At 43.0% G+C, this 144,179-nt stretch overlaps 4 protein-coding genes across 8 annotated transcripts; 1 reads left to right on the plus strand and 3 right to left on the minus strand.

Moving 5' to 3' along the window:
• Positions 1-12,866: 12,866 nt before the first annotated feature.
• On the minus strand, positions 12,867-26,434 carry NET1 (neuroepithelial cell transforming 1). Its single transcript, XM_046010515.1, has 10 exons — positions 26,182-26,434; positions 20,671-20,778; positions 20,083-20,250; positions 19,612-19,674; positions 19,257-19,353; positions 18,801-18,877; positions 17,236-17,493; positions 16,639-16,809; positions 15,139-15,325; positions 12,867-14,795 (listed from the first exon to the last, which is right to left on the minus strand). The coding sequence occupies exons 1-10, from the start codon at positions 26,272-26,274 to the stop codon at positions 14,389-14,391; spliced, it is 1,629 nt and encodes a 542-aa protein (XP_045866471.1). The 5' UTR covers positions 26,275-26,434; the 3' UTR covers positions 12,867-14,388.
• A 4,191-nt stretch (positions 26,435-30,625) lies between these two features.
• On the minus strand, positions 30,626-75,337 carry LOC123945714 (neuroepithelial cell-transforming gene 1 protein-like). Its single transcript, XM_046010520.1, has 4 exons — positions 75,188-75,337; positions 56,281-56,347; positions 51,525-51,584; positions 30,626-30,772 (listed from the first exon to the last, which is right to left on the minus strand). Exons 1-4 carry the CDS (start codon positions 75,313-75,315, stop codon positions 30,689-30,691), a joined length of 339 nt encoding a protein of 112 aa, XP_045866476.1. The 5' UTR covers positions 75,316-75,337; the 3' UTR covers positions 30,626-30,688.
• Positions 75,338-75,539: 202 nt separating this feature from the next.
• Positions 75,540-99,142, plus strand: TUBAL3 (tubulin alpha like 3). Of its 5 annotated transcripts, none has more exons than XM_046010518.1 (4): positions 75,540-75,951; positions 89,187-89,430; positions 95,980-96,128; positions 97,403-99,142. In XM_046010518.1, exons 2-4 carry the CDS (start codon positions 89,328-89,330, stop codon positions 98,345-98,347), a joined length of 1,197 nt encoding a protein of 398 aa, XP_045866474.1. In that variant the 5' UTR covers positions 75,540-75,951; positions 89,187-89,327; the 3' UTR covers positions 98,348-99,142. The 5 variants fall into 5 exon arrangements, 3 of the variants coding, with proteins under 3 accessions (XP_045866474.1, XP_045866473.1, XP_045866472.1); XM_046010517.1 differs by lacking the exon at positions 75,540-75,951 and adding an exon at positions 84,667-84,764; XM_046010516.1 differs by lacking the exon at positions 75,540-75,951 and adding an exon at positions 86,707-86,866.
• Positions 99,143-107,203: 8,061 nt separating this feature from the next.
• UCN3 (urocortin 3) lies at positions 107,204-113,113 on the minus strand. Its single transcript, XM_046013239.1, has 2 exons — positions 112,847-113,113; positions 107,204-108,147 (listed from the first exon to the last, which is right to left on the minus strand). The coding sequence occupies exon 2, from the start codon at positions 108,139-108,141 to the stop codon at positions 107,638-107,640; it is 504 nt and encodes a 167-aa protein (XP_045869195.1). The 5' UTR covers positions 108,142-108,147; positions 112,847-113,113; the 3' UTR covers positions 107,204-107,637.
• Between the last annotated feature and the right edge of the window lie 31,066 nt (positions 113,114-144,179).

Below are 144,179 nucleotides of genomic sequence, written 5' to 3' on the forward strand. Positions count from 1 at the left end.
CAAACCTGTGTAAGGCACGATTATTCCAGGCACAGTGGTAGGTGTTGGTGATCCAGAACGTACCCACCTTGACAGCACTCTCCATCAGGGACAGGGACACAGGCAGAGTGCCCGCTGGGGGACCTGTCACCCCAAGGGTCTTGGGACTGACCCTGCCACCGGGAGAGAGGCTGCCAGACTCTAGGACATCTCCACTGGGCCTCGCTGCTGGCCCCTGGGGGGCCCTGCAGACCACCGACTGGTGGGCACTCAGGGCTCAGGGCAGAGTTCTGGGCTGGCTGGGGCCAGCCGCAGGACTCCCCTCTTCGGGCACCTTGTCTGCCTGTCTTTCTGGGAGACAGATCCGCGCCCTTGAGAGAGGCACTCCGTTGCCCAGATGGCTTGCCTGAGGGGAGAGGGATGGGCTGCCTGAGCAGCTCTGTAATCCTCTCTTCTCCGTGTCATTGGAATTCTGGAATTTTCTCTGTAAGGATGAACCTCCTTCCCAGCGCCATCACCTTGGGCGGGGCCCGCCCTCTGTTACTGGCCCTGAGAAAGAAGCGGCGTCGGGGGGATGGAGCAGAGACGGAGGACATGGGGGGGGCGCAGCACGGACAGGCTGCGAAGAAAGCATCTGCCGCTGTCTAGAGACCTGGCTTCAGCTGCTCTTCTTGTCCCTGGGGTCTCGGCATAAAGGTCAGCCCCTCGGAGAGGCCACCTGGCTGCCCGTCACACTGAAGAGCACCCCCGTCTGATACCGCCCCCATCCCCCACCCCTCAGCCAGAGCACGAGCCTCACGACAGCTGGACTCTGTCCGTCTTGCTCGTTGCTGGTCTCCCAGCACTGGACTCAGTTCTGTAGGAAGGAGGAACCTGCCGATGGCCCTCCTTTCCAGCTCTGGGCACTGCCTTCTAAAGGAAGGGGTGGAGACAGGCTGGGACCCGTTCAGAGAAGGATCTAGAAGACCTCGCGGGCGAGTGCGTCTGCGGGGGCTGCAGGGGGCTGTTGGACCTGAGCAGCGGCTGCTGAATCCCTGGGGAGCAACCTCCCACCCCAGGGACTCAGACCTGCCCCAAGGGGCCCCAGGGCTAAAATCAGGGCTGGGAGTGGGGCTTCCCGGGGGTCTGACTCAGCAGGACGGTGCTCTCCAGGGGGCTCCCCCAGGCTCCGCGGTTGCTCTGGAGGTGGGGAGGAGATTTGTTCATCTTTCCTCAGGCTTGGCTGTGGGGACCCTGGATACTCCTCCCTTTTCTGCTGTTCAGTGGTTCCCTAACTGCCCAAGACGGGTCTTACTGGAGATAAGGAGATGCACCGCAGGTCGGTGTCCTTCCCCGCGCCGCCTCGAGAAACTCAACAACCGGCCTTTCCCTGCACCAGAGGGCGGGGGCCGTGTGAAATGGGGCAGAGACTGGGGTGAGCCCGGGTCCCAGGCCGCCCACTTAGTGGTGATTTGTCTCCACGGTCCTCAGGGATCACATGCGGGGGGTGAAAGCTGTCAACCTCACAGAGGAGCAGAGAAGGGGGCGCACGGGCTCCTGGGGGCGCCTTCAGGGCAGAGGGTGGCCCCAGTTCTGTGGCTGCGTGGGCTCCGGTGGGCTCCCCACACCCCGGATCCGCACCCCCTGGGAAAACAAAAGAAGCCCTGGCCACAATTACAGCTTGTGTGCTAAAAACACAGCTTATGAGTGAGGGCTCCTGGTTAGACAAAGGTTTGGCCGGAGGGTGCACAGGGCTCCCCGGGGCCCGGGGGCAGCCGGCAGGGAGGACCTGGGAGAAGGGAGGGGATGTGGGTCCCCAGAGGGGCTGGTCTGGAGCCCAGCTCCCCCTGCTGCTTTCCCGCCAGACGCAGCGAGCCTGGGGTGGGGCTCCCCGGTGTCAGGAAGGACTGTGGCCGCGGATGGCCACTCAAGCCTGCGGTCCACGGGGCTGCACCCCGCTCTCCCCACGCAGTCTTCCCGGACCAGGCTGGGGCAGGGTGGGGCAGGAGCGCCCAGCTCTGTCACGGGGACTTGGTTGTCCTCTGGGGCTACGGCCGAGACGAGCACGGGAGCCGTGGTCCTTGGCCGAGAGAAGGCAGGACTGTGTGTGCCACCCACTGCCAGGACAGGGGGCCTGGGAGGGATGTGTGTGTGCTGGGGTGGGGCGGGGTGGGAGCTGCAAGGCAGAGGAGGCTGGCCGGCGGCAGACCAGACTTTCCTTCCCCTCCCCGTGCTCTGTCCTTTTCCCCACGCCACATGCTCAGGCCACCTTCACTGCTGGCCCTGGAGAGCTTGGCTTTTGAGTTCTAGAAGAAACAGGCAGTACATCCGTGAGCTTTGCCGACAACCGTGCGTGGGGTGGGCAGCGGCGGGGAAGGGAGTGACGTTGACCTTGGCACTGACCTTGCGTTGGATCTTGGGCACAGTCTCTTGACCCTGGTTTTTCTGTTTGAAAATCAGGGGGTAGCGATGCCTCTTTCTCTGCAGAGCTGATGCAGTTGTTGGCGCGGAGATCACCTTGGACCTGCTGATGTCCCGTGCAGGGGCAGCTTTACCAGGCGGGGCACTTGCGTGGCTTCTCTCAGGCCCGGGGCCCTGCAGGGGCTGGTCAGACCCCCTGGACTTGGGACCCAGGCCCGCCATGGTGATTTACTTCTGCAGCTTTGGGCGGAGCCTGAACCTCCACCGGGCTGCTCCGCCACCTTCTCTGGGTTTTCCATGAGGCAGAAGGGGATTTCCTGGCAGGAACCACCGTGGTGTCCCCCGGGGGCCTGTGGGAAGAAATGGTGGAAACGGAGCCCGTTGTCTCTCCCCAAACAGTGCTGGCCCCTTGTTTTGGCAAAAGAGGGGGAAGAAAGTTTTCAGGCCTGCATTTTTAGGCCAGAGGATTGTGTTTGTGTGTAGGTTGTGATGATCACAGGGGCTTACAACAAACCGCGGAGAAGGAAACTGGGGGGCGCAGAGGGGGAAGGGAGAAACAGAAAAAATAAATAATTCAAATGGTCGTTCTGCAAGCGACCCCAGAGATCGCTGAGCGCACTGGCGGCTGAAGTGTGGGCCCTGACCGCTGCTGCGCCCGGAGCTGACTTGAGGACACAGAATGACAAACACACAAAGGCGAGAGCAGACCTCCCTTTGGTATCTAGGCAAGACTTGTTAATATGATTTTGTTTTCGGAACATTGATTGTTACTGTTTCCTCCCATTTGTAGCAAGGAAAGCTGGTTTTCTACTTAATAATCAGACACAAAGGGGTCTTTTAGAATAAACACAGAACCAGCAGATGGAAACCTATCCAGCAGAGAAGCGTCCAAAAGACACCACGTCGTGATGGTGACTCTCTGGGCAGAGACCCTCTGGAAACACAGGGGAGATCAAGGCCCCCACCCCGTCCATGGAGGACAGGACCCAGGGCACTGAGGGGTGGGCCTGACTGTGGTCCCCGAGGATACGGGCACCAGTGTGGGTGGGTGGGAGCGTGGGGGACACAGAGCAGGAACAGTAGGAACAGGGAAAGGGGAGAAGATGTCACCTGCAACGACGCCCAGGGAGAAGCAGGACTCAGGGCTCAAGCTGGAGGCCAAATGTGGTCACGGCACGGAGGGGACCTCTAAAGACACAGCTTCCAAATCTTCTGACTCGTTTCATCAGAGGTTTTGAAAAATCCTGGGAGGTCTCAGAACTTTTGTTTTTGCTCATCAAGAAAAACCCCGGAGCGGCTTTTGGTCTCATGACCTGTGGCTCTCCTTCTGCCCCGGCCCCGGCAGGCAGAGCTGCGGGAAGCCAGGAACACTCATGTCTGCCCAGTCCAGGAGCGCCAGAGAACCAAGTGCGCTGTGGTGATGTCAGGACAGATGGACGTCTGGCAGGGCCTCCTAGGACAGACGGACCTGTGGCTGACACACTCAGGCTCTGGAGCCAGGGCCTTGGGCCGGTCACTTCTGGAAGCTTCAGGCATAAAGAGGGGTGCAGACAGGCACGGGGGGGGCGGGGGTGGCGTGCTGTGGCCAGGTGTGCCCTCCAGGGCGGCCCTGTCTGCCTCTCGTCCTCCTGCTGGCCTCCAGCACGCACATAAGCTCGGCGGCCAGCAGCTGGTGGGCCACACCAGTCCTGAGCAGCCCTTTCTGGTGAGCCTGGAGCAGGACAAGGACCGCTCTCTCCTATCATTCCAGGCGGTGGCTGTCCTGCCCAGGCTGGGGTTGGGGTGGGAAGGGGCGCCTTGGAGTCTGGGGGGGGTCCCCCGGGTCCCCCCAGGTGAAACATGGGGACAATTGCTCGGAGGTGGACGCCACCTAGCCTGGACACTGAGGTGGCCTCTTGGTGAAATGCAAGAACTAGCAGAATGTGGGAGGGACAGGACATGTGGCCAACTGCAGGGAGGGGACAGCTCCCCCTGGGGCTCAGGATGGCCAGATGACAGGAGCCTACCCTTGGCCTGTACTTTGTTGATGGAGGAACATTTCTGAACACAGCAAGCTCCGCTCTGGGGGTGCAGGAGGTGGGGGCCGGAGGGCAGGGGTGCGGGGCACGGCCAGCCTGGAAGCCAGTCTGAGGCGTCAAGGTTGCTCGTGTGCAGGAAGGGGGCTCCCGACTGGAGTCGTCCCAGGCCCGAAGGCTTTCCTTGCCCACGCTGGTGCAGCGAGGTTGCCGGGAAACGTGCCTTAAGGGAGGTTCATGGCAGCAGCTCCCCGCCGTTTCCATGGTCCCCATGCACTTGGGCCAGGAAACCATTTAAAAATAAAACCCGTGCAGAGCTCCGCGGAGGCAGGTGGTTACGGTTCGTCCGCATTTATCCCATCAGCTCAGCCTGATCGGCCGTGCTCCTCGTCCCGGATAATCTTACAGCAGCGTCCGGCTGCCGTGCGGCCTGCGGCCACCAGGCTCAAAGACAGACCTGTGCCTGCCACTCCGAGCTCGTCTGGGATCGTGACTTCGATTGGCGGCAAATATTTGAAGTCCCCATTTGTTACGTCCGTCCACGGCATCTTGACACGTCCAGCACCTGTGTCCCCGTTACAGTCCCTTTGGGGCGATGCGCAGCTGCTGAGGGTCACCGTCAGTCTCTCTGGGGGTCTGCTGCACGTCCGCCATGCACCCTGCCTGAAGCAAATTTCCAGAATACCTAGCCCGAGAGTTTAGGTCGGGCCGTTCCAGCCCCGACCCCTGCAGCCTCTCCAGCCATTTCCCCGGGGGGCTGTAGGAGAGAGCAGTTTGCTCACATGATGAAAATCAAGTTAATAAGCCGGAGCGATGGCATTGAGGCATCTGGGGGTGCACATGCATTACAGTTGGGACAAACACACGACTGCAGGCTCCTGCAGCCACTGCCACGTCCGCCGGCGCGGCCCCATCGTCTGAAGCAGAGCACGGGTCTTGGGGCACCCATGTCACGGCCTCTGTGCTAAGCGGCACCCGGCTCTACATTTCTTGGCCGAAGGAGGCTGCCATGCGGGAGCCTCTGCAGAATCGAGGGCTCCAGGTGTGTGACTCAGTCTCCCCAGCTTGGCGACCGCACGCGGTAATGGTCTCTGGGCCTTCCAACCCATGGTTGGCAGCAGGCAGGCTCAGGACAGCCCAAGATGAGGCCCTCCTACTGCTTTCAGGGAGCTCCCTCTAACTCTAGCAAGCGCACGGGGAGACTGGTGATCTGGGGCGGAAGAGGGACCCAAAGAAGGCCTCCCTCTCCAGGTCTGTCCACAGACCGGGTCTGGCACCCTGAATTGGAGTCTGCAGGGCCCTGGGCGCGTAGCAAGTTGTGAAGGGGGAGCCGGGCAGGGGCTGTCTGATCCCTCCCAGGCTCCCCTGCCTGCCAGGACCTGCCTCAGGACCCTTTCTCCTGACTTTGTCCGGGACTCTGGCCTTGGGCGTGGTGCACGAGTGACTCCATGTCAGTCACCGGGATTCTCCTCCACCTGCCACCCAGGTGTCCTGACCAGCCCGCCACCACACTGTCGGCTCCCTGAAGGCTCAGAAGCCGGTCTAGGGGTGGTGGCACTGGGGTTTCCTGCCTGATCCGAGGAGCCTTGGCTCTGCCTTTGGACACACTTGAGCAAACCTTCAGACCCTGTCAGTCACAAGGAGTAAAGAAAAGGACAAGTTATGTGTAAAGTGCCTGGAATGGCATTGGCCTCAGGCCTGAGAAATCAGGGCCGCTGCTCTGGGCTCCTTACTTTGGAGGCCACGGGGGCATCTCTCCACCTTGCCAAGCCCAGGGGGTTAGGACCCTTCTGGGCCACATGGTCATGCCAGCCCGAGCCCCTCCCCGGATTTTAGATCCTGTTCCTGGTGCAGAGAAACGTAGAGGTCCCTCCCAGATGACCTTGTACCCACATCCGAGGCCTGTCTGCGTCTGGCCCAGGGGCTGGATCGCTGCCATTCACACCCTTTGGCCCAAGGAGCAGCGGCTCATGGGGAGAGGGGCTGTTGGTATGGACAGAACTCGGACAGGCGGACTAGGCACGTGCGAGGGCCCTCCCGGCACCGGACCGGGCTGCGCAGGAAGCAAAGGGGGCAGATTGCAGGCTGGAGGCCAGCAGGGCCAGCGGGGGTGTGGGGGGCACCCAAGAAATGGTTGCTCTCAACGTCCTGTTAGCGAAACCAGGCTGCCCACAAGCCTGTCCCATCTCGTGCTATGGTTCTGTGTCTACGAGCAGCGTCCATGTGGGAGACAGAGGTGGGGGAGGGGAGGCAGAGCAGGAGGAGAAGATGAGAGAGATGCTCCTGCCCCTGCCGGGGGCGGGGGCGGTGTGCATGTGTGGATTGCAGCCAGAAGCCAGAAGCCAGAGACGCCGGGCCCACCTCTCCAGGTCGTGGCTCTCCCGCCATACAGGGTCGGCAAGTCAGTCCCCAGCGGTGAGACCAAGTGTGATTGAGTAAGACCGGGGCAGTCAAGGTCAGCCTATTTGCTCTGTCCACTGGGATGCACGATTCAGGGAGAGAGGGCAGTAGGCCTCAGGCTCAGACCACGGCCACGCCTGCCCAGTGTTTGTGTGACCTACGCCTCTGTTCCGGGCCCCAGGAGACGAGTCTTGGTTTCTCTTCCTGATACTGCTTATTTGTTCTGTCTGGCTTGGTCCAAACCCCAAGGCGCGGATGAGCTCCCCTGGGGCCGGACTGCTCAGGACTCTCCCCGCCGTAGCTGCAGCCCAGCTGAGATTCTAGGATTTGAGGGAGTAACCTGTTGCTGCGTAACAACCGATGGGAAAAGCTCATGCTCAAAACCGTCATAAACACAAATTATCTCAGTTTTTTCTGGGAGCAACCTAGCTAGTGGTCCTGAGTCAGCACCTTTCACGAGTCAGGAAGCCAGCGGGTGCGGCTTGAGTCCGTGTTGGACGCTCTGGCCCCCAGGAGACCCCCCACAGCTGGGCCAGCGGGTGCGGGCGGTGGGCAGGGGGCTCAGCTCTGCCGCCCGGGGCCTCTGCATGGGCCAGCTTGAGTGTCCTGATGGCGTGACGTCTGGCTTCCTCCAGAGCAAGTGACAGTAGACGCAGCAAGCAGAAGGGGCTTGGAAGTCACACGCCGTCCCGTCCATCTGCCTCTGCTGGTGGCGCGGACCAGTGGGGCTGTGCTGTGGGAAGGGACCTGGCACGCTACGAATTCTAGGAGGTGGGGCTCGTCAGGGGCCCTGGAGAGGGCGCGCCCAGGCCTGAGAGGCTGGCAGTCTCCTTGACTCGCTGACACAGAGCCGAAATCACTTCGCCATTCTGGTGCGTTCAACAATCACGTTCACACACATTCTCCGTGTCGGGAGACGTGGTAGTTCCTGGGGACATCAAGACCCAGCCAACTCGCCGACTGGCGGGGAAGGCGATGCTCAGGCTGGACAGTGTTGTGTGTCCCAGGGCGGGGATGCTTGCCGGAGCAGGCGATGGGAAGGCGTCGGGGGAGTCAGAGCAGGCTGCCTAGCACAGGGAAGGCCCGCTAGGTCCTGAGGGAGGAAGAGGAAGTCTGCAGGCAGAGGGAGGGACAGAGGATAGAGGACTAGCATTCCAGGGGGGCAGGCCCTGTGACCAGTGCAGAGCCCAAGCCGCCTGGGGTGGGGGTTCTGGGGGGCTCAGCATGGTCCGCTGAGCATGTCACTTCTCCCCTGTGCTCTGATTTTAGAACCTCCCAGAACCGGTGGAAAGTTCCGCATCCTCTGTATGTACTGTTCGGCAGGCAGAGGCCCAGGTTGCACTTGTCTGTTATTGCAACAAAGAAGCCTGTTGGAAAGTGCGGGCGATTAAGCCCAGAGGAGCTGGCTGTGAGTTAGAACGGCAGAGAATGACAGAAATAGTTTCCATCCGTGGAAAAGACTGCCTCATGCTCCTTGCCTGGAGGCAAACATGATTTCGGTGTTTCGGGGGCTCTTCTCCAGTTGCTCCGATAGGGTGTGCGGGGGTGTGTATCTGCACGCCCGTGTGCCTTTCCTTTGTTTTGGAAAAGGGCGCAGCCCCCTGGGATGAGCGCGCACGCAGGGGTCCGCAGGAGCACGCCCAGACCCCGAGAGCTTCAAGCCTGTGCTGAGTTTCCACCCACATCGCTGCCCCCTAAAATGCATCAGACCTTTGATGGTCGGAAAAGTGAGGCGCCAGCTGTTTGCTTATACGTGTGGTTTGTGAGGTCCGCCCTGTGGTCGGCTTCATTGCCATCTGCCTCGGATTACGTATCCTTTTGGGGCAGAGACTTTGGGCTATACCCCTCCCTCATGTCCTGTCCCTGGAGAGGGACTGCAGGGGAGCGTCTGAGACAGGACAGAGAACAGGGGAGGCAGTGGGGGGCTCCAGCTCCACCCTATGCCTTGCACCCCCGTATCTTCCGAGTTGACGGGCTTGTCACCTGCCCTGCCCGCAGTCCTCCTTGGCATGCTCCGCCCCTCCCCCAGTCATCAGAGATCCCACGTTTCTTGCGCAGTTGGATGGGAAGCTGAGGGCTGAGCTCACACCTGGAAATCACCCAAGATGGAGGCAACACACACAGGCAGGCGCGGGCAGGGTGTGCTGGGGACTGGGGAGGAGTCTGCTTGGGAGAAGACACACAAGGTCAGTGCTTGATGGTTGGCAAAGGGAGGTGATGTCAGAGAACACTCTTCCAGCCCTGGAGCGGTTTCCGGGAGTGGAGGGAGGCCTGGTGCCAACCTCTCAAGTCACGTTCAACCGACAGTAGTGGTTCGAACTGCATGGAGGGGACCTGGAGGAAGAGAGTACATCCAACGGGCCAGCTGGAGGGGTGCATCCTCGTCCCCCATCTCACCCTTAACCCTACCGGGGTGAGGGCCAGGGTCAGATGAAGCCTTTGCGGGGGCTTGTGGTAGATGGAGGACAGGCCCTGCTTTCTTTGCCCACCAAAGGCAGAGGAGGGAAGGGAGAGGTGCAAAGGCAGGGCCTCTGCCCCACGTTGGTGGACCCCAGGTTAGCAAAAACAGAGTCCAGCTCCAATCCGACTCAACTGGGGTAGGACAAACCAAGTTGGGAGCTCCCCTCCCCACCCGGCTGGGGTGTTGCTGCTGACTCTGCTGCCTTCTGCCTGGCTTGCCTTTCCCCCCGTGAGTGGAGGAGGACTGGCCTCAGACACCTTTATGCCCGAAGTCCTGACTCTTCTGGGGCTGGAGGTGCCTTGTTCTGGGTGGCCGGGCCTGGTGTTGGAAACTGAGATCCTGGCCTCCAGGCATAGAATTTCTCTAAGTAGGTGTGGTTTGAGAGCAAAGGCTTGTGGCCCAGATATCCAGACACACAGGTCACTTTTCTCTTTGCTGAGCATTTACATCTGATGTCTTAGAATGTCTACAGTTGTATTCCAATTTTGGTCTCTGCAGATAGGACTTGGAAGGTATATATTCCTAATTGCACATTTTTTTCCTGGGCCCAGGTAATATCTCTTTTTTCAAAAATAGACTTTTAAGTACAGATTTAGGTTCACAACTCAATTGGGTGGGAAGTGTGAATTTCCCATTACTCTCTGCTTCCATACACCCACATGTCCCTACCAGCAACCTCCCCGACCAGAGCGGGACAGTGGTCAGTGAACCTACCTTGTCCCATCACCCACAGTCCACAGCTGACATTAAGCTCACTCCTGGTGCTGCACATTCTATCAGTTTGGACAAATAACCAATGACATGTCTCTAGCCTTATAGTATCACACACTGCCCTAAAAACCCTGTCCCCAAACCCCGCCCCCCGGCAACCACTGATGGCTACTATCTCTGTAGTTGTACCTTTTTCAGAATGTCATGAAGTTGGAATCCTAGAGTGTGGAGCCTCTTTAGACTGGCTTCTTTCCCTTGGTAACATGCATTTAAGATCCCTCCATGTCTTTATGGGGCTTGATAGCTCATCTCTTTTTAGTGCTGGAATATCTTATTTAGGCCTAAATGCACCATAGTTTACTTATTCATCACCAAGAAAAGCATCTTGGCTGTTCCAAAGTTTTGGCAATTATGAATAAAGCTGCTATAAGCATCCATGTGCAAGTTTCTGTGTGAACATAAGTCTCCAGCGCCTTTGGGTAAACACCAGAACATGACTGCGGGGCCATATGGTGGGTTGTATTTTGTAGTTTAGTAAGAGCCAAAGGGTCTTCCAAATAGCCCCATCATTTTGCGTTCCCGGTCACACAGAATGAGTGTCTGGGGTTGCCCAGCGGCCTGGGTCTCACCATTCCAACATGCTGGAGTGGAATCTTGTTTGAATGTGTGCTTGCCTGATGCTGCACGATGTGGAGTATCTTTTCTTGTGCCCATCCCCTTCACTTCTTCAGTGAAGTGTCTAACTGGTTTGTTCATTTTCTTTTTGTAAAGTTTGAAGTTTTTGTGGTGGTTGTTGGTTTGGTGTATTTTGGCTAATACTCCTTTATCAGATGGGTCTTTCGAAAATATTTTCTCCTAGTCTTTAGAGTCTTCTAGTTCCCTTGAGGCAATTTCTTTTTTCTATTTTCTTGATTTTCCAAAGTGAGAATCCATACCAGTTTCCCTGAACAAAGTCCTGATCAGGACAGACTTGAGCAAAGCTTAACTCGAGATCCATAGATAGGTTCAGGGAATATCCCTGAAACCTCCTAATTTGTGTGGATGTGTATATATATACATATATTTTTTGGGGGAAGAGGGCCCATAGTTTGTACTGGAGTCTCAAAATACTCAAGATCTAAGATCACGTATCTGAGGGGACCTGAGGAACCACTTACATCTGAGACATCCTCAGACTTGCAGTTGGTTCTGGAGTTGTTTAAATACGCAGGCAACAATCAAAATTCCTTTGGATCTTGGAGATTCTCGAGTCCTCTGAAGTGAGGGAGATTTTCTTTGATAGGACACTTCCCTCAGGGGAATCAGGCTCAATGGACAAAGAGACGCTTACTCTTTCATAGGCATTCTTGAATGCTGCTTGAGAAAAGCCCAAGGAGACGGAGATATCATGTACCTTGAATCCCTTGGACTTCTGAGCACAATGAAGGCCACTTTCATCTTTAAGGACAGGAAGGAATTTTAACGAGTACGATGAAGACAAACTGTAAGATGTCTGCTTTGCCTGCATCTCAGTTACCAAGATTGACAGATGGAAGCCTTCCTCAACTAGGCATTTGCCGATGTTTGCAAAATTAATTTAGTAATATTACAGTTAGTTATATATATATACTGAATAACCAAGTACTGTGGTAGATCTGCATACTGAGAAAAGCATAAACAGAAAGTAGACCCAGCTGCACAGAAGTGACTGGTCACCTGGATCAGTCGAGGAAATGTCTGTCTCAACAGATTCAAGGGTGACTGAAACGATACTGGCTTCCCGCTGACTGCCCGAGTTAATTCGGGTGGATGCCTTAGCTTCCCTGTACCACCCTGTGTGCACACATCCCGAGTTTAAAAAGACCTTCCCAAGCAGAGACTACTTTGCTCAAAATATATAAGCACACTCACTTAAAGAAGTTGGAAAAGAAAAGAAAAATCAGACTTATTTCAAGAGAGTCTGAGTAGTTTTAAGGCAAACTGAAAAGTTAGTAGATAGAAACCGATACTGTGTATCATGTACATAATGGCTATTGGCTGGATCCGTGATTACAAAGTGCTGCCCCAAGGAGTTCGCTGTATGAGAGTTACTAAGAGGGAGGGTTTACAGTGTTCACAAATACAAATGATCAGCCCTCCCTCCTACCACCTTCTCCCCGGATCCTGAATCAGTGAAATGGGTATTTGCAGGAAGAATTAGGGGTAGGCCCACGTACTTTTTTTTTTTTTTTTTTTTTAAAGCACCCCTGGTGATTCTGATGCCGGTACTGGTTTGGAAACTACTAGCTGGATCATCAAATGCTCTCAAATATAGATGCAATTTATGAAGTGTTCATTCCATGTAATTTTTCAGTTTCCATGTAATTATTTTCTCCCTTGTATGAACCAAAGGAAAATAGAGCTTTTGATAACAACAAAAAAAAATCATTCCACTAATAGCATTTAAACTTGTTTCTGAAACTTCAGAAGCTGATCAAGGTAATTTTGGAAGGAATAGTCTATATAACATCTCTAGAAATGATCAGAAATCTTGCTTTCTGACTTTTCAGATCACAATGGTTGGTGTAACCTATACTTTTGACTTTGCATTTCCAAACTTAGAAACCTGAGATACTTAAATTAAAATCTGAAATTCATCAGGATGCTTTGCTATTAGCTTTACTATTATATCTAGAATGTGGCTACATGTTCAGCGGTCTTCAATCCAATAGCTATTTCTGAGTATACTGTATTCTAAATGGTGTTAAGAAATTTACAAAACTTTGTCCTTATAATTACAGTCTTTCCCTTACCATCAATGAATTTCAAGGATTTATGATTTTTAAAAACTTTTTTGAGGCTTGCCATTACCTCCTCTACTGAACTAGCACATCCTGGCAAATGTCCCCCAATATCCACCAGCCAAGAAAACTTTAAGGTGATTATGTGTGTGTGTTTTTTTTTTAATTGTATAATTCATTTATACAGAGAAATCATTTGGATTATCTATTTACAGTCTTTTTCAATTTTCATTCCCACTGGCCAGATAGAGTTCACATAATAGTCAACACTTACTTGAGTGGATCACCAATACAGATCTGCCATGACACAAGGGCTTTAGTCTTCCTTCCTTAAATACTGTGCCTCATTTGAACAGAAACATTTTACAGGAAAAGATTCATTAGTCTTTTTTCCCCTCTTGTGAATAAATCCACCCAAACTGATCTAACATGGTCAAATTTTCAACACATTTCATTGTTTCCTTTCAAATCCATAAACCAAGGCAAATAAAAGTCACTTCCCCCAAGCCTTCTACGACTTACTACACACCCTCAAGTTTAGCTTTTACTATCTCCTTTCATGTTCTGGTGCAACCAGACATTTTTACTTTAAGACAAAACTACTCACTCTCTTAGGCCCTCTTTTTGTGTGTACAGTTTTTCTAAACTTACTATCAGTCAACTGCCTTCCCTCTGGTTTTTCAGACAACACTAAAACTTTCAACAAAAACCTTACGGTGTTTTTCTTTCAGTAGTCCCGAATACGTGGAGTCATTTCCCGTGCATTCACCACTCTGACGTGCTACACTTTAAAAATTGTAATGTTCTTAATTGGCTCAAAAACAGTATGGCTTGGTTTCACTTGGTAAAGTTAATATGATTTTAAAAAAAAGATATATATATATATATATACACACACATACATACACACACATTTTTAATCAAAGAAGAAAAATAAAGACATGCCAATTTGAAAAGGCAAAGGCATCAAAGTAAAAAAATAAAAGCAGACACTAAAAACTACTTTACAGATTAAAAAAATTAAATAATTGGCAGGTTAAATGGATGAAAAATGAGGAATGTGCAGTGAAAAACAAATATAAGGCATTCCAGTTGATAAAATGGAAAACTTGATGAGTTTTATGCTTTGTTCTCCAAGGACTTTACGTTTCAGTGTAAGTTCTGAAATATCATAAACATATACTGCAGGAAGATTTTAGATGCCAATGCTACAATTTCAAATTCTGCAAACAAAGTTTATCAGAGAAACACTGGTAAAATCCCAGTATTTGCAAAACTTTGGTTTTTGGCAAATATTGCAAATATCACAATTGGCTGGTATTAAAAAATCATGATGAATGCAGGATAAGGAGAAAATCCATTTCATAAATATTTCATTTGATTAAAAATATCAGGTTTGCATATTCTAAATAATCTGGGGAAAACATCTTTAAAAAAAAGGCTACAGTTTAATAGCAATCTGCACGTATCTTTAGCTGCCATTAAAAAAAGAAAAAAAAAAAAAAAAAAAAAAAAAAGGAACGACCACCCAAACCAACCAAAAACATGACAAATGTTAAGACTGGTATTAAGCAGTCCTGCAGTGCTCACATTCCAAGAAAAAACAAACTGTACACATTTATAAATAAACAGTCTCTCCACCGGTTAATACCTAGAACTTCCTTTACACCAGGGTCTCTTTCCGTTTGCCACTGAACTGGGCTCTGTCTCTCGCCTTTCGGAAGCCAGGCTGTGTTTGGTGAACTTTCGCACTCTTCAAGTCCTCTGCTGTGTGCACCGGGCAGCCGCTCTCTGAAGCGTCTCCAGCGACTTGGACCTGAGTCACACTAGATGCCGTGGACGCCCTTCTCTGAGCTCGGACGTTCCCAGCAGAGGGGCTGTTCTCCTCGCCCTCCTCGTGGAGCTCCGGCAAGCCCTGCGGCTCGGCTGGGCCAGCAGCCTGCTGGAAAGGAGCAATGGCGGCGCGGATGCAGTTGAACCACTGCTGCTTGTGGAACACGTCATTGGCTTGCAGAGTGTGTGACTGGCCCGGAGAGGGGTCTTGGAAGCGAACTCTAAAGATATTTTTAGCTAGAAGAATAAAAAATGTAAAAAAGACTTTTTGAAACGTTTATTGAAAAATAAATTCAGCCTACAGTCTTAATACGGGTGGTGGTGTTCCTATCCGAGGCCCGCCTGTCAGGCAGACACACTCAGTGAAGCCCACCAGTCACTGATGCGATGCGCCTGCGGGGGTCAGAGCAGCAAAGCACCTGACAAGTGTTTCAGGGGTGGAACAGGTAGGTGCAGGACAATGAAATCCATTTCATTAACAACTTTTTGTGTAAGGACAGAATTCTCGAAGATTAAAGCTAAATTCATTTACATTCTGAGTTTCTGTTTATGTAAACTACCTTAAAGCTTGTATTTTTACCTTTATCTGAATTGCTGAAAGCCCCTCGAAAGGACCCTCCCATCCTCACATCTCCATCCTGCAGGTCTTCCAGGACCAGCTCTTGGACAGGGATTGGCTGCCGATAAACCTGGTAGGAGTGACGCTCATTTCGTGTAACAGGCCGAGTCAAAACCAAGATGTCTTGAAACAGGAATATGTAAAGTTTCTAGAGAAACAAGAAACAAATACATCCTAAATGTGAAACCTGGTGATTTTAAGTGAGTGAAATCCATCCTTACAAATGGCCTCATAAAGACCGTGATTTCAAGGCTACACATCTTCTACTTGGAGAACTTTTCTGATCTCAGATGATATAAAACTCTTTTCTGAGTATGTAACAGTAGATTAAGGAGCAGCTGAGTAAACTCCATGCACCACAAAGACCTACCAGTATTGTATACCAGTTTTCTAACAAAATAAGGATTAAAAAAATGCAAGCTGTAAATGTTAATGGTTCTTTTTGTCCCACACAAATGTAAGCTTTATAGAACAATTAGGCTTCATGATAGAAATCAGAGATGTCAGGCTTCAACTTTTTCCGAAAAGAACCTCAGCTTATAAATTGGGTTTCTAGGGGAAACAGGTGATGGGGATGAAGGAGAGCATTTGTGATGAGCACTGGAGATGTATGGAATTGCTGAATCACTATATTGTACACGTGAATTTAGTACCACCCTGTACGTTAACAAACTGGAATTAAAATAAAAACTTAAAAAAAAAAAAAAACAAACCCAAACCCAAATAACTGGGCTTCTTTCTGAAAAGCACCTAATGAAAAAAAAAAAAATACCATTCCATTGGGGCTCCTGGGCGGCTCAGTCGGTTAAGTGTCTGACTCTTGGTTTTGGCTCAGGTCGTGATCTCAGGGTCATGAGATCAAGTCCCATGTCAAGGCTCCACGCAGGGCATGGAATCTGCTTGGGATTCTCTCTCCCTCTCTCTCTGGCCCTCCCCCAGCTCAGGTGCTCTCTGTCTCAAATAAATGAATATATCTTAAAAAAAAAATTCCATGCTTATTACATTTTATTCTAGCAGGTACTTTTATAATTAATATTTAAAAAATTACACAGACCTGTAATGTACCCCTGGGGATAAAAATACATTATATGTTTATAAAAAAAATAAAAAAATACTTAAAAAATTAGTTTGCTTTCATTCAATCTACTGTAGAAATTTGTTTAGTAGTGTAAAAGCTACTTCCATCACTACATACTCTTTGAAAAATTTTCTGAAGGATATGCTTTTTTATTATAAAACTAGTAATTTATTTAGAAAGGAACTCCTAGCCAAACAAGTTGATTTATGTTTCAAAACTAAAAAATAAAGTATAAACTGCTCTCCACCAAGACATTTAAGTCATTCTGTCACAAAAGAAACTGAAGTTTGCTTTATGAAAGCTGTTAACATAAAATAAAAACCAAACAAGGTAGAAGGATGAAAGGAATAGCTTCAGATTAGCGAGTATGAAAATATGCTCACGTGTCCACTTTTATTCTTTAGCTCCCCGTGGCAGAGTAATACTTTGCTTGCTTCAATTCTAGGATCCTTCTGCTTTTCATCTAGATACTCCAGCTTGTCAATATAATACTGGCATTCTGATTCACCTTTCTTCAAGTTGATATCAGAGAGAACTCCTTGTATTATCAATATCTAAAAATCACCAAGAAATCAATGAAGCATTTTCAGCATATTAACTTTACTCTGTTTCCCTGCAGGGCTAAAACATTCTATTAAAATGACTTAAAAGCTGAAAAAGAAATCTGATAGTTCAGTCAGTCCCTTCATTTTACAGATAAAAAAACAGCCTCAGCTAAATTAGGTGATTTGCCCAAAGTTACACAGCTAGTTAGTGGAAGAGAGCAGATATTAGCATCTAGTCTTTTGATTAAAATGTAAGTATACAGTGCGTTCGGTCTCTTTATTGCTTAGTGCATTACCGTACTGGGTACTTAAAAAAACAACAGAACGTTTTATCATGCTGCCCAATGCCTAAGATTTGACAGTATCACTGTATACCTTTCTAAGGCCAGCTAATATATAAACTTGAAAAACATATGAATCATTTACTGAACTTACAGCTTCCTCCAGAGGTTGAACATCAGGGTGGTCTTTTGGAGTGTGTCTAAGAATTTCTTTTAACAGTAAAGGGTATTTGACCAAACGACTTCGAGGAATATCTAGGAAGCTCCAAAGATCGAGTTTTCGGCTGAAAGGAGACTCAAGACATCGCTGGAGGAAGTCTTGGACTCGTGGATCTTGTTTCTTCTGATCAAGAAGAGCTTTGGCTGCCAGCTGGTTACTACAGTAGCCTTTGTAAGCATTCAAGCCTGGCAACTGAAGAAGACCAAGAGAAAACATGGCATGATACATGTTTCTGTGAAAACAAACACAGAATTTACAGCTAATTCTTAAAGTTTAAATAAGCTGCGAAAATTTCCCTACAGGTGATAATGGGGTAGGGTACTGTTCTGAGCCAACATCAGAATGTCCTTTTCTAATTTCCCTATAATTTGACTAAATCCAACCGAAGACTCATGACTTCTACTTTCTCTCAGCCTCAGTTGATGCTAGTCTTCTCTATTCTCAGGGCACCTGAGTTCCTCTACCATGGGCATCAACACCCTTGAGACTGTGTATGTACTCGACTACCCTTTCTCTAGATTATAAATGTAGAGACGGTCTGTCATCTCTGAATCCCCAGTGGTCCCTCCTAGAATAGCACCTAGCATCTAGTTAACCTCCATTACAGAACAAAACTAAACAGGGAAAATTTGGAGGGACTTAATAATGAAAGTTATTTCATTTGATTCTATAAATACCAAAATATTTGGGTACCTTTTAAGCTTAATGATGATACAAGTTTCCGTACTGTGTGTTCAGTTAAACCTCATTTGAAATTATTTAAATCAGAGTACATTTAAATATTTGTTTTCCTTATTTGGTTTATAGATTCTTGAGTTTTCCTTTTGCCCCTTTTCCTTAGGAAAAGAACTAAGCTGTTCGCAAATTCTAAATCCTATTGATGAAGAATTGGGCTTTCTATGATGTAATAACAGATGTGAGCTATCTATGGCTGGTAGAAACAGAAATGCACTTTTGCAGAGTGTTTAAGCCTGGTTGCTATAAAATGGAACAGAAACAGATATCCTTGTTAGTCTCTATTAATGGTTAAAGTTCTTCTCAGGAAGTCTTTCATATTATAACTGTTTATTATCTTTCTCTTTATAGCATCATTGTTTTCCTTTTTGTAGAGTGGAAATTGGAGTAGCTACTAAATATATTAAGGGTAATCCTCCAGAAATGGACTGGGAGACATTTTAGTCACAACAACTTACATTGGGTTTTTGAAGTTGTTAACAAAGCATAATTGATGTTTTTAAATCAAACAAACTGAGTATAACTACTACAATTTGTATCTTGAAACTTACATTTTGGCATTTGAATAAAACAAAAGTACTAAATGAAAAAAAAAATGTTAATGGAACAAAACAGATAACATGGGAATTGTGTCCATAGAGGAACATATTTTTAAAACAAATAAAGTCGTATCATTCATAAAGTAAGTAAACACCATAACTTCTTACAGTGTTTACTTGGCATATATGTAAAAAACTATTTTGTGTAAGCAACTCACTACATACCCAGTTCACAAGAATGTGACCGATTTGCTCTACTGTTCCACCAGGTTTGGTCGCTTCTCCTATTCTTGCCAGTAAGTCTAAAATGCAAAAAGGACAAAAATACCAGTAACAAATTTATTTAATAATTTATTTATTATTTATTTATTTAAGAAAATAATACAGCACTAAATTAGAAGTTTAGATTCAAAACAGCTTGTGTTGGGGCACCTGGGTGGCTCAGCTGGTTAAGCATTTGGCTCTCGATTTCAGATCACGTCATGATCTCAGGATCATGAGAAAAAGCCCCATGTCGGGCTCTGTCCTGGGCATGGAACCTGCTTGAGATTCTCTCTCTCCCCTTCCTCTGTCCCTTCCTGCCCCACCCCGTTCGCTCTCTCTAAACAACCACCACCACCACAACAACAACTTTTGTTAATGCTATTCAGATACGAATGAAAATTAAATAGCATCTCTTACCTTCATGGAGAGGTATGTAAGCGTCCAAATCACCAAATATATGGGTGAGTTCCTCTTCTGACATAATAGACAGCTTTAACATAGGGTCATGGTAGGCCTATCAGAAGGGGAGAAGTATGTCACCAAAGAAATCAAGCAAATAAAACATGATGAGAGACCTTCCTTGAACGCAAACATGACTAACTATATAAAAGCTACGCATGGATTCTATTTGTGATACATAAAAGAAACTACTCAAACACATTCTCTTACTGATATTCATATTTGAAGAGATCTGAAGCCATATAAGAAGTTTATAATTTGTGAAATATAATTTTTTACAACTAGGGCATGTGACAAAAAGTTATTTACTGACCTTTCTTGCAAGTTTGAGATCCTCAATTAAATCCTGTTCACCTCGGGACATTTCATATATCGCCTAAAGAGGAAAAAAAATCCAGCAAACATTATAGGTCACTCCTTCTTTTGAGAAAGGAAAATTATAGGCAATGGATATTTATCATTATTTAACTGATGTTTTAAAGAGAGCTTTTTAAAGCGACTCCGTGTGAAAACTGTAATTCAGAACGGAATCTCAAATAAGAGGCTGGCATTATGTCTTACAACTTCACTCCATTAGAATTAACTTTAATGACCACCACTCATCAGAGTGCTGCTGCTCAGCGTGGGTGATGGGTCATGACTGAGATATTAAAGCACAGCTGATTTCTGCCTTAAGCATTAGTTTGCTACTCTTCTGACAAAACACATGTTTAAAACACAGGGACGATTTTTTTTTTTAAGTATAAGCCAATAAATACAGCCTTGCTACTGAATGCCAGCTTACCTCTTGACGTTTGATTTCTTTGGTAGTTAAAGACTCTTTCATATTGACGTCTAACATCTCTGACCACAGGACGCTGCTTCTCCTTTTGGCAGGTGTTGGGACTGTTGATCTGCTTGATAACTTCTGGGCAGAAGCTGGGGATCTGTTGTCACCACGAAGGGTAAATGACTTAAAATTAAAAAAAAAAAAAAAAAAAAAAAGAAAAGAGAAAGAGGTGAACAAAAGAGAGAGTTAAAGGATATAATAATTATTCCTTTTTCTTAAAAAAACAGACATTAAAAACAAAGTTCTGAGAATTTCTCAAGCTTCAATCTACCATTCTAAAATATTTATCAGCCAAAATTACATTTCTGGGAATAAAAACTATCTAAGACTGCTTTGTTATAAGATGTAACTTAATATAATGGAGTTATATAAATACCGTTCTGGTAAAAATATTCCTTACTAGCATGTTAAAAAAAAAAACTTTATGTTTAAATATAATAGTTTAAAACTGTTTGTACAACTCAAAGAAAAATACAAATTTGAGGCTTCTGTAAAAAGTCCCCTTACTACATTACTCACCTCCCAGCCCCATCCCTTGCTTACCTGAATTGTTTGACCAAAGCGCCGGACTGCTCCATTTCTTACAGGAGAGATCAAATTTGCCAAGGATGTGACCCGAGCGAGAGGTCGAACTCTTTTATTGCTTGGCTCCTGTAAAAACAAAAACAGATTACACTAAATGTGTGTTTAGGTGTAATGGTTTCAAACAAGTTTGGACAAAGTTGAACACTCTCAAAAACCAATATTTGTACATTATAAAATAGAGAAACATGAAACTCTGAAAATGAATGTTGTCCTTTCTGTTAAAATACTAAAAACACTATTGAGTAACAGTAAACTATTAAAAAAACTAATGGTATGAGAAAGGCCAGCTAAGTATCACTTTGAGAACAGAACAAATATTATCACTACACAAAAGAAAAACTAAAATGAAAACAAAGACACTAGATTCCAGAATTCTATAGAACTTTTTAGTTTAATATACAGAGTCACTTTTAAAAAGTACCTGATTATGAAAAATTTCAAACACACACAAAAGTGAAAAAAAACCAGCATAATGGATCCCAGGTAATTATCACTCAGCTTCAGCAGTTTTTGGTGTGAGAATCTGCTTCATCTATTTGAAAGCAAATCCCAGACATCGTATCATTTCATTCTTAAGTACTTCAGTTAGAGAATAGCTTTTAAATGAACCTATCTGCTGCTGGAACTAGCCAACTCTGAAGGAAGAGCATCCCTGTCACGGGATGTATGCAAGCAGAGGCAGGACAGGGTTAGGAGAGAACTCAGGGTCTGGATCAGACTGACTGGGCCCAAATCCTGGTTCCAGCACTTGCTAGGGAATGTCCTGGGCCTCAGTCTTCTCATATGTGAAATGGGTTAATATTACACCTTCTCTTATATAGTTGTTATGAAGATTAAGTAAGATATGTTTAAGTGGCCTGAACAATGCCTAGAACACATTAAGTTTCTGCTATTACTAACATTCTGAGAAATATTTCCACTTACTACATAACCACTGGGATTTTTGAATAATCAGGTTCTCTTTCAAATATTTCATTTGTTAACTTCAAGAAAAAATACATACAAGCTGAGAAGAAATAGTTATTCTACACATATTGTCTCAAAAATAATACTTTAGTAAACACATCACTTAATCATTCAAGAATCTCAAACTTTACAGACCACATTATTTTAATTTTACTGTGAGGGAACGGAGGCACAGCATTAGGCGACTCCTACAGCTACTGAAACAAAGAACATCAGGTCTGTCCTTTTACATGTCTAAGGAATATGTTTATTTGTATTTGGTGCTTTTGACAACTGCGGCATACTTGACAAAATAATTCTGATGATAATTCTGAAGGATATATAATTAAAAATTAAATAAAGAGAACACGTAAAAATAAAAATTACCATTTAAAAATGACAGATGAAAACTTTTTTTCTAAAAATTCTTTGATATGATTAATGTCATATAAAAAAGGGGTAAGAAAATGGAGTAAAAATAGTCCCCTTAGGATAATTTAAGAATAAAATGGCAGAAAGAGTTAAAAGGTTCTGGAAAGAACCTTCAATAATTGAATCTTCAATGACGCAAGGCCTATTATAACTCCTAAAGGTACACATTCATATCAGAAGGGAATGTGACTTAGTAAGTAAGGAGACCGGGCAGATAAGGCCTTCAAAGACCAGCTCAGGTCTTTGAAGGCCCTAAGAGGTAGAGTTATAGACCAACTCTCTTCCAACAAAGTATTTAACCCCAAAGTAAAACTTTGAATATAAAAGCACTAATGTGCAAATGTTAAATGAACTAAAAAAGAAGCCTTCAAGATATGTAGTAGAATGACACACTGTGTAGCCAAGGACATGTGCGGACGCCTTCACCACACACGTCTGTGCAAGACTGAAGTGACACATGCCCGGGCAGAAGGCCCGGCAGAAGGCCCGGCAGAAGGCATTCCTTTCCATTTAGTAAAGACAGCACAAAGGGTCTTCTGTTTGAGCAGAGATATAATTACCTCCTCACAAAGTAAGATAGGCCAGTGCTAACTAGAAACAAAGCAGTTGTCAGAAAGTTCTGTTCTACTTTTTGGCAACGGGTTAATTCCTCTTCCCTGTTTAAAACGTACCAAATTTGACTTCCTAATACGTCACAAGATCAGTCATTTTAACTTAAAACATCTTTGGAAATGTGCTCTTCCCAGTGAACTTGAAAAGAAAAGTTAGTTTGGATGGGAGGACAAGATTTTTGGGCCTATTTTATTAAGTCAGGTTAATGATAAAAAATTCTTATCTTTATAGGATCAGTTACTGTTCAACTATATTTCCTGGTAACTCAAAATTATGTGGTATTTAAAGTTAAGACTACAGAATTAAGGTTTAATTGAATGTTAATTATTATATAATAATTATAAAAATAATAAAATGTTGAATAATAAAAAGTTAAAAGAAAGTTAAATGTTAAATATATCTAAAACATCTTTCTGAAGTTAATATGCAGTCCGTTTAGGGTGGTGGGATATTTACGGGGAGCACTACTTGGTAGTTAAATATGTTCTACAGTTCTTCAGAAAGCCTTCTATCTCCCATCTTCACAAAGGACACGGCAGTCTTAGTTTATCTGATCTCAACTGTCTTGGTAAGAGTTCCAGGCTAGCTTAGTCCCTAGAGCACAAGACTCTTCAAATGCCTGGTAAGTAAATAAGTGAGTGCAGTACTAAATCAGGAAAAGGGGGGCGGGGTAGCTACCTCTGTACTTTTCACACGTTTTGGGGCATCCAAAAGTAAAGGACCCACTCCCTCCCTAAAAGGACATATGCGATGAATGTTTAGGAGACACAACACAAACTTTTAGAATATATTTTCAAGAGTATGAAAAATTTCAATAACTTAAAAAGTATGATTGAAACGTAAAGCTGAAGATGGTTCACCTGTAACCTTAGGATACGCATACAGTATTTGAGAAAAAATATCACACAGAGGAAACTTCTATAGCAAAGTGACACGGATTAGGCAGTCACCTATTATATTATATAGTCACCTTAAAGGATGGAACAAAAATATCTTTTAAAATACAGGTCAGGATTCCACCTATGTAAGCTATAGCCAAAAGGAGTTTTTCTTTAGAGATCCAGATGAACCGTCCGAATGATCTTGGTTTGGTTATTAAGAACCTGAACATTAGCATTGGTCACAAAAACTATTTCAAAGACAGAATTTTTTGAGAACTGATATTATGCCCACATCTGCCACTCTGCACACACAGGATGCAGGCACAGTGTTTCGAGGTGAGGAAGGCAGAGAGGGGCAGGAGTCTACCTGTTTCACCATCACTCAAAATAAGGCTTACGAGGTTTTGCTGCTGCTGTTATTACCGTTCTGCAGTGCTATTAACAGTGTTACGGTGAATACAAAAAGCTCAAAAAGAGCCAGTGCAGATGGTGAAACTATATACTCTCCTCAAAAGACACTCTGAACATATACGAGAATAAACAAGGAATACCAACGAGATTTCCATACATAAGAACTTTCTCCTATAGCCAATCTTCTACCAGGGCCAAAGTTCACAGAGATGGAAAAATACCCTAATACCTTGAACATAGATTTATGTTGTATATTTTGGCAAGGTTTTAACCAGACTATCTAGTTCAGCCAGGCAATCACATGCATTATTTTAGGGTATCTGTTTTTTTTTTTTTTTAAATAGTTTAATATTCTTTTTTTTTCCATTTTATTTATTTTTTCAGCGTAACAGTATTCATTGTTTTTGCACAACACCCAGTGCTTAGGGTATCTGTTTTTAGACCGACTTTTTAACCAATTTATTTTGCTAATCCAGTTGTAAACAGAACATTGTTAAGATGCATTTTAAGTCTTTTACTAGGATGTAACTTGCACATAAAAATAAAAACATGGAAAACTTGTGAATGCAGTTTTTTTAAAAAATAAAAAGTGTTTTTCTACTAACGTCATGAAAGAGACCAAGTGGGTCTCTTCTATAGTCAATCAAATCAACACTTAAAAAGAAACAAACAACAAAAAAATGGGGCTCAGTCAGTAGAACATGAGACTCTTGACCTTGGGGTTATGAGTTTGAGCCCCACAATGGGCACAGAATTTACTTAAAAAAAAAAAATCATAGTTAAAAACAACAACAAAAAAACAGTATATATCTGGGTTTATTTGTTTGGGTTATTGGATACATAATCCTCTCTCATTGGCAAGAACTTTAAATAAGAAAAAAGAAAAGGAAAAAAATTTATAAAAAGATAAAAGTTAAAATTACATAGGATTTCTTCCCTTTCTACTTAGAAATAGTCAAATTTAGTCATTTATTTAAAGGTTGTTATTGCTAGTACTAAGAACCTAGTAATATTATGGTGTTTTAAATCTTTGGAATAAATATATGTCAGCAACATGGCTGGTGCCCGATACCAACCAAAAAAGACTAGTTCTTCATGGTCCAAAAGATGATCAGTTTCAGTATTTATACTGATGACCATATATGATTTGCCCTACTCAAAGGAAATGCTTACACATTTGAAAAACTGAAACATAAAAGCAAAAACCAAAACCAAACAGGAAAACAAAACAAAACAAAAAACCCAAAGCTAAACTATACCAAATGAAAGCGTAACTCCTAAAGCTGGCAGCGCCGGAACCGCCAGAAGATGTGTGCGCACCACACACGGCTTGTGGAGGTATAGGACAGACTGCACATATTGAAAATGTACCATTAGGTAAGTTGGATACAACCATATCACCACAAAACTATTACCACCATCAAGATATGAAGTATATAGTTAATTGAACACAGGAACACTATTTCTGTCCTCTAGGTGATAATGTAGTATATACACCATAGAGTAAGCAGTAAAAATAAGAGGATCCATATAGTATTAGATCAACTGTCAAAATTAAATAAAATGGCACAAAAATCACTTGACTTATTTTCCTAAGTGTTCATAAATACTTTTAAAAACCATGACTTCAGACAATTAAAGCAGGGAGGGGAGAAGTAACCTAAATAATGGTTTTGATGGTTTAAATATTTTAACGTTTTTTCCTTTCAAAAAAAAGAGTTGCACACATAAACTTATTAGATGTGGAAAGAAAAATAAAAACAAGGACGAGGTCAGATAGCATTTTAGTTTCCATTTGTTCACTAGTGTGAAACTTGCACTGAAGCTTTTCTTATTTTCCTTTTACCCTGTAACACAGTTCCTCAGACTAGGTAATACGAGCGCAAGTTAAAAAGAACAATGTATTAAGCATCAGAAATGTGACCAATTTAACCAAATTCAGCAGCATACACATTTAAAATACTGTCCTTTTGGTTTAAAAGTCTGTGTACACTCAAGCTTTGCTATGTAGAAACCTATCCATACAGTAATCCCTAAACCTCTACCATAGAGCCAGACACATCTCAAACCTGCACTGAAATCAAAGTCCTACATTTTAACACTGAGACCAAAAGTTAAGTTTAAGATCACCCTGTTAAAAAGCTGCAGAAAATCTCCGAAGTATCAGAAAGCCTTCCTTTGGACTCACCTCCTGTTCTCGGAAGGACTGATTATTAACGTCCAGGACTCGGATAGTCCTCTTGATGGGCAGCAGACCTCCAATCTCGTCATGAGCCACCATGCTTCCCTCAGTGCCCCCGCAAACCCTCAGTCGCTGGGAGCTGAGCCCGCCCTACAGCGCGGCACTACCGGCGCACAGGCTTCCCCTCCGGGCCCCCGGCTCCCGGGCAGCCATCCGCCTCCGGCTTTCCCTCGCGCCGCCGCCGCTCTGCAGCAGCGGCGCGATCCACCCAGACTTCGGGGCTCCGGGGGCGGGGCTGCGGGCGGGGCCAGTGCACACGTGACCCGGCGTCACTGACACGGGCCCACCTCTGCCGCTCAGTTTTCTCCTGCAGGGGGCTCTAAGAGATTCCAAGAGATTCGGAATTTCTACAGCAACTCAAGGCTCCAGGAAACCTTAGGTTAATGTAAAGGTTTTCCTGGCTTCCCACGCATTCCGGCAGGGAAACTAATTGCTTATCTAGGTTATCTACTCTAGTCCTCTCCACAGACGGATATTTTTCTCTAAGACCCTATCACCTAGAAAGAAATCCAGTGGCGGAAACTTGACTTCAAGTAGGAACGCTGGAAGTCAGAGTTCAGAAAGTGTGTGTACCAAAGAAAAGCCGGATTATTCAAGGAGCTTTTAGCGCGAGCATATTCCCCACCGCGAGAGCAGCCAGGCCTTTCCTCTGCCCTCGGGACCGGCTGGGTGGGCACCGCGGGGTGCACTTCAGGTCGCCCCATTGGTCAGGCGGCTCTCACAGGGGCTGCGGGGCAGGAACTGCGCTACCTCAGATTCCAACGTCAGCGCTGCTCAGACTCAGGGGCACATACCTTTCCTGTGTGCCTGAGAAGCTTGCTTTCTGTGTAACAGATGTTTTACACCATAAACACAAAAAGGTGATTTCTAATAACGGAATCCTGCTCTATTCTGAAATGACTAATCTTGATAGAGTCCTAAGAGTCAAAAGGCCTTTTTTTTTTGTTTTTAAAGATTTTTATTTATTTGACAGAGATCACAAGTAGGCAGAGAGGCAGGCATAGAGAGAGGAAGGGAAGCAGACTCCCTGCTGAGCAGAGAGCCCAATGCGGGGCTCGATCCCAGGACCCTGAGATCATGACCTGAGCCGAAGGCAGAGGCTTTAACCCACTGAGCCACCCAGGCGCCCCAAAAGGCCTTTTTTTAAAAGGTAACCTGCACTTTACTGGTAGAGAAATGAGGTCCACAGAGGTGAAGTAACTTACCCCAAGTTACGCATTAATGACAGTCTCTGGACTGTCTCTGGACAGTCTCCTCTTCTCTGGAAAAACACACTTACGTTGATTTGATAGGCCTGCTGAGAAGCAGACTTTCTTCCTCAACAGAATGTACTGTATGTATCCTATCTTGGAAGGCAGGATTTTATCTTAACTATACACTACTATGGATGATACAATGCCAGTAATTTGCAAAAAAGTTTGTTCTCAGGATTTACTAGGATCAGAAAAATCGGAGAAATCTATGTAGAAGGCACTATTCTAGATACTGTAGATGATATAAAAATAGATTTCATATTTGCTCCTAAAGTGCTAATAGACCATTATGTAAAAGTAGGCTACACAAAGAGATAACTCAAAACAGACAGCTTTTGAAAATTCCCACGTAAGTTGTACAACTAGCTACCAAGTGCCACAGGAGTTCCGGAGGAGAAGCGCTTCCAGCAGTCTTCTGAGCAGAGATGGGGTTGGGAAACATGCTACAGAAGACATTATAAGATGTTATCTGACTGGTGCTGGAAGGCCATGTTATGTTCTTCATAGGCCCAAGTAAGGGAAAAGTGCAAGGATTTCCCAGAACAGCATGAAGGAGTGAGCTCACAGATTGCAGTCATGGGCTGTGGGTGAAGACAGATGAGCAGAGGATTTTATTGAGCAGGTGAGAGATAACAGAAGTTATGTTATGTGTAGGCTGATCTATCAGATGGTTTGAAAAATGACTGGGAACATAATACAAAAATCAATCAGGTATCAAGAAGTTGCCCTAAGGTAGGGACAGTGGGAAAGGAAGAGGATACATGCAAGGGACCACACACTGAGAAGTCAAAGATGCCTACAATTTTAAAGTTAGGAGGGGAACTATTAACACACATAAAGAAATAAGGAAGAATGAGCTTTGAAAGAAAATTCGGAGTTTCATTTTTAGATCTACTGACGTGGTGGAAGAACATGAAAATGAAAATACTGGGCTAGTACTTGGAGATGCTGGACAAGGACTTGAAAGAGGCCAGAGGGCAGATTTAGACTGGGGAGTCACATACACGGGGAGCAGAGTGGAAGCTAGGAGAAAATGAGATGCTTGGGAGAGAAAATCTGGACAAAAAGAACAAGGGCCTAAAGATGTAACTTTGGAGAGATGCCAAGGGAAAAAAGACTTATGCAAATGGAATAGTCAGCAGAAAAGAAACATAGCAAAATGCCAAAGGAAAAAAAGGTGTTAACTACAGCAAAAAGGTTAAGAAGGGTAGGAAAGATGCATGGACTTAGTGATTACAAGTTTAATGAGGCCCTGGAGTGTGCTAGTTCAGTGGAATAAAGACAGAAGGTATATCAAGGAGGCTGAGGACTGAATAAAGCAGAATAAATAGTGAGCACAGACTATTTAAAATGACAAATAATAATTTATAAAAAACAATTTACTAAGATTTGCAGGACGGTGTAACATCTTATAGGAAGCATCATGCTGCTCTTCTATAAATACCAATGTATTTTGTAGTCAAGATCATCTTGATAATAATTCACCTTTTTGCTCTGAGATATTTAAAAAAATCATGGTGATTGGCTATATCTCATCATCTATCCTTTATTACCTGCCCACGCTTGTCACACACATGTGGATATGTTTGGCTATAAGGCCGGCTGATGGTGTGGAGAAGCCAGTACTATACAGTGGTGAAGTGGAAGGAGCTTAGCGATCATCAGGGCCAGTTCCCTGATTCATAATTTATAGGTAAGAACACCTATAGGACCTATAAGAACACTTATAGGCTCAAGCCCTCAAAAAGAGGCGAGGCTAGAACTCACGAGTCTGGTTCAGTTTCATTGGCTTAAAATGATGTAAGTGAGGCTTATACATGATGGCCACTGAGCTTCATAAGGGAATACAGTCCTTACACTCAGGGAGAGAAGGGAAGAAGCTGCTAGGGTGATCTCATGGGTCTATTACCTGACATCTCTTTCCAGTGTTTTTCTATTTAGTTCTGAAAGAGGTACGGCCAAGATAGTAAGAAGGGATTACTCTCATTTCTCTCCTTTAGCTGAGGAAAATGTAAAAACAGAAAGCCTACAGGAGCCATAGGATTTAATGATGATAGTCACAGGACAAAAATTCCAATTCACCAACCCTAAAATCTTCATTTCATTTTGAATGTTTAGGGTTGTGGTCCAAATATAACTTAGACAATTGTAGACAGCATCTTAAAAAGCAACAACAAACACAGGATGTTCACTGAGCACCTGAGTGATGAGCCTGAGAGGATCCTGGCGCCAACAATGCTCCATAAAATCAGAAAGCTGAACAGGTCCTTTGAGGTCATTAACTTATCCTCCTCTGTTTTCTTAGGAGGAAACTGAAGAACACCAGTGAAAAAAAGAAAAGGAAAATGTGTGTCCTGTCCCTGTGCTAGGAGCTTCATGCATGTTACTTACTTGGTCAGCTTTATGAAGTGTGTGTTATTAGCACCATCTTACAGATGGAGGAAGCTGGGACTCAGACGGGGTAAGAAACAGGTCCAACGCTGCAGAGTTAATCAGTGGCTGAACAGGCTTGAGTCTGGTCTGCCAGCTCCTGTTACAGCACACCTTCCAGGTAAGATGGGAAATGCACCGCCGTCAGCACACTCGGTGCACACTTGGTGCGCAGTCAGGGCCGGCTGGCCGGCAATTTGTGAGATGGGTCTCCTGGTCCCAGCTAGTGTTTGTTAAATAAATGGGAATACTTTGCAGAGAAGGAAATCATAAAAAAGTTGAGAGATTATTTGCCCTATAGCCTTTTTATAACAAGGCAAGTAAGTAAAAAGATTATAAAATAGTTCCAGCTACTTCAGTTTTAGAGGAGGTCCTAGTTCAATTGTTTAATGTTATTCACAGCTTATTAAGGCATGACTTACAAATATTACTAATTGCATAACTGAAGCACAGATTGTTTAAGTATCTTTTCTTTGCGCAGAAAATCTAGAATTTATAAACTTAAAAACTGAGTTTTCTAGGAATAATTAAGTCTGTAAAAGATACCAGTTTTTGGTGAAAATACAGGTTTCCAAAGACCAGTTATAGTTATAACCTCTGTTCTTCTGCTTGTATGGAGCCTTCAATGCTTTCTTTCCTAAAATATGAAAAAGGTAAAGAGAGAGAACATTGCTTCCCTTCTATAGAGAAAGGCTACTTACCTTTTCTCCTCTTTTTAAGGTGAAATCAGAATTCTGGAATTCAGATAAACTAGAGTTGAAGAATAATCATTACTTTTTCTGGTCTGGATACTGCTTGTTTTTATTTACTTTTGCCGGGAATAATAAGTAATTGGAAATTAGGCGAGGAAAGCCCTATTACAGAAAGAGAAAACAAAGTCTAAGCTCTCTGCTGACCTCTGCAGGTGATATTTTGAAATGCAATTCCCAACCTGCTTTCTCTCAACTTTGTAACTATGTTTGTAAGGATTTTATGTAGATGACTATATCAACAATCTTAATCTGTAGAGAAATATGGATAATAGTACAATCTGTTTCTTCAGTTCCTGTGTAGCTCTCATGTTTCATATTACAAAATTAAACATGTTTTAAAAGCACAGAAGTGTATGAAAGTTGCCACAGTTCACAAGAAATATTTTAAGGGCTTTTTCTAAATACAAGAAAACTAAGTTCCACCTCAAAACTCTAGAATTTGGGGTGCCTGGGTGGCTCAGTCCGTTATGTGTCTACCTTCAGCTCACGTCATGATCCCAGGGTTCTGGGATAAAGCCCCGAAGAGGGCTCCCTGTCAGCAGGGGATCTGCTTCTCCCTCTCCCTGCTTGTGTTCTTTCTCAAATAAATGAATAAATCTAAGAAGAAAAAAAAAACCACAAACCTCTAGAATTTAAGATTACAAATAACTACTATGTATCTCACTAAAAACAACTCAGTTTAAAAGAGAATTTTAAATCTTACTAAAGGAGGAAACACTGATTCAAATAGGAACCAAAAGAAACTTCTAAAAAACCAGAGTTCCAAAATATTTAGGAACTGGTTAAAAACAACAAAAAGATGGGGCGCCTAGGTTGCTCAGTGGGTCAACTTTTGATTTTGGCTTAGGTCATGACCTCCTGGTTGGGAGATGGAGCCCCACATCCTCTCTGCACCTCTCCCACTCAAATAAATCTTTAAAACAAAACAACAAAAAGGCAGTTACTTGGACTAAATGAACATGAAAGAAGTTGGTAATATAGTTACATGTAGATTTGAGTTTTAAAAAATCATTTGGATTCAAGATTTGACTGTCTCAAGCTTTACTAAGAGCTGAGTTTGGAAAAAGATCAGTTCAGATCTTTATACTATTAACATGACTATAAATAGAATTCCTGATGGGCTAAGAAGTTTGGTATTATCAAAACCCTGGTCCTTTTTGCAATAATACAAATAGCAAAAAAAAAAAAAAAAAAAAAAAAAAGGGTATCAGTGCTCTTAGTGGTGACTTTTATCTCAAGTACATAGGGTAGCAAATAACTTCCAGTATAATATAAGATCACTTAGGCTTGCGTAACTGGATGTTGAGGGGGATTTTTCTCATGAAAGGAGGTTGAAACTCAGCTAAGGCTCAAACCTGAAGACTAACGATCCTGTGTTCCGTGCCCAGCTTCCTGTTTCCTCAGCCCACTTTTACATCAGTCATGGCTCCGGAAATCAGCTGTTCTAGGTCGCTCTTGCTGTCCACTCTGGGCTCCCTGAGTACTGGAATGTGTCATTTACACAGGTACCATGGGGTAGCAATTGACTACTGGAGCACAGGTACTGGTGGCTAAAAGCTCCCTCTTCAGTCCCTTCACAAGACAATTCTGCAGTGTATCTTACATGTTTCTTCTGAAGGTTCTGGCAAAAATAAGCCTGCTGCCCACAGTGGTGACCAGCTTAAATGCAGATACTTGGTATTAGCTGCCTCCTTCTGTTTCAATTCCCCATCCCTGGGACCATACCTCAAAACAGATTGTCAATGAGCTCATGTCTCAGGCTGATTTCTGGAAGGAACCTGGCTAGGACACTGAAACGGAGACTGGCCCTGGACACTAGACACACAGAATGAGATTCTGGAACTGGGTCCCTCATTGGAAAAATGGTGGTAAGGTCGATAGTTATTGATCGGTACGGATGGAATGAAGCAATGGCTCCCACAGTGGTCGTGGCACATGAACAACATGAGGGAGTTAACAGTAACTGCAAAGGTTGTAGAGTTGGCTGGCTTCTGTCAATTCCTTTAAAAGCTTTGAGAAAGCAGCTGGTAACTTTCATAATGTTCTCAGAGTCATTACGGCAGGAAGGGCCAGTAGGAGCCCCTAAAATTCTACCCCCTACACTGGAGTCAAGATAGTAAATAGAAGCAATATTGCATACCAAGGGAAAACGCAGAGATAGTCATCAAAATTACAGCAGGCAGGAGTGATAGTCTCCACTTCATTTCCACTCAATTAATCTGCAGGACTCCTACAATGAGATGGACTGTGACAGCTAACAGTGGACTACTGTAAACTTAGGTGGTAGGTTTAATCTCAGTTGTTGGGCAAGACGTAGATCCTTTACTGGAACAGATCGAGACATCCTCTAGCATTTGGTATATGGCTCTTGATATGGCCTGTGTGCGCTTTTCAATTCCCATTAGTGAAGAAGATCAAAAGTAGTTAGCTGATACTGTGGGAAGGAGAGCAGTTTCTATTTTATATCCTGAGCCTGTTAACTTTTCTCTTCTGTCAGAGTCCTAAAGGGTCTTGTGATCCGCAAAACATCATGTTAGTCCAGTAAACTGATGACATCAGTCAAACAGGACTCGGTGAGCAGGAAATGGCAAGTATTCTGGACAGCCTAGGAAGTCAAATGCATGCCATGAAAATTCTGGGGCTGCCACATTAGAAAAGTTTTAATAGGTCCAATGGCCTGCGGCTTTCTGAGATCTCTCCTCCAAGCTAAAGAACAAGTTGTACCTGCATTCCCTAGCACTAGGAAGGGGCACAGCAGTAGGTAGGACTTTACCTGTATTTGAAAATTCTGCTCTGACCCATTAATGGAGTCATCTGAAATGCAGTTTTGAGTGGAATCCAGAACAGAAGAAGTCTCTGTAGCAGGTCTAGGCTGTGGTACAAGCCGGTCCTGCTGCTAAGATCACGTGACCCAGCATACCTGCTAAAGCTTGAGAGCTCTATGGTAGACAAAGAGGCCGTGTGATGTCTCTGGCAAAGCTAAGAAAAGAAGTGCAATGCAGGTCCCTAGGGTTCTGAAGCTAGGCTAGGCTTTCCATGGTAGGAAACCGCCTGCTTTGTGAACAGCAGTTCCTGGAGTGCTATAGCAGCCCTAGTGAAGACTGAGGATCTTTCCCGGGACATCATGTGACTAATGCAATCAGAGGTGTCCAAAAGAACCACGGTCAAGCCTACCAAGTTACAGGTTTGGGGAGGTACAGTGGCAACCTATTACGTGGTGGAAATGGCCTATTTGGAATTAGGTCTACACCAGACCAAAGGGCATAAGCAAATTACGTAAGTAGATGTCCCCGGCTATCCCAGTACCCTGATATCAGCCCTTCAATTCTTCATTTGGTGGTGGCTCCTGGTAACCAACTGAGAGAGGAGAAAAACCTGCTCTAGTTTCTGGGTAGATTGTTAGGAGCACTACTGCGGACCCCCCTACTGTACTACAGTGCCATTTAGGGGTAATCCTGAAGGAGACTAGTACAGGGAAACAATTCCAGCAGGCAGAGCTGCAGGCAGTCATCCAATTTATATGGAGGGAGAAAGGGCATGAAGTACAGATATACACAGGCTCCTGAGAAGTGGTGAATAGCTTGGCTAATAGCTCAGGGGCTTGGAAGGAGCGAGATTTAGGGAAAAAAAAAAAAAAAAAAGGCTGAGAGAAATTTTGGAAAAGAGGTGTATAAATGGACCTATGGATTGTGCACAACGTGGGAGGATCTTTGTCTCCTGTTATCAAGAGTACAAAGGTACGAGGTGCCTTGTAGGCACTAGGTAAAAACAGTGATTTATCCTATGCGTATCGACAATTCTCTCTCCTAGACCATCACAGTACTCTGGAAGACGCCCACAAAGACTGGCCGAAGCACAGGTATGAAGGGTATGTGCGGGTTTTCCAGTAGGGGCCCTCTTTTACCGAGACTGACCTAACCTCTGCCCCTAAAGAATGCCCCACCTGCCAGCAATTGGGAAACGATGCTGAAATCTGGCCATACGGTTCTGTTTCCTGGGCAGACTTGGTGGCTAGTCGATTACATCAGACCCTACTTGTACAGTATGCAGCGATTCACCCCTGCTGCAACAGCCATCTCCGCTGGACACTGAATGTCTTTCTCTATCTCTGGGCCCTGCTGGCACCATCACTGAAGGGCTTGCACAGTGCCTGCACTACTTGCATGAGATCCTACACAACACTGCCTCAGACTTCAGCACCCACTCTGTAGCAAAGGAGTTACAACAATGGAAAGATAATCACTTGATCCACTGGTTCTCCCATATTCCCCGTTTCCAGAAGCGGACAGCATAACAGAACGATGGCATTGTTTATCGAAGATTCAGGTACTGCAGCAGCTCAGGGTTAAAATTCTGCAGTGTTGGAACACTGTCCTTCAGAACGTAATACATGTGAAACAGCCTATATATGGTCCTATGTCCTCAAGAGCCATCAAACTAGGCATCAAGGGGTGGAAGAATTGGTCCTTCACATCAGCACTCCCAGATGTGGTGTTTCCCAGGTACAACCTGGCTCTCTGTAGCCACCAAGACTCAAAAAATGTAAACAAACTAGGGGCTCGGACCCCTCAAGGACAAAGTTGGGGCGAGCAAGTCAGACCCACTGAAGTGCTGGCTAAGGGGGAAGGAAATCTCTTCCAGTGGTGGTGGAGGAAGATGTTCATCAGTTATGCTCTGTGCAGCAGCAGACACTGTGGCCTGCTCTATTAGAACTCGCAGAGATGGCAGCCGGCCACGATCCAGAGGCCCCTGTGACAGACGGGATTTAAAGGAGTATATGAGCACATCTCTGCAGTCCAGAGTGTACAGTGTCAAACAGTATTCTCCTTCTCATATTCATACCCCTACCCCTGCATTAGTTGCACTACAGATCACTCTTTCTGCTCTAGGGCCTCTTGAATGTACCCTACAGGGAATCTGGACCAACAGAGGACGGGGCCAGGAGAGGAAATGCTGCTTCTCTGCCTGTGAGGACGCTCTCTCTGACTCCTCAGGGGCCCAGCTGCCAAGTCAACAACTTGCCTTGGAACTTAATTTTCCTCCTTTTCCCAGTCCCTTATTTCCCCTGATAAAATATCTACATACAAGCCTTGCCTCCTCAGCTTCTACATTCTGGAGGAAATCCAGACTAAGACACCCATATTTCTCCCCCCACCCTTCTTTAAAGATTTTATTTATTTGAGTGAGAGAGAGAGAGAGAGAACATGGTGGGGGAGGGGCAGAAGGAGAGGGAGTGGTAGACTCTCCACTGAGCAGGGAGCCCAATGCAGGGGTCAATCCCAGGACCCCAAGATCATGACCTGAGCTGAAGTCAGACGCCTGACTGACTGAGCCACTCAGGCACCCCAAGACACCCATATTTCTAATTTGAGAAGGCATAAGCAAGTGGCACTAGCCACTGGCTCAGGGTGAGAAAAACCTGTTATGGGTGGTGCAGGAGTAGGAGAATGTGTTTCAGTTACGGCTTCCCTGCAGGATTCACGCCTTAGAGCCTGATCAGGGAATGAACAATTCATGCCCACAACAGCATCTCCACGTCATCAGAAAAGGAATGAGAAAGAAAGCTGTTGGTATGGTCCCGCAAAGAGACTATCCTCTCCTCTCTCCAAGCTCTCCTTCCCTTATGGACTTTCAAGAGGACAGAGGGCCAACATGGCACTGACCCCACACGAAGTTCTGGTTCCTCTAGTACAAAGAATAGAGGTGAGATTGAGGACATGCTCTTGCTGAGATGGTTGCATCCAGGTGGCCAAAGAACAGCATGACTGGAAGGTGCATGGTATGCTACTTGCAAGATGGCATCCAAAAGTTGTGGCTAATCTTGCCATGGACGACCGATACCTCAGGGAACTTCACAGGAATGGATCCCTCATTAGCAGGATTTGATGGAGCCATTATTCCTTCCCACTGATCCCAAAGAGGATGAGACAGAACAGAAGTTACAAGCCAAAATGGAAAGGATTGTAATCTCATCCAGTCAGGTGAAGAGACTTGACCCTGTTTCTCCCTTCTCCCTTGGAGGAGTCTGGGTCTCAAAAAGGTGGGGAGGAGATGCATGCAATAAGCAGAATACATATCTCCTCTACAGATTTCTAGGGTTGCAGACAGATACAATCTGCAGAGAGAGAGAATGCCTCTACTAGAATGTAAGCTTCATGAGTGCGAAGACTATGTTTTGTTCTCTGAGTGTCTAGCACACAGAAGGAGCTCAATAATATAAGAATAAATGAATGAATGAAGACTGAATATGCTCAGGAGAAAAAAAGCTGTGAATAAAATCTGAGATTAAAATTTTATCATTAAATACAGAAAACAGAGGCTTAGAATGCTTATATAATTTATACAAAGTCACAGAGGTAGTTAACATATAACTGGTTAAGTCCAAAACTCTGCAACTTCTGAACAATCTTTACTGGCCCTAGCATAATTTCATTTGATTTACGGTTATACAGACTAAACAGAAAGATATGTTAAAAGAAACAGAAGTCATATTCTCAGAAAGGTAATAGAGGAAAATACATTAATGAAAATATTTCCCATTCTTATGGGAAAACAAAACAAAAAATTAGAGATCTTGGAAATAAAAAAAATTGTCAAAATTTTATTTATTGACAAAACAGAAATGTAAAATAGATACTAATGAGGAATTAGGAAGCTAGAAAATGAAGTGAGGAATTCTCCCAGAGAATAGCATACAATATTAAAGAGATGGAAAGAATTAAAAAAAGAGCTAATAAACATATAAAATAATTCCAGATTTTCCAAAATCTTCCCGAGTTCTAGAAGCAACAACCAGAGAGTAAGAGGATGAAAATAATCTAAAACTGAGAAAATTTCACAAGGCATTTCTGAAATAAGTATAATTCTTTACAGTTAGAGGGTCCAAAAAATGCCAAACAGAATGCATAGAAAATTTAAGGAAAACTCTCAAGCTATAAAAATATTAAATAAGCGATCGCATCAAAAAACAAAAAGACTGAAAAAAAATCCAAACCCTGCTATTTACACAACAAATCAGAGGCTAATATCCATACAACATAAGGAACTCAAATTACTTTTCCCTTTTTCAAAACCCCATTAAAAAAATTGTGATGAAATATACATAAAATTTACCACTTTAACCATTTTCAAAAAAAGATTTTATTTACTTGAGAGAGTGGGCAGGAGAGAATATGAGTGGAGGGAGGGGCAAAGGGAGAAGGAGAAGCAGATTCCGTCCTGAGCATGGAGATGGACATGGGGCTCTATTCCAGGACCTTGGGATCACGACCTGAGCCGAAGGTGTTTAACTCACTGAGCCATTCAGGCACCCCCAATGTTCATCATTTTTAAGGGTACCATGCAGTAGGTGGGGCTCAGAAGCATGAAGTGCATTCCCTCACATCATTGAGCAACCATCACCACCATCATCTGCTTTTGTCATCTTTCTTCCCAAACAGAAACCCTGTACACATTAAACTGTAACTCCCCAATTCCCCTCTCCATAGCCTCTGGTAACCACTATTCTATGTCCTATCTCTATGAATTTGACTATTCTAGGTACTTCATATAAACAAACTTATACAATATTTATCCTTTTGTGTCTGGCTTATTTTGTTTAGCATAATGTTTTCAGGGTTCATCCATGCTGTAGCATGTATCAGAATTCATTGTATTTATTAAAATTGAATATTCCAATGTATTCCATTGAATAGTACATTGTAAAATTGAATATTCCATTGTATTCCAATATTCCATGTATGTATTTATACATACATCCCATTGTATGTATAAATCACATCTTGTTTATCCACGAGGGATTTTCTTTCTGTTCCTAGTTTGTTGGGTGCTTGTTTTTTTTTTTAATTAATCATGAAAGGGTGTTGGATTTTGTCTAATACTTTTCTGTATCAATTAAAATGATCATGAGGTTTTCTCCTCCTTAATTCTGTTAATGTGGAGTTTAAAAACTACATTAATTGGTTTTCACTTGTTGAAGCATCCTCCCATGCCAGGAATCAATCTCACTTGGTCTTAGTGTATAATCTTAATAATATGCTGAATCCACTCTGCTGGTATCTTCTAGAAGAATACTTACAAGGGATACTGGTCTATAGTTTTCTCATAGTATCTTTGGCTTTGGTATCAGGGTATTGCTGGCCTCATAGAGGGAGTTAAAAACTGTTCCCTCCTCTTCAATGTTTTCCAAGACTTTGAGAAGGACTGGCATTAATTCTCTAAATGTTTGGTAGAATTCACCAATGAAGCCATCTGGTCCATGGCTTTTCTTTCCTGAGAGGTGTTTTGATTACTCACTCAATCTCTAACAGTTATAGGTCTATTCAGATTATTTCTGTAATTCAGTCTTGGTAGGTTTCTAGAAATCTGTCTTCTTCATCTAGGTTATACAATCTGTTAGTGTAAAATTGTTCATAGTTCTCTCTTATCATCCTCTTTATTTCTGTAAATTGGTAGCAATGTCTCTACTTTCATTTCTGACTTCAGTGATCTAAGTCTTCTCTCTTATTTTTTCTTAGTCAATTTACCTAAAGATTTGTCAGTTTTATCTTTTCAAAGAACCATATTTTAGTTTCATTGATTTTTCTCCATTATTCTATTCCCTTTTTAATTAAAACCCACTCTAATCTCTACTATTTCCTTCCTTCTGCTAGCTTGAATGTAACTTGTTCTCTTTTTGTAGTTACTTAAAGCATGACATGAGGTTGCTGATCTGAAGTCTTTTTTTTTTTTTTTTAGAGAGTGAGCAACTGAGCACATAAGTAGGAGTTCGGGGGAGAGGGAGAGAGAGAGAATCTTAAACAGTCTCCATGCCCAGCAAAGTCTGATGAAGGACTTGAATTCAGAACCCTGAGATCATGACCTGAGCCGAAATCTAGAGTTGGATGCTTAACCAACTGAGCCACCCAGGTGCTCCAAGATCTTTCTCCTTTTTAATGTAAGCGTTTAAAATTTCCCTCTTAGCTATAAATTTCCCTCTTAGTTTTTTGCTTCATCCCACTAATTTGGTATACTAGGTTTTCATTTTCATTTGTCTCAAAGTATTTTCCAATTTCCTTTGTGATGTCTTCTTTGATCCACTGGTTATTTAACATTGTGTTATTTAACTTCTACAGAGTTATGAATTTTTCAGTTTTCCTTCTGTTATTTCTAGTTTTATTCCTTTGTGACTGCAGAAATACTTTATATAATTTCAATCTTTTCAAACTGATTAAGGCTTTATATGATCGATTCTGAAGAATGTTCTATGTGCACTTGAGAAAAATGTGTTTTCTGCTCTTATTGGATAGAGTCTGTAGATGTCTGTTAGGTCCAACTGGTTTATGGTGGTGTTCAAGTCCTCTATTCCCTTATTAATTTTCAGTCTGGTTGTCTATCACAATTGGCAAAAATTTAAAAGATTAAAAAAATTCAGGGTTGAGAAGATGTAAAGACAGGTTATCATAAACTGATGGAGAAGTATAAATTTGTAAAACTACTGGAAGGCAAGTGAACAACATTATCAAAACTGAAACTTGCAACCCAGCATTTCTACTTCTTGATATCTGTATTAGAGGTTCCTCTGTACAGAAGGAGAAAACACAATGCAGCATTATTTTTAATGTGAAAAATGGAAAATATATTACAGGGCCATTCTTCAAGGACTGGTTAAGTAGATCATGGTACTTTATACTATACAGTATGATACGGCAATCAAAAAAGAATGAGGTAGTCTTATATGGTATTGATAAGAGATAAAGAGAAAAAAAGTGAGCTGTAGTGCATGTACAGTATGATCATATACAGGTCACCATTACACACATTGTGTGGATGTATGTAAATAAACAGAAGGGAATCTGGAACACATCAAATAATAACTAGTTACTTCAGAGAATGAAGGCAATACAAGGAAAAACTTAAAAAAAAAAGTTTAATTTTGGACAAAGACAATGTATTCTTGTATTACTTTTATAATTAAAAAGCAGACACAAGCATTTACATGCACATAGCAGCGTAGGAATGATTCACAGTGGTCTGGGAATGATTAACTTTAACGATAAACAGCTCTGGATACTTCAACAGCTTCTCAGAGCATTATCAGGAGTAACTGTTTTATGTTTAACTTTTATTTTTTGGCTCAGAAGAACCATTTTCTTATATCTATCCTCTGTTCCTCTTAACTTTCACCACTTGTACCAGCAGGTGGCTTTATTTTTTCGACCTATGTCACAGGGAAACAATGTTTTATTCTATTATCTTACAGGGCACCAGCAGAGATCATAGGTTACATCAAAATTCAAGATAGGGGGCAGTAAGTCAGCCTTATTCATAAGTAAGCAACTAGGGGTGCCTGGGTGGCACAGTGGGTTAAGCCTCTGGCTCTTGGTTTCTGCCCAGGTCATGATCTCAAGGTTGTGAGTTCGATCCCTGAGTCAAGCTCCTCCCCGAGTCAAGCTCCATACTCAGTGCAGAGTCTGCTTAAATACTCTCTCCCTCTGCCCCTCTGCCTTGCGCTCTCTATCAAATACATAAACCTTTAAAGAAAGTACTAAGTTAAGTCACTAGCTTTAGCATGCCATCTAGCTTCAAATTATTCAAATCTGTGCCTCAGAAAAATTACCAATTACCTGTCATGGTCTAAGAGGTGGGTTTGTCAAAAGTGAGATTTTATTAATCCAGGAACTAACAAAAGTTTATTGTAATCCTAAACAATCACAAATGTTTTAAAAATCATTTATAAGGAATAACATATAACTTATTATGTTCAATCTAAAATTTACATAGTACACCAATACTCAAAGTTTAACACTTCAATATACTATTTAACTTATAAGAAAATGAAATCCCCAAATCTGAACATTCTGAAAAAGAATAAGCCATATATATACACACACAAACACACATACACGCCCACACATTTCTTTTGAAGTATTCTGGTTTGTGTTTTGATTACTGACTAAAAGAGTTAAAGAAGTCTGGTCATAAAACTATGACTCAGTCTTACTCATCTCAGTATTATTTTACATTAACAAAGTAAAAAGTCACTTTGGACTCTTTACTATCAGAAAAAAAGAGCAAGGTTATGGTTGCTAATAAACAGAGATGAGAAACACCTTTGGGAGACAAATGTCATGTTCCTTTTAAGATGAGTAATTTTATACATAATATAGTAGTAAGGCAACCTGATAAAAGATAGTGCTAAAATGTTACTTAGAGACAAATTTGATAATAAGCAACCACAACTTCACAATAAAGGAGCCAATGATTCCTCTACATGATAAATCCTTAACATCAATATTAATGTAAGATATCCAAAATCAAAATACATAACGCAATGCTCATGTTATATGTTTACCTAAGTCCAAAGTCTTATTTGAATCATATGACCTATTATTACTTTATCTGTTTATTCATTAAATATTTACTGAGCACCTATTATGTGTCAGGCCAGGTGGCTAGAGGACTGAACCACAGAGATAAATAAAGCAATGGCTCCCAACAAGAGCCTCAAAAGACCATACAAACCGATTATGTTTAGCATATTACATAATAACTATTATACTTAGATGAAAGACCATACAAAACACAGGGCTGGGAGAGTTGGCAGAGTATCCATTTCAGGGTATGTTTTTGGGGAGAGGGACAACTTTAAGAATGTCACATTCCAACTTAATGGTTAAGTTTTAGCCATACCTAAGTATTGCCGGGACAACTTAAAACAATAAAATACTCAGATGTTCCTAGGTCCAATGGCACCTATCCTCTTTCCCCCAACTCCTCCCATTCATATAGTCTGGGATAGGGCCTAGCAGCTCATTTCCTCCCTTAAAAACTCTCCAGGTAACTCTGACCTATAGCCAGAGTTGAATAATTATTTTCAAGATATAAATATACCTTAATGCTACTGTTATCATCACAACTTCACTGCTGACTTCTTTTTTCCTCATGAAATCCTAATTTGCTCTTTCTATTCAATTTTCCCTACCTAGAGGGATTATGGGAGGGGTAACCAGGTTAGGTTGGTAGGGGTGGGATACAGGGAGAGGGGTTAAGACTCTGGAAAGGGTTCCTGGATATAATGAGTGGGGATAGGTAGGAAATCTCCAGGCAATTAAACCAAGTGAGGATGTATAGGGGAAAGGAAACAGGGATATGATTGAGAGAGATATCTTGGAGAGATGGAGTGGGAGCTCATCATAATGGGGATTATATGTTAAGTAACATTTGGGTTTCATCTTTAAAGCAATGAATAGCTACTGAAAGAATTTAAGCAAGACCAAGGAGGAGCGACTGGGTGTGGGTCAGTCGGTTGAACATCTGGACTCTTGACTTGGCTCAGGTCATGATCTCAGGGTCATGAGATCGAGCCCATATTGGGCTCCACCCAGGGCATGGAGTCTGCTTGAGATTCTCTTCCCCTCCCTCTGCCCCTCCCCCACTTGCACGCACAGGCACATGCCCCCACCTCTTAAAAAAAAGATCAAAGAAAATCAATATGGCATCATAAAGAGGCTACAGGCAGGGAGGCCAGTTACAAGGCTGTAACTTGTAAGCAATTGGATAAAGGGATGTGAAAATCAGACTGTGATCTGGCTTAAAGATTCAGATTAGGGAAGGGAGTCATCAGTTACACACAGCTGAATCTGGTGAGTGAACAAAGGGGCTCTCCAAAGAAAGATCATTATGAAGAAAAAACTGATGAAGATGAAACCTTAGGAATGCTCTTTTCACCTTCACAGTCATCACTCCCCTTCCAGGCCTCCAGACACTATATTAGGTCCTCACTAACCATACTTTCTACAGAAATGGAAGGACTATAACTGCGGAAAATCAGTTCAAGAATCCAGAATATCCTTTCTGTTGATTTTCATAGGTCAATAAACTCTTCAGCCAATCATTTCCAGCCTTCAAACTGAGTGGCCAATTAACCCTCTGTACAACTTCATTTCTTGGTTCTTCCTCATATATTTGACTCTTTCTAAAGAATTTATCGTTCCTGACACGTACATAACTCATTTTAATTCTTGCCTTTTGTAGACGCCCCTTCTCTATCTGGGGTTGGTTTTCCCAGTCCATGTTCACTTCCATAAAAAACTCAACACTAAATCAAAACCTCCCCAAATCTATTTCTCCCTCCTGTTCCTCTTCCTAACACTATCATACTTGTGTAATCTATGCAGGTATGATTTTTCAGAGGGTCTCATTTCTGGCTTGGACATAGTCTTATCTCTAAGGTTAAGAATAGGACCTGAATCATTGTGGGTGCCCCATAAAATGTTTGTGGAATTAAAAAAAAAAAAAGGAGTAAAAGAATTTAGACCTAGTGAAGTTTTGAGTAAACAAAGATGATATTCAATAAATTATAATTTCAAATTCATTCTTGTCATAGTTGTACATAATTCCTTAGGTCTGGAAGAAATGGAGACTATATCATGACATACAGGTAAGTCTGGTTAATGTAACTTTTTTTTTTTTTTGAAGATTTTATTTATTCGACAGAGAGAGACACAGAGAGAGAGGGAACACAAGCAGGGGAAGTGGGAGAGGGAGAAGCAGGCCTCCTGCTGAGCAGGGAGCCCAATGTGGGCCTCCATCCCAGCACCCTGGTATCATGACCTGAGCGGAAGGCAGACACTTAATGACTGAGCCACCCAGGCATCCTGTAACCAAACTTTTATAAGGATTTTTTTCTTGAGTATAACTCCACAGTTTGAAGAACATAGCAATAGTATATGCAAATGTATAACCACTACCCCGAACCTGACAAATTTTGAAGGACAATAAAAAGTTTATCTTTGGCTAGTTGATGAGTATTAGTATCAGTGCATAATATACAATCTATGCTAAAAATTATAGCAATTCAAATAATCCCAGTAAATTCAATGTCAATAAAATCTGCTAAAATTCTATTGGGTTCAGAAGAAAGCTAAATTTGCTTTTCACCATTGGGAATAAAATGCAGGAGTCATAATTCTGAGACTAAGGTGATGGCAGCAACATAGTTTTACAATTTTTCCAAATCCTTCCATGAAAACACACAGAACAAGGACAGCAAAACCAAAACCCCAAGGTCAATATGTATAGCACTACGTGACAAGGTACACATCCCCATGAACCCCAAAATACAAGTTAATGTGGATAAACTACCAACAACTCTAAGACTTATATAGCATCAGAAGAGAAAGGAGAAAAATAAAATATCTGCCACATCTGCCTAGAGAAGAATCCGGAAACTACTGACAGCTACTTGCTGTAGCTGCAGAGTAAGGCGGGTCACTGTGACCATGACTATTGAAACTGGGAAGGGTTTTAGCTACTAAAGGGTAGCAGTAAGGGATTCATGGCTGGAATACATGAGTTTAGGAATTTCAAAGCTCCCTTCCAAGACAAAGCCCTACACTGGGTGCAAGTTCTGGGAGCAGATTCAAGTCAAATGGAATAGAGGTGACAGACATCCAGGAAAAGAGAAAGTTCGGATAAAAGTTGAGGAGGAAAACAGGTCCTGGAGAACTCAAAGTATATCTACCTTTATTATTTGTTTAAGACAACAGAAGAGGGAGTTTAAAGTCATAAAGCTAGAAAAGTTCTCCTGACTCACTCCCTCTTTCTAAAGCCACTTTCATGTGGTAATGACCAATAGAAAAGAATCACAGTCAAATCCCATATGAAGTTTTCATAAGGAAAAAGTTATAAGGGAAAAGGTAATATCCCTACAAAAAATAAAAGCATGGTAGAAAAATATGCTCACAAAAAAACTATAATATTCCAAGACTAGCTTATAAAAGAGCATAAATCAAAATTAGAAAGGTGGCTTCTTCAGAAAAATGCCCATTCAGATCTTCTGCCCATTTTTTAATTGGATTTCTTTTTTTCTTTCTTTCTTTCTTTTTTTTTGCTATGGAGTTGTATGAGTTTTTTTATATATTTTGGATATTAGCATCTTATCAGATGTATAATTTGTAAATATTTTCTCCATTCAATCAGTTGCTTTTGCATTTTGCTGACGGTTTCCTTCACTGCATGGAAGCTTTTTAGTTTAATGTGGTCCCATTTGTTTTTTGTTTTTGTTGCTTTTGATTTTGGTGCCAGATTAAAAAAACAACACCACCACCACCAAGACTTATGTCAAGAAGCTCACTGCCTATGTTTTTTTCTGCACATCTTGGGGTTGCAGGTTTAATATTCAAGCTACCCAAAAAAAAAAAAAAAAAAAAAAAAAAAAAAAAAAAAATTAGAAAGGTGGCAAAATTAAGGAAAGAATTAGCAATAAAACACAATATTCAAAACTTGAAATCAGCAATGAAGGATGCCTGCATGTTCTCCCAGTGGATGATCTCATCTTCTAGGGCAGTGCACCTTGTCTGATTCACCATTTGTTACTGACCAGGTTTTGTGACTCTGTAAGGGCAGATGTTAACTGCAGAAAACTGAGAGCAGTGTAAATACATTTTGTAGGTAGAGATGGAGATGAGGGTATTAATTTGTTTTGCATCTGTTTAGCAATCTTATTCCAAATTGAGGGCAACAGAAGCAAAGACAAGAAAAAACTCAGATAAAGAAGAGGGGGCAAAAAAGAAAGATCTCAGAAAGCATGAGGCTGTGTTGTTATAAACCACTCTGTGAAGACAACAGAAGAGGGAGCCCTGGAGCTATGAAGGTGAAGACAGGCTACCCCTACTCACTCCTCTCTCACCTTTAAGACAGGAAAATTACTGCACTTAAAAAATGAGCAACAGAAAAGAATCTTGAATTCCCTTTAAAACTATTGTAAGAATATAGAAAATGTGAAGTAGAATAATGTCTCTAAGCATAAAATAAATTAAGAAAATTATAGAAGCTATAAAAGAACATAAAACTCAGAAATTAGGTGGGTAGAGAAAGGAAGATTTGCAATGAGGTGAGAGAACTAAAAAAAGAACTAAAAATATAAGAATTATTTTAGAATAAAAAAAAGTCTGCCTACTGCATTAGGAGGAAAAAGAATACAAAAGGGAAGGCAAGTTTAAAGACAAGCCTTGATGGCTTGTCTGACTCTCGATCTCAGCTCAGGTTGGGATCTCGGGGTCACGAGTTTAAGCCCTGCACTGGGCTCCACGCTGGGCATGGAGCCTACTAAAAAAAAAAAAAGATGAAGAGAAAATATTTTGAGAGAAAGTGATAATTATAAAAGATTAAAAAATCCAATCTAAGTAAAAATCAGGAAGGGGACAGAAAACAATGGAATAGAAAAAAATGACAAAAACTATGAGAACAAGTTATCTGAATTTACTCAAGTCTAGAGCAGGGGTCGGCAAACTCTCTGTAAAAGGCCAGATAGTAAATATTTCACTCTCTGTAGGTCAGATGGTCCCTGTCTCTGCTACTTAACCTCTGCCACTGGAGTACTTTTAAAAGCAGCCATTAGCAATACATGTAAGTCACTGAGCAGGTCAGACATGGGTTGACGGCTAACTGACCCTTTGCTAGAAAAGGAGTTTCAGAAAACCAAAAACCTAGAACTGGTGCTCAGCATTCAATATACACTTATCTGCAGAATTAAAGCCTAAAAATGGTTACCAGGGTACACAGCACAATCTGCCATGGCTATATGCTCTGATTTTGTAGATACAGTAAAACTACGATCAAGAAACGGAAAATGATGGGGCGCCTGGGTGGCTCAATGGGTTGAGCCTCTGCCTTCAGCTCAGGTCATGATCTCAGGGTCCTGGGATCGAGCCCCGAATCGGGCTCTCTGCTCAGTGGGGAGCCTGCTTCCCCCACTCTCTCTGCCTGCCTCTCTGCCTACTTGTGATCTCTCTCTGTGTGTCAAATAAATAAATAAAATCTTAGGGACGCTCAGTTGGTTAAGCGGCTGCCTTGGGCTCAGGTCATGATCCCAGCATCCTGGGATTGAGTCCCACATCGGGCTCCTTACTCAGCAGGGAGCCTGCTTCTCCCTCTGCCTCTGCCTGCCACTCTGCCTGTGCTCTCTCTCTTGCTCTCTCTCTCTCTGACAAATAAATAAATTAAATCTTAAAATAAATAAATAAATAAAATCTTAAAAAAAAATGGAAAATGGTGAATGTATATGAAAAGTAAAAAAAAGCACTTAATACTCTAAATGTATTAATTTAGAATAAAGCGATATTACTTTAGTTTATTAACAGGGGAGAAGGAGAGGAGGGAGAAGAGGTGTCAGTTGAGTATAATAATGCTCATAGGAATGAACCAATTTACAATAGCTAAAAAGGGGAAACTGAAGGCAAAATATCCAAGAGAACAAAAACACGAACATTCCTAAATATGGAAAGACATACCAAAGCAAAACACATGAGCAAAACAAATAAGGAAAGAATAAAATAGAGCATATAATAAAGACAGCATTCTACTGTTTAGCTAAGAGAGTGGGACACACAAATATACATGCAATTGCTTCTATTTTTAAAAAGTGAAAGAATAAACCATAAAATTTAAAAAACAAAAAAAGGGATTTTTTTATGGACGAAAGGAGTACGGTAGAAGATCCAGGAATAGAAACAAGATTCCTATAGAACTGACTTTGAAATTCCATACAATTTTGTTACATGATAAGAAAAATTAAGTTTAAAAAGCAGTTCTTAAAAATTGAAAATAAAAAGGAACAAGTAAATTGTTGCCATAATTACACACAGAAAAGTACTAGTGCAGGGGCACCTGGGTGGTGCAGTTAGTTAAACATCCAACTCTTGGTTTTGGCTCAGGTTCTGACCTCAGGGTCCTGGGATTGAGCCCCATGTTGGGCTCCACATTCATCGGGCAGTCTGCCTGAGGATTCTCTCTCTTTCTCTCTTCTTCTGTCCCTCCCCACTCACACTCTCTTTCTCTTAAAAAAAAAAAAAAAAAAAAGTACTAGTTCAAGAATTTAACATAGTAAGTTGTACATACTATAACTAATATGCAAAAAACAAAAAATCTGAAAAATAAAACATACAATGTTTTCAATAATTGTCTCATTTATATTAAGGCAGTAGCAGTAGCAATCTGCAGTAATGCAGACTGTTGTCTTCGAACTGTGAGTAAATCAAGTGAGTAATTATGTCAGTGTCCCAAGACCTAGATTTTTGGTGTGGCTGGAGAGATCTAGACAGTAAGATTAATGCAACAGAGTAAAAGACACTGTAGCCTCAAATCTAAAATATCAGTGCAAACTCAAAATTTATTGTATCTGAAAAAGTGATAACATTTCCTAGATTTGTCCATTAAAAAGGCACAGAAACAAGAATCAATACAGCAGCAAGGAGTGTTCATAATGCTCAGGTTTAAGCCTCTACCATTTCCTAAGGAAAGCAGGGATTTTAGAAATAGGGCTGTTTCCAGGTATGGAGCAGAAACAACAACAAAATATACAAGTGGGCCTGGAAGAACTTGTCATCCTGGAAGAAAGGGAGGTCATTTAGCTTCTAGATATAAAGTGAGGGTCATGTTAAAGGATACAGGAAATCCATACATTGCATTCCTTACATTTACATTATGTTAAATGTCAATTATATAATTATATAATAAAACTGGGGGAAATAAGGACATTGGCACCACTCTGATGCCAAAGATAGGGTAATTTGAGCATTGTAAGCATAATAATGGAAGTGGATCAATCAAAACACTACTAATGTGCTAATATCCGTATGTTCATAATCACATTAAAAAGAAAAAAAAATTACTAATTATTTTGAGAATTTTAATGAATAAAGCACATCACTTGAAAACTGATAAAAAAGAATCATGCACTTGTTCTACCTTTAGTTTAAGTATCTTGTAGTAACCAAATGGTTTGTGAGGAGAGTTTTCTTTTCTTTTTTTTTTTTAAGATTTTATTTATTTATTTGAGAGAGAGCATGCATGAGCAGGGTTTGGGGGGGGGGGGGGGCTGGAGAGAGGAAGCGAGAGAGAAGAAGGCTCCCGACTGAGCAGGGAGCCTAACATGGAGCTTGACGTGGGACTCCATCCCAGCATCCTGGGATCATGACCCAAGCCAAAGGCAGATGCTTAACCAACTGAGCCACTCAGGCACCCCAAGGGGAGTTTTCTTTTTACAGAAGTAATCTAGTTAATAAAAATGACTGATAAAGGCATAATGTCATCACTTTGCAATCCTCAATGATAAAAGAAATCTAGGCAATGATAATTTTGACAACATCACAAAAAGACATGATGTACCTTCTGAGGGAAGTACAGAGCCCACACAATCTCTAGATCTATCAGTTTATCAGGAATAAAGGGAAGAGAGGAACAGAAGAAATGATACTGGGGAGATGTAATCGTGAATATGCAGGATGTGAAGGGCTCTACACATGCTTACTTCCTCAAGGACAAAAAACTCTTTAAAAAAAAAAAAAAAAAGGAAAGAAAGAAAAGCTAGAGAGGGAACCTACAAATTAAAAGACAGTGAAGAGACATAATCACAATGTATGGACCTTATATGAATTCCAATTCAAACAGACAAAAGGAACAAAACCAAAACAAAAAAGGTGTAAGACAAATCAAGGAAGTGTGAACACTCAATCTGATGATACAGATAACATGATACAACATAAAGGTTTTTCTTCAAAATAATCTAGGGGAGAGGCGGCAAATAGATAAAATGAGAATAATTTGATCACATGATGGAACTGGTGAAGTTGGTATAAACAAAAGGAGGATTATTTTTCAGTAGATTTGACCATGGATTTTATTGTGGCAAACTATAAATACTGTCTATTTCTGTACGTGATCTGATTTGAAGCATACCTAAAAATACTCAGGGCTATCATTTCATCCTTTTTTTCCTTCTTTGAATACAGGATTTTTAAATGTAATTAAAACTGTTTTGCAAAAAGCCTTAACACTTAAAACAGAGTTCTCCCATAAACATATTGCATACGTACACATGCCACCCCTCCCCTGCAAACCTGGCTTGCTGATCTGGTAAAATGTTGACGGGCAAACCTATAAAAATTTGCCATCATTACCCATGATGTCAAACATTTTTAAAATCTCATTTTAAAAATGTATAACCTTTATGTAACAATCTTTAAAAAGGTTCCTTAAAAAAAAAAAAAAAAGGTTCCTTAAAACCAAGATGGTTCTGTAAAGTTTGCCAATTGACAAAAATGGACTAAGTAATTCCACAGATACCAAATTTTGGGACTTAAATACAATTTTACATAAAGGATACATAATCATTTTTTTTTTTTTTAAAGATTTTGTTTATTTATTTGACAGAGATCACAAGCAGACAGAGAGAGAGAGGAGGAAGCAGGCTCCCTGCTGAGCAGAGAGCCCGATGCGGGGCTCGATCCCAGGACCCCGGGATCATGACCTGAGCCGAGGGCAGAGGCTTTAAGCCTCTGAGCCATCCAGGCGCCCCAAGGATACCTAATCATTTTTTAAGTGTGCACTGGATTTTAGTTTGTTACAGGTCACACATTAGAAACACAGACACTTTTGACCTACAGACGAGCTGTTTGGTTTGCATGGTCCAACATATGAAGATTGGGAGCTTTCACATAAAAATCCAGATTTTGACAGTCCTACAAGCAGCCGTGGGCTAGAGCACAGTAGCAGCTGCCCCTTTAGGAAGGCATGTGTCTTTTTCCCACCATGGTCCCTTGCTTCCTTCCCCCTTGCATACACGGTAGGCCTGGCCTCTTCAGACATTTGAGTGTGAGGGCACTAGCTAAAGCCTAACATTGTTCTTAGGGAGGCTTTTACCTCATTCTTAACAAAGTACAACAGAAAAAAGAAGATATCTGTAAGAGCCCATATTATTCAGTTTTGAACTTATAATTTTTAAAAAATTAGCATTCATCATCCTTACAGCACAAAAATAAAATACTATCTGCATATTTTTAAATGCTTTTCTTTGACAAGAAGAAAGGCTTACCTTTAAATCAAGGCTGTTAAGGCTTATGACATCATCATCTTTCGCTCTCCGCTTTCTTTTCTATATGAAAAAAAAAAGATTTCATTCTTATATACAAGGAATGCATGTTACTTCATTAAACAGAGACTCCACAAAACCAGAAAAATCACTTTAAAAAAGTGAAGTATTTATAATTATTTTTGAAAAAAAAATTATTTTTGAGGGATGATCATATAAATTATCTCCAGCATATTTACTGTTTAAATAGTCCCCCTGGCCTGAATCATCTCATGCTACCAAGTTCCACCCTATCAAAAAACCTTATGTGGGGGTATAGCTCAGGGGTAGAGCATTTGACTGCAAAAAACCTTATATATAAAGTTTTTTCAGAAGAGAACTCTTATGTAAGTCTAGGGCTAACTGTACTTATTAGAGAAAAAGTAAAATATGTTTTAAACATAAGGCAACGAGTTTTTAAAAAATCATATTATTTATCCTATGGAGGGGGGAGGGTCTTCACTAGAAAAAAAATACCCTTTTCTCATGGCCCAAAGTAAATTAAGACTTGTTGCCAGAAGCCGGATTTATCTACTGGAAGACAACATAGTCCTAGTTACCATTTATCGTGCTCACTCAGCCCCCGCTGGTGCCTGTAGTGGTGAAACTGTAGACAATCTCATTTCTGTCCTTCATCACTATTGAAGAAGAATCCTTAAGTAACACATCACCCACTCACACCTCAAAATAACTTTTCAGATTACCTGGGACACAGTCTAGCTCTTGTGAACTCTCCAAACTGACCAGCTAGGGTTCCCTCCCAGGACCCAACTCCACTCCCAGGAGAAACTGGTGGTAGTGGAATCAGAATGGAGCAGGACAGGGACACTGGAGAAAAGGAAAGACAGAGCCCAGATGGAAGTGGGGAACTGATGGAGCCTGGAATTCGCAGAAGCAAGGAACCATAAAAAGAGAGGGAGCTCTGTTAAGTTAGAAAAGTTATCTGAACCAAGCTTTTTTGGTAAAATTCAGAAAAACTAAATTCACATTAAAATGAACAGAAAATTTTCCAAGTCAAATCCTACACAAAATAACTCTAAGAAAAAACGGGAAAGGGGAAGAATAATATCCCTGTAGGGAATGAAAGTACTTTGGAATGAAATGCTCAAAGAAGCAGAGCAAAACTATGACGTACTATCCAAAGTTAGCTAAAGGCATTAGGAAAATGATAGAAGACCTGAAAGAAAAATATAAATCAGGATTGGAAAAAACTAAAAATGAGGTGAAAAGAAATCCTTATTGATCTTAAGGTCATATCCAGAAGACCTAGAAAAATAAGAATAATAGGATCCTAATTCTAAAAAAACAAAGCAAAGATCCTGCATTTATGTGTATCTTATTTGTGAGTCTGTGTGTGTGTGTAAATAATTATATGAACAAAACAGAGGGGCAGGTATGGTGTTGCTGACACAGGTTAGAGTGGAGGCTGGGATGGAAGGATTGACAGGGGAGGAGAGAGGAAAGAAGGAAGAAACTGCCAAACAAAAAGAAGTGTACTGAGGGGCAAAGCTCATTCATGTACTTACGCATTTATATAAAATCATGTACATGTGTTTGCATATGTAGAAAGGCATTTAACAGATTTTAAAACATTTTATTATATTTTCTTTTAAACATTCTGAAGTTTTGCTTTTCCCATATACATATTCAATCCATCCAGAATTTATTTGTTTGTATATAGTATGAGACGCAGAGCTAACTGTCCGATGCGGGGCTCGATCCCAGGACCCCGGGATCTAATTCCACTAATACCACTGTTGCAGGCACCGTTCCTTCTAATGTCTACAATGCATTAAGTTCTCATACATATGTGAGCTTCTGGGTTCTCAATCTTATGGCATTGACCTATTTACCTAGACCTTTATCCACACTGTGGTTCCATAATCACTGTACCTGTGGAGTAAGCCTTAACAGCTAATACAGTAAAGTCATATGTTCCCTGACTTGCACAATACTTCTGCTGCTCTGGGCTTTCTATTTTCTTTCTGAATTATAGAATGAGATCTCGTACACTCTAGTGGGATTTCTATCAGAACTACACTGAATTTATAAATTAATATAGGGAGTACTAACATTTTTAGTTTTTTTTTTCCCCATTTTATTTATTTTTTCAGCGTAACAGTATTCATTGTTTTTGCACAACACCCAGTGCTCCACGCAAAATGTGCCCTCCCCATTACCCACCACCTGTTCCCCCAACCTCCCACCCCTGACCCTTCAAAACCCTCAGGTTGTTTTCCAGAGTTCATAGTCTCTTATGGTTCTCCTCCCCTTCCAAATTTTTTTTTTTTTAATAAACATATAATGTATTTTTATCCCCAGGGGTACAGGTCTGTGAATCGCCAGGTTTACACACTTCACAGCACTCACGATAGCACATACCCTCCCCAATGTCCATAGCCCCCTCCCCCTCTCCCAATCCCACCTCCCCCCAGCACATTTTTAGGTTATTGAGTCTTTGCTTGCACGACTATCTTTCCATTTAATTTGGTATCTATGTTCTTTATTAATGCTTTCCAATTTTTCCCACAAAAATCTCACAGATCTTTTCACAGATTTATTCACAGTTTTAAAAATTGTTTTTACTTCAATATAAGCATCTTTACAAATTACATTTGTTTATTGCCAATATACATACACATTTTATTGACTCCCTTTTATAAATTTTATAGCCAGTAATCTTGTTTGAACTCTTAGTTCTAATAGCTGCTATTAATATTCACTGGGATAGTCTATGTAGATAGTCATATTGTCCCTAAGCAACGAAATGCTTTGTCTCTTTCTTTCTAATTTGAATACCACCTGTTCTCCTGTCTCACTATGTTGGCTAGAAGCACCAGTAAAATGCTGGATGGACATGGTGACAGCAGGCTTTTTTCCAAAATTTTAAGGAAATGTTTCTAACATATTATCATAAGAAAACATGTTCGTGGCAGACCTCAGGCTTAGAAAGTTCTATTCTATTCCCAGTTTGCCAAGAATTTTATCATGACTGGGCAATGATTTTATTTTTATCCATTTTCGTTTTTCCATCTACTTTTTTTGGGTTCATTCTACTGTTCTTTATCTAATTACTTGAGTCAGATGCTTACTTTTTGTTCTCTTTTTTTCTCAACCTATGTATGTGAACGTTTATAAATCTCCCTTTTAGTACTCCTTAATCACATTCCAAATGTTTTAATACATGAACCATGAGCTATTTCTTTTATCATGGGAGAACTGTACAAATGTGTTTTCCCCAAGAGGGATGTACCATCCCAGAGGGCATGGAAGATATCTTCCCTGGAGTGCAGGAGGAAAATGTTAGAACTTCAATATTTATTTATTATCCTTATTTATTTATTCATCCTTAAAAATAAGGTTTACTACTATTTAATATATAGATGATGAACTCACCATCACCCACATTATAAGCTTAGACAATAGTGATCCAATCAGTTCCCAGAAATTGACCTCACACTGTGAAAATGTCATGGCTATTTGAAATATGGACTTCTATCCACTATCATGAACTTCACCCGAGGTTGAGTACTGTGCTTTGACTTATTAGCTAATAAAGGTGATCCATACATAAAAATCCTACATAGCAGGTGTATGTGTTCAAAATATTTTTGCTGATAGGTTTGCAAAATTAAGTTTGGAGACACTTCTCTACTGAAGTTTTTCTGTTTGAGTTTACGCTTGTCAACTATGAAAGGAAAAAAATCAAAATGAAAAAAGTCTCAAGGAGAATAGAGAATTGTATTAAAGTCAGGAGACTCTTGCTATGAATTACTGACCAATTAATATAAGTAACTGGTATAAGAGCACAGAAATCTCAAGGAGAAGTCCCCAACAGAAATACAAATTGAATACAAAAGAACAGAATGCAAATTAAAAATGTATTGCTGAGGGGCGCCTGGGTGGCTCAGTGGGTTAGGCCGCTGCCTTCGGCTCGGGTCATGATCTCAGGGTCCTGGGATCGAGCCCCGCATCGGGCTCTCTGCTCCGCGGGGAGTCTGCTTCCTCCTCTCTCTCTGCCTGCCTCTCTGCCTAGTTGTGATTTCTCTCTGTCAGATGAATAAATAAAATCTTAAAAAAAAAAAAAAAAATGTATTGCTGAACCCATCAGGTAAAGCTTGGCAAACTAGAAACAGAATGATTTTTGCTATTTCCTCCAAGTAAGAAAATGTAAGAATCATGCTCTATTTGCACATACATTATTTATGAGTGTTGTAAGCTAATGAGTTTTTAATTACAACAAGAATCAATTGTCTGGTTAGAAGCCTCTGTAAAAGTCTCATTATAAGAATAATGAGAGTAGGATACTAGGATGATTAATAACAGAAAATAATTCATTCATCATGTATATCATCTGCAATCATTTTTATATTTTTCAACCAAGAAACAAGCTGGTAGAGTATGTACCTAAAAACAGCTTCATGTTTCATAATATATTCTCTTAATTTTAAAATTGGTAGGAATAAAAGAAAGGATTGCATAAGGTTAAAAATAAATAGATCTGATACTTTTCAAAATATGTTTTATATTTAATTGAAATAAAAGTTGTTTTTAGCTTGTTAGCAGAAGAAAGAAGATTAAATTGGGCTGCCAAAGATGGCGACAGAAACTCTGTATCTCAAGATAGAGAAGTACAGACAACTGAGTTGTACACCAGACTAAAAGACAACCTAGGAATTAATTCTCTCAATGTCTTGACATAAAATACCGAGGTACTCACCAAAGTGAAGTCCCAATGGGGGCCAGGTGTTAAAAATGTGAAGGAGCTACCTCTCCGAAGGGAATGTCTATTAAAAGAAAATTCAAGCAAAAAGTTAACCGAGTAACTTTAGAAAAACAAAGCACTAGACAGATAAAAAGCTATCTTTTTCATAGGTTCAAAACTATTTAAAGTAACTTTATTAGTCATTCAGTGATAGAAATATAAAGAAGGTATGAAAAAACATCAGGATATAGCTTCTGGTCATTTTTAGAATCTTTACAAAAGTGAAAGGGCCTTTATAAAATTAGTGGACATATTAAAAATAATTCACCAAACCAAGGGTTATTTTAGGAACATATACATGGTTCAATAGTAAGAAATCTATTTATATAGTATATTATACTAATAAGTTAAATAAAAAGCAGTAAATGATGCAAAAATTATTTAATAAAATTACGCATTCTTGCCTAACATTTAAAAACAAGAATAAAGGATGCTCAACATAATAAAACCCAAATGCCTTTAATTTGAATTTCATGTTTAAGTCTCTTCCACGTACTGACTTTTTAAAAAATTAAGGTTTAATTAACCAAATAAGGAATTTTGAAAACTATTATCTGAGACAAAGATCTCAAGTAAGATTAAAATTTGACGAGGATTTTGTTACTATTAAATGACAGATTTTTCTTCTGTTCATCCTTCCATTCAAGAGAATCCTTGTAACAAAAACCTGTCCTCCCCTTTATAAAATATAAACCTCTATGTTTATAAAACATGCAGAAAAATCACAAAATATAGCTAGCACAAGAAATACAGGTTATAAATTATACTTACCACTAATCTCTTCAGATGTAAATAATCCTAAAATAAACATGTTTCCCCCTTGTATAGAAATAAGTGAGGAAAAAAAAAGCCACCTATCACTTGTGTTCAGGCAGAGTCAAAGGCGGGCTAAAGAGTGGGAAAGCTTCATAGTGGAAAAAAGGAAAGGTTTCAAGTGTGGCCTGACTGGAGGCTGTTGGCATGGGAAGCTGAAGGAGAGCTAAGCAGGAGTGGGATATCCTCTGTGAGTGGTGGGGGGTGGGGGTGGGGTGCATATTTGGCTTGCTCTGATGAGTTCAAAGTTGGAAGCAAGGATAAAAATTAGGGAACCTGGCAGTTATTGATCAAATCCTAGCCACTGTGGGTGGATTGTTAAAAAAGTTGTTGTTCAGCTTTCTGTATTGTAAGGGCACTCTCCACTTGTATATTCATTCCACTTCTCACCCTGATCCTCACGGTCTTTGTTCATTCTAAGTTACAGTAATACCACAGATGGCTATTACACCTACAACAATTTACAAGAATCAAATACAAGGTAGTTTTCTAAGCTAAATATAAAGCAGAAGTTTGCTTATGTTTTGATAAGAACACAAGGGAAGATGGCTACAAGAAAAAAGAGGATGTCAGAAGACTTCACAGAAGAATTAATATTTACGCGATACTAAGCTGAATCAAACAGACATAGCAATTAGCAAAGCACGTGAGAGCCAGGAAGGCTTTTTGGGCAAAGGGAACAGCACAAGTTAAGGGGGAGTGAAATGAATTACATTCAGGGAACTGCAAGTAGTTCCTTATGTTTGGGTATCAAGAGAAATAAGGAAGGTCTAGCTAAAGGGTCTTACATAATGACTCTTAAAGAGTATGGACTTGATCTTGAATATGTATGGTGGCAGCAATCTGCTATGGAATTTTAAGTAACAAGAAGGATGGCAGCAGAACTGGTTGGGAAGACTGGTCAGGAGGCAGCTCCCATATTGCTTACAATAGACACCACGGGGCTGAAGCAATAGCAACAGTTAGGAGAAGCACATTAGAAAGAGGGCACAGGGGACGCCCAGGGGGCTCAGTGGGTTAAATCCTCTGCCTTCGGCTCAGGTCATGATCCTGGGGTGCTGGGATCGAGCCCCACATCGGGCTCTCTGCTCAGCGGGGAGCCTGCTTCCTCCTCTCTCTCTGCCTGCCTCTCTACCTACTTGAGATCTCTGTCAAATAAATAAAAAAATCTTAAAAAAAAAAAAAAAAAAAAGAAAGAAAGAGGGCACAGGGGGCACCTGGGTGGCTCAGTGGATTAAGCCTCTGCCTTCAGCTCAGGTCATGATCCTAGAGTCCTGGGATTGAGCTAGCTCCTCATTGGGCTCTCTCTGCTCAGCAGGGAGCCTGTTACCCCCCCCCCCCCGCCTGTCTCTCTGCCTAATCGTGATCTCTCTCTGTGTGTCAAATAAATAAATAAAATCTTAAAAAAAAAAAAAAAGGGGGCTCAGTGACAAAACTGGCAGATTTTTCCCTCTTCCTCCCTATACCAGCTCAGTTTCCACCAAGGTTCCTGGCATAGTGAAATACTACTACTAATAATTAGAAATAGATGCAGAAAGATCTTAAGATAATTAAGCAAACATTTCCTAAATAATTATTTGTGAAAGATTAAAGCGTACTAAGCCTTTTATTACTCCTAAAGCTCATATTTTTCCCCTCAAGAGCCTCTTTAGTGGAGCCAGATAACTCAAGGAATTGGTTTTTCTTGCCACTGCTGAAAAAGTAACGATGAAGAAAACAGTATGATTTTTTAATAAAACACTGGAATGAGGTATTTAGGTGAAACCAACATGACATCGGAAATGCATTAGAATTCATACATCTAAACAATACAAAGATACAATATCATAAACAATGCTAAAAGATTGTAAGGAAAACAGGACCTTCATACCATATGTGTCCATGGATCATGCTGTTTAAAAACACTACTCTAGGGGGGCACCTGGGTGGCTCAGTGGGTTAAACCTCTGCCTTCGGCTCAGGTCATGATCTCAGCGTCCTGGGATCGAGCCCCGCATCCGGCTCTCTGCTCGGCGAGGAGCCTGCTTCCCCCTCTCTCTCTCTCTGCCTGCCTCTCTGCCTACTTGTGATTTCTCTCTGTCAAATAAATAAATAAAATCTTTAAAAAAAAAAACAAACAAAACAAAACACTACTCTAGGTTAAGTGCTATCACATACCACATGCTTAATAAGAGCAACCGTGGGGACTGAGTTGAGCAGCATCAATTATGATTTCTCATAAGATTATTTTTAATCCAGTGCAAATATTCATTAGAGTAGTAATCATAGTGGCAGTTAAAATATTCAATAAGTATGTCCTTAAGTTTTGAGAACACAAAACCAAAGTTATTCATTTTTTTAGTCCCTAGAATCAACCGAACTGACCTCAGAATGAATTTGATGTTTGAAAGCTGGAAAGAAAAATAGTTCTTAGGAATTTCAAATAGGTCAACAAACTGGAAAAATATTTCCAATCAGATGGCAAGATTCTTTCCAGTACAAGCTATAATCAGTTTTATAGTCATGCTATTTTTTCCCAATTCAATAACAAGTACCTATTTATTTTGAATACCCATGGAAAAAAAGAACCCAATAAACAAGTTGTGCCCAGGAATCATGTAAGATCGTGCCAACTTTTAAAAATCTTGGAAAGACATACAGTCATCTTTCACAGGGGTCAGATTCCAAATGTAATAGCTATTTTAAATCCTTGTGGGAAAAAAACTTTGATTTCATAAAACGTTAAAACTGTAAGTGGCCTTTCCAGAAGATACTAAGCGAGTTCATTTAAAGAGGTATTAAAGGGTGATAGAAGAAAGGACGGTCCTTCATCTTTTCCATAATTTTTGTCCAATCCTCTTTTTTCATATATTTAAACAATTACAACATTTCAGGCAGAAAATAAACTAATACATGTAGAAACTAGATTGGTGTATTAAATTGTGTTTCCTATTAACCCCATTGTGTCTGTTCCTTAGCCTAACATCCATACTTCTTTTCCTGTCATTTGGTGTGTTTTTAAACAATGCAATGATTTTATTTTAATGTAAATGATTTTACACTAACTAGTTTTAGTCTAACAAAACATGATTACAATGGTAAAGAGAAAAATTATGTTAATTCATTCTTAAGCCAAATCATATTTTCAAAGATTATGATTTGTGTCACTGCCCTCCTCTGTCATGGCAAATAATTAAGAGCTGAATTAGACTTAAAAATAGCAGAAAGGTAGCTCAATGAACATTTTCAGAAAATGTACTGGACAACATAAATGAGATAATTCTTCCAATGAAAAAGGAATAAAATGTAAAGATAGTGCCTTATAATAAGGTAGATATTTAGGGGTTTACAAAAGAACAACCAAAATGAGTTAGCAAAGGAATGATTTTAAAAAGCAAGCGAAAGGGGCACCTGGATGGCTCAGTCAGTCAAGCTTCTGCCTTTGGCTCAGGTCATGATCCCAGGGTCCTGGGATGCAGCCCCGAGCTGGGCTCCCTGCTCAGCAGAGAGCCTGCTTCTCCTTCTCCCCGACCCTCACCGTCCCACGTTGTGCTCTCTTGCTATCTCTCTCTCTCAAATAAATAAATGAAATCTTAGAAAAAAAAAAAAAGCAAGCAAAATAGAAGGACTAAAGATAGCAATATAGCAGACGAGGTTACTGACATCAGCAAGAAGACTTGAGGCATAGGGCACCTAAAATATGCACGGTATAATTGAAAACTGTGTGTGATACTTCTAGATCTGTAAGGAGAATTAGTTCCTATGTGGTAAAACAAGAAAATAGAGTTGTGCTGAAATCTGCTGCTAGGCTAAGGAAGCTGGTCCCACACACCAGCAGTGCCACTCAAATTAATGCCTGGTCCTAATCACAAACTACTATGCATAACTTACAAATAGCTAAAATTTAAAATTTTGATCTGTAAATGCCAAGGGTACTATGAATGTAGAAATAACGATGTAAACTATTCTCTGTAGTGAACATTTGTTGATATTCAGGGAACTTAACTACTCAGGTTATCAGTTTCTTTGAAATTAGGCAAAAAACAATGACAAATGTTACTGAAACCATTCATTCATTTGGGTCAAACATTCCAATGTAGTGGACTGTTTTGACTGCTTAGCATTTTTGCTATTAAGAAATTGTGTCTTCTCCCACTTTGTAAAGGTTCTGCAGGAGCCAAAACTCATGTAGACTATTATCCCTTACCCTATTAGGGTTTTTTCAACTTTGTTATCTGTGAGCCCCAAATAGCAGATACATCTTGCAATATTTCTAAGTCTAGAACACAGCTGAGCATCTATAATGTATGCTGTAAGCCAGCATACACACAGAAAATGTGGAGTATTCATTTCATATAATGGAATATTATTTAGCAATAAAAAGGAATGAAATATTCATGCAAGCCATAATATGGATGAACTGCAAGATTATATATTGTGATTCCATTCACATGAGATGTCCAGAAATACAAATTTATACAGATGGAAAGCAGGTTAAGTGGCTGACTAGGCATGGGGTAGAAGGAGGGACTGACTGCATACAAACTTGTAATATTTTTGGTGATGAAATGTTCTATCAGTGGATTGTGGTAATAATTGCACAACTGTATAAATTTACTAATATTCACTGAACTGCACAGTTAAAATGGGTAAATGTTATCATATGCAAATTGCATCTCAATAAAACTATTAACAAGTTGTCATTTGATGTGGGAACAAATAACCTTAGGAACTAATGTGGGTATCATTTTATTTTTAGCAACTACATAAACACTAATAATATGACAATCTTGAGTTATCAAGAACTGGCTTAATTATTTGTTTAAATGCCCTAATTTGGTTTAAAATACGTTTCGAAAAATTGCCTATCCAAAAAGTTACATTCCCTTACAGGGAGCAGGAATCCTTAGATCTGAGTTTATACTACAGCTAGCCTGGCTTAAGACTGGGCCCTTAACCCTGGTATTTATTCTACAAATTCATCAATTTTATTAGAAAAACAAAATTTACAGAGTTTACTACTGGTAGATCATAGGCATGCTATTACCTTTTTAAAAATTTTTTTAAATTTTATTTGAGAGAGAGTGCATGCGTGCATATGATAGTGGGGGGAGGGGGTGGTGGAGACAAACAGGCTCCTGGATGAGCGCAGAGCCTGGCCAGGGAGAGTGGGCAGAGTGTAGGGGTGGTGGTGGCTTGATCTCAGGATCCTGAGATCAAAACCTCAGCAGAAATCAAGGGTCAGTGGCTTAACTGACTGAGCCACCCAGATGCCCCACAGTATTATCTTTCTACCATGGAGAGAATTATTTCAAATCTGTTAAAAGGAATATGTTATAAAATCCTTAGAAGGATCAGTATGGACTTATACTGCTGTTATACAAGCAATGTATAATATTCAGTGGATCCTCCTAAGGTCCCAAAGGGCAGAAACATTATTATTTAAATGTTATTTACATCTAGCAACTTAGTATTTGCATAGAAAATCTCCTTAAATGTGGTTACATGAATGATGGTAATTGTTTTGCTGGTTAATGCTACTAATACATCCCTTTAGAGACATTTTGTGGAGGAAGCATGGCAAACAGAACATTCAATTAGGAGTCAGGAAATACAGGACAAACATTTCCTAGTATCTAGCTGTGAAATTTCAGAGCTTCACGCTCTCATCTATAAAAGAAGTTGTGCTAAATTCTAAGGTCCTCTTGGTATTAAAATGGATGAGTCAATGTTTCTTAGAGTAATAACAGCAGAAAGAAATTTATGGAATGGCTGTTTTGTTCCAGGCACCATTCTAAGCATTTAGATGTTTATGTGAGTTCTATGCATTGACTCATAGTCCTTACAGCAACTATCTAAGGCAAGTACTTATAAATGAGGTACAATGAAGAGGCTGGCAGCACGCGTCAATGAAACCGGTCAAGGTCTCAAAGTTGTCAGTGGCAGGATCAGGATTTATAGCCAATCAGTCTGGTCTAGCACTATGCTGTTAAAAAGTATACTACATCACATCTACAAGAGCTGACAAGAGAGCTAATTGCTAATATTTTTGATACACAGTATATATAAGTGATAATTCTAGTGTTTCCTGCAAAAAATACAAATAATGATACCTAATATTCATGGAGCATTTGCTACTAGGTACTGTTCTAATGCTTTATATAAATTATGTTGGGCAATTTTTACAACCTTATGAGACAGATACTGTAAGGTAAGATTTAAAGAGATTAAGTCTCAAGAGCCAGAGTTTGAACCCAGGAAGCCTGACTGTAAAGCCTAAAATCTTTAAATAGTAATATTTTATTGGGTTGTGGGTCTTAGCCTAAAAGAATGTATATTCCCAGAGAAAACAATTAGGTGACTCAAAGTTGGGGCCAGAATAGACTCAGCGTCAGGAAAATGAGGCCAGGAAAGCAGGCCTTCTTCTGAGCTCTGAATCATATGGCAGGGCCTAGGGCTGTCAATAGACAAGATCCCTTCCTGCTACCCCAGAACAAAAAGGGAGGGATATAAGGGGAAAACAGATTTGAGAAACCTGCTATAGAACCTACACAGAAGCTTACACTCTACTGGATTCTAGCTATTTCTACTCTTCCTTCCCCCTAATTATCTCTCCCTTGCCACAGCCTACAGCAGTCACCAAACATATGATATGTTCCCCCCCAAAATCAATATTTAGCAGAGGCAAACAGGTATATAATCCTGTATTTAACTTGGTACACTTAAAAACAGTAAGTCATCTATCTCTCCTGGATCTGTACATCCTAGCCGTTTCTATTGCGTAGTTTATTCTCTGATCTAGCCCATTTCGTGGCAGACCAGGAATAATTATTAGTAATGCGTGCAGGTGGAAACGAGCTCCAGGCCTGTGCGTCAGGCTGATTAAAGGGTGGGCATGCATGTGTACATATGCATGTGCATGCATACACACACACACACACACATGCACACGCATATACACCCTGTACTGACTAGTTTCACTTTAAACTCCTGACTGTAAATTTCAGGTAGGCCTTCACTTTGGCCCAGCAATGCTATTACATTTCCCTTGTCACTTCCTCTCCTACTCTTGGAAGTAATTATTTCAAACCTTTCTCTCTTTACTCTTCCAATACGCCCTCCTCAACCCTACCTCACTTTCAGCTTATGACTTTGCATCTTATACTATTATATCCCCCACATTTACATTGTTCAATCTACCAACACACCCTAAACAACTTCTTCTCTTTTTGTTATAATGTGTAAGCTGTATTAACTAAGACCAAACCTTCCATTTATACGCTGGATTATATATTCTCTTTGGTACTCTTAAAAGAAGCCAAAGACTAAACATGGTAACTTCAAAAAATACCCAATAATGAGTTATGAAATATAAATAGACACAATCCAACAATTTAAAAATTGCTAGAGGAAGATCCTTCCTGAATAAGGGCACATAGTCAGTGTAATAAGGTCTTGAGGAAAAGCAATTGTGTGATAAATGGATTTGTGACCAGAATTAGCTGTTCATTTTCAGAGAATATCTTTACTTGAGTGAACTATTAACAAACTATCATTATTTGGACTTAGGTATTTTGTAGGCATTTTCTCTATAATGAAGTATTGCTGTCAATGATAAAAATTTGTGTTTTCAAATGAAAATTAGAATTTTTGAAAATAGTATTCATCACTGTGAGTATGACATCTCAACACTTAAAAGCTTTTCAAGTGAGACTGGTGATTATGTAAATGACTGTGATTTATTGATAGCATGTAACAGTATGTATTAACCTTTGGAAGATCTACGTAAATCAGTACACCAATACTTTCTAAATGACAAATACATAATGTCACAAAATCATGGTAAGTAGAGCAGACCTAGTAAAAAATTGAAAAGACAGTGGATTTTAATGTAACAGAGAATGTGAAAAGTTCATTCCAACATTTCAGATTCCAAACTGTAGTCAAACTTTAAGAAACCACCACTTGTCAAGTTCTGGTATATTATCAAAGAATATCCACAACTGTTTGAAAAGACTATATAAAGAGCTCATGCACTTTGAACTAAAAATCTGTGTCAGGGTGGATTTTCTGCATACACTCATACACTTCATTCTCTATAGACTTCATCTTTATATGCTGCAAGAAGCAAATGTAAGAATTCTGTTCTCTTTTGTTAAGTTAGATACTAGAAATCTACAAAACTTATAACAACTCCAGACTTCTCACTGATTTGTTTTTAAAAGTCTTTGTTTTAAAAAATATGTTGCTTATGCAAAGGTAATGGGTCCAACTGCTAAAAGAAATTTAAGAAATTAATCATTTAAAATAAATATAAAAAAATAAAATAAATATAATCCACATCAACACAAGTTCTTTGGTATCCTCAGTAATTTTAAAAAGGGTACAGAAGTTGTGACAATGCAAAAACAAGAACTGTTGCCCTAGAAAAAGCCTGTACAGGTCCAGAAAGAAAACGTACACCCAAATATACCTTATACAATATACCAGATAAACTCCCTATGAATTATGGAAAAAGATTTAAAACTATTGTAGTTAATAAATTTCACTGTATAAAAGTATCATAACATATTTAATTTCCTTCCATTTTTTCCTAACCTTTTTACTATAAAAATGTGTTGTAATATATTGTCTTGCACATACACCTATATATACTTGTACCATTATTTTCTTAAGATATAAATTCTTATACATACAGCACTCAGCTTAAATATATGCACTATTAAAATTTTGCTTTATCTGCCAAATTTCTTCTACATTCATGTAATGGGAGTACCAGAGGAGAGAAAGGAGTAGAAACTGTATTTGAAGAAATTATTTTTCAAATTTACAGAAAAACAATAACCTACACATCCAGAAAGCTCAGTGAACTCCAAGGAAGATAAATTCAAGGGGATCCACACACATACACAGTAAAAATGGTAAAATGTAGGAGACAATTTTAAAAGGAGCAAGAGAAAAATGACTTGCTACTTAAAGGTAATTCCAAGAAGATTAATGGCTGACTTATCAGCAGAAACTACAAAAACCAGAAAGCAGTGAGATGCCATAGTCAAAGTGCTCAAAGAAAAAACTATCAACAAAGAATCCTATATCCAACAAAACTGTCTTTCAAATATGAAGGTGAACTAAAGACATTATCAGATAAACAAAAACTGAGAAAATTTGCTGTTTGTAGACCTGTCTCTTATGTTAAAGGAAGAAGTATTCAGGTTAAAAGCAAGGAAGCCTACATGGTAATCTGAATCTACCCAAAAAGACAAAGAGCACCAATAAAATCAGTTTAAATGAGAAAAAAAATTCATAAAGAAATTAAAATGCCATACATTAGAAAAACATTCACTTAATGCAAAAGAAAGCAATAAAGGATGAACAGAGAAACCAAGGTTACTTATAAAACAAAAAGTAAAAGAGCATGCATAAATCAAACTATATCAAGAGTTAACATTAAATGTTGAGAGGAATAAATCACCCAATCAAAAAATAGACTGTTAACTTGGATTTTAAAAAAAGAAACACAGGGGCACCTGGGTGCTCAGTGGGTTAAAACCTCTGCCTTAGGCTCAGGTCATGATTCCAGGGTCCTGGGATGGAGCCCCGCATCCACCCGGCTCTCTGCTCAGTAGGGAGCCTGCTTCCTCCTATCTCTCTGCCTGCTTCTCTGCCTACTTGTATCTCTCTGCCTGCTTCTCTGCCTACTTGTGATCTCCGTCTGTCAAATAAATAAATAAAATCTTAAAAAAAACCCCAACATAATCCAACTATATATCATTGACCTTTGAACAACGTGGGGTTAGGAGGATGTCATGACCCCTCATCTATGAGGTCAAAAATCCATGTTTAACTTTCATTCCTACAAAATTTAATTACTAACAGCCTTGTGTTGACCACAAATAAGCCTTAACTATAACATAAACAGCAGATCAGCACATATTTTCTATGTTACATGTGTTCTATACTGCATTCTTACTATAAATCAAGCTAGAGAAAATGTTATCAAGAAAATAAGGAAAAGAAAATATATTTACAGTACTGTAAAACATCCATGTATTAGGTAGACCCATGCAGCTCAAACCCATGTTGTTCAAGGGTCAACTGTGCCACCTATAGGAGACATACTTCAGTTTCAAAGATACAAATAGCTTGAAAGTAAAAAGAAAAAGATATCATGCAAGGAGCAAACCACAAGAAAGCTAGACTGGCTATATTAGTATCAAATGAAATGACTTTAAAACAAAAAACAGTTACCAGAGATAAGGGGGGCAATTTTATAATAATAAAAGGCTCAATCCACCAAGGAAGAATAACAATTACAAATATATGTGTATCTAATAACAAAATAAAATATGGGTAGCAAAAACTGACAGAAATGAAGGGAAAAACAGACAATTCAACAATAATAGTTTCAATACCTCATCTTCAATAGTGGTAGAATAACTAGAAGATCAACAAGGAAATACAAAACTTGAACAACTCTATAAACCATTTAGATCTAGCAGTCATCTATAGACTACATCCAAAAGAATATACACTCTTTTCAAATCCATAAGAAGCATTCTCCTTGAGAGACTGTATTCTAGGGCACAGAATAAAATTTAATATATTTAAGGGGATATAAATACAAAATATGTTCTCAACCACAGTTGAATGAAATTGGAAATCAACAACAGGAAAAAATTGGGAAAGTAATAAATATGTGGAAATTAAACAATGCATTCCTAAACAATCAATGGGGCAAAGAAAAAGCAAAGGGAAATCACAAAATAATTTGAGATTAGTGATAATGAAGACACAAAATACCCAAACTTGTAGGATGCAACTGATTTCAAATAAATATTTTTCCATCTTAAGACAATGGGTAAAGAGGGTAAACTTAACCTAACGCAAGCAAAAGGACAGAAATAATAAAGGTTAAAGTAGAAATTAATGAAAGAGAGAATAAAAGAACAGTAGAGAAAAATCAATGAAACCAAAAGCTGGTCCTTTGGAAAGATCAACAAAACGGACAAATCTCTAGGAAGACAGATCAAGAAAAAAAGGACCCAAATTACTAGAAACAGAAATATAAGAGGGGGCATTACCACTTACCTTACAAAAATAAAAAGGATTATAAAAGAATACTATGAATAACTGTATGCCAACAAATTAACTTAGATGAAATGAGCAAATTTCTAAAAGACACAAACTACTGAAACTGACTTAAGAAATAGATCTTTAACAAGGAAAGAGACTAAACTAGCAATCAAAAAACTATCCACAAAGAAAAGCCCAGGTCTAGATGGCTTTATCCCTGAATCCTACCTAACATTTAAAGAACTTAATACCAAGGAGCACCTGGGTGGCTCAGATCATGGTCTGAGGGTCCTAGCATCGAGTCCCCCAGGTCGGGCTCCCTGGCAGGGAGCCTGCTTCTCCCTCTCCCTCGACTGCTCCCCCTGCTTGTGTTCTCTCGCTCTCTCTGTCAAGTAAGTAAATAAAATTTTAAAAGAAAGAAAAAAAAAGAACTAATACCAGTTCTTCATTAAGTCTTTCAAAAAAACAGGAGTAGAGGGGCGCCTGGGTGGCTCAGCGGGTTAAAGCCTCTGCCTTCCACTCAGGTCATGATCCCAGGGTCCTGGGATCGAGCCCCGCATCGGGCTCTCTGCTTGGCTGGGAGCCTGCTTCCTCATCTCTCTCTCTCTCTGCCTGCCTCTCTACCTACTTGTAATCTCTATCTGTCAAAAAAATAAAATCTTGAAAAAAAAAAAAAAACAAAACAAAAAAACAGGAGTAGAGTACACCACCCAACTCATGAGACCAGTATTACCCTGATACCAAAACCAGAGACACCGGAAAAATCTTACAGACCAATCTCTTGTGAATGTAGATGGAAAAAATCCTCAATAAAATATGAGCAAACTGAATCCAACAGTATAAAAGTTATACATCATGACCAGGTAGGATTTATATCAGGAAGGCAAGGCTGTTATAACACCTAAAAATTAATGTAATTAATTAGTTTTATCAGTAAAATTCTGAAAAGACCAAAATTGGGGTTAGGGGAAGAGAAGCATTTGACAGACTCCAACATACTCTCAAGATAAAATCATTCAAAAAACTAAGAATAGAAGGGAACTTCTCAGTCTGATAAGGGCATCTATAAACCCCCACAGCTAACATCATCGTAAAGGCGAAAGACTGAATGCTTTAGTCCTAAGATCAAAAACTAAATAAGGATTTCCAGTCTTGAGGATTCTATTCAACAGTGTACTGGAGGTTATAGTGAGGGCAATTAGGGAAGATAAAGAATTAAGGTATCCAGGTTGGAAAGGAAAAAATCTAACTATTTTTACTCATTGATGACATAATGTTGTATGCAGAAAATTTTCAAGAATTCACCAAAAAACCCCCATCACTTATTAGAATAAATGAGTTCAGCAACAGGGCTGGATACAAAAATCAATTGTACTTTTATACACTTGAAATTATGAAATTATAAATGAAGTTAAGAATTAAATTTCATTTGCAATAGCATCCAAAGGAAAAAAAAGTTTAGGAATAAATTGAGCAAATAGTACAAAAGTTATACTCTGAAAACTACAAAATACTGCTGAAAGAATTAAAGATCTAAATAGTTGGAAAAACATTCCTTATTCATGGGCTGGAACACTTAATATTGCTAAGATGACAATATCCCCCACAACTGATTCAGTGTAATTCCAATCAGAATCCCAGCTGACTTTTGTAAAAATTGACAGGCTGATACTAAAACTCATAGGGAGGGGCGCCTGGGTGGCTCAGTGGGTTAAAGCCTCTGCCTTTGGCTCAGGTCATGATCTCAGGGTCCTGGGATCAAGCCCCGCATCAGGCTCTTCTCGGCAGGGAGCCTGCCCCCCCCCCCCGCCTACTTGTGATCTCTGTCAAATAAATAAATAGAATCTTAAAAAAAATAAAATAAAATAAAATTCACATGGAGTTGCTAGAAACCCAAAATAGCCAAAACAATCATAAAAAAAGAAAAAAGCTGGACTTGTATGTCTGGATTTCAAAGCTTACTACAAAGGAATGATAATCAATAAGGTGTGGTGCTGGCATAAGGATATAAATACAGACCAAGGGAATAAAATTAAAAGTCCAGAAATAAACTAAGATACCTATGGGCAACTGGTTTTTGACAACGTGCCAAGCCCATTTGATGGGGAAAGAACAGGTTTTCCCACAAATGGTGCTGGGACAACTGGAGAGCCACAAGAAAAAGAAACAGTACCTCCATACTTCATATCATATCTAAAAATTAGCGCACATGGATCAAAGACCTAAATAAAAGAGCTTAAACTGGAAAACCTAGGGGTAAGCCTTTACAACCTTGAATTTGGCAAAGCATTCTTAGACGTGACACCAGAAGAAAAAGCAACAAATGTAAATAATTGTACTTCATTGAAATTAAAAACTTTTATTCTTCAAAGGACAACATCAGGAAACTGAAAAGATAACCCACAGAGTAAGAGAAAATATTTGCAAATCATATATCTGATAAAGGACTTGAGGACATATAACCCGATTTAAAAAACGGGCAAAGGATGGCCCACCAAAAATGGCCACATGATTCCATTCATATGAAATGTCCAGAACACGGAAATACAGAGACAGAAAGTAAATTAGAGCTGGGGATAAAGAGGGAGGGAGGGGTTTTAGGAGGGGGTAACTGAAAGGCATGGGGTTTCTTTTCAAGATTAAAATTTTTTTTTTCTTTTTATTAACATGTATTATTTGTCTTAGGGGTACAGGTCTGTGAAAAAAAATGCTCTAAAATTAACTGTGGTGATGGCTGCACATACCTGAATACATAGAAATACAGTGTACACTTTAATGGGTAAAATTGTATAGTATGTGAACACTGTTGAAAAAAAGCCAATCATACTTTCATTTTTCTTCTGTTGTTTTTCAAATTAATGTACAGTGAGTTTATCTACAGAAAGTTTTATATTTAATTGATTTATATACCAGTCTTTCTCCTTGTGATTTCCAGATTTGATATCAGCTTAGTTATTTCTTGCTCCATTATTAATTGATATCACCCTGTCATATTTTATGTTTTCTAGTTTTCTAGAAAACGGAATATAGATCAGTTACTTCCCTCTTTGGTTTGCCTCCAAGTTCTTCTCACTTCACTTCTATCTTCATGCTGCCTGTGTTACCACCTTTTCCTCAGCAGACCTCATTTCCACCCTCACACACAAAAAATGGGAGCCTCAAATTCCTTCTCACAACCTACCCCACTCCCCAAAACTTACCAGAAGTATACCATCCATAGCTCTTAGCCAGGCTAAATTCTCTCTCCACACTTAATTTGAATTCCATCATTTTCTGCCTTCATGCTTAATCATCCCTTCTCTCTGCTATCTTCCACTTCTCCCTCTACCTATCTGCCAAGTATATCAAGTTTATCCCTTAAAGAGTCTTCCCCACAAAATTCTGTTGTCTCCCTTCATTATTTCTTGCCTTCCTTTTGCAGGGAAACTTCTCAAAAGTACAACGCACACTCAATATTTGTTTTCCAAGATCACTGCCAGCTCTCAGTTTCAAACACTCACCATTTTTCATCCAGGATGCTGCAGACTGACTTCCCACCAAAGTCATTGTCTATATTCGGGATTTTTAATTTGGTATCCATAATTGGACTTCAAGGGACCACAAATCCAAAATTTTTATGTACATCAGCACTTTTTTGGGAATAGTTTTTATAAGACTTAAAGAGTGTTAGGACCTTAAATGTTACCTCTTTTTCTCAAGGAAGGCAGAATGACTTTTTAAAATGCAAATATGATCATGTCATTGGCTTGTCTTTCAGTATTTCCCCATCACCTTGAAGATAAAACCCAAACTCTCATGGCATGCAAGGGTTCCTTCCAGATGTGGCTCTCACCTCTTTAGCATAATCTTTCATCACTATCCCTAAATCCTCCCCCTACACAATTAGCATCCAGTCACAGCCTACCAGGTATGCTACCTGGAACTCACACTTAGGGCCTTTTAGCATGCTTCTCCCCCATATGAAAGCACCCATTTACACCTCTCTGAACTGGTCCTCCAAGACTCATGGATTTCAACAGGAAATCATTTTCTGTTCTTTTCCTAAGTGTCCCTTTTATTTGCATCTATGGCACCCTGTGTATATCTCTACAGTAACTTTTATCACAATTATAATTATTAACGTATTATAATTATTAATTTATCTTTCTTCCCTATAAAATTATAAACTCTTTTAAAGTAAGGATATCCATCTTCTACTTCTCGTGTCTTACATATTTCCTGAGTAAATCATACCTCATTCTCTTCTCAAACCCTGCAAACATTCTAAATTCAATATTTTAACTAGTCTGTGATTGCCAGATTTAACGGTCTTTTTATTCCTTACCTAACTTAGACTTTCTAGTCCTTATCAGTAACATTTGACATAGTCTATTATATCCTCTTTCTTGGAATACTCTCTTCATTTGCCCTTCTAGATACTGTTATTTGGTTTTTTTCTTACGTCATCAGCTGCTCCCTGAGTATCCTCTTTACCCCTACCTTTAAATGTTGGGAGTGCCTCAGCAGTTAGTCCTCAAACTCTTCTTTATTTATACTATCTACAGGACTTATCAGCTCCATGATTTCAAGTCTATTTGTTCACAACTCTCAAATCTGTATCTGGTTACAGGTGGGTTGGCTTTATGAAATTTAACAAGCTAAACACTTATGATCTGTGCACTCTTTCATTCAAGTTTTATAGTTCAATAAGAGGTTAAAAGAAGAGAAAAAAGCAAAAAAGAGAGTAATGACTAGAATAATGTATAGAATTGTTGGATCACCATATTGTACACCTGAAACTAGTAACACTCTACGTTGATTATACTTCGATATAAGAAAAAAGAAAAAGAAAAAAAAATGGTGATGAACTCTTTAATACAAGTCTCATAACCTACCCCAAAGCAAACTTTTCTCATAGTCTTCCTTTTCTGAGAAGAGTAAAACCCATTCTTCTAGGGCTCAGGCCCAAAACCTCAGAGAGCTCCTTCCACTTTTTCCCTTAATTCCAGTTAATCCATCTGCAAATTCTGTCAGCTCTGTCTTCAAACACATCCCAAATATGAGTATTTTCCACATCTCCCACTCTGATATGATGTCTCAACTGCAGTACCCTCCCTAATTGGTGTCTGCTTATAGCAGTCACGGTGGTCCTTGTAAATACACACCACATCATTTCTTCTTGCTCCCAACCCACTAGTCCAAATTTAAAGTCCTTTCAGTGGTCTCCCAGGTACCACATGATCTGGTCCCAGCCATCTCTCTGACCTCATCCTCTCCCTTCCTTCGCTTCATTCCACTCCGTCACCTTTCGCAGTTCCTTAAACACACCACATGACATTGTATTTCAAGGCCTTTGCACTTGCTGCCCCTCTCTCCAAATATTCACATGGCTTAGTTCCTTAATTTATTCAGATCTCAAATGTCATCATCATCAGAGAGGCTTTCCTTTGGCTCTTTTAAAAACAGCAACACTACCCTTTCCTTATGTCTAGCCACGCCTTAATTCTCTTCACAGCACGACCACCTGACATTTTATGTATTTGATTATTGTCTTTCTCTCCCAGTCACAATTTAAGCTTCATGAGAGCAGGGACCTCACCTGTTTTCTTCACCAGAATTGCCAGTATCTACAACCCTGGAAGGTGCTCAAAAGTATTACAGAATGAATGTGGAATGAATTTAATATTGCCTGTTTGCATTTCTGAAATTCTACTTTCCCCAGCCAGTCTTTCATCTCAGTCCGAGTTGACGTCTTTCCTTCTGCTCTTTCACTACCTCTTAAACAGAGGCTGCAATCATACCAAGATTTTACAAACGTATATTAAGACAAGGAATACCTTAAACTTCAAAATAATAAAAAATAAGTTTCTAATGGAAAAAAAAAAACCACCCCAACCCTAGATCTCTGCAGAGTAACTTAACAAAGGGTTTGTAAATGCCTTCCTGATTAAAGTAAGCTGTCCTGGCTCCCAAGCCAGGACATCCAGGTGTGGCCGGAAGATAAATTATGTAGGGGACTACGTGAGATGGACCACGGGGCTTCTGTGACGAGCGTCTGCGGAATTCTCACCGGCAACAACCGGCAGGAGCAGTTGACTTACACCGGGAGCTCTCCGTGTGGGTACTCCGTGCGCCCGGGACATGCATCATCCGACTAAATTTCACCACTTCTGGGAGGGGGCACTGCTGCCCTCTCATGGGACAGAGGAGGACAGAGCCTAGAGATGACAGGGCCGACCACCTCCAACCGTGCGACGGGAGAGCGAAGCCCTCAGCGCTTGCTCCCAGCGCGGCGTGCAGACACAGCCTCCCGGCGCGGCCAGGGCGGCCGCGAAACGCGCGGGCAGCGAGAAGCTCAGCGGCCACCCTCTGCCCCTCTTCGCCCGGGACGCTGGACGGGGCTGTGCTCGGTTCCCCGACTAGGCCAGGTCTCGGACACAAGAACTCTGCGTCCGCAGGACATTCCACGGGAACGCTCGCTCCCAGGCTCCAAGTCTGGTGCCGGTTACAAGTCGTCCCACTCCGGAGACCGCGGCTCTGCCCGGTGCCCGCAGGCTCCAGGGACAGTTCCAGGCTCGGGGTGTGCATTTAGGACCGGCCCGGGCCCCGCAGCGGGTGGAGAACCCGCCCACCACCTCCGCGGGGGTGCGGGGGGAGCAGGCGGAGCGGGAGCAGCCCGCGCCCCCTCCAGAGCAGGAGGAGGGCCAGAAGGGGCAGGAGGGGGAGCCGCCCGCGCCCCCGCCTGAGGAAAGGCCCGGAGGAGAGGGAGGAGGGTCAGCGGCCCGCGCCCCCGACTAAGGCCAGGAGGAGGAGGAGGATGTGGAGGAGGAGGAGGATGTGGAGGAGGAAGAGGTGAGTGAGGAGCGCGCGCCCCCGCCTGAGGAAGGTCTGGAGGAGGAGGAGGAGGAGGGAGGTGCGCGGCTCGCCCCTCCCCGCGTCCCTCCCCTCTCCCTCCTTCCCACTCTGGCCTTGGAACGGACGCCCGGGTCCCCCCGTTGCTGCCGCCCCGCGCGCTTACCGGCCGTCCGGCTCAGGCCTGGGGGTGTCGGCCGAAGGTCCCCCGGAGCCGCCCGCGTTGAGCCCGGAGGCCCGGCGGCTTCGCCGCCGCGGCCGGGGCTGCTTCTGGGCCTCCAGCTCGGGCTCCATGGCGCGGACGGGGGGGCTGGGGGTGGGGCGGTGGCCGGGTGCCCGGCAGACCCGCTGGGACGGGCACCGCGCCCGACCGCTTCTGCCCGGGGAGCAGATCCTGTCAGGAAGGCGCCGCCACCGCCGCCGCCATCTTCCGGGGTTTGAAAATGGCGGCCGTGCGGCGGCCGGCCAATCGGGAGACAGCGGGCGGTTGCTGGGAAACGTGAGGTCCCGCCCCGCGAGCGCGGAAGTGGAGGCCGGAAAGCATTAGAGTGGACGCCTTGGGTTTAGTTTGTGCTCGGTGTCGGGATCCCCAAGGCCCGGTTCCTACCTCACGGCTGATCGATTAGGGCTTCCGCCACAGGCCAGGGCGAGTTGGAGCCTGAGGTCTGTCCGAGTACTCGGGGGAGAAGAGAGATCGGAAGTGATGACCTGAACTGAGATTTGGTGGTTGGCCACAGAGGAGCTAAAGTACTCGTGTGAGGTAGATCCCCAGTTGCCTCAGGGAACGGAAATGTGCCCCCGGAGCGTCCCTAGGAAACCACCAAAACCCGATCGTGAGTCGTCCTCGCGGGAGAGAGCCCCTCGCGAGCAAAGGGCGTGAAGGTGCCTTCATCCTCTAGTCTGTGGAAGCAGCGAAACAGCAGACGTCAGGTAAGGACCTTCTCCAGTAGAAAAACAGCGCGATGCAGCCCGTTCCTTGGTTTTAAATGTCACCTTCTGTGGGTCAGGCTAACCGGGAACTTCTTCGACACCAGGGTCCCGCTTCTGGGAATCCATCCTACGGCGTAAAACCGGATCGACGTGGAGCGGGGCAGAATGGGCCACCGCGGAGGACGGCGCGGGGCTGTGTGGAGCTGTGGGCGCGAGGGAACGCCGGGCGCGGAAGGGGCCTCCTGACTCCCCTTTCCCGAGGGCTGGGGCTGAAGCTTGCGTGCGGGAAGCTGCCCGCCCGGTCCCCCGAAGGAGACTCTCACCGACCGAGATGGGGGCGACAGGAGGAAGCCCAAGGAGGCGGACTTTGTAGAAACGGCACCTCCTAAAGAATCTCCCCTCCTTTGGTCTCCTGCATTTCATCTCCTTTCCCCACAGCCGCCTCTTCCTCGGACCTAGGATGAAAGCACGAAGATTTCGCCCGCTCTTCGGGTCTTCATTTTCCTGTTGGGGCTCCCGTGTCCCTGTGAAAATGTTTGCTTTTCCCTGTTAACCTGCATTCTGTCATTCTCACTCTCATGCCCACCCGGACGCCCTGGGAGGTCAGAAGTGAAGTTTTGTTGCCCCTAGACATCGAGATGTTAGTGATTAATGGCACTGATGTTTACAATATCAGAAAAAGTAAAGAAAGTTAAATAAAAATGACAGGGAAATGGTTAGTTAGAGTTGATCCACTGGAAAGAGTATTTCCAGCCCATAAAAATTAACTATAAATGGGGCATCTGGGTGGCTCAGTGGGTTAAAGCCTCTGCCTTCGGCTCGGGTCATGATCCCAGGGTCCTGGGATCGAGCCCCACATCGGGCTCTCTGCTCCGCGGGGAGCCTGCTTCCTCCTCTCTCTCTGCCTGCCTCTGCCTACTTGTGATCTCTGTCTGTCAAATAAATAAATACGATCTTAAAAAAAAGATTAACTCTAAAGTGTATAATAGGATAGGCACTGTAATTTTGAAATAAAAACATGGAATATAGACATATATTCAGTATATTTTGAGTTATGAATTATAAGGGATTTAAAAGGAAGAACCTGCAATCAATGTATTAAAATTTCACTAAGTAGTCAGACTATAAGTATTGAAATTTTTTTTACTTTCTTATATTTCATAATTTTTTAAATCATGAAATGCTGAACTTGAATTGCATTTATAACACGAGGGAAAATTCTTGTGTGACAAGAATCATGCTGAGGTATTCTACCTTATCCCACTCTCCCCCAGATATTAAAGAAGAAAGTTTTGCTTTGCAGCAGTTAGAGTAAAACATATAGAAATGCTGTCTAAGGAGCTTTCTTTTTTCCCTCAAGTTTATTTATTTAAGTAATCTCTATACCCAAGGGGGCTTGAACTCATGACCCTGAGATCAAGATCACAGGCTCCTCCACTGAGTTGGCCAGGCTCCCCTAAGGAGCAGGTTTCCACCCAAACATAGATTTACAAATATTCTTTTGGGGGTCTTTCTCAAAGATTATTTCAACAGCTAGTAGACTGGTATAAATTAGTACACAAACCAATACTTCTAATACCTAGTCTCTTATATTCTCGAAATAAATCAAAGTCCCTTTTTGTAAAACTGCTTACCAAGTGATACCTATCATGCTTGTTTTAGCAACCAGTAAGGTCAAACAGTATGTACCAGCTGTCTGTGAGTGGGCTTATAGAGGGAGAATGTTGGGAATGCACAGTGTCTTTTATTCGGCCACTTCCAGTAGTCTGCCTGACCCCTCGGCACCACGGATACTTCAGTTCTTTCCCCAAGCCCTCAGACGCATGTTTTGCAGAAAAATGAGAACGAAAGACTTAAAGATATCAAAGCTGTGCTGTCTTAAACTGCCAATGGGAAGGTTACTCTGATGGTAAATGTATTTGATGGAGAAACCGTCCAATCATTATGTCTGACCAGCAAAAGAGTATTGCTAGGCACAACAGGACAGACTATTTGAAATCAGGTTTGTTGTTTCTTCACATCTATCAGGCGTGTTTGAGTGTAGGGGAAGGGAAAGCTGGTCATTGTTTTGCACCTATATATCATCTATTTATGATCTTCGTTTGCTTTTGGATATTTCAAGGAGAAAAACAGTTAAATTGGAAACTGGAATGACAGCTGGGGGGTTTAAGAGGAATGGAACTTGGGAAGAAAAATGCATGGCCAGGAGAAATACAATTAATTAGAAGTAGGTTGAAGTGAATTACTTTTATGCTTAGATTGTCTGGGGAGGAGGCCATTGAAGTTTCAAAGTACCGAATTCTGTTAGTTGTGGGGGAGGAGGGAGCAGGGAGGAGAGCGAGGAAGGTAGGGAGGTGGCACAGTCGGGGTGGGAATGGCAATGGGAAGTGATTCTGGCTGTGGCAGCCAGGGCTGCCTTCAGAGAATTAGCAAAGATAGCTTCAGAAATGGCAGAATATCAGTCAGAAAGAATTATTTCTCAGAGCTGAAGAATTTCTTGCTTAGAAGGTTACTTTTTCTCAGTCACTTAGCCAATGAGTTGACTGGCCTATATTGAAAAATAGTTAAGAGGGGAACTTTGTAGAGAAAAGAAATACTAACCACACACCCCATACTTTCATATTTGCAAGTTTTTTTTCTGCTCTCTTTCAAGACCTCACGACAGCTAACCCATGTGTCCGTGAGAGTTCTACCAGAGAAACAGAGCTAGTAATAAATATTTATATATGTCTATATTTGTATAAAAATGGAGGTTTATGTAGAAGAGAGATTTATATATTTATAGGTATATGAGGTATGAAGTAGTGTGATATGTGTGTGTGTGTGTGTATGGAAGTGTATTTCATGGAATGGTTTATGTGACATGGACTCTATAAAATCTGAAGTCAGTGGGACAGACTGGAAGGCTGGCAACTCTTGGGTAGGAGCTGAAGCTGCTGCTGCTGCTTTGCTTCTAAGGCCTTTCAACTGATTAGATGAGACCCACCCATGTTATCAAGGGTAATATTTACTTAGAGTCAACGGGTTGTCTATGTTAACCATATTTACAAAATGCCTTCTCAGTTACAGATTAGTTTTTGGTTGAATAACTGAACACCATGGGCTGGCCGAGTTGATACATGAAACTAGCCATCACAACAGAAGACTTCTCCAGACTTGAAATTCCAGTTATTATTACTTTAGGGAACTTTATTCCTTTAGGATTTAGTGTTTCAAGGAAGAAAGGAACTACTTAAAAAAATGAAAGTAATACTAAGATGCATTTCTTAGGTTATATTTCAAAAGAGACTTTTCTAATTCTGTTCTAATTCCTTTGCAAATCCAAGTAATCATAGCTTTAAGTGAGGTTGAGAATTAAAAAAAAAAAAAAAAATAATGAAACATACTGAATGTGTCAGTGGACCAGATATGAGATACTTCAATCATCTGATTTTCCCTTATCTTGTGTCAAACTAAAAATAATCAGGGGCCAATGGGAGAAATTTGACACAACAACAAAATAAACACGATTCTGATTTTATAAAACGAAATTGGCTTATTCTTTACCTTTATTATATGGAACTACCAGAACCCTAAAAATTTGGGGGATTATGAGCAGATAGAGACAGATGGGACTGACTTTATGAAGATCAAATTCTGTGACAAGTAGAACTCATAAATTCGGGAGAAAACTGCTGGAGAACACATGATTAAAGGAGCTCCCCATGCAGAATCAACAGATACAAGATGCAGAAAGAGTTTTAATGATTTGGAGCCATTAAATTGGAAGGTACATTTGGAGCAGGTGAGTCAATTAGCCTCTTCCCCCTCCTCTGCTTGCGAAGTATACTTGCCCGTTGGCTACAGCAGTAAGTGGGGACCTAGAGCTGGAGATGTGGAGCGGTCCTTCAGGACTATTCCAGGGAAGATGGGGAACACGAAAGCAGAAGACAGAAGCCTCTCCAGCAGTACATTCCAACCTTCCCCCTTTATCACCAGAAACAGGCTGTAGAAAACAGCACACACAGGCAGGCAAACAGAGGTCTAAGGCAAAACAGGATGAAAGATAAAACCATGACTGTTAAAAGACTTAATTAAGGAAAACCTTCACAATGAGAGGGACACCAAAATCCTAAAGGGGGAAGAATTAGAACACAAGGAAAGAAACAGAAGACTTCACAAACACAAACAGAAGACATCAAAGGGAGAGGTGAGATGCCAGTTCAGCCATGAAAAGAAAATACACTAAAATTCTGGTTATTTAAAATAAAAATAAACGGGACACCTGGGTGGCTCAGTCACTTGAGCTTCTGCTTTCGACTCAGGTCATGATCTCAGGGTCCTGGGATCAAGCCCACATAGGGTTCCCAGTTCTGTGGGAGTCTGCTTCTCCCTCTCCCTCTGCCCTTCCACCTGCTTGTGTGTGCTCTCTCTCTCTCTCTCAAATAAATAAATAAAATCTTTAAAAATATTCTATAAAATAGAAAAAAATAAAACTAAACCAAAAGACACATCAATAGCAGAACGAACACAGATGAAAAGCAAATCAATGGCCAAAAGTTCTAGCTGAAGAATTTTCCAAGAATACAACGCAAAGACTGAGGGAAAGGAAAGTATGAAAGAAGAATATAGAGTCAAAAGGGCAACACTAAAAGTTTCAACTTCTATCTAACTAGAATTCAGGAGAGAGAACAGGCAGTATGGGGAGGAGAAAATAACCAAAATAAAAAGCCCAGGCCCAAGAAAGAGTAAGACCTGAGTATTAGAAGTATCCTCCAAGTACGGAATGAGGTGATTTTAAAAATATTACATAGAACCACATCATGGAAATTTTCATGTTCAAAGAAATAAAGAGAAAAATGATAAAAGTTCTCAAAGAAAGTCTATCTATAAAGAACAAAGAATCAGAGTAGTGTAATATTTTTTAATGGAAAGAAGGACTAATGGCCAGTATCTTCAAAGGTTTGAGGACATGGTTTGGAACCTAAAATCCCATATTCAAACACATTGTTATTATTTAAGGGGGAAGGAAAGGTAAACACATTTTTGGATCTGCAGGAACCTATTAAATGTACCATCCTCATAACTGAAAGAATTACTTGCATGTATAATCCAGCAACACGACTAAAAAACCCAGTGAGAAAGAATTAAGTGGGTTCCAGGAAGCAGTCGTATATAAGGAAACCAGTACAATTTATACTTATGCCTAAATAATTTTTAATGGCTAGTGTAAAATAATTATCTTAGTGACACCAAAATTCCAGATAATATCAATTTTGGAAGCAAGGGATGTGAGGATGGCATAAAAGGGGAAGATTGAGGGGTGCCTAGCTGGCTCAGTCAGTGGAGCATACTACTCTCAATTTCAGGATTATAAATTCAAGCCCCACATTGGGCTTAGGAATTACTTAAAATCTTTAAAAAATTTTTTACAAAGGGGGAAGACCGAAAATGTGTGTATGTGTGTGTGTGCACGCACACGTGCGTGCATGTTTTGGCGGGTAATAGATTTCTAAAGGACTAAAATATATAGGATTAAAATAATATATAAATTAACAAATATAATCAAATTTGCATATTAAAAATTTGAGAGTAACAGAAATACTGGAAAATGAGCTACAACTTACAAACCACTAGAAAAAAATTGTGGTGTGCAAAGGAAATTCAGTCAGTCTATCAAATTGGAGGAAAGTAAGAAAAGAAAAAAGCTAGTCAGTGGAAAATGTAAAGTAAGGCAAGAATATACTCAGGCATATTGGTAATCACAAGCAACGTGAACACACTACATTTTCCCACCGAGAGACAGAGACTCTCACTATCCTTACAAGAGACACATCCACAACAAGTTTAAAAATAAGCAATTGGAGTTCTAGCTCCAGTAATATGATGGGACAAGTTAGCTGGACCCCTTTGACTGCTAAATGAAACTAAAAACGCCGACTAACACACAAAAGAACATATCGAAAGCACTGATGAATAAGACAGTAGAGCATTTCAAGGCCAATTTCTGAGGAAATGAGAGAGATAAATGGAGGCTAGAAACTCCTTCTTGTGTTAAAGGTGCTTGCCAAATAGGGAAGCATCAATTTTCATGGACTCACTGGGTCCAAGGGAGCGGAATCAACGCCCAACCCAAGATAGTTTCATAGGAGATCCTCCTCCATAAAGTTGAACTCCCCAAATACTTATAGAATAAGTGCAAGGCCACTCGACACCCAAGAGATGACAAGTTTTTTCCTCTGGTGTGGAGCAAAGCAGGACATTGGGAGGGATTGCCTTTCAGAATTATAACCACAAGATGGCCCTAGACCAAAAGGTAACCTAAAATCACTTCACTTGGATAGTCTGAAAAATAAAACTTCAGTGAATCAATTTAAATACATAACGCCCCCTAGATAACTTGCAGAAGTAAACGCAAATTGTCTCTGGAGAAACATGTTCATTCCAGACCTCAAAGACTCCCTTCAATAAGTTCTCAAAGAAAACCAGAAGCACACAGTCAAATACAAATACATGGGGGGGGGGGGGAGCCAGTGTTGGTATGAATCAGAAAAAATAACTGACAGTGGAAACAGACCTGCAAAGGTGTTTATTTCATGGAATAATCAGTTAGAAGGAAACATCTACAGTTACTATGTCTAAGCAAATAGAAGACAAGATGGAAGATATCTTGGGGAAACAGTCAATCACCAACCCCCGCCCCCCAAACTTGATGTAGCAGATTTAAAAAAAAAAAATTCCAAAAAATGAAAAAATATGGTCATTACAATTGACAACTTAGTGCACGGCTTTAAAAAAAGATTAGGTAAAGCCCAAAAAAGACAACGGATAAAGGGGAAGATAGCTGGAGAAATTAAGCGGGATGTAACACAGAGATACAAAGAGATTGCAAATAGGAGATGTTCAGAGACGTATAAGGTATATAAAAATGTTTAACAAAAAGGAAAGGGAAAATGGGAGGAAAGCAATACTTAAAAAATATCATGGCTGAGAACTCTAAAACTAAGAAAAACATGAATCTACAGATCGTTAGACCCAACATATCCAAAGCCAGACAGATAAAGAAATCCACATAAAGACAATAACGGTAAAACTAAAGAAGCCAAAGACAAAGATAAATTCTAATGCAGCCAGAGAGACCTTAAAGAGAGCAACTCTTCTACTGACAACTTCTTGTAGGCAGGAGCGGGGGCCAGAAGCCAGTGGACTCAGGGAGAAATGCTGGCACAGAATTCCATACCTGATGAGATACCTTTCAGGAAGGTGGGTGAATTAAAGGCATTTGATACAAAAGGAAAAAAAAAAAGTAATCGAAAGACCTCACTCAAGGAATTCTGAAGGATTTACTTCAAACAGAAGAAAAAAAAGTAGGAGAAGGAATGAAAAGCAAAGAAAGTGGTAAAATAAACATTTATTTATTTATTTATTTTATTGATTGATTTATTTATTTTACAACAATAATGCTGTGTTGACTTAAATACATGTCATTGGCACAAAAGAAAGGATGCCAACATATAACCTAGAACATGGGACAAACAGATATAAGATGAAAGCACAAAATAAGATATCTAAACCCAGCTTTATTAGTTATTACATTGATGTAATGGACTAAATTCTTCAATTAAAAGTATTTTAAATAGGAAAATATTTATCCCATAATTTTTGTAATGTAAACTTACAAAGGACACATCAAAAATATGAGAATTCTGAAAGGTTTTTAAATTCTTAAGAATGCAAAATGATAGAAAATATACATCATTCAGACACTAACCAAGAAAATAATATTGAAGTAGTAATATTACTATTCAGTAATAAAGAATTTAAGACAAAATCATTCATAGATATAGTCATTTTAAAGTGATAGAATATTTCGTTCCTTAGAATCTCACAATTTAAAATTTACATGTTCTTATTAACATGGCCTCAGAATATATAAAACAAAAATTGTCAGAGAGAGAAACAATAAACAAATCAACAATCATAATGGGAAAATTTAACACATCTTTAAAAGGAATCAATACTCAAAGTTAGACTACACAGTAAATCAGTTTGAAATGTGTATCTAAAACATTGCATCCAACAAACTACAGAATACATTCTTTTGAAGCATTCACAGAACATTTTCAAAAATTGACCATATAGCGGCACATGAAGGTTGTCTTGACAAATATATAAAGAGAGAAATCACTTAGAGTATGTTCTCTGATCTTAATTCAAATAATCAAAAATAACAGTATAAGTGTATGTTATCTATAATAATATCACAATTTAAAATAGAATAATAAAATTAGGAATAGCCAAAACGTAGAAAATCCCCATACCTTTGGAAGTGGTGGTCACAGTCAAGGCGCATGAGTAGGAGGTAAAAAGGACACTTTCTTGGTTTGCCCTCTGTCCCAGGAATTGTTTGAATCTTATTTAAAGGGAAGATATTCATGTAGTCCTTATGCGCTAGAAAAAGCTATTTGCTATTGCAGCGAATTTGATTCCTACTCTTTCCCCATCCATGCTTAATACAGTCTTAATCCAGGAGGAGGATCTTTTTAAGAAGACATTTGTTATTTTTAACCAGAACAGGTTTAAGTTGGAAGTAGATTTGGGTGCGCTCTAATGACATCACCTGTAGTTGTACACAGAGTTATCTCGGGCTGTCGGGTCCCGCATCGCTGCTCTGGGGCAGAGAACGGGAAATTCAAGAAGGGGCTGTACTGCTTTAAGTGAAGCAGGTGTCACGGACCTCAGCTGGAGTCATTTCCTGCCCGGTGATAAAGTCCACCTGGGCGTGCGGTTTGGTCATTACCGAGGGCCAGCGGGGGCACCTCCAGATCAGCATGGTAAGTGGCTGGGGTCCTTGGACATGGTTATCAGTGTTGCTGTGGTTTTGTAGCAAATTTTACTAACCGTCTTTGGCCCTCTTCCCTGCCAAACCATCCTTAATACATTCTTAGTACAAGAGAAATAATTTTTAAGGAGACATTTGTTTCTTTTGGTAACTGTGTGTGAGGCAGACTTGGAGAAGCTCTGGTCTGTTCACCTGTGGTTTTGCTGCTTTTAGGAAAAGTTTTGTGAATTTGCAGTTTGTTCCCTGCTTTTTTTTTTTTTCTTTTTTTTTTTTCCATTTTATTTATTTTTTCAGCGTAACAGTATTCATTCTTTTTGCACAACACCCAGTGCTCCATGCAAAACGTGCCCTCCCCATTACCCACCACCTGTTCCCCCAACCTCCCACCCCTGATCCTTCAAAACCCTCAGGTTGTTTTTCAGAGTCCATAGTCTCTTATGGTTCGCCTCCCCTCCCCAATGTCCATAGCCCGCTCCCCCTCTCCCAATCCCACCTCCCCCCAGCAACCCCCAGTTTGTTTTGTGAGATTAAGAGTCATTTATGGTTTGTCTCCCTCCCAATCCTGTTCCCTGCTTTTAACCGAAGTAGTGAAACAGGAACCCTTCCTTCCTTCCTTTAGTTCTACCCTTGTTTTGGACCTGCTGTGCTGATTTTTCTGTAGAAACCAATTGCTCCACTTTTAGCTATGCGTTTAGAGTTTCTGGGGACTTCAGACCCAGGTCATCATGGCTAGACTCATAAATGCACGCCAGGGTAAAGTGCATGGCCATCTCCTCGTCCTCTCTTGAGTTTCGTTCTTGGGGGACAACAGTGAACAGAGTTACTTAGAGCAATTCCTGTTTGGGGATCATTTCTTAAGATCCACTCTCCCTTTAATGTCTTATGTGCTAGTCCCCATAGTTTTTGGTGTCTTCGAGTTTTAAATTCTTAAATGGAAGCAGCCTTTCATACTGCTTTCTCGTCTGATATTCTCACTCCCTTAAACTCTTTCTCTCCAACATTTTAAGGATATTGAAGTTATTTTGCTCTTAAAAATCATGCCTTCCTTGGGGCACCTGGGTGGCTCAGTGGGTTAAGCCTCTGCCTTCGGCTCAGGTCATGATCTCAGGTCATGATCTCAGGGTCCTGGGATCGAGCCCCGCATCTGGCTCTGCTCAGCAGGGAGCCTGCTTCCTCCTCTCTCTCTGTCTGCCTCTCTGCCTATCTGTGATCTCTCTCTCTCTGTCAAATAAATAAATAAAATCTTAAAAAAAAATCATGCCTTCCTACATGAGGGATCCATGCGGTCATGGAAACGTTCTGTTGCTTGGCTAAATTTCAGTGTTCTGGGGATGATATTTTTCAGTATCACCTGGCAAGATACTACCGGGGTAGAAAATGGGTACAGGGTACATGAGATCTTCATTCTTTCTTAAAACCGTGTATGAATCTACTACTTATCTTTATCTTAAAATAAAAAGTTAATTAGAAAATTGTGCCTTCCTAGTAATTTAGATAAGTGTTGTAGCAGCTGATGTGCTTGATAATATCAATATTGAACGGGCAGTTCACAATCATCTTATAGTGTGGCTAATGTTTTATTATTTTTTTAAAAAATTTTATTTATTTATTTGACAGAGAGAGAGATCTCAAGTAGGTAGAGAGTCAGGCAGAGAGAGAGAGAGGGGGAAGCAGGCTCCCCGCTGAACAGAGAGCCTGATGCGGGGCTCGATCCCAAGACCCTGAGATCATGACCTGAGCCTAGGGCAGAGGCTTTAACCCACTGAGCCACCCAGGTGCCCCTAGTGTGGCTAATGTTTTAACAGATAGTTTGGAAAGGAGGGACTGGCTAAGAGAAGAAGGTGAAGATAGCCTTCTCTGCCCTGGGACACAGTTAAGTCATAAACTCATCTGCTTCTCAAACTGGGCAGGGCGTGACTGGTCCTTCTTGAGCCAAGTGTTCCTGTCAAGTTTGAAAAGGACCATACCACGCCTATGTCTGAACCCCTTGGGTAACAGACTGTGTAAAGAGCAGCAACTGCTTTTCCACGTTGGTGACTATTTTTCCTCTGAGTACTTGGAGCAGACGCGTGCGCACCCGCCATAGCCTGGATGGTAAGCTGGGGGTGCGGTGAGAGAAATCGACGTGTAAGTGGCTCAAAAGATGGGGAAACCATGAAATGAATCCCCAGTTCAGCATTTTAACCTAAATCTAGGGAGTTTTGATCTGATTACAGTAGCTGTACTGTACTGAGATCATTTGCAGTCCAGCAGGTGTGGGAGGAATGAAGACGTGCTTTGCAGATAAGCATGTTAGAAGCTCGTTTATGACGGAGCATGCTGTTTGATTTTTTTTCTGTGTTGGACAGAGGTTGGAATCCTGGTTGGTGCTGAGCGAGGTGCTTCCTGAATTGAGTTCACAGACTTTGTCGTGAGAGATCCGTAGCTGCATGGAGAGGACATGGGCTATGGGTGGGGGGAGTTCTACTCAAGTAGTGAACTTGAATTCCTCATAAAGCAGAGAGGGCTGTTAGTCCTTGTGAATCGAGGGGACAGAGTACAAGGGCGTGATGCAGTGGAGCAGGAACAGAGTCCAGGTCCGATGGCAAGGCTGTGACTGGCCAGAGCTCCCTCCCTCCCTGGACTAGTGGTCTTTTCGTGGCTGATCTCAGACCTTGCCTAGTGGAAGAGCAGCCCGGACAAGGGCAGGGCTGCTGATCGGCTCCCCGGGCTAACAGCTGGAAGGGTGCTGATGATGGGGAGAACAGGCTGCTCACCTCATGAGCCCCCCTGCACACACCTGTCCCATGTCCGCTGGCAATCAAAACCCCACAGCATTCAAATGTGCGAATGCTGCCCTTGTCGTTTTTCTGGGTCTTTTCTTTCCTTTTCTTAGATGAGTACATTTTTGTGTCTGTTTAAATGACCAAAAACAGTTGTTGGCCTTTAAAAAGAAGGATGTGAATGGTGATTTAAACGTGGGATGGGGGAGTGGAGGCTGATGCGGGTGAGGGAAAACACTGGAGTTCGAACAAGGAAAAAAAAAAATCACTGCCTGGGGCGCCTGGGTGGCTCAGTGGGTTAAAGCCTCTGCCTTCGGCTCAGGTCATGATCTCAGGGTCCTGGGATCGAGCCCCACATCGGGCTCTCTGCTTAGCGGGGAGCCTGCTTCTCTTCCTCTCTCTCTGCCTGCCTCCCTGCCTACTTGTGATCTCTGTGAAATAAATAAAATCTTTAAAAAAAAAACTGAATCTAATTAAAAAAAAAATCACTGCCCAGATATAAAGATAGTTAATATTTGATGCATTTTAAAGTTCTTTTTCTCTGCTTATTTTTAATGTATTGGATGTCATACTTTATATACAGTTATACAACTTATGTACCTCTTACCTCAGTTTTATCATAAGCTTTTCCCATGTCATAAAATTTGGGGGTAACTTTTAAGGGTTGCATAACTTTTCTTCAAATGCCCAACAATAAATGAGCGTAGATTGGTTCTTGATTCTCACTCTTCTAAGTAATACTGTGAATTCCCTTGTGCCTAAATCCTCGCATTTTTCAGTTTTTAAAATAATTCATTTATTATTAATTTTAATAATTCATTTGTGCATGTCATCTGCCTATTTCCCTACTGGCTATCTCAAGTGTTTGTTTGGGTTTTTAAAGATTTTATTTTTAAATAATTTCTTCATCCAACATGAGGTTGAACTTACAACCCTGAGATCAACAGTCACTCTACTGACTGAGCCAGCCAGATGCTCTGCAAGTTTTTTTTTTAAATTATTAATGTGTGTAAAATTGCCCTATTGATAGCCCTTAATATGAAGAACTACATATCAATCATTTTTTATAAACCATTATTCTTGTTTGCTTATTGCGATACTGAGTTTTTACATTTTTGGGCTGTGAAATCTATTACATGTTTCCTTGGTAAATTTTGCTGAGAACATCCTTTCTTCTTTAGAACACATATACATAGTAAATATAAGGCCTCAAGATGTGAAAAAGTAACATCTTTAAGTGCAATGGGTTTTGATATAGGTCAAGGTTATACACTGATTTTTTATTTTATTCCTTTCCAGTAACTAGCTAATATTTTTCTGGGTGAGGCAGCTTGATTTTATTTACACATATATAATATATTATGGATATATATTCTTAACTCACATGCTTAGCCTGTTATCCAGTAAGTCCTTAAATTATGATGCTGAAAGAAATCTTTCAGTAAAATGGGAGTCCTTGGTTCATTTGTTCTTAAAGCGTACTTGTGCCCTGGGTTTTGGTTTCCATGAGACACTTAATTAGCCTTATCATATATTTCTCTCATTGGCTTATGCAAGCTTGGTTTCTGCTGATCGTGAGCAGCATTACTGTGTGACCAAGCTCATGGTATCTTCAAGGGCTATTGGTTCTAACCTCCTATGGCTTATTTCAGAGGGAGTGCCTTTCCATCCACATTGGCCAAGCTGGCGTCCAGATTGGGGATGCTTGCTGGGAACTCTATTGCCTGGAACATGGAATCCAGCCTGACGGCGTTGTTCTCAACAGTAGAAAGGATCAGCTGGAAAGTGGGAACATGGAGCACATGGATGCATCTTTCAATACCTTCTTTTGTGAGACGAGAGCTGGGAAGCATGTGCCCAGAGCACTCTTCATCGATCTGGATCCCGCTGTAATAGGTAATGTAAGGCTTGCATTCAACTGTACATAACCAGGTCCGCACTCCATGCAAACAAATCCAGTACCAGAGATGGGCTCACCAGATTGTATGAATCTATCTGAATAGGAACATGGGGATATTTTTTAGATCTAGAAGTTTGTTCATGACCACTTAAGGCGATCGGCATGAAACATACCCAAAGGGAGTACTCGCTTAGCCTTCTTTCTCTGTGTGATGAAACAAATTCAAACCTTTTTAGTTTCTCCACACATCTGTTGTCACAGAAGATTAAGTCTTTTCTTGGATTTGAAAGCCAGTTGCTAGAAGATTCCAATAAAGAATCTGAAATTTGGCATTACCTGAACATGATTCTGAAGAGGCAAGGAACCAGACAAATCTAACTCTGAGAAATAAGTACAATTTTATGATTATTAATAGCAGACTTTGTAGTATCTTGTCCAGAAACATGGCATAGCAGCTTGGTTCCAAGAGCAAGCCTCGCCTGAGCACAAGGCAGAAGTCCGTGGCATTTTTGTAATCTAGCCTCGGAAGTCCCAGTGTCTCACTGTTGCTGTTTGATGGCTTGAAACCATTATAGAGATCCACCCAGGGGAGGACTAGTGGACCTCACCTCTTGATGTGGAAAGAGCAAGGTTCTAGAAGCACACAAGAAATGGAAAACATTCTTGTGGCCATCTTCAGAGAATGCAATCTGTACCCAGTGGATTAGATTTCATTTCCTTATCAGAACCAGGTCAGATCAGGTAACTGATGGCAAAAGCAGATCAACGACCAAGGGAAGGAAAGGATGGAGTGTTAGTACAAGGGGAGGGTAAGCACGGCCTCAGCCAGGATTCCTACGTGCAGTTTCCGTGTTTGCTGGATGTGAAAGGATGAAAAATAAGGAAATCTCGGTGGCTTCAGGAACCGGTGAGATTCGTATGGAGGCTAGGAGAGGCAGTTATGTTGTCTTCCGACTAGAGCTCTAAGTGTCTGAAGAGAATATCTGAATTTTTGTTTCAGACAAATGGGGATTTGCAGCTGTGAGCTTTAGCTAGAGTCTCGTATCCTAGAAACCTGGGCAGAGTAGGATATGTCCCCAGAGGACTTTGGTGAATGTAGCTAAAGAAGCAGTGTGAAAAGCCACATCTCAGTGTCCGGAATGTTGTGGCAGGTGTTTTAACTTGCGCCTATATGAAGATGCTAGGCAAATAGGAGGCTTAGGATCTGGAATCAGAAGCTGATAAGCAAGTCAGGGCAGAGATGCATGGCAGGAAGAGACCAGAAGAAATTCCCCAATCCTCTAGAAAACAGCATAGAGAGAGGGCAGTTTTGAGGATCTGGAACTGGCCCAAACAAAGAGGCATAAGCTCCAGGTTTTAGGAGAAGACACTGTTTTTTCCTTGTTCTATTCAGCAAATAGGAGAGCCTCATGTGTGCAAGGCACTATTCTTGACATTGGAGGTGTATATACTCTGAGTCTTCATGGACCCTCCATTCTAGTGGGATGCCTGATGGTCATCAGTGCCATGGAGAAGAATAAAGCAGGGCCACAGGGCCAGGGAACGTTGTGTGAGTGGTGGGAAGTGCTTTTATCTTAAGGGATGCCGAGGAAGGCCTTGTAGAGAGGGTGACATGTGGGGATCTGAAGGAAGTGAGGGCATGAACCTTACCTCTCCGGAAGAGACCAGAAAGGACTTTATGGACAAAGTGATACTCTATCCGAGTCTCGAAGGCTGGGTAAGAGTTGTTTAACAGTTCACAGGTGAGAGAGGATGGAAAACACATTGTTTCAGCTTGAAAAGGGAGAAGATGTTGATACAGCAGACTCGCAGGAGATGTAAACTGAAGTGGAGGCCGACTATGGGATTTCTCATAACAAATAGGGGGCCAGTGAAGATTTTAGAGCAAGGAAAAGACAGACTGAGAACTATACTTCAGTAATGCTAATCACAGAGATTTATTCATTAATGTATACAACATTTCTTTAGCACCTGCTATGTGCCAGTACTAATGTAGAAAGAGAGTAGACTGGAGAAAGTTACAAGGTTTTTGTGATGTATGGAGGGAGAATGGAGAAGAGAACACAGATTTGAGAGACTTCCATCTAGAACAAGAGCAGCAGATTATGTGTCAGTGAATGTTCTAGAGAGAATTCAGAGATGGCAGCCATATTCCCTGTTTGAATAATGAGATTGATAAATGAGGTAGGAATTGCAGAGGGGGGTCCGAGGTGTGTGGGAGTAGGTAAGTTCCATTTGCATGTGAAGAGGCTGGTCCTGATAAAAGATGGGGGAACCAGAGGGGTTCAGTGAGAAGTTATCCTATAGAGACGAAACTCAAAAGCTGTGGTAGTACCTGGTCTCGTTCAAAGCCAGCCCAAATGGTTCTAGAATGGAGGAAAGGTGAGTTTTGATTGTGTTTGTGGAGTAGAATTCTACTGAAGATATTTGTAGGCAGAACAAGGAGAGAGGGAGGGGTGGAAGGGTTCAGGGTGAGTGAGCGAGGGGACCCGGGGCACGGAGACAGTGGGTCATGCCTCTCCTTCTCTGAGGTAGAGACTGAGGATTTTGTGTCAAGGAGGAAGGTGCTCATCGAGGAGTTCTGTGATCGGAATAATGGGGTGATGCTGTGTGAGAACTCAGAGAAAGGACAAGTTTGGTTATGGACACTTGGGAGGGTATGTGTTATGGTGAGTGCTGTGAAATGTGTAAGCCTGATGACTTACAGATCTGTACCCCTGAGGCTAATAATACATTATAATGTTAATTAAAAACACATATATATATATATATATATATTTTAAATAAACAAACAAACAAAAGACTTGGCTATGCACACGAAGCATGGCGCCTACACCACACACTCCTACTCCTTTTAACACACATTTGCAGAAGAGGACAGAAGGAGTGTGAAGGGTGTGCTGAGTGGTCTGAAGGGGCGGAGAGCACAGCTTGGGTGGATGGTGCCCATGATATGCGGACAGGGTGAGCAGGGATGAGGGCCTGGCGGCGAGCACACGCTTCTAATCACAGGGCCAGGCTGTGCCAGCAGATCGGTGAAGCTAGCGTGAAGGGAGGAAGCGTGGAAGACGAAAATGCTGGGAGCTCCAGTTTGAGGTGAGAAAGAATTTAACATCTTTCAATGAATTCAATGAACATTCATTCCAGCTAGGTAGAGATGAGCATGGAGATGAACAAATGTCCATCCCTTCCCTCCTACTGTCCTAGTGAGTTCAGACCATTTTTTTTAAAGATTTTATTTATTTATTTGACAGACAGAGATCACAAGTAGGCAGAGAGGCAGGCAGAGAGTGGAGGAAGCAGGCTCCCTGCTGAGCAGAGAGCCTGATGCAGGACTCAATCCCAGGACCCTGGGATCATAACCTGAGCCGAAGGCAGAGGCTTTAACCCACTGAGCCACCCAGGCACCCGAGTTCAGACCATTTTAACAAAATATTGTAGACTGGGGGCTTAAACCATGGGAATTTATTTCTCATTGTCTGGAGGCGGGAGTCCAAGACCAGCATGGGAGCCTGACTGGTGTCTGATGAGCGCTCTCTTCCCGATTCGCAGACAACTGCCTTCTCACCATGTCCTTACATCTGGTTTCTTGCAAGGGCACTAACCCCATTCACCAGGGCCCCGACCTCATGGCCCCGGGCCACCTCCAAAGGCCCCACCTCCTAACACCCTCACACTGAGTCAATGTGTGACTCCTGGGGAGACACAACCATTCAGTCTGCAGCAGCCACCGTTTATTAACAAGGAACCGCACGGGTATTTTCATATAATCCTTCCAGCAATTCTGTCAGGAAACCTTGTTGCCATCTTCCGTTAACAGATGAAGAAGCTGTGTCTTGGGCAGGTCATGGAACTGGCCTTAGGTTGTTGAACTGTTGAGGGGAGAACTGGGTTGGACCCTAGGTCTGCCAACTAATAAGAAGCCATTCTCTTCTAACAAAAAAGCAGCATAAGCTAGTGGAGAAGAAAATGTAAGTGGTCGTAGCAACACCAACACACGTGTTCATTTGAGGCATATGAAATTGTCCATGGTTGGTTATCTCTTACCTAAAAATTGCCAACGTCCTTCAATGCAGCCTAATAACAATAGAAATGTCCATGAGAGGCAGAGGTATCCCCAGGAAGGAATGAGTAGCTGGGGAGCCATCAAACACCTTCAGCCGAGGGAGCAGCATAGGCAGCTTCCCAGAGGCGTGGAGGAGCATTCACCTTGAACAGGAACAGGGTGTGGGTAGGAGAGTGATGGGGACAGGAATCTGGAAAGACTGTTGAGCTGGGTCTTGGGGGAGCAGGGGGAAGTAAGGAAGTTTGGTTGGAGAAAGGATTTCACAACTTTACGATTTTGGTTAGCGGGGACAGTTGTGAGTGATTTCAAGTGGAATGGGGCTAATAGCATTGGAAGTAAGGAAGCAAGGAATTGCCAAATAATCATGTTTACAAACCACTGAACACCCTGAGGGTGCTGGTTGAGGATGCTGGGTCAGATGCTCATGCCACTGAGCAAAGTAGAAAAAGTGCAAGGAAGTGAGAGCGGACAGCTTGGGCAGTAGTGCTACAGGTAGCGCTAAATGGTAGTGCTGTAATCGCTCCTCTCCGAGAGCGGTTTTTACCGAAAAAATTTACGAATGACCCTCAAGATCTCCACTGAACGTTAACATGAAGAAGCAGGCTTCCAAAATTCCAGAAATTCCCTTCTTTGCCTGAACTCAGCCTTATAGCTGTAAGTGAGAAGCAAATAGACCACCCAGAATTATATGCCCACTTACATCGTGTTTATAAATATATCTTTTAAAACTCTTCACTTTGGTGGGTTTTTTGGTTTGTCTTTTGGTTACTTTTTTGGTGTGTGTATGTTACTTAAGAGTCCTTTAAATCAGCTTTAGTAAATTTAAACATTTGGTGGTGTGCAAAACTGTGGTTAGAAATTCATGGTCAAAGGGACCCCTGGGTGGCTCAGTCTTCCTTTGGCTCAGGTCACGATCCTATGGTTCTGGGATTGAACCCCGCATCGGGCTCCCTGCTCGGCGGGAAGCCTGCTTCTCCCTCTCCCACTCCCCCTGCTTGTGTTCCCTTGCTCGCTGTGTCTCTCTCTGTCAAGTAAATAAATAAAATCTTAAAAAAAAAGAAAAAAAGAAAATCATGGTTATGGGCAGGAGAGCAAGGTGAACTGAGAGGGCCATCTTGTCCTTAGAAATGGAGCATGTTTCCTCTCAGGCAGTGAGTTTCTAGGCCTATCTGCAGGTATCTGGTGATGAGTCAATACAGCATTAGCATAAGTACATGTCGTGAAGCCAATTGTGCCATAATTATTTATAATTGTTGTCAAATGGGCCATGCATTGTGCTCTAGGATCTCATGTAATCCTCATAGGAGCTCAAGGGGGTAGGTCTTAACATTATCCCTATATGTGAGGTGAGGTCACTGGGATTTAAGGATGCTAAGGAACTGCTGGAAAGCCGAGTGATGAAGGAAACCGTGAACTTGGGAAACGGATTCTCAGATACGTGCTCTTGAATGCTGCACAGCATGGCATCCTGCCGTAAGCTGGGCAACATTCCCAGAGCCTGCTTAGCCCTCAAACACCGATGCGTAATTCTGTAGGAATTGGGCTCTCTGGTAATTCTCGGCCTGGGGAGCAGGACCTGGGCCTGAGGAAGTGTGTTCAGTATTTTCTCAAGCTGAGCAGGTTTTTAAAAGGAGGAAAACCAGGCAGGAGTTGCCCTTGGCTGTGTTGAAGACTGCCAATGTGTTAACCCCAATTTCCCTGCTACTTGCGGTTTTATCAACTGCATTCAAGTTGGGGAGGGCATTTGAGCTCATCGCACCTTCTTTGTTAAAGCCTCTTTTAAAGTGGACTAGTAATAATTTAGATCAGTTTGCTTTTCCCTGCTTTTTCGGGCACTCAGTTGGGTATTTGTAGATAGAAATACTGGCCTTAGAGTGCCAGAGCATCACGGGGCGTGTGATGGGTTTGAAGAGTGTCTCCTAAAAATGTGTCCACCTACAAGCGCAGAATATGCCTTTATTTGGAAATAAGGTCTTTGCCACTGATGTTCTAAGTTGAGGTCCTACAGGATTGGCGTTGGCATAACACCAAGGGTCTGTGTCCTTATGAGAGGAAGAGGGGACCCAGTCCGGGGGAGTGGGCATGTGTGATGGAGGTAGGCACGAGTGTGTGGCCCCAAGCCGAGGACCAGCTTCTCCCTGAGACCTGCGGCAGGAACCAGCCCTGCCAACTTCTTCACTTTGGACTTCTGGCCTCCTGAACTGTGAGAAAAAACATTTCTCTTGTTGTCAGCCACCAGGTTTGTTGTAATTTGTTACAGCAGCTATAAGAAACTAACAAAGGGTCTACATTGGGAAAATGTACTTTCCATTTGTCTGGAAGTAATGATACTCTTCTAGACTGAGGAAGGCCAGCTCGGCAGTTGAAAACCCTTTCTTTACCGGGACACTGGGGAAACCAGCATTGGGTTGGCAGTTGACCTGGCAAAGGGTTAGCCGTCAAATGGAGGGAGCGTGCTGACCTCATGTCCCCTCTGCAGATGGGATTCGAGCCGGCCAGCGCCGCTCGCTCTTCTACCCAGAGCAGCTCGTCAGTGGGAAGGAAGACGCTGCAAACAACTACGCCCGCGGTCGCTACTCTGTGGGGTCCGAGATCATCGACCTTGTGCTCGAGAGGATCCGAAAGCTGGCAAGTGGCCCCTTTCTGCCTAGCGGGGGGCCATACCTGAGTGCCTGGGATCCGCCTTCCACACAACACCCGGGTCACCGCCACCGGCCTCTCCCGCACACACTCAAGGCTAGGAAGCACCTTGGTGTGGGCTTGGACGACACTTCGTGATGTAGGATGCATGGAAGAAACCTTTACACTTCCTGCAGCCCCATCTTCTCTTTTTCCTTTTAGATTTATGAGGAAAGACTTTGGTTTTTTCCACTGCTTTATCGAGATATTGCGCAATGATGGCCACAGTGCAGTTAACGTTTGTGTGTGTGTGCGTGTGTGCGTGTGCGTGTGTTGACAGTGTTTAAAATCTACTCTCTTGGCAACTTTGAAGCCTACGCACAGAATTGTTAACCAGAGCCACCGTGCTGTCTATTAGCTCCCCAGAATGGACTCATCTGCCAACCGGATGTCTGTGTCCTTCAACGTCTCCCAGTTTCCCCCACCCACAGCCCCCACAAGATACTGTGCTGCTTTCCGTTCTCATGAGTTGGACATTTTTGATTCCACCTATATGAATGGGATGATACAGTGTTTGTCCTGTTGCGTCTGACTTATCTCTCTTGGCCTAATGGCCTTAAGGTCCCTCCATGCTGTGACGGACGGCAGGGTGTCCTTCTTTTTAATGACTAGCCCCCCTCTACTCTTGCGTCTGCCCACTCATCATGGCTCACCTGCTCAGACTTCCAAAGCATCCTGACACCTGTCCTTTTCCCGTAGTCTCCGTTACTCGTGAAGTTAACAGGTGACACATCCTACCTGGAGATTAGTTACTCTGGCTCCTGACCTTGAACTCTCCTTTACGGACCTGCATCTGGAGAATCCTTTGTCTAGTACACATATTGGTGTCTGGCATACTCCTTAATCAGTACGATGCCTTTTACACCTGCATAGTAGACTAGATGTACAAGTGAGAGGTACTTCATCTTCCGGGGGAAGGGGGAGGCGTAGGTTGCTTCAATATTTGGCCATTTTGTTTGTTACTGAGAAAGACTGTGCTATAGCTCACAAGCTGATGCATTTGTGGAGGGCAGCTAAAGACAGTTGACTATTTATGCTTTGTTTATAGTGAAATTCTAAAGTGCTTCCCCTACCCCACAGGGAACCACTCACGTGTGTTACTGGGGCGTTAATAAGGGTACACTCGTTCTTTCTGAAAGTTTTGTCCGGGGGAAATTCTTGTCTCCCCACTGCCACTGTGGGGCTCATGTGGCCCAGGTCTCACCTCTCCTTTGCTTCCCCAGGCAGAGCAGTGCAGTGGACTTCAGGGATTTTTGATTTTCCGAAGCTTTGGGGGAGGCACGGGATCCGGCCTTACATCTCTCCTAATGGAGCGGCTCTCGATAGAATACAGCAGGAAGACGAAATTGGAGTTCTCTGTCTATCCAGCCCCCCGGATCTCCACCGCTGTTGTGGAGCCTTACAACTCCGTCCTCACCACGCACACCACCCTGGAACACTCCGACTGCACCTTCATGGTGGACAATGAGGCCATCTATGACATCTGCCACCATAAACTCGGCGTCGAGCGTCCCTCTTACGCCAGCATTAATAGGCTGATAGGCCAGGCGGTATCTTGCATTACTGCTTCCCTCCGGTTTGAGGGGCCCTTGAATGTGGACCTCATTGAATTCCAGACCAACCTTGTCCCTTATCCAAGAATACATTTCCCCATGACAACCTTGGCCCCCATCATCTCTGCTGACCACGCCTACCATGAGGATCTCTCTGTGTCCGATATCACTGCTGCTTGCTTTGACTTCTCCAATCAGCTGGTCAAGTGCGACCCTCGGCTGGGGAAGTACATGGCCTGCTGCCTACTCTACAGAGGGGACGTGGTCCCCAAAGACGTGAATGCAGCCATCGCAGCCATGAAGTCAAGGAACTCTGTGCAGTTTGTGGATTGGTGTCCGACTGGTTTCAAGGTGGGCATCAACAACCAACCACCCATGGTGATACCGGGAGGGGACTTGGCCAAGATCCAGCGGGCTGTGTGTATGATGAGCAACACCACGGCCGTCGTGGAGGCCTGGGCCCGCCTGGACCACAAGTTTGACCTCATGTATGCCAAGAGGGCGTTTCTGCATTGGTACAGCAGGGAAGGCATGGAGGAAGGCGAGTTCTCAGAGGCCAGGGAAGACTTGGCCGCTCTGGAGAAGGATTATGAAGAAATGGGGCAAAGTTTCTGATGGAAATGTGGCCGAGGAGAATGAGTATTAAGTTGAAGTGTCTTGCTTTCTTTCAAGACGTTATGTACTCTTGGAGGGTAGGGTTTCCCCTGATTGGAAGAAACTGGAAACCCAATCAAACAAGACCCTAAGCTCAGCTCTAAATCAAATGGGTCAGTACCTTGTCTGTTGGTTCAGCCCAGCTACCTGTGGACCCCCTAGGTTTGGGGTCCTTTGAGCCTCTGGATCATGTCCATGTTTCCTTTCTTTCTTTCTTTCTTTCTTTCTTTCTTTCTTTCTTTCTTTTCTTTCTTTCTTTCTTTCTTTTTTTCTTAGACAATGGAAAGCTAGCTTTATTCTTTGCTCCTTCAACAAAAAATGATGAAACCCTAAAGTCAGTGCTTTCCCATTCCCTTTCCTGTGGTGTAAAGGAGCACATGTTAATTATTAATGATATTTCCCCCATGTCTATGTTTTTGTACATTGATTAAATAATGAATATTTCAGTATCATTCTTTTCTTTCTTCCAAAGGTAGGCTTTAAAGTCTCAGTTTGTTTTTTTTATGCAAACAAAAAGTAAGAATATTCTTGGGTCTTTCAAAAATTTATATCTGTGTTCCTGTGGTTCAGAAGGTGAGAAGGATCTCTCTCAGCTCCCTGTCCTTGAAGAGGTGTTCTCAAAGTATAGCCAGCAGAACGCTGCATTGGAACCAGTGGAGAGGTTTAGGGAAAAAAATGCAGATTCTTGGGGCACCTGGCTGACTCCGTGGGTAGAGTGTGTGATGCTTGATCTTGGAGTTGTAAAGATTACTTAAAGAGACTCTTTTTTTTTTTTTAAATTTTTTATTTCTTTGACAGAGAGAAATCACAACTAGGCAGAGAGGCAGGCAGAGAGAGAGGAGGAAGCAGGCTCCCCGCCAAGCAGAGAGCCCGATGCGGGGCTCGATCCCAGGACCCCGGGACCGTGACCCAAGCTGAAGGCAGAGGCTTTAACCCACTGAGCCACCCAGGCGCCCCTGTAAAGATTACTTAAAAATAAAAAAAATTAAATTAAAAAAATGCAGATTCTTGGGGCACCTGGCTGACTCCGTGGGTAGAGTGTGTGATGCTTGATCTTGGGGTTGTAGAGATTACTTAAAAATAAAAAAATTAAATTTAAAAAAGTAGATTCCTGAGGTACAGAAGCTCTGGGGATTGGAGGGGGCATGACCTAAGAATCTGAAGTTTGAAAAGCACACTTGAAGGAGCTCATTTTTGGAATTAAACTATCCTACTTTCAAACAAGTTATAACTTAAAGTGGAAGAAGTAGTTATAAATGCATGAAAACCATCAGCCACATTTTTATTATCCATGATGTTTATTTTAGTCTGACTAGTCACCAGCCTTCAGGCGAACTAGACCCTGCAAAAGTACTCACTTGGCCTTACGTGTTGCTCTTGAGCTGATGGTAGATATTTTCCAGGTGCCTCATTCCGCTGCAGGGTTTACCCTGCAGCCTTAGTCCTCCATCTGTACCCTCTTTGCCCAACGTGGTCAGGGTGTTTGGTTCAGGTAGATAATCTGAGGTTAAGAGCACGAAACCCCTGGCTGAAGGCATCAAGTTGAGGGTCAGACTGAGAGCTTTGCCAGACTGTAGTGCGACCACCTTCTTATTGCGTGGACCCAGCATGGGGACTCCACCTCTAATGGCTTCCTGGTCCATGCGCTTACGTACTAACATCACTGCCCTGGGATGTCAAGAGCTCCGTTCGCATCACGTACCATTTTGCCTGTTCTCCACTCATACGTCGTCTCCGTGGAGACCAGTGAGCACACTCTGGTGGAAATGATGTCCAGACACTTCAAGGCATGCCTGTCAACAGGTGGTCCTCCAGGCCGCCCACCCGTGAGTTTTTGCTTGGTCCTCAAATCTCAACACGTTTGGCTGGATCCCCTTGCCACTCTACGCCCAAGGCCCTCCGCCAAGGGCTTGGTCCACGACACTAAAACAACTTCATACCAGAGTTCCCTTTGGAACCTGAGGCCTGTTAATCCTGAGGTGTGCCAAGACTTCCAGGATAATAAGAAGGACAGGAAGGATTCTCATTCCTATGTCTTTGACCTTCCGTGATTAAGTATTTGGAGGAAAGTAAAAAAAAAAAATAAATAAAAATTCTTTTCTACAAAGAAAGGCGTGATTTGGTGACCTCTGTCATTTTCTCCAAATCCGACATAGACCAACAGTGGCTTGTGTGGCTCTTTAAGCATAAAAGAAAACCTTCAGTGCTTGGAGCAGCCTACATCCAAATTTACAGAGTTTTCTTTTTCAAATAACCTATGTGTCTTATGCTTGCATTGTGAAATCTTCTGTCTTATTTGGTAATAAGTGAAGATATTTGATGACGTAAGTAAATGGGCACTTCACATACTTATGAGTTTTAGGGTTAGGTCTCCTAAGGAGTAGTCATCAAGCCTCTATAAGCCATATATGATATTCGATTTACCAGGTATTTTTCTGTATTATTCAAGTTTCCTCTCAATTTATTAAACATTCATTAAAGTGTTTTTTCTTTTCGTGGATACCATAGAGACGACAACATAACCAGTCATACCTGACTTGTTAGCATCTACTGTGCATTCGTGTTTTCACCACTTCTGGACGTTGAAAAAAACCCATAGAACGCGTTTACTACCCTCTTGCCTTTTGTGTTTTGTAAACTTACCTTTTTGTGCCATTTATTTTAGACCTTACAAGGCATTGGCTAGTATTGCTGTTGTTTTAAAAGGGGTGTTTGCTTCAGTTTGCCTTCCTGGCTTTGTTCTGCTGCTCTTCAATCCTGCTTGGTTACCAGACTTCTATGTGGGATCATGTTCCTTCTGGCAAAATGGCTCCCTTAGGCCTTCTGCTGCTGTGGATCTGGGGTTGACAGGGAGTGATATTTGCTTCCTCTTCCTCAAAGAATGAGGTCACCTGAGATCATGAGAATATGAACTTGGGGCTGGGAGTCTCTTGCTCATCTGTGCGTCTACAGCGCCAGGCACAGTGTAGGTACTGAGATATTTATAAAATTGAAAAGTGCCAGGAGAGGACCTTATTTCCTACTTAATGGAAATCACATCCATTGGATTTTAACTTCTTGTGTTCCTCTTCCATATTCCCCTCAAACTTATTTTGAATCTACACATGTCCTCTTCCATCCCAGAGGAATAGCGCTCTCCATTCCGAGGCCATTTATAATTTTTTGCACTCTCTCCTTTTGACTCTGACCTTCTAGAAGACCTCACTCCTTCGATCTCCTTTGTTTATTCTCTGTTTCTCGCTTGATTTTGCTGCTGTTGTTGTTCTTTCCCTTCCTTGCATGTCCACGTCTCCTCGTTCAAAAAAATCAACCCCTTTTTCTAGATTCTGTGACCCCAGTAACATCCTCTCTCATCTTTCCCCACTGCTCAAAGGAACATACGTCTGACGCCTGCACCTCATCTTCGGCTCTCTCCTCGTTTGTGATGTGTCCTTCCCACCATTCTACTGAAGCCATCATCCTGAAGATCACCGATCCTACCTCATTTGCCAAAATAAAGACCTTCTCAGCCTTTGGATTTCTTTACCCTAAACATTTGGTTATTCCTTTCTCTTGACCCTTTTCCTATGGCTCCTGGGAAACGAGTTGGTTCTCCCGCTACACCTGGTAGATAATCTGAGGATAATAGCCATGAAAGCCTTGGCTGAAGGCATCAAGTTGAGGGTCGTATTGAGAGATTTACTGAGCTGCACATCAACCACCTTCTTACTGGGTGGACCCGGCATGGCCACTCCAACTGTAACGGCTTCCCAGTCTATGCGCTTACAGACTAACATCACTGCCCTGGGATGTGGCTTCAAGAGCTCCACTCACATCACGTGCCCTTGTGCAGACTTCTTTCGCACCTTGTCTGCCCTGGTGGAGATGCTCTTGGTGCTTTTCTCTGGCCTCTCAGTTACCTTGTCCACAACCACATTTGCTTCACGTGAGTGACTGAGAAGACACTAAGTGTTCCTTCTCTCTGGAGTTCTATACCGAAACTTCCGCCTACCTGTTATCTTCTCAGATAGCAGTTAAGTGCCTTGCCTGCACTTAAATTTGGCTTCTTCCAAGAAAACTTACCACTATACCTCCCAAGAAATCTGCTCTTTCCTGAGTGCTCTGTCTCGTCTGTTTCTGTCATCATCCCAGGTTCTAAACAACACTGTCATTTTTGACTGCCTTCTTTCTTTCTACAGAGCTGGGGTCTTAGCCATTTTACTTCAATGATAATTCCAGGATCCATTCCCTTCCTTGTCTTCCTATGGAAGCCATCCTAGCTCAGGCCTTCACACTAGTGCCCAAAGGCTTTTCTGCTTTTCCCTTTGTCTTCCTGACCCATCCAGCACACCTGTGACGGTATTCCAAAGCACAGCTTGGATTATTTTGCCCCCTTGCTCAAAGTTTTAGTGATTCCCATCATCTTAAGTATGAAGTCTAAATCTCTGCTCGTGGCGTGCAGAGCCCTGTCCCCACGAATTCCAACTTAAATTTCCAGTCCCATCCTTCACTGTGCTGCCCGGCATTCCATCCAGACTGGGGTGCTAATTACTTCTAGCATCCGTTCTTCTCTCTCCTCTGCCTTTGCTCCTTCTTGCTGCTTTCTTTCTTCTCTCCTTCTGTGGCCGAGTGATAGAACGCTTCCTTCAAACCCAGTGTACCTGCCCCGTGAAGCTTCTTGGGTATCTATTTGTGCCCACCCCAGGATTAGAGGCATTTGGGATACATTGTGAAATCTCTCACTGCAGTGGAAATAATGTAGTAAACACTCATTTGAGGAGTGCCTGGGTGGCTCAGTGGGTTAAAGACTCTGGCTTCAGCTCAAGTCATGATCCCAGGGTCCTGGGATCGAGCCCCACATCGGGCTCCCTGCTCAGCAGGGAGCCAGTTTCTCTTCCTCTCTCTCTCTGCCTGTCTCTCTGCTTACTTGTGATCTCCATCTGTCAAATAAATAAATAAAATCTTAAAAAAAATACTCATTAGGGGCACCTGAGTGGCTCAGTTGGTTAAGCATCTGCCTTGGCCTCAGGTCATGATCCCTGGGTCCTGGGATCGAGCCCCACATCGGGCTCTCCACTCAGGGGAGAGCCTGCTTCCCCCCTCCTTCTGTCTCTTGACTTGTGCTCTCACTCTCTCTCTCTGTCAAATAAATACATAAAATCTTTAAAAAATACTCATTAATGAATTACATATATATTTTCATGTACATATCCTAGATAGAGCTTTGAACTATTAGACTTTGACTAGTTCTATGTGCATGTGTTGTTTCTCTCTTCAGACACCAGAGGGCACGAGTGAACGCTTAAATAATGCCTCAGTTCCTATCATTGCTTTGCTATTCTGAAGGACATTTGTGTTTGTGCATGCGTGCCTCTGTGTGCATGCGTGTGTGTGTGCGCGCGCGCGTGTTCCTGTGTGTGTGTGAATGCGCACACTCAGAAAAGACCATCCAGGGAAATGGTAGGGATGGGAGCCTGAGAAAGTGTGAGAGACAGTCCCAAGAGGTAACTGCCCACAGTGGATGGTCCTAGGAGGAGCAGAGTGGTCCGCTACAATGTGGAAAGAGTGGCAGTTAAGGATTCGGGACGTTTGGGGCACTTGGGTGGCTCAGTGGGTTAAAGCCTCTGCCTTCGGCTCAGGTCACTATGGACTCTGAAAAACAACCAGAGGGTTATGAAGGGGCGGCAGGGGGGTGGGGGAAGTGGGAGGTTGAGGAACCAGGTGGTGGGTAATAGGGAGGGCACATACTGCATGGAGCACGGGGTGTGATGAACACTGTTATGCTGTAAATAAACAAATAAAAATAAATATTAAAAAAAAAAGGATTTGGGGGTTTATTTTCGACACAGGAAAAGTGAAGTGGGTTTGTGTGCTGCTGTGACTGGTGTGGTGGATGGGGTAATGCTGATGACGGGCAGAAAGGAGGAAGCGTTGTTGGGTCGGTGTCTCACAGTGGCCAACGGCGGTGGGAACTTTGGGCATGACACGGGGCACACGAATGGTGCGTCCAGCTTACAGTAGAAGGCAGATTGTGTGGATGGTGATGCCTGGGGTAGGCAAATGTGTTGATGGGAGTTTGGAAATTTTGCTTCAGAAGCATCTGATTTTCTTAGTGAAATGAAAAACAAGGCTCCAGCTAAAATGGGAACACGGGGAGGAAACATGTGAGGTTTGAGGAGAGGAGAAAATGAGTGCACGTCTCGGGTAGTCCGGGTGGGAGTGGAAGGAAGGCAGTGTCTTTGCTGGACTCCATGAAGGGCTTGTCGGGATTGTAAGGTGAGATTGGTGATTGTGTGCGTGTGTGTGTGGACGAGCACATGTGCATGAGTGTGCGCGTACGTTTTGTGTTTAGTGTCAGAGTGTAGGGACGGAGTAGTGGGGTGAATTCATCAGGCTTGCATCAATAAGACAAAGCAAAAGCAGAACAAGAGAATTACAGGTTTCCACAGGGCTAGAGTGATAACGACCGATCACAGCATCTGCACCGGCAGAGTGCAGGGCAGTTTTGAGGATCGATGAATTATTGGGCTCTGGGGCTACAGGGTGGTTGCAGTTGGCTTTTGGGAAAGAGCAAGCTGGAAACATAGGGGTGGTCGGACAGCTTATGATATAGTGACAAAGTCTGGGGTGTGGCCACACGAGTGAGTTGGAGGCACAGAGTCAGGGAGTAGAAATGAGACCCGAGTGTTGGACGGGTCGTCCACAGGTGTGCTGAAATGAAGGCAGGAATGGTGTCAGACTGATGACCTAAGAGCTAAAATGATGGGGAAACGAGGTGCCCTGCCCCAGGTGTTGGTAAAGGGTCACAACGATGAGGGGGGGTGATCATTTGATGACGTGAGGTTCAGGTGCGGAACAATGCCTTAGGGGGGAGGGGGAGAATTCTCTCCTGGGACGAAACATGCTTACCTTTAAGAAAACACTGTGTTCATCCCATAGGTTTGGGGTTTCTTTCCCAACATACTTTTTTTTAATGTTTTTTGCCTTCTTGGCTTATGGAGGCGTCTTAGTGATATCCACTGGGCTGTGACAAGTTCTAATGGAACGTGCCCAACCCTAGGAATAGCCTATGACAGTAACTTCATTAATGAAAGAAAAAGCTGGAATCATTATGCTGTATCCTTGAAACTAATACAATGACATAATGGTGTATGTCGATTAAACCTCAATAAATTTGTTTTTAAAAGAACCAGTTGTCCTCCAGCCTGTGCTTAGGTTAACATGATTACTTCACTTTCAAGTCAGAGTGAAATTCATCTGTAATTCTTACTAAGGTAGCTAGCTACACCATTCGGCAAGATTTTGTATTTCTTTGGCTCAATATATGGCAACTGTCTCTTTAGTTTAATACTACATTCTTGTGAACTTGTGCATCTCCCGTTTTTTTGGAATTTCATGAAATATCTGACTGAATTTTGGGTGTGGCTCAGCTTTCCCTGATTATTTAGTTATAGCTCCAAAGTCATGCCACTGTCAGAAAGCAGGTCCCTTTGCTTCTTACGTGGTGGGACATTTGAGGTCACATCGTGCATCCACTGTTCTTATCTCTTGGAGGAGGTTCACTTGGCTTTTGAGCCTTGTTTTATTTTTAAAAGAGAGTTTCAATGATTTTTTCAAGGGAGCTCAAATCAACACAAATTATCCAACAGAGATTGTGTTGAGAATTTTCACTAACGTGAACTCATTATTACCCCCTATCGTCCTCCGTGGAATCTAGGTTAATCGTCTCGCTTGGGGACTTTCGCTGGTCTGCTCGGTGAGAAATTGTATATGAGTGCAGTTCTCAGAGGAATGAAGTTTAGCCTTTTCTTACATGTGTAAAGATCATTTGAATGTGTGTGCGAGAGAGAGAGAGAGAAGGAGAGAGAGATCTGTCCCTGTCCTGGCTTGTTTGGGGGAAGGGTTGTTCTCAGTGTTGAGCAGCTATGCATTTGATTGGTAAGCCCTTGGTCTTTTATATGAGCCGCAAGCATTTTTCTAATCTGTTTTGCATCTGGGTTTTGACTTTGCCTCTGGGGGCAGTGGTAGCGTTGGCTGCCTGCATGTGGTCACTTATTGTAAAGGAATGGCAACACGTGGAGGTTCCTGTCCTGTTACTCATGACTTCTCCCCCGGCAGGAGGGAGTAGAACCACAGTCCCTCTTTGGGAATCTGGCCCTTCAGTTTTGCAGCCAGAGGCCATCCGAGTTCTTGCCAATGTCCCCTTTTACTGGACTTTCACTCGTATTAAACATTCTCATCTCCGAATCCCTCATATAATCCTTTACGCCAGTTGCCATCGCTAGCCACTGGTCGCTCATACAGCCCTTGGTAGTTTTTGCTACTTTTCAGGTCTGGGTTTTGATCCTCACTTACTTAGCGTGCGGACTCAAGGAGAGCAGAGGACTTGCCTCACCCACCACCAGTCTCTGCCACCAGGCCCAGCATCGGCTGGGCCATCACTGCGGGGCCAAGAAACACCTGTAGAGGGCCTAGTGGCCCCATGCCAAGGTGTGGCGGAGTTGGGGGCAGCACAGGGGAGTAACTGGAAGCCCCTCCCCACCTAACCCGGTGCCCACTCTAGAGCAGACCCTCGGCTAGGCCTCCTGGGCTGGACCAGTCCGTGCACATGGCTCTAACCTAAACAATGCCTGCCAGAGTCCTGCCAGCTTGGCCTTTCCAAGCCTTTCCTTACCCCTCCTAGGACTTCCAAGAACCTCTCCACCCCGGGAGAGACCAGGAATGGACTCGTTGGCTACCTCCCTCGTCCGCCTCCCCTTTTCCATGCTCAGAGACGTGAAGGCCACTGGCTGAAGGAAAAGAAACTGAAATCAGCCCAAGGGTTGCAGAAGCCATTGGTTTTAATGGGGTTGAGAGAGGGAAGGGATGGGATCTGAAGTCGGGATGGTAAGCTGTGGATGGTGGGGTGGGGCAGGAAGGAGTGTTTCACGCCTTCTCCCCAGGCATGGGCCATGGAGGAAGACCATGGAGAGCAGGACAGGGGGATTTTGCCTCTCGTAGTAGGGAAAGAGAAAGCAGATGCAGAATCTAGGGAGAGACACGAAGAGGCTCGTGTCTGTGTGGGTAGGACGGTGCGCCCTTGTGTGCATGTGTGCAGGGGAGGGGGCTGGGCTGGAGGCAGGAAGGAGCAGAGGGACCGAGCACTGAAGCAGCCTGAAGAACAGGACCCAGCCCTCTACATACAAACCGGCTGAATGGGCAGCCCCTTCCCGTCCACCCCGACCTCCGTCCCTGTCCCTGGGGTGCCGCCGCCCTCCTGCTGGTCTCTGCTTCTACTTCTTACGCCCTATCTGTGCCATCAGGAGCGCGTTGGCAGCCGCCTTGGCCTGCAGGTTCTTGGCCTTGGCAATGTTGAAGAGGATGTTCATGATATTCGTGGGGACGTCGAGGGACAGCGTGAACTTGGTGCGCCGGTCACTCTTGGCCTTGTCCTGGTGCGGCCTGCCCTTGAGCTGAGCTGGGGGGAGGTATTTGTACCGGGCGCTTCCCGCTCCACCGCTGCCCCCAGAGCCTGGGAAGGTCCTCTTCTTCTTGTCCTCTTCCTCCTCCTCCTTCTCCTCGTCCTCTCTGGAGGAGGGGACTTGGCTGGGCAGGTAAGGGAAGCCTCTCTTGCTCAGCCGTGGTGCATCCTGCAGCGAGCTCCTCCTGGCCTCCGACAGGGCCGCGTTGATACAGCTGAAGAAGGACTTGGCTCCGGACAGCTTCTGGGAGAGGCCCGGCCGGGGGGCCCCTGGGAACAGCAGCAGCAACAGCAGGAGGTGGGCTGGCTTCAGCATCTCTCCCTGGGGGCGAGAACAGGGGAGTGAGAAGGGCTCAGTGCTCAGAAGGACAGGGGTTAAAACTCAGTAGGGCTTGGGTCATAGTCTACAACGGTTCTCAAAGTGGGGTCTCGGGGCCAGCGGCAGCATCAGGAAGTTGGTTAGAAATGGCAAAGAATTCTCAGGTCTTGCCCCCAGAATGACTAGATCCAAAAGTCTGGGGTCAGGGATCTGAGTTTTAATCAAGTGTTCAGGTGATTCTGATGGTCGGTAAAGTTTGAGCGCCATTGATCGGCTGGTATTGATGACTTCGTTTCATTGAGCTTTGCTGGCCGCTGCTGGCCCTGTGAGATGAAGGGTCAGTGTGCCAGGGGAGCGTTCCGTGGCTTAACTCGGGTTGATGACTTTTGGTTCCCTTGTCCTTAGCGCTGCTGACTCAGTGCATCCCTATTGCTTAAAGACCACGGTGGGTAGCCCAGTCAGTGTGTCTGAGGCAGGTCTTTAAGACCCGTCGAACCCTGCTGGGCTCTCAGTGTTCCTCGGGAGCACACAGTTGTGAATTTGTTTGGTTTTATCACAGAATTTATGAAGTGAAATTCAGTCTGGTCCCTGTGTAGAGATGTTAAGTACTTCACAAAAGACACCTGTGTTCTCTAGTGTCGAAGACTGATGCGCCCTCAATCCTGAAACTATCGGCTGTCTCTATTATATGTAAGTTCTTGGTTATCTATTCGACTGAGTGAGAGAGACGTGGTCTGAGAGCCAATCCCGGGACACCCGTGTCCGAGGACGTGCCATACTGGGAGGGGGTCAGTGCCTTCAAATGCAGGGGAGGTCGTGCCGTGGTCCAGGGCTAGCAGCGATGCTCAGAGGCAGGAAAGGATGATAGTCTTTAGTGACCATTTGAATTTAGTCTTTTATTTAAAAAAAGAAAGAAAGGAAAGGAAAAATCCTAAATTTAGTGTAGGCAGCGTGTGTGGCCATGACAACGTCCAGCTCGGTGTCCCTCCTGTACCCGGGACTTCGGGTTTGAAGCCATCATGGTTGTTGGGCCACTGAGGCACCGTGCTGACCGAGCAGGGACACGGCTTGAGCGGGGTCATTCCCACCCCTCTGGCCAGCCTCCTTTGCAGCCACAGCTCATGCCTGACCATCTGAGTTTGGGTTGGGTGTGGTCACTGTGCCTCAGGCAAATGGTGAAGTGGACAGAATTCACCTCCTGCATACTAGGACCAAACCCGCCCTGCACCACAGCCCCCTTGGTCTGTCCTGTCTGCCCTCTCTCCAGCTCTGGACCAAGGATGCAAGGTTCATTGACTTCACTGTCACCCTCTATGAAGCGTGAGAAAAAAATGTGAGGTCAAAGGTGTGGGATTTCATCCACTCCCCTCCCCCAGGAAGGACCGCTGTCTGTGCTGGGCGCCCGACATGCTGACCCAATCACCCCCTCCCTGGAGGCACAAAGAGTGAAGGGTTGCCCTTGGGCTGCTTTACTTGAACCTGGAGTTCATTTTCTGTCTGAGACATCCTTGGTTCCCACATAAGAAAGCAAGAAATGTGTGGTTAGCTGTCGAACTTGGGGGGCCGCTCCTATAAGGTGGTTTTTGAGGAAGCGAAACAAATTGGATAAAGAAATCAACATGGGGTCCTTCTGGGCATTAAGAAGGCTGGACTAGCACAAGATCCTTCTGTTTTCTGTGGTGGCAGGCAGAGGGGAGGGGGCCGGGCTGTCCGAGGCTGAGGGCTAGCCTCAGCTCCGCAGATCATCGCCAGCATGACCTCGAGCAGGTCATTTCCCAGAAACAGAGAGGGAGTGAACCCACGCTGCCTTCCCAGAAACAGAGAGGGAATGAACCCACGCTGCCTTCCCAGCTTCTTCAGGCTGTGAACGGCTGGGGCCAGAGCTGAGCCCGAAGCACGCGAGCCCCCCTCTCTCTAAAGGAGAATCCTGGGAGGCCTCATGTGCACACGGACCTGGCAGGTGTTCCTTAGAAGCCTAGGGTTTTCCTGGACACTCCACATTGTGCCTACTGCCTTCCTTTTCTTTCCCTTAAGAAACCAGCTTGATTTCTTCATCTATTATTTGTTTGTATATCTTAAAAATTTCAAGTTTATTTTATCCGACAGTTATGAAAAAAATAGGCGATCCTTGCTTTATGTGCTCCAAATGCATGGCCCATCCTGGGTCTGGGCATGCAGTGTTGTGCAGAGAAATCAACACAGACTCTGGGGTTACAGGGACCCAGGTTCAAATCCTCCTCGTCCTTTGCCCGAGCCCCGTGGGCAGAGTGCTTGACCTCTGTGCCTTTCTTCCTCATCTGATAGATGGAGACAGCGGTAACTGCCTTATACAGCTTACACAAAAGAAAGATGAACTTGAGGTAGAAAACGCGCTTGCTCTAGTCAGCTACTTAATAAAGGAGGCAGCTTCCTCTCCGTTTACACACAAATCATCCCCAGGTCTGATTAGGATAAGATTCAGTTCATGCATAACCGTCTAGGAAGCCACACCTGCATCTACGTATTTTTATCTGTGTCTCTCTCTACATCTACATCTCAAGGTGCCGGTGACTTTGTTCCACTTGTTTGACCCTGCAGACCAATCCCTTCATTGTGTTGTATTTCTGGCTTTTAGTTTTTGGCTGTTCTCCCACTTTCTCCATCCTCAGCCTGGCAGGCTCCCCCGGCCCTAAACTCCGTCTCAGTCAGCTGCTGTCAGCTTTTCGAGGAGCTCAGAATCACATGGGGGGTTGTTCAAACGTGGGCTGCAGGGCGCTGTTCCGGGGGCTTCTGGGTCAGTAGGTTTGGGAAGAGGCTGGAGCTTTTGCCTCTTTAACATGCTCCTGGAGGACAACGGATGGGGCTGGTCCGGGGACAGCACCGTGAGAACCACCCCTGTGAGTGTCCTTGGTCCTCCTATGAGCGACCCCGTCTTCCCGTGAGCTCCTTAGAATTGCTTGCCGGATTCCGGGAGAGCATTTGACCAGGGTCGTATAGACTATCTCTGTGGGAAAATGGACTCTTTTCTTTTAATGTCTTTTAATATTGTGTTCAATAACCAGACACCGGCTTTCTCATTTACGGAGGACCCAGCTAGTTGCTGGTTGTTTTGTGTGAACATAGGACGAATCGTGGCTTTAGCTGCCTTACTGTGTGGAGGCATCCGGAACCTTAGAGCAGTTTTCCAAGGGCTTGTAAGATGGAAAGGACTTAAAGACTCCAAAAGTCGGTTCCCAGAGAAAGGGTTAATGCCAGCAGGGAGGTTATGGAGAGAGTTTAGGGTTTTCGGGGCAGGAGGGAAGAAGCTCTCCAGGGCGGAGAGAAGCCCTGTGCTCCTCAGTCAAGTCTGATTTGGAGCAGCTTCCCCTCCTACATTCTCTGGATTCTTTCCCTGAGCCAACACAAAGGTTTAGGCGGTCCTTGCTACCTGCTGTGAAAACGAGCCTCCCCTCTAGTTAGATAGAAGGGGATAGAGCTTTCCCTCTGTGCTTTTCGGGTTTGGGTACCTGAAACTCCCCTTCTTTTGGGTTCCAGCAAGGACTTCTCGGGGTGCTTCTCAGAGCTGTCCCAGAGTTCCGCCCGAGGACCTGAGGCCGCAAGGGACCTGTGCCAGGCTGGGGCAGAGCACCCCCAGGGACAGGGTCCCCAAGGGGAAAGGTACAGGTGGTAAAGGCAGAGGCAAACAGCACCGCCCTGTGCCAGCCCGTTTTCCGGAGGTGAGGAGGGCGGGGTGAGTCCCCGTATTACACCCCACCCCCCGCCAGCTGAATTTAAAAACCATTTTATAAAACCGTGGCTGCCGAATCTAGAGGAGTTTTATGCATTTCAAGGTGTTAGAGTAAGGAGCTGTTTTCTCACAGTGGGCTCCTGGAAGTGTGTGTGTGTGTCACAACCGTCCCCACAGAAGGGCTAGCTGCTCACCCTCCAAGTGAGCCTCCAAGGAGGGTTTCTGCGCGAAAGGCTGCTTTCCCTGAAGAGGGAGGAACAGCAAGGAGAAACAGACATGTTATAGAGAATGTGTCCTGGCAGTGCTCATAGTCACCTTATTTCACCCATTCTCAGAAGTGGGGTGTGTGCGTGCCTGTGTGTGTGTGTGTTTGTGTGTGTGGTCACTTGACTGCCACGTTTGAGGAGAAAATTGTAAACACGACTTCTCCGAGAACTTGGACATCAGAGACATCAAAATCCATCTTTATGTTCCTCCCCTTCACAGGTAGCACCAAGTCATTACAGATGTCTGTCCCCTTCCGCTCATGTCCCCCAACACCCTCAACTGGGTGTTGAAGGCAGAGGACCTGAGTTCAAAACTGCCCTCTCCCCTCACCTGCCCCGGGGTGAATCAATCACTGAGCCTCTCCGGTGTGCAGAGAGGAAGCAGTCAATCCAGGCCGGCACCCTCCTGCTCCTGGGCAGGAACGTGGGGGAATGACGGCTTTCTATTCACACCCACCTCCCCATTTCTTCAGGAACATACATTTGCAAGAACCTGTTCGGCCTCCAATCTATTACCTTTGCAAAGCAGGTCTCTCTGTACCAGCAAAGGGAGGATGGACTTCTACTTACCTCAAACGCACACTGTGGGGTTCTGCACCCTGCTCCTTGGGCTGTGCCTGGGGGCACTTGCAGCCTGGTCTCTCACCCCTCTCTGGTCCCTAGCATGTCCTGCCTAACCCAGGACCAGTACATTCATCCTTCATGGACAAGTCCCCAGCCCAAACCTTACCTGTGAGTGGCCTTCGCTCTGGAGTCGAAACACTCAGCGAGGCAGGCGGCAGCTTCAGGACCAGGAGGTCTGCCCCAGAAACATCCCCTTGAACTCCTGTCTCTGCTGGGGTCACTGCTCCTTCTCTTCTTGTATTGTTCCTAAGTGGGCCGTGATATTTCCTCTCTATGGAAACCACTCCACTCCCTCGTGTTTATATATAAAAGTGACAGATCACGGGGTGGATTGTAATTCCAGACGTGGTGTCTACACGGGGATGCAATTGCGTTTAAAATACAACCGGATCAGCTGTCCGCGTCATGGAGATGACAGGCACTCTGTATCCTTGACCCCTCCCACACGTCTCCCCACTGGCCCTCCCATCGCCTCCCACTTCCCCTCCTGCCCTAGCAACTTGCTCATTGATGAAAAGAATAAAACAGTCCGTTAAATTGAGAAGCAGCTCCTTTGCAGAGTTTTATTACTGATCTTAGTTCTTCCTGATTTCAGTCTTCCTATGCTCTCAGCACTCTACCCCTCCTTCTGGGAATGGACGCAGGACCTGCTTTGAAAGTAGGGAAGGTGACGTGAAGTTCACCTGTTGTGAACTTGTGGTTCTTGTGGGTCCTGACCTGCTGTATTATCTCCCTCTACTCACAGAGCTTGGTAAGGCTGTGTTCATCAAAGAGCACATGAGGGGGCAGGCACCATGTACCTAGAGCTTCTGATGGAAAATCAGCAATTTGAATTTTACCCATTTTTTTTCATCCATTCATTCAATATTTTTAGAGCCCCTGCTGTGTGCCTGGTATTGGCAGGGCCCTGAGGAATTCAAAGACGTTGAGAGCGCTGTTTTCACAGGCACCTCTCCATCCTGGAGACTCAAGACAGGTAAGGGGCACCAGGAGAGGACAGCAGAGGTCCGGGACAGAAAGGAGGTTTGACAGGGAGGGAACCAGCGAGAAGGAGGCCTGAGGTCAGGGGAGGCAGGCGGCCAGTGCTGCGTCAGGACACTGGGAGACACCCAGCACCCAGACGAGGCGGTTTCAATTTCATTCCAAATTCAATGGTGAAATGTAGGGACGGGGAGGCAGGCAATCAAGCTCCTTGTTTCACGATCAGGACACAGAGGACGGAGTCAGGCTGAGAATCCAGGTCTCCTGTGAGTGCAGAGCTCTTTGAACCTCGGGCTGAACCATTTGGAACCATGCAAGACCCACACTGTGTCCAGCCTCGAGGCAAGACCACAGCTCCCCATCCTCAGTGGACATTCTTACCTCCTGAAATTCATCTAGATGAAGAGCTGAGTGGACTCTGGACCTATCCCAACGTCTTCATGCCCACAGGTACTTTGGGGGAACAAGCGGTAAGCCTTGTGGGGAAGGATGCCAGGCTCCCAGAGTCTCAGCCTTCATTGTGGACCCGCAGGATTGGACCTCACTGTGCCTTCTTCTGGAGCTGCCGGGCTGGGGTTCTCTTGGGATGACTGTCTACGTGGAGACATCCAGACTCTTTTGCTCACTTGTTCACTCACTCATGTATTCATCTTCAGGAGAAATTTTCTTTTCCCCATTTCAGATAATGGGCAGTAATGGAATTTCTGTAGGTTGAGGGGTACCTAGTTAGAAACCTGAGTCTTTAACCCTTCTCTGCCTTTTTTGAGCTTTGGGATCCAGGGGAGGTGATCTCGGGAAGATACTCAACATTGCTACCCCTAGAGTGGGGTTTCTCAGCCTTGGTTCTACTGACATTTGGAGCTGGATGATGTTATGGGGGGCTGTTCTGAGCATTGTAGGGGGTAAGCAGCATCATCCTTTTCCTTTCCTTATGACATTCCAGAACACACCCTCCCTTGCCTAGCTGTGACAACCAAAACGGTCTCCAGCTAAGTCCCCTGGGGACAAAACTGCCTCAGTTGAGAACCACTGCCCTAGAAGATGAGATTTAGAAAGAGAGATCATAACCACTGGCTTCTCTTTTTGTTCATCTACCCTGTCTCCTCTCAACTTCCTACAAAACCTCTCTACCTGAAGTCTGAAGGACCACAGGACTGTGGGGCCTCTCTGTGTCAGGGGCTAGTGGCTGTCCTTGAGCACACTGTCCCTTCTGCAGACAGAGGTGGACTTATGAGTCCCCAGTTGGCCATCTGGGTTGGTCTTGGGGTTAGCCTATGGCTCCTAGAAGCTCTTGGCCTGGGAGGAGGAAGGTCCCACATGGGGTCTGCCCAGCCCTGGTCCTCAAGGTGCTTTTCTTACGGATTAAAACCACAAGAGCTTTGTGTTTGCTTTACAACCACACAGCTGCTTCTGGCTGCATCTGATGGAGGCCTGGGGTGAGCAGTGGACAGAAGGAAGCCGACTGGTGAGCAGAAGGACCCAGTGTGTCCTTCCTGGCAGACGGTGGTCTCCCTTCTGTCCCTCTGCTGCCACGCAAGGGCTGTGTGCTATGCTCGCGCTGCTCTCCAGCCCTGGAGAGCCAGCGGCATCTTCCGTGGATTCAGCACCAGGATGTCGGATAGGGACATATGTGGGACATATGTAGGGCATATGCGGAACACGCTGGACAGCTTCATGTGCAAACAGAACCCGCTCGTGTTTACAATGCTCGTGTCTCTGAAGGGCTCAGAGCAGGTCCACGTAGTAACACAATTAGTTTCTCAACTTCTGAGCCAGGCAGCCAAAGAAAAATGCAGGGAGAGGAGTCAGGGAATCGTGAGAACTCTTGCTTTGCAGGGAAGGGATTTCCCCCGTGGAGATTTGTTTGAGGTGTTTGCATTCTCTGCTCTTCCGATTCCCATCTGATGAAATGTGGATTCATGAGCCTTCCCTGTTTTTCTAATAAGGTTGGTGTCAAGATGGCATTTGTAAGAACTTGATGCAGGCTTACACAGACACACAACAGTATGGTGAGCCTTACTGTCCAGTCCTCCCCTCACTTTCCCTGATTCTCAGCTAAACTGACTCCTCCATGTCTGACAGGTGTGTGTGTGTTAATGTCCCACTCTGTCTGCAGGTCCCTCCATTTTTTGCTCTTTTGGGATACGTTCTGTACGTGCAAATGTCTGTTTCATCATATGACTTTTGGCCCCTTCAAGCCAAATAATGCTGATTGTCTTGAAGTCTGCTTTGCTTGACTTCCAAATGACTGTTCCAGTTTTCTATTGGGTAACATTCGCTTGGTACACTTTTCCAGTCTTCCGCATCAACATTTATTTTATCCATGGTACACATTTAGATTTTAAAACCTGATCTCATAACCTGTATTTTAATGGGGCCTTTAACACGCTTGTACAAATAGTGGTTACGGATGTATTGGGATTATTTTCTGCTGTCTTACATTGGGCTTTCTGTTTGCCCGGGGTTTTTCCTCATCTGTGTTCTGCTGGATTAATTCTTCATTTTCATTTGCTCTTCTGTTAGTTTATAATATAAGCATGCAAAGCCACCATGTTTCCCTGGAGCCCTGATTTCCCTGCATCCCAGAAAAAATGAAGAGCCCACTCTTAACCTGGTAAAATCGTTCTATCTGTTGGGGAGGGCAGATGGGCTTTGACCTGTTTCTTGCAACAATCTGGACAGATTTAATTGCTAATAACGAGTACTTCTGTAACACTAGCAGGCCCATTACGCCACGGTCACGTCCAGTCCTTGCTAGGAGAGGTCGGCAACACCCCCTCCGTGGATCGGTGACACACTCTTTTCACTGGACTTTGTATCCGTCTTGCAACCAGCGGCGGTGGGAGCAGGTGGGGAGAGCTCTGGCTCGTCTCCATATCTAGGCGCCGTGGTGATGTGTCAGACACTTTATGGCGCTTTCTAATGGAGTTTGGGTAGCTGACTGATTCATGGAGCAAATCTCCTTGGGGCCAGGGCCGTGTGGAACGAAGAATCGAAAGCTTTCTCTTTCTCTAAGAAGGGGCTGATGTGCACCTTCTCGGATAGCCTTGTGTGCCTGTTCCACTGCGATCTTACCAAACTTGGGGGGCTATTTACGTGGTAGGCACACTAAGGAATCAATAGCACCCAATCCACATAGAGGATAGACGTTTTCTCTAGCGACAAAGGAAACAACTCTCTGAAACGTACCCAAAGGCAGGGGAATGGACAGCTCGCTCCTCCACATCTGCGTGGAAGCACGGCCTGCAGGGATGGTGGCCAAGCAGACGCCATTCCTCCACGAGCCGTAAATGCACCTGTCCCCCTTCTTCCCTTCCAGCTGCCCTGCTGACTAGACGCACTTCAGAACCCGTCTGCACGCCTGCAGGCTCATCAGGTACGAAGCTCCATCCATGATCTCATCATTGCTGAGAAGGAAAACCCACCGTATTCCTATCTGCTGGGAATTCTGATCTGCTTCCCTGCGCAAGGGTGTGCTCTGCCGCCGGCCGTGGTTAACACCGGACTCGGAGCTGACGGCGCTGATGCTGTCAAGTCTTGCCTGACTGCGGCTTCATCTCACACGTATCTTCTCTGTAGGGCGCGTGGCAGGGTTCCTGCTCTTAGGACCACCTGACGATACTTCAGCTCTACACCCGTGGGCTGTTTTAAACAGCAAAATCACCAACAAAAAGCACACATGTCCTAACATGCAGCAGTAAATATATTGCAAAAGGGGCATGCGTTTGCAGCAGGGGAGCTGAAAGCAGAAGGTAGCGGCACCTTGCTCAACCCGAGACAGGAACGTGTGCACTGGGGGACTCAAACCTTTCACCCCTCTGCCCAGGCACAGGTGCCTGAGTGACCCCGAAAGGCCCACGGGTATTAACTTTGGGGTTACAAGTAAGTTGTAGTAAGTAAGTGGTTTCTTTTTAAACATTTTCTTTATTTGAGAGAGAGAGAACACACAAGTAAGGAGAGGGCCAGAGGGAGAGAGAGAAGCAGACTCCCTGCTGAGCGGGGAGCCATACTCAGGGCTCCATGCCAGGACCCTGGGATCCTGACCTGAGCCGAAGGCAGATGCTTAACCGACTGAGCCACGCAGGCCCCCCAAGTAAGTGTTTTGTCTTTTTTTATAAGCTAGTCGGTCAGGTGGGGCTGTAGGAGGAGATGCAGGAAGGACTCAGGAAAGCAAAGTTTATTATACTCAAAGGTCCTGCGGATAGGAGGCACGGCCACCATACAGGGCCACATGGAGAAGCAGCAGGGAAGTCAGGAGGCAGGAAGCTGGAGCAAGGAAAATGCTTAGCCATGGCCTTTTTAAGGGTTTCTGCAGGAAAGGAAAGACAAGATCGTGAACAGCTCAGCAGGCCCTTGGCTGTAGGTGCGTCCCGATCACTCGGCCCCTAGGCCTGGGATGATCAAAGCAGAGGAACTTTGCCTCCTGTGGTGCACAGACCCCATGGAGAGGCCTGGCTCAGGACTGGGTAGTTTGCAGACCACATGTGTCCTATCTCGAAGGACTGCCTAGCCCCAGGAAAGCAGTCAGTGTCTCCCACCTGGAAAGTTTCTCAGGATGACAAAACATCATAATATACAGAAAATCATGCTTGTGTTCTTTTAAGTGCATACAACATTTATAATACAGGGAACAAACTGCAGTACAGAATCCGTGAATCACAAGGACCAGCTCCATGTGCCGAATGAATGAATGGAAACAGGAAGCCAGAAGCAGGACAGTGAGCATTTCCTTCCTCACAACTTCCCTCTTCCTTTTTGCCTCTCTCGTGGTAGAACAGAAAGTACGACAGAGAAGCCCTCATGACGCGGGTAATGAAGTCAGACTACAATGAACCCAAACCTCCAACTCTGACCATATAGAAATTCTGGATTAAAAAAAAAATCACTGGGAGCCTGCTTCCTCCTCTCTCTCTCTCTGCCTGCCTGCCTCTCTCCCTACTTGTGATCCCTGTCAAATAAATAAATAAAATCTTTAAAAAAATCATTGAAAAATGCGTTTCTGAGTTCACAAGGAGGAAGTGGGGTTGGAGAGCGTCTTCTGGCACCAAGACACAAGGGGACTAAAAATCAAAGTTAAAAACACATAAATGGATGCCACATGCGTCTTGGGGGGTGACTGCTGGACGTAGGAGTCAGGGACATTGGTTTTAACATCTGCAAGGGACCAGAGGAGAAGGGCTTGGAGCCTCTCAAAGGTAGTTTTAGAACTGAGATGCCAGCAAAAATCTTTCTATGGGATAGAGAAATCAATGTGGAAATGGAAAGAACTTTAAAATGCCTCAAGAGCAAAATGGGGTCCTTGTGAGAAGCGAATGGCTTGGTGAAAGTAGGTTATAATTGTAGAATGTCCTCCCTGTGATTTGGAAGGCTGTTCTACATGGGGGTCTATACGGACAGCTCCTTATCACAGCCCTTCCAAGAAAATTTGGCCTCTCCAACTCTGCGCCGTCCTGTGTGGGAGCTCCTAGCCACCTGTGGCTATCAAACCCTTGAAACGTGTTTAATCTCCATCAAGGTGGGCTCTGAGTGTGAAACACACACTCTATTTCAATGACTTAGTATTGAACGGTGTGAAGATCTCATTAATTTTTTATAATCTTATGTGCTGAAATAACATTTTGGATAGGTTGGGTTAGGTAAAATATATTATTCAAACTAATTTCACTTAGTTTTTTTCTTCTTCTTTAAAAATGTGGTTACTCATCAATCTCACCCTGTCGTGTATAGTGACAAGTATGTGAGGTCATGTGTATTATCACTTAGCACAGTACCTAGCCTAAGAAAGGTGCTTAAAGATGTAAATTTCCTTCATTTCTTCTTGGCAACGGAAATAAAAAGTCTATTAACTTCAGCCAATAACGTCACCGTGCATGAGGGAACACATCTCTTCATTACCCTTGTCAGCTTTGAATATTATAAAAATGTTTATCCTGTTTGCTTTAATTTGCTTTTCTTCATGTTAATGAGGCTGAACATTTTCCCAACACCACTGGGGGTAGTGTGAAAGTTTTCTGAAATGATCTTTCAAGAATCTTTAAAAAGTTTATGCTTTTATTCCGTTTCTTTTCTTCAAATATTTTTCCAAAATAATAGAGATAAGGGCTGAGATGCATGTCTTAAGAATCTGGGGTATGTCCAGCAATCTTCACTTTTAAAGATCAGGTTAAAATGGCTAAGTCTCGGGATGCCTGGTGGCTCAGTGGGTTAAGCATCCGACTCTTGGTTTCAGCCTATGATCTCAGGGTCCTGGGATCAAGCCCCAGGTCGGGCTCTGCACTCAGCGGGGAGTTTGCTTAAGATTCTCTCTCTCTCCCTGCCTCTGCCCCTATCCTACCCTCTCTCTCTCTTTCTCAAATAAATGAATAAATCTTTTTTTTTTAAACATTAAGTCTCAGTTAGATTAGAGTGTTGTTTCTACCAGCCAGCAGAGGGGAGGGGAGAGAGGCAGCTGTGTGGCACTAGGCGCTGGGGGGAGGTTGCCCGGTGCCCACGGGCACTGAGGCTGGGTTGCTGGTGGCTCTTTGCCTTCATGTCCATCCCTTTCAGGTTGCATCCCCCTAACCTTTCTGTTCTCACCCCCTTCCCCTCCATTCCCCCTCTGCCTCCCACGCATGACCTGCTCTTAACCTAGTGACATTTTTGTAAGGGAGACCTTTATTGTGACTATTTGTCATTCTCTCAAACACTTGTTTTATGCTAGAAGTCCCCTCTGTTCCCTTTTATGTTTGGGTCTTCGGAAATCAAAGCCAAGAAAACTTCTCACTTATCTGCCTGTCCCATCCCTCCCCTGAGTAACTGACAGCAGGCCAGTCCAACCAATTAAATAGAAGATGGGGAAAGAAAAATATGCGATCGTGAGGGGAAAAATAATATATCAAAAGATATCACTGCACTACATCTATTATGTAGATGTGTGGGAGCGAGACCTTTGTTGGGTAAACTCTCCGTCACTTCCTTAGAGATCCCATTTGGCTGTATGTTATTTTATCTGTTTATTTTTTATCTATTTAGTTTTATTTTTCTCTATTTTTCTCATATAGTGCTTATGATAATGGTATGTTAACTGAATGATTCAGATAGGTAGCTAATACATAATTATACATATATTAGTAGTTATGCCTAAATATTATTTTACTGGTAGTGGTCTGTGCTCCTTAAAGTGAAGATACCACTGTTCCTTAAATCAGCATTCTCTTGCTGCTTCTCCTGAGTCCAACAGGACAGCAGAACCTAACTGTACAGGGGATTCAGGTATATGTTGGTAGGAATTATCTTTTGCAGAAAGAAAGAAAGAAAGGAAGAAAGAGAAAGAAAGTAGAAAGAAAGAGAGAGAGAGAGAAAGAAAGAGACAGAAAGAAAGAAACATAAATACATACATACATAAACAAATCCCATCTGGCTGCAGAGCAATTAATTTCCTTCCTATACTATGGTGAAGAGTCTGTACTGTTCTCTACACAGCAAATATTGATTGTTTGGACGGTAGAGTGGAGATAACATGGAGGAAATTCTCTGTAACAGAGGGAAGATATTTTTTTTTTTTTAAAGATTTATTTATTTGACAGATAGAGATTATAGGTAGGCAGAGTGGCAGGCAGAGAGAGAGAGAGAGGAGGAAGCAGGCTCCCAGCCAAGCAGAGAGCCCGATGCGGGGCTCGATCCCAGGACCCTGGGATCATGACCTGAGCTGAAGGCAGAGGCTTTAACCCGCTGAGCCACCCAGGTGCCCCGAGGGAAGATCTTTTAATGGAATATCCTAATCCTTATCCTCTACAAAGAGCACGGAGGGTGGGACCAGTGGACAAGGACTCAGGATTATGTGTTCGCCACAGACTGAAAACCAAAATCTAAGCATCACCAACCTGCTTCCACAATGAGCAAAGAAACAAAGTAGAGCTCGGTTTCCAGAATTGCATGACCAATACAGAAATGGATATTTGCCAGGGTACCCCCCAGAGATCCTGAATGGGTAGGGTATTTTTCCTGGCACAGTCTGACGCTTACTAATGCTTCGAGTTGTGGTGTCCGCTCTGAGAGAGGGAAGCTCCGTGGAGCAGGATAGTGGAAACCACAACGCTCATCCCATTGGAGAGTGCTGCTGGAGACCCGCATCTGTGGAGAACATCACTGGGTTTTGTGTTACACATTTAAAGTCATGGTGATAAACTGGAATTTGAATGAAGAGGTGGCACGAGGGGATGAGAGACCTGAAAATGCAGCACAAGAGCCAAATCAGTGGGGGCGGTTTCATCTGAAGAAGACGGAAGAGAAAAATGTTAACTCCTATTGAAGGGCTTCATAGGGAGGAAGGAGTAGCTTTCTTTTCTCAATGTGATTCCAGCTGACAGAGAGGTTTCCTGAATAAGAATGACTGAGGGTCAAAATTTTCTTGGTTTTGAAGCTCTTAGTCTTCCCGCTCACCCACAGAAAAAAAGGAGCAAAGTCTCCTGGAGTGGAAGAGAGCCTTGACAAAATGATAGCTCAGCTAGCGTGCTGAAACATGGGGCTGTTTCTTAATGGGCAGGAGCGGCATGAGAGGGAAGGGTGACCGGGAAGGTAGAGTTTCAGGTTGCTTTCCATGCTTTAACCACAGTGTCTACTTTTGTTTTCTGCACTGGGCTTCTGTACGTAATTTTGTTTAAAACCAAGCTCTTACTATCATAACAAATAAAATGAAGGAAAACTCCAAACCCAACAACTCTTCTAAGCCCCAAGTCTGAAAATGCTGCTGCTCAAGACAGGATCGGGCCAATGGAAGCAGAAATCTGGTGGGTGCGGTGTTGTTGCTGGTACTGGTGTGGATGTGTGTGCGTGCGTGTGTGTGTGTGTGTAAGTAACTCTTTTCTTGAATATTACACTGGAAATCCATGGAAGAGTGAGGAAATGCGAGCCATTTGACTCCTAGACCTGTGTGAAATCTAGAACAAGGAGAATTAGCAAAATTTTACATATACATATGTATATGTGTGTATACATATAGCAAAAATTAATATCTGTATATGTTGCAATATATATAAATATATATAACATATATATGTAGAATTTATATGCATGTATAAGACATATACACATTATATATGTATATAGTTTTTGTATATGCATAAATGAGGCTGAACAATGAGTGTACACACACACACACACGCACACACACTATTGCAGTCAATCACATAGGCCTGAACAGATACTCTATTCTTTAGGTATTTTAAGTGCTTTTGCTTCTGTGAACTTCTCTAGAATTATAGACAATTTGGCCCAAGAAACTTCATGTCTAGTTCAGTCACTTAGTTGGGGTCACACACAGCTTACTGCGAGAGCTCAGCCCTCCGGCCACAAACATTTTTGAGGATCATCTCTGTAGTTAAGCCAGATGGTGCTGCCTTTCCAACCACGAGGAGGGAACAGAACTTTGCCTTGAGAGTGAGCGATTGTTTTAGATGCGCCTATAACTGAAGATCGTATTATTGAAATGAAATAAAAATGAGAGATTGTTAGTTATTTATTCAAAAAGACAAGTGCAGGGAGTCAGATCACACTGAGATGACATTTTATCTCTAATAGTCAAAGAAGGATGAAGAATGTGTGTCTTGTTTCATGAAGGTCTGAGGCTAGGTTAGAAGGTGGGAATACCACTGACCGTTTGCTTTGGGTAATGTAAACTCAAATAGCTCATTTTCATTATAGAGGCAGAAGGAGCCATTTAAATTAAAAGGAGTTTGTTTGTACGTATGTATTCAAGATAGGGAAAGTAGGGGAGAGTCAACACTGGGTAAATCTATGACTTTGACCGACAATTGCTGTGCAGGTGGGGATGGAAACTGCTAGAAGCAGGGGCATCACGCTCTGCCTAGGACGCCGGATCATCAGGCAGAATGGAGAGCTCCTCAATTCGTAAGGTGCTATTTACAGACCTGCCTTTGCCAGTTCTGCTTCTGCCTAAGAATGCCCCAGCTTCCTTACTCCAAGAAAAAAGAGGCGCGGGAGTGGGAAGAAAGGCAGATGTCTTGATAAAGCTTTTCTACTTTATTCTACTATTGTTGAAACTTCCCTAGATGCAGTCACCCCTCTAGAGCATGTTTACTGGATACCTGCTAAGTACAAGGAATGTAGGTGCTAAGTTAATAGGACTTAGTACTAAGTACTATGCGAGCCTCCTGCTCAAAGCCTTGTCGCTGGACCAGCAGCCTCAGCATCCCCAGGAGCTTTCTAGACAAGTTCAAGGTCTCAGCTGTCACCCCAGTCCTAATGAACCAGAACATGCATTTTAACAAGAGTCTCAGGCAATAAGAGCAGTGATGGGAACACCAATAAATGGCTTTCTTATAGGAATACGTTTGTAGATAAGTTTGAGGAGTCAGATGATTGAATGGGAGGTGAGCCTACAAGAAAAATAGAAATGACCAGCTTTTTTTTTTTTTTAATATTTATTTGACAGAGGGAGAGGTCACAAGTAGGCAGAGAGGCAGGCAGAGAGAGAGGGAGAAACAGGCTCCCCACTGAGCAGAGAGCCCGATGCGGGGCTCGATCCAGCTCATGACCTGAGCTGAAGGCAGAGGCTTAAACAACTGAGCCACCCAGGCGCCCCAGAAATGACCAGCTTTTTAACTCTTTGTGGAACACACCTTACCTTTACCCCAGTGAAAGCTGAGAGGAATGATGTCACTTTGGTCCCATCAGGGTCTGTAGTTTTGGGAAGGACATCTGTGTGATCCTGGTGGGGGGCTGGTAATGAAAGAAGAAAAAGTCCTCTTCAGGAGCTCACATAAGACACCCCAAAAATAGCTCCTTGGGTCTGGGGGTCAGTGTGGAACAGTGGGTCCCCTGTTCTTCAGACAAGGGCATGAACACCTGGATTTATAGCCCGAGAAACGGGGTTCCACGGATTTGTGGTCATAGAAGATATTACTTTATATTCTGCCATTTCCCCCTACCCACCACACTTTTGAACATTTAACAGTCTACTTCCCTTTTTGCTCATCCGAGACTCCCTTTTGCACTGTGTTACGGGGATAACGACATTCTTCTTCTCATTTCACACTCTGTGTATCAGGCGGATGGCTCGCTGAGCGGCACACACCCCTCCCGCTCCCCTGGGAGAGGGAGGATGAACAGTCATCTTGGTAAGCAGCAGGCACTCGCTGAGGAACTGGTGTGTGCAGGGAGACTGCTGGCGCCATGCCGTGTAGAACACGTGGAGATCTGAGCCGAACCTGGGCTGCTAATGAGAACATCACTTTTCTCTAGAGTCTTCCTGCCCCAGCTCAGAGGTGAAAATGAGATTTCCCCCAACAGTAATGCATCCTGCATTCACAACTGCTCATCCTTCCCTCCCAGGCTGTTGTTCAAACATCCGAGCTTGTTACTGAAGACACGGCCAGTGTGTCCAGGGTTCTGCCACGAGGATAACAACACCATACCCTGTGTAAAATGCGGTGTTGCCCAAATGGCTCCTTATGCACTCTCTCTCTTTTTTTTTTAAAGATTTCATTTATTTATTTGACAGACAGAGATCACAAGTAGGCAGAGAGGCAGGCAGAGAGAGAGGAGAGTGGAGGAAGCAGGCTCCCTGCTGAGCAGAGACTTATGCACTCTTTTTAACCTGAACCTTTTATTTTGGAAAATTTTCTAAGTCTCCAGAAAAGTAGAAATCAGAGCTCGATGAACACTGGCGTACAATTTACCTAAGTTAACCAGTTGTTAACATTGTGTGTGTGTGTGTGTGCGTGCACACACACACACAATCCAAGCCACATATCTTGTAAAATGCCCCACATGCTGAATCTGCTTCTTCGTGTTTGATTCAGGTTAAACACTTCTGACAAGAATAGCACATCGATGACATTTTGTACCTTCCTACGGCATCACATCAAGAGTGTGTGACAACAACTTGTTCCATCACTGCTTCGATTACTTTTGATCACTTCGTCAACGTGGTTTTACTAGTGTTCTTGATTGTAAAGCACCTTTCCCTCTTTCTAGTCAATAAGTAATCTGTGTTGATACTTTGAGAGCATGTGAATATCTTGTTTCCTGGTAACATTTCGCTCAGTGGTTTCAGCATTGACTGACAACATTTGATAAATCCTAAACAGAGGAGAAACAGTGACTTTCTAAATCTTTAATTTGTTCCACTTTTATTGGAAGGCATTTCTCAGAGAAGAACTCCCCACCCTCACCTTTCCACCTTTCTCCCTCCCTCTCTCTCATTTCTCCCTCTCTTCCATTCTCATGTGCAAATCAGCATAGACTTAGAGATTCTTTTTTTAAATTCCTGGCATTATTATCCCTTACTATAATTTTTTTATTCTTGAATTATTCAAATTGTGTCCAATGGTGGCCCTTCAGGCTAGCTCCTGGGTCTTTTGACATTTCCCTATTAGTTTCTTTTTTATTTGTTAAATACGTCCTTACTTTCTGGTAAAACGATATTATAGGCTTATAATTTCACTATCAGAGGACTGGGATCAAACATTGTTCCAAGCAGGCCTGGTTCTTTTTAGTGGGGAATGGTGTTTAGAAACGATATTTCGTGGGACCACATGGGGGACTCAGCAGCTGAGTGTCCAACTCTTGGTTTCAGCTCAGGTCATCATCTCAGGGTCATGAGGTCCAGCAACCCTGCCTCAGACAGTGTGCTCAGCAGGAGTCTACTTGGATATTCCTTCCCTCTGCCCCTCCTCCTGCTTGCACACATGTTCTCATTCTCTCTCTCAAATAAATAAATAAATAAATCTTTAAAGAAAATGAAATGTAGTGGAGAACTCCAGATATGCCTCTTGCTATAGGGGATCACTGTTTTTAGGCTCTTTCTATAGAGTTAGCTACGAAATAGACTTAAAGGAATTGCAAATCCTTCCCAAGTTGATTTATAGGATCAGTACAAATCCAATAAAAAAACCACAGCAAGGATTTTCTTTGAAAAGGCAAAGGGCCTAGAATAGTTAAAACAATCTTGAAAAGAAGAATAAAGTTTAGGGACTTAACGCTACTAGGTTCAAGACTTACTATAAAGCTGTAACATTAGATGTTATGACTCAAAAACTAGATCAATGGCACAATAGGGAGAGTTTAGAAATAAACCAGCACATATATGACCAACTGATTTTTGACAAACACACACAGTCAGTTCAATCTGAGGGTAGATCTCCTGAACACGTGGTGCTGGGGCAACTAGATAATTGGAGAAAAATTAACTTCAACTCTTACCTACCATCAGACACAAAAAAAGATTTTTATGTGGCCCATAAACCCAAACATAAAAGCTTGTAATATGATGTTTCTATAAATAAACATGGGAGACTATCTTTATGAACTTATATTGGACAAAGATTTCTTAGGAACCAAAAAGCATAAACCATAATGGAAAAATAGGTACATTGAATTAAAGTTAAAAAAAATCTGCTTATGGGCACCTGGATGGCTCAGTTGGTTAAGTGACTGCCTTCAACTCAGATTATGATCCCAGAGTCCTCGGGTCAAGTCCTGCATCTGGATCCTGGCTCCATGGGGAGTCTGCTTCTCCCTCTGACCTTCTCCCTTCTCATGCTCTCTTTTACTCTCTCAAATAAATAAATAAAATCTTAAAAGAAAAAAATCTGCTTCTCAAAAGCCATATTTTTTAAAAAGATTTTTATTTATTTATTTGCCAGAGAGAGAGAAAGATCACAAGTAGGCAGAGAGGCAGGCAGAGTGAGGGGGAAGCAGTCGCCCCGCCAAGCAGAGAGTCTGATGTGGGGCTTGATCCCAGGACCCTGAGATTGTGACCTGAGCCAAAGGCAGAGGCTTGACCCATTGAGCCACCCAGGCGCCCTCAAAAGACATTGTTAAGAAAATGAAAAGGTAAGCCATAGACTGGAAAAAACATTCGCAAAATATATATTTGACAAAGGGTATAGATCTAGAATATATAAACAATGCCTACAGCTCTACAGTGAAAACAAAACCCAATAAAAATTGGCAAAAGCCTTCAGTAGACATTTCACAAAACAAGATATAAAAGTGGTAATATGAGGTTGGCAAAGTTATCATCAGTATTAATCGTCAGAAAAATACAAATTAAATCCAAATTAAGAGAATTCCAGCTTCTGCTTAGAATACAGAGATCTAATCTAACAAAAACAGGTACTTGTGTCTTTGTGTGTTTCAGCAGCTTTAACAGGATACCACAGACTTAGTGGCTTATAAACAATAAACATTTATTTTTCACAGTACTGGAGTCTGGAAAGTTCAAGATTAAGTTACCAGTATGGTCACACTATTGTAAGAGCCCTTTTTCTGGCTCATAGCTGATACTTTTGTCCTCAACATGGTCTAAAGAATGAGGGAGCTCTCTGGCATCTCTATCTTTTGTCAAGACACTAATCCCGTTAATGAGGGCCCCACTTACCAGTGTCTAACCATGGGAGTTAGGATTTCAACCTATGAATTTTGGGGTGCCACAAAAACTCAGACCATAGCAACCTCCAAGAGATGATTATAGACTTTTTCTTGAGCCTGACTGGGTGATCATGAGAAAGACCAGGCAGAGTGAGTTATGGAGAAAGCCTATTTCATGATGGAGGCTTGGAGAAACCACTATGGGAAAGACACAAATCCTTTGTTTTACTCTACCCACAGAACAAAAACTCTACACTGATAGGAGAGGGCAGGGAAATGTGCTGGGTCCAGCTCCACAGAAGTTCCCTATCACTAAGGAAGAGGCAGAGTCACTGAGCAGACCCTAGCCCTGAGGCCCATCTAAGACCAAAGCTGGACCAGACCAACAGAGAACACTTCCCTGTGCCCATCACTATAAAGCTAGCAAGGAATAAGGAACAAGCAGTATGTCTACTGCTGGGCAAGGTCATGAATGTGGAGAGAGGCCTTCTCCAAGGTGCAGATGAAAAAGAAGAAGTGAAACTGAGAGAGGAGCAGACAGGGGTAAACACTGACAATCCAGCCTCTGCCCCGACACAGATGATGTTAGAGGAATTAGAGGCTCGTGTACACTGAGGGTAACCATGGCAACAACAAATCCCAAACCCTACCTCAAAGTACTCACTTCCCTCCCCCCAATAAAAGATTAGCACAGAGGCCTGTGTGTTTTCAGACATAGATATCATTTACCTGCATCTCTGCTGTCTTATACAAAATATGCAACTCAGAAGACAACAGGGAGACATCTTTGAAGTATTGGGGAAGAAAACTGTCAATGCAGAATTCTACAACCGGGAAAATTATCCTTCAAAATTACAGGAAAAATAGTTTTTTTCTACAAAAATAGGAATGGAAAATAAGATGAAAAGTGAGAGGGAGGAAAACCATAAGTGATGCTGAACTCTGGGAAATAAACTCTCTCCTTGGCTATGTTCAGCTCTGTGAAAAGCATTCTTCATCACTGTTACCATGTTTTTGTATTTCTTACATTTCCATTTGTTTTGTTCTTATAGCCTATATCTTGCTGTTAAAGTTCCCCATCTGATCATGTAATGTCACCTGTCTTTTCCCCTAGAGCCCTTAATATTTTATTCATTTACTTTAAATTCTAATAGTTCCAACATCCATGTTATATGCACATCTAGTTCCAATGATTGCTTTGACTCTTGAAAATGTGTTGATTTTGTTGTTGTTGTTGTTCCTTTATAACTCTCCTAATTTTTTGTGGTACAGAATTTTTTGTACCTTGGTGTCTCACCCTGGTCCCAGCCCTGTGGAGAACAAAGCTCCAATTCACTCTATAAATCCTACAAGAAAAGACAACTACAAACTATATCCCTTAGTAATATAGATGCAAAAATCTTCAAATACTAGCAAATCAAATCTAATAATATTTTTAAAAGGGTATTACATCATGACCAAGTAGAATTTACCCTAGGAATGCAAGGCTGGTTTGACATTTGAAAATCCATCAATTTACCATATCAACAGACTAGAGAAGAAAAACCATCAGATCATTTTACTAGATTCAGAAAAACCCTTTCACAAAATTCAGCATTTCTTCATAATTAAAATCTCTCAGCAAACTAGTAACAGAAGGGAACTATTTCAACCTAATAAATGCCATCTATGTTAACATTATATTTCATGGTGAAAAACTGAATGCTTTCCTTTAAGATGGTGAACAAAGGATATCTGCTGTCAGTTTTCTTATTCAAAATTGTACCAGAAAAATTCAAGCACAATAAGTCAAGGTAAAGAAATAAAAACATAAGGGGTGCCTGGATGGCTAGTGGGCTAAAGCCTCTGCCTTAAGCTCAGGTCGTGATCCTGGGTCCCGGGATTCAGCCCTGCATTGGGCTCCCTGCTCAGTGGGGAACCTGCTTCCCCCTCTCTCTCTGCAGAGAGGCATCTCTGCCTGCTTGTGATCTCTGTCTGCCAAATAAATAAATAAAATCTTTAAAAAAAGAAATAAAACCATGCAGAAAGTAAAGGGGAAGAAATAAAACAATATTCACACTGACATGATTTTTATACTAAAAATCCCAGAGAATCTATATGAAAAAAAGTTAGTTTAGTAAAATCACTAGGTACAAGATCAACATGCAAAGTCAAATTATTTTTATATATTAGCAAATGAACAATTAGAAATTAAAGAGTACCATTTTCAATGACAAAAAATTTTAAAAAGCTACTTAGACATAGAAATCATTATATGTGAAATGCATATGTTGACAACTATAAAACATTGATGATAGAACTCAATAATGCCTAAATAAATGTACAGATATACCATGTTCATGGACTGGAAGACTACAGGTAGTAAAGATGTCATTTTTTCCCCATATTGACTAGTTGAACAACAAAATTCCAATTAAAATCCCAGCAGGATTTTCTTTTAAGAGATCAAGGAGCCAATTCTAATGTATATGGAATGTTAAGAAGTTAGAATTGCCAAACCAAATTTGAAAACGAAGAACAAAGTTAGAAGACTCACTGTAATTGATTTCAAGTGCTAGTAATAAAGCCGTGGTAATCAAAGGAATATGACTCTAGAGAAAAGATAGACATATAGGTTAATGGAAGAGAACTGAGTCCAGAAATTCACCCATACATATACGATCAGTGGATATTCAGTAAAGGAGCAAATGCAGCTCAATGGAGAATAGACTGCTTTTCAACAAATGCTACTGGAAAAACTGGATATCCATTTGCAAAAAAAGGACCACTACATTTTACCGTTTATAAAAATCAGCTCAAGATTAATCATACTTCTAAATGTAAAATCTAAAACTATAAAACTCCAGGAGAAAATGTAGGGAAGAATTCCTTATGAGTTTGGCAAAGTTAGGCAAAGATTTCTAAGATACAATTCCAAAATCATGATTCAGTAAAAGAAAAAAAAAATGCTAAGTCAAACTTTAGTAAGATTGAAAACTTCTGATCTTCAAGATCACTAATAAGAGGATGAAAAGACAAGACACAGACCAGGAGAAAATATTTGCAAATCACATTTCTGAAAAAGAAATTGGATTTGGTATTTATAAAAGAAATCTCTTAAATATTAAGAAATCGCACCACTACAAAATATGCCACTTTTTTCTAAATTTAGTTTTGTTTTGGATTATATAGTTGTTTTTCATAAGTATGGTTATTTATGTTAAGAGGTAATGGGTTTATTATTATTTTTTTAAATGGATTAATACACATTTTTAGATTTTCCCTGTTTTAAGGTTTACTATGACAAATACTGATGGTATTTCCTTTAGAGTGTGAATGTGTCCTGAGAGCAAAAAGGTTGTTGCTATTATAGACAGTACATATGGGAGTTCAGGGCCAGCATTTGCTATAATTGTTTTATTCTAGTGTTCTGTGGGGGAAAGGCTCTTTGGTTTCAGGTCAGTTCAGTTTTCATTAGATGCCTGGCTGGTGCTAGCTCTCAGAGGGCCCTTCAATGCAAATTTGCCACTACTGTCATTTATGAGAGTCACCCTTATCTAGCAGGATAAGTGCTTTAGAAGCATTTTATTCTAGAATGATGGTAAGTGAGCGGAAGGTGTATCCTCCCAGATGAGTCAGAAAAGCCAGGAATGCTCTGGTTCTGACCGTATTCGTGAGTGTCTTCCTATTGTGCTCACCTGTTCCGGTGCTACCTTGAGACTTTTTCTGGCTTGGATGTGCCCATGGATCTGCCTTTTAGGAAGGACAAGCCTAAAAGGACAAGAAATCCCTTCCGTGTGTTCTCTGCAGCTCTCAGTCACAGTGGGTAGTTCCTTGCTCCTTGTTGGAATAGGCGTCTAGTCCCTTTGTCTCTTCCTCCGTTCTGACTAACTGTTGATTAAAACTGCATTTACTTGATTCTCTGGTTGTCACCTTTCCCGCTGTCCTAACCTTTATCGAACACGCCTCCACTGAGTGTAGTCTGAAGAGCATTCGATGTAAATGAGGATAACTCTAGCCAGAAATGGATTTTCTTCAGAAATACGTGCAAGGGGGGAGTGGGTGGGAGAAAAAGTTAAATGTCAGTAATAAATACATTTCAGTTTTCAACAAAGGAAATGCTTCAGAGATGCTCTGCTTTGCCATTTCGAAATTATAGGACTGGTTAATTGTCCCATTTGGAAGAAGAACACGCTGGGCTTTTAAAAATAAATTTCATATAATGAAGAAAATCTGCATTTTGGGTACAGTCATTTATCCACTTAAATATTCATTGAATGCCTATGGCTGTGAGGGACCGTGTTGACTTCTGGAGATTAAAAATGGAGTGGGACAGTCATGATTCGCTCAGAGCTCAAAGCTCAAAGCAGTGTCTCTTGGAACAAGCTCATTTACTGTTAAGAAGGGATAATTCCTATTCATGCTTGAATTCTCAGATTAAGTGTTAGGTTAAGTGTCTAAGAACTGCTGGATGGGAGGAGCTGTACTTTTATGATTTTGAAAGATACTATAGTACCAGAAAAATATTGCTAATTGTCCTCTATAGTGATTATACAAATTTGTACTCTTTTTTTTAAAGATTTTATTTATTTACCTGACAGACAGAGATCACAAGTAGGCAGGCAGGCAGGCAGAGAGAGAGAGGGAAGCAGGCTCCCTGCTGAGCAGAGAGCCCGATGGGCTCGATCCCAGGACCCTGGGATCATGACCTGAGCTGAAGCCAGAGGCTTTAACCCACTGAGCCACCCAGGCGCTCTCCAATTTGTCCTCTTAATAGGATTATAGGGGAATGGAAGTTAAGGTCCACGGAGTCTGAATACCCACCGGATGAGCTGGGCCAGGCTGAAGATGGATAAATGGGCAGTGGCAGGACAGTGAGATGACCCACTGGCACAAGAGCAGAGGCCAGGCTGCTATGGGGACGTCCCCGGAGGCCCCTTGTCCAGTCTTGGGTGCCACCCAGAGACTCCTAGACATCAAAGCTCACACTTAGTATAAGGACAGTGGAAGGATGAATAAGAATTATTCATTCCCGACAGGAAATGAGGTCATGGTTAACTTTGAGAGATGGCGTGGTCTTGTTCATACGTTCCTTTCTACATGGGAGGCTTCTCTGATGCTGCCACCAGAAGAGAAGCAGGGAGAAGTCCTGGGAAGGTTCTTGGCAAACTTAGAGGTGTGTTGCTTGTTACATCATGAGCAAAGATAATATGCAATTTAGAAGTATTTGTTTATAGTATGTAACTCATTCACGCGATTCAGAATACACAAAGGTACACAGTGAAAACTGTTCCTTTCACCCTGAGTCCACTGAGATTTCCCTTTGGAGGAAACCAAACTTACACATTTCTTGTGCTTCCTTCCAGAAATATTTCATGCAGAAAACAAGTAAATTATATGTATGTGTATCAAGTATAGATATATAATGCTGTATATAAATATATAGTATAGTATATATATAATTTTTATATTGTACATATACAATTTTTCCTCCTCTTTTACACTGTTAAAGAACTATAGTACTCCCTCATTCTTTCATATTCCAATTTAAGATGTACCATAATTGATTAAATCAGTCCCTGACTGATGGTCAGTCTTTTGCTATTAAAAACATGCTTCCATATTATCTATAAGATAATTTCCTAGGAGTGGAATTACTGGGTCAAAGAATCTATACTTTTATCATTTGAAAAAAGTTGCCGGATTGCCATCATAGAGAGTCTATCAATTTACACTCTCAATAGGAATATATAAGAACGCAGCCTGAGGCCCCCAGAGTAGAACTTTGGGGATAGGAGTTGGAGGACGTGATTATACACCAGTAGCAAGCTCTTGTCTTTCTGATAAGTGCAATACCGTGGGGGTGGACACTTCCCACGTGGTCAGACCTGAGCTGTACTTGCTGGTACAGGCTTAATATGGCTTAATATGGCTGCTCCAGCCAGCCATAGAAATTGCACCTGAGCTGCGACAAATGTCATCATGAGACCCAGGGAACCAAGAACAAATACAATGTGAGTTTTATACTAAAGTGATGTTTTACCTTATTATACCAAAGTTCTCAGGCTCATTCACTGTGGGACTTTGGAATCATTCCCATTAATAACACGAGATTCTCATTGGCCGTCAACTGTAAAAAGTCAGTCTTTTATGAACTTTCTCCCTAAATATTTCTGGGCTTCCTCGGGGATGTGTACATGGTGGTAACAAATCATTCCTGATTATTGTTTACCCCTTGGCTGGTCCAGATAAGGTTCTCAAGTCTCTGGTCCATATAAGTCACAGGGGGCTTTGCTGCTCCAAGGATGGAAGGTCCTTCTGCCTGGAATTCTGCATGTCAGGTATCTGCAGAGACACTGCCCCCAAGTCTCAGAAGGAGAGGCTCCCTGGCCCGCCGAATCTCTCCTGACAGATGAAGCATTCCTACTGTGTTCATACTTGGCTAGGGGTCAAGGCACAAACACAGTTTTTTTTTTTTTTTTTTTTTTTGGTGGGAGAGCGCATCAGGGCTCTATCAGGATTGGTTTCAGCGTGAAGTGGGAGAGCGAGGTTCTAGTCTCATGGAGTCAAATGAGTCTTGCCGACAAAGGAGAGTGAGTAAAGAATTTTATTAAGTGAGGTTACAGAAAACCGTCTCAGGAGTGAGAAGGATCAGGACAGGGTTACCACTGAGGGCTTTTACGGTTGGTCTTTTATTGAAGGCTGACCAGGGAACCTTGATCCTTTTAACATCTTTATTGATATTACCATTGACAAGGGCCAGTAATAACACCTTCAGTGGCTTACTTCCTTTCAGGGTCCAGGAACCCTTTGTTGGTCACAAGTAACTGTTGGAACAAGACCCCACCTCTGACAGGGCAGATGGTTTGGTTTGTTCCCTTATCTCTGGTTTCCCTATGCCTCCACATTTTTGGGATTTTGTGAGCCTGATCTCACAGCCCCCAACTCTCTCTCCCTGCCCTGCCCCGCCTGTCCCTTACTCACCATTCTCCCCATAATTGTTTCTCTCTCATGGGGTTGTTGTAAAGATCAAAATGAGATAAGGTGTATAAATTCTTAGCAGAGCACCTGGGACAGGGTAAGTACTCACTATATGGTTGCATCATTATAAGAGCGTAATGAAAAATTATTGGGTATTATTTGTGTTGATGGCAATTTCTGTCACTGCCCGTCTTCATTTCCGTGAGTAAATAGGGTCAACTTGATGTGGAGAACAAAGACAAAAGAAATGTACATGAAATCAAATATCACAACTTGCAGCCCCTTGACAAATACTTGGGACAGGCAGAGTCCGACATTCCTCCAGGACTCCCAACTGTCTTAATGTTAACGCCTTGTTAGAGGGAAAAAACAACCTCAGCTGGACAATAGCCAGGCTTCCAGGATCCTGTAAGTCTTAACATAGGAAAATCCTTTTGGAAATTTCCTTTGTCTCTACCCCTTACCCCCAAATTAAAAATTTATTAATCAATGGCTTCTCATGACCCCAGGAACAGCTGTTCCTGTCCCTGCGCGTTAATAGAATCACCATTTTTGCCCTTATTGAGAAAATATCTCAAGAATTTTTTCTTGAGGATTCACTCCTGGATCCCACATCAAACTCAACCCCCGTCACCTCCGGCAGACCTTTCCTCTGTGCCTTCTCCAGGTCCGTGGCTTGATTCAAGCCTCCCTCGTTGCCTGAATAAAGGCGATTGCTTCCCCTTTGGCATTCCTCTAATGCCAGAGTTTTTCTAACTTTATTTTTTTTAAAGATTTTATTTATTTATTTGACAGACAGAGAGAGAGAGATCACAAGTAGGCAGAGAGGCAGGCAGAGAGAGAGAGAGGAGGAAGCAGGCTCCCTGCTGAGCAGAGAGCCCGATGTGGGGCTCGATCCCAGGACGCTGGGATCATGACCTGAGCTGAAGGCAGAGGCTTTAACCCACGGAGCCACCCAGGTGCCCTTTTTCTAACTTTAAAGTGCATTTGAACCACTTGAGGGCTCACTCAGTCACAGTGGTAGAGAGGGAAGGAGCAGAGAATTTGCATTTCTAAATTCCTAGGTAATGCCAATGCTGGTTGGCTGGTCTGGAGACCACACCTTGAAAACCAGTGGTTAATGTGGGATGCCCTACTGAAATCATTACTTGGAGAGGGGGTGCCCAGGGGGCTCAGTTGGTTAAGCATCTGCCTTTGGCTCAGGTCATGATCCCAGAGTCCTGGGATCGAGCCCCGCATTGGGCTCTCTCTGCTCAGCAGGGAGCCTGCTTCCCACGCTCTCTCTGCCTGCCTCTCTGCCTATGTGTGATCTCTCTCTCTCTCTCTGTGTCAGATAAATAAATAAAATATTTAAAAAGAAAAAAGAAATCATAACTTGGAATGATTTACAAAATATTCTGGCCTGGATCGTACCAGCTCAGAATCTGATTTAAGCCATCTGGGATGTGCCTTCCGGTGCTGGAGTTTCTTAAAAACTTGCCATGTATTGTAATGGACCTCTGCACCAGAGCAAACTCCCTAAAATCCTCCTCCAAATTGCTCCTTAAATACCCTGTGCTTCACATTATCGTCCCTAAAGGGACCATGTCTTCTCCCTCATCTGTTTCCTCTCAGCTCTTCAGTGAAAGTCATTCTAGCTGATTTCCTTGAGTTCACCTTCACTGGCATACTCATAGATGTTTTACTTTTTATATTCTAAACACCTGGCCATATTTCCACCCTGATGTGGGTTATGATTGTTGGTTTACTTGTTTGGTTTCTCAGAGCAGGAGCTGTGTCCTGTTCTCTGTATCATAGTGCGTAGTGCATAAAAGGAAAGTAATAGATGTTTAGTAAATGTTTGCTAAAGCACAGTTCTTTTTTTTTTTCATTTTATTTATTTTTTCAGTGTAACAGTATTCATTCTTTTTGCACAACACCCAGTGCTCCATGCAAAACGTGCCCTCCCCATTACCCACCACCTATTCCCCCAACCTCCCACCCCTGACCCTTCAAAACCCTCAGGTTGCCCCAACCTCCCACCCCTGACCCTTCAAAACCCTCAGGTTGTTTTTCAGAGTACATAGTCTCTTATGGTTCGCCTCCCTCCCCAATGTCCATAGCCCGCTCCCCCTCTCCCAATCCCACCTCCCCCCAGCAACCCCCAGTTTGTTTTGTGAGATTAAGAGTCATTTATGGTTTGTCTCCCTCCCAATCCCATCTTGTTTCATTTACTCTTCTCCTATCCCCCTACCCCCCCATGTTGCTTCTCCATGTCCTCATATCAGGGAGATCATATGATAGTTGTCTTTCTCTGATTGACTTATTTCACTAAGCATGATACGCTCTAGTTCCATCCACGTCGTCACAAATGGCATGATTTCATTTCTTTTGATGGCTTAAAGCACAGTTCTTTATGTAGCTGTTCTATTACAGATGAAATGCCAGATCGAGAAAGGCACAGTGTGGGGAAAGGAGCACTGGACCAGGAAGCAGAGGGCTGGGCTGCTGCCATGGCTGTCTTGTGACCGGGCATTTCTGTATGGTGTTTGCATTTACTTCTCCCGACAACCCTCCAGGGTGGATATCATCACCCCATTTTCAAGCTAAAATAATGGAATGTTAAATAATTTCCTCAACTTCTCCAAATCTCTTTCATTCAGTCTCTCTGTCACTTGTCCCTTGCCCCCTTAAGAATGATCTCTTGGCTTTGGGACTAATGTGTGCTGGCTCTCCACCTTCCCTGCAGTCTCTCAGTCTCCTTTCACAGAATTCTCTTAGTCAGGCTTGTCTTGTCATGCGTACTCTTCCTGGAGAATTCTGGAAGCTGTGGGTTCTTCCTCTCAAGGATTATCTTCAATGTGTATTTACAGCTCAGACAGTTCTCCATCCAGGCCCCCAGACTGCACATCTAACTGTCTACTCGGTGTCTCCACTCGAGTGTTCTAGAAGCACATCAAAGTCAACATTTCCAAAGCTAAGCTCATTATCTTCCCTCTTCAGTGTTCCCTAACTCTGTTACTGACCCTACTGCTTGCCCAGATGCTGGAACAGATCCTTGATCACCCTCTTATTCCCAGCTCTCAAGTAAGCAGCTGCAAGATGGGATGAACGTACTCCTTAATACTCTTGTCCAGACTGCTTGCATCTTGTTCTCCAACATGACTTCCCCCTCCAATCCTCTGCACAGGAGCAAAGCATTGTTGCTGAAATCCAAGTCATTTTTTGGCTCTAAAATTCTTTTCTAGTGGGTAGGGAAAAAAATTCTACTTTTGCTAGTTGGTAGGGGGAAAAAAATCTCAGTAGCGATGTTGGATTTCCTCTTAGAGCAGAAATTGTCTTGGGTTAGAAAAATACTTTGAAGCTTCAGACAGCAGGTTAGAACCTGGGGGCAGGAATTTCAGGAGTCCGAAGACAAGAGAAATATATTCATCATGACTGGGTTTCCCTCAAGCAAAGAAGTAAAGATTTTTTGATGGATTGTTTAATATCCTCTTCTTGCATCAGCTTCGGGTACATTGATTAACAAAGCAGAAGAACTTTGTGAACCCAAAAGCTTCTGCAGTTATGCTCTGTCAAGCATTAACTACAAATCTTAATATAGTCCTGACATCTTCAAGACATCCAGGAGCCCTCGCCCCTAACTGGCCTGTGCAGAAATAAACCTGATCCAACGATCCTGAGGATAATGCAGTAATAAGAAGATTGAAGCGGGAGAGAAGTTGCCGAGGCTTAGCCGAGCCCCGTGTGCCAAGACTGATCTCCTGCTTCTCCCTCTTTAGTCGCTTCACTACAAAACAGAGCAAGAATACGGTCCAACAATATTCAGGAAGCATTTCCTGGAACAAAAATTTTGTACCAGGTTTTATGTTAGGGCCTGGGAATACCAAAGCACCCGTGGGATGGCCTCCCTGTTCTCCATGACCTGGATGCAGATGGAGAAAATAGAAATAATATAATTAAGTCCATGAGAAATACCGCATTTTAAAAATGCTATATTGGCATATCATTTGGATGTATGCGGGAGCCTTTGTTTGGAAAGACAGGACCTATTCTGTCACCAACCGACTACTCACAAAGGAAACAGAGAAGTGTGTTTACAAAAGCTTGGTGCATCAACACAGGAGGTGAGTTATTTCCTCTTCTCCAACCCTCTTCCTATCTGGACACTAAGTATGGCTGTCTCCCTCTGGGACGTTGGCATTTTCAGTTCAACCAAGGTTTTTTGAGGCCATACCATGTGAAATTTTCTGCTAGGGATACAGAGACCAATAGGGCATATGGCAGTTGTCCTCAAGGGCTTATAGTGTGTGTGTGTGTGTTTGTGTGTATGTGTGTGTGTGTGTGACTGTGAGTGATCAGGACAAAAACTCACCAGAAATCTATCATAGACTGGGCATTTTCTATACTCCAGGCACTACTCAAAATTCTTTTTAACCTCATCTAGTTCTTTCTACGACCACGTAAGGTTGGTGTTAGTCTTGCTTCATGTTTGAGTGACTTTCCCAGGGTTACGAAACTGATAAGAGAAGGATCACAGGAGAATTTCACAACGAAGTGATATGGGGGCTCAACGGATGACATATCATGTTTGAATAAGCAGGTATCGAAAGCTTCATGGTGGAGGGTGTTTTGTAAGACCTTGACATCCGGGCAGAATTTTGAAAGGCAAAGATTGGGGATGTGGGAAGTATTCTCTGGAGAGAAAAGAAGATGGGCAGAAGCCCAGGGTGTTCATGGAACAGCACAGTGTGCTTGGGCTGGGGTGTTGGGATGTACAGATGGATAAGACTGGAAAGATAGGACTTTTGGGGGGAGGCCATTGTTTGAGGGTAATGTAGAGTTAATGGCGAGTAGGATTTGTGGTGTGCTCCCAGCTGTGCTTAGGAAGATGACTGTCAGGATTAATATTGGAGAAGGGGAACACAGGAACAGTGAGGCCCGTGAGGGCCACACAAATTTCAGGAAAGGTAATGAGATCTTAACTAGGGCAGCAGCGTTGGGAGCAAACAGCATTATGTCTTTTAAGATGAGCATCATGTGGGCTATTTTGTTTCAGGATTTCTAAAGACGAAGTTGCGCCTGTTGTCACCAAGTAAACCCATACTGTAAATACTTGGATTGAAAATATGGTCCCACTCAGCTCTAAAATTTATATCTCTAATACGCTTCAGCCGCTATGTGCTGATGCTTAAGTCAATGCATGCTGATGCTTTTGCGGATGGGGGGCAGAACTGATAGATGAAAAAGGGGACAAGAGTCAAAGTTGGATCAAACTGCCCCCCAAACCTAAGCTGAGAGTAGTGTGGCAGAGAGGTTAGGTGCATAAGCGGGCAGCCAGAGTGATGAGTTCAAGTGCTAGCTCTGGTCCTGGCTGGCTGTGTGACTGTGGAAAGATGAATCAGTCGTCGGTTCCTCCCTTGTAATGGGATTAATAATGCCACCACCTCAACATTTATTTAATATAATATTCGATTTCCACCTTTCCCACAAGACCCACTTCTTTAATCCCATAACTACCTGAGAAGGTAGACACATAGAAGAGTCTGATAATTGTTTGCTTTTTTCATTATTATATATTATTATTATTTTAATATTATTAAGATGATAACATCCAAAACTCCAAGAAAAGTAAGGACTGCTTATGTAAACTAGCTTTATAAAAGGCTAAATATAGTTCCCATTCATTAAACTGTGGTTTAAAAATAGTATTTGGTGATGACATTTAAAACACAGAGATTGGCAGCTCGGGGCAGGATACAAACTTCCCAGGAGGAAATGTCTACCAGCGAAAGAAGGGGTTGGAACCATGGATCACAGACTGAGGAGAAAGTGCTTGGAGATATGGATTACCAGATGAAGAAGACAGGGGTGGCGGAGGGGAGGTTGCGGGAAGGGAATGGGGGAAGAGGCTGCCACTCCCTCCAGTAAGGATGAAGGAGGAACACACTCCTGGTACCTAGCACAGTGCCATGCGCATCGAAGATTCGAAGTGTGTGCGGTGAATCAGAGGGGACTTACCTTCAGAGGGATGGAGAGAAGTGGTCTGGGTTCCTGGCTCATAGTGGACACAAAAGGAGAGAAGGAAAGAAAGAACAAACTAGGATCTTTAGCTCCCTTATGCAGAAGGGGAGCTTACTGATGAAGAACTGAGAAGGGACATTTACAAAACTTACAGAATTAAAAAACAGCAGCAACAACAACAACAACAAATGGAAAAAAAAAAACCACCTCTGGCTTGTTAGCAACAGAGGTTAAAAAAATATGTGTGGGATTGGAGGGCAAGAAAGGGGATCGTATAAACTTCTCAGCCTAAAAGTAAACACACTTTACTTGGGCTCATGTGGGCTAAAGGTTTTCCCACCTTAGGACTGACCTAGAACCTTTAATTCCTTCTTAGGGCTTCAATATTTCCAGATGCCTTTATGAGATACCCTGCTTGGGGGTCCTGTGGGACTCAGCAGACATGAGGAGGGGAGGGTCCAACAGTGCAGCTGACTGGTAGTTGTGTGCTCCCCCCTTCCAGGACTCTGTAGTTCTTGGCTCTGCTCCCCTTTCTGTGCTGAGCCCCTAGCCCCTGGGGGCCCGTGATGATCAGCTCTGCTGGAAGCTCGTCTATGTCCTCCACAGAATGACTCAGGCAGAAAAAGATGGTCATTCTTGAAAGCTGAAGTGGGAGAGTGAAGGAAAGCCTTTTTGTCACTTAGTGCCCAGTCTAAGGGCTTTGCCATACGGCCCGTGTTCGGAATTGTCTTGGCATGAGGTCATGAAGGTGCGCTGCATGCACACACGATATGTTATATCGTCAAAGAACTGTTCCGACTGACCACCGACAGTGAATACACGTGGTGACATTCTACAGGGAAATCGGAGAGGACCTCATCTATAAGGGAAATGAGATCTTCTTTCCAGCCAAGCTTATTTTCAGATCTGCAGGTGCAAAGAGCTGGTTTTCAAGACATTGAGATTGGGACCATTGTTGTGTTTTGAATACTTAGACCCTTTCAGAAGCCACCTTGGGAAGGACTTGATAGAAAGCGTTCTGTCAACCCGATTCCTCAAACAGGCACATTTCTCAAGCTGTCCAGAGGATAAGGGCTGATTCTGAGAACCAGATCCAAGTCGGCACGTCTAATCCAACCACCACCTGTCTACCCCCGCACATGTTAGTGCTTCTCCTTCGCAGAGAAACAAGAGTTTCTCGATTCCTGCTTCCTTGCATGTTATCCTGTCAGACTAGTTTCCACGTTTATCAGTGCATTTCTCGTCTCGTTTCCCCGTCCCCTCTGCTCTTATGCTGAGTCAGTGGTTTTCCGCCTCTGTTCCGAAGTTTCACTTCTCCCATGAGCTGATCCCTTCACCTCTCCAAGTATCCCCTTCCCTTCACTGTTCTACCTCTGCATCTATACGTACTTTACCTCAAGCTCTTCCCCCTCAATCTATGGTCACAAGGAAGATTACAAGTTACTGGAAAAATCAAACCCTCCTTCCCCCTGCCGGGCCCTGGATCTTGCTTTAGTTGCTTTTCTCTCATTCTTTTATCTTCGATAACCATGTTGTTCAAGAGAGAAATGTATGCATTTGTTCCTTACACATTTAGTCATCTATCAACCTTTGGTTGGATGGCCTCCCACCTCCCAGGAATGGGGCAAAGTGCGGGGGCTATGAACAAGATAGTCCTTACCTTCAAGGAACTCACAGTCTGGTGAAGGAGACCAGTAAATTAATGACCACACACATACAGGGTGGTAAGTGCGATGCCAGGGACAAGCACAGGTCCTCTGGGAGTACAAAGCACCTTCTGGTTCATCCTTTGAGACACAGTAGAAAAGTTACTTCCTCTGTGAACGTTTTCTACGGGATTCTTTGTTCCCATCCCCTGTGTGCTATCATGATGTCACTTACCACATTTTACTGTGACTATCTCTACCCGGCTATTCCTCTCCCTAGTTGTGAGTTTTCTAAGAGCAGGGATTGTGCCCAGTCTACCCCAGGACCTTTATCCCACAGCCAGGATTTAGGGGGTACAAGCTCTTAGTAAGTGCTCATTGAATGAGAGAGAGTGGATATTAGGAGGAACACAATGTCTTTGGGGGTCAACTTTGATGGCATGACAAGATCTGAGTCAGAGGGGCCTTCTGGAGGAAGGCAAAGCCATGGGAAGAAAGCACCAGCACCCACCTGCATACTCAATCCATTCTCTTTCCTGGCAGCTACAGCTTCTCCTAGCTACCTCTTCTCTGTTCAGACCTAGGGGGAGGGTTGGGTTTTGGTTTTTATCATAGAAGCACTTCCCTTTCAGAACTAGAAGAGTTTGGCTGGTTGTGCATGAAAACCGTCCTTTCTGCTCTCCGCCATGATGCAGCCAAACTCCTCCCGTCATGGTGGAAGGAAGTTTTAGATCTCCCAGTCTGAAAATGAAGAAAATCAGGAAGGACATGAGTACTTGACTTAGGACAGCACCCAAGTCAAGTCTCTGGGGCCCTTACCTTTCAACCTTGGACAAGATGTTGGGCAAAATTTATCTGAACAAACCTTGTTTTGGGGAGCAGGGAAGGTTTTTTTACCCTTATTTTACTGAAGATGTAGCTGGACCCAAGATGAAGGAGTTACGTGATTTTCCCAACAGCTAGAAAAACCTTACACCTTCTGACTTCTAAAGCAAGACTCTTGTCTCAAACTTTCTAAAGCTACTTGAAGTTAAGTGAAAAGATCAGCCTGAGTTTTCTCAGGGGTGTGTGAGTCAACTGGCCAAGTATTTCACGTTGATGTATGCCTTTCTTCTTTTGGGCTCTGGATTTATCAGAAGTCATCTAAAACACAGACATAGCAGGTGGTTAGGGTTAAGGGAAGGGGAATATGAGACCCCTCCCACCCCAGGGGTAACGCAACTTCCTGCCACCCCACCCCCTTCTGGAGGCTCCAACGACATTGTTTCCTACAAGTTCAATAGCTTGTAACTTTGTTAAATACTCACTAATTATTGTGTATTTCTTTTTGCCAGATACTCTATGGCAAACTCATTAGGAGCTTATTAGCCAGGACTGTTGGAGATGAGCTAAAGCTAGATAAGGAAAATGAGTTTGTGGAGCTTAAATCAATGCTGGAAGTATCCTCGTCCAGGCTAACGGGAACTTGATAAATGC

The sequence above is a fragment of the Meles meles genome, chromosome 7, assembly GCF_922984935.1.
Source record: "Meles meles chromosome 7, mMelMel3.1 paternal haplotype, whole genome shotgun sequence".
Lineage (NCBI taxonomy): Eukaryota > Metazoa > Chordata > Mammalia > Carnivora > Mustelidae > Meles > Meles meles.

Excerpts from the sequence above, each read along its gene's own strand:
- LOC123945714 (XM_046010520.1), bottom strand. The coding sequence starts at position 75,315 with ATGGAGCCCGAGCTGGAGGCCCAGAAGCAGCCCCGGCCGCGGCGGCGA. Across the intron at positions 56,348-75,187 it reads AGGCCTGAGCCGGACGGCCG|ACATTCCCTTCGGAGAGGTA; the intron begins GTAAGCGCGCGG and ends TTCTTTTAATAG. Across the intron at positions 30,773-51,524 it reads TTAACAGCCTTGATTTAAAG|GGCTTTCCTCGCCTAATTTC; the intron begins GTAAGCCTTTCT and ends TTTCTGTAATAG.
- TUBAL3 (XM_046010517.1), top strand. Across the intron at positions 89,431-95,979 it reads TCTGGATCCCGCTGTAATAG|ATGGGATTCGAGCCGGCCAG; the intron begins GTAATGTAAGGC and ends TCCCCTCTGCAG. Across the intron at positions 96,129-97,402 it reads TCGAGAGGATCCGAAAGCTG|GCAGAGCAGTGCAGTGGACT; the intron begins GCAAGTGGCCCC and ends TTGCTTCCCCAG.
- NET1 (XM_046010515.1), bottom strand. The coding sequence starts at position 26,274 with ATGGTGGCTCATGACGAGATTGGAGGTCTGCTGCCCATCAAGAGGACT. Across the intron at positions 19,354-19,611 it reads ATCTCAAACTTGCAAGAAAG|GCCTACCATGACCCTATGTT; the intron begins GTCAGTAAATAA and ends CCCTTCTGATAG. Across the intron at positions 18,878-19,256 it reads TTACATACCTCTCCATGAAG|ACTTACTGGCAAGAATAGGA; the intron begins GTAAGAGATGCT and ends TTTGCATTTTAG.
- UCN3 (XM_046013239.1), bottom strand. The coding sequence starts at position 108,141 with ATGCTGAAGCCAGCCCACCTCCTGCTGTTGCTGCTGCTGTTCCCAGGG.